This window comes from Triticum aestivum, chromosome 4B (assembly GCF_018294505.1).
Source record: "Triticum aestivum cultivar Chinese Spring chromosome 4B, IWGSC CS RefSeq v2.1, whole genome shotgun sequence".
NCBI classification, from domain to species: domain Eukaryota; kingdom Viridiplantae; phylum Streptophyta; class Magnoliopsida; order Poales; family Poaceae; genus Triticum; species Triticum aestivum.
In genome coordinates, this window is record NC_057804.1 from 659,889,749 (window position 1) to 660,033,927 (window position 144,179).

Sequence of the window (144,179 nt, forward strand, 5' to 3'; positions counted from 1 at the left end):
GGACCCTGATCATACCGGAAGAGATCAGAGTTTTTGAACTCCTTCATAATGAAACAATCCTTCCAAAGATGTGTTGCTGGAACCTCCTTCGTCCCGTGCTTTGGGCAGGGCTGGTTTAAAGGATGCTCTAGATTCATACCTCCACCGCTCTCGGGCGGTTTACCTTTACGACGCTGCATATTGGTGTTCGCCACAAAATCAGAATTATATGCTTTGTGCTTACCGTTATTCCCATGGCTCCCTTGGTTGTGATGTTTTCCCTTTGCACCGCCGTTGTTCTTTCCCTTCTCCGGTTTCTCCTCATCAGAATCGGGATCCTTGTTATTGTCAGAATTGACATATTTAACCAAGGCTGCCATAAGTGTTCCCATGTCATTGCAGTGGCGCTTGAGCCGTCCCAACTTCATCTTCAGTGACTTAAACCGGCAATCACGCTCCAATGTTATGATTGCTTGGCCAGCATTAATACGGTCCGATGAATGCAAGACTTCTGAAACAAGGCACACCCAATGAGTTGTTGACTTGTTCTCTCCTTGAACACAGGCATCCAGATCCACAATGGACATAGGTTGTTTGCATGTATCTTTGAAGTTTGCTATAAACCGGGCCTTCAATTGGTCCCATGACTCGATGGAGTTGGCGGGTAAGTTTTTCAACCAAGTGCGGGTTGTCCCTTCCAACATCATGGTAAACTATTTCGCACACGCCGCTTCATCTACATCTAGCATCTCCATCACCATCTCATAACTTTCCACCCACGCCTCGGGAGGTTGATCGGCGGTGTAATTAGGCACCTTACGTGGACCCTTGAAATTCTTGGGCAGTCGCACATTACGGAGAGCCGGAATGAGACACGGTACTCCCAAGGAGCTGAAGGCCAGCCCGGTGCCTCAGTCTACCGATACCGCTGGTTGAACCGGGGCGGGTTGATGATGACTCGCGTATTGTGCTGCTAAAGCGACATCCCTTCTCGCTCTACCATTATCCACCACGTCCTGAGCATTTGCCTCACCACGCACCGGATTGGGCCCTTGAGGGGCATTACGGCGCCGCGCACTGCTGGACACCTCCGATTCATCTATGTGCCTGCTATAACTTTTGCTTGGACGGGGGGTCGAGTGAATCCTGTCTCGGCTGTATGAATAAGCCTGCTGCTACACCATAGCAGTCTGAAGAAGATCCCTGGCCCGCACGTTTCAACTGCTGCTAGCGTCTCACCCTCCATCGGAATTGCTGCCAGCCGGGATGCCGCAGTTATCATGTTGTCCAAAGGTGTGGACAAGTGACCCGGCGGGGGTGTTGTGTATTGCGGAGGGTTGTCTGTTCGTCGAGGTGCACCCATCACCTGATGTTGATCCGGTGCTCCGGTCCTTGGCACGGTAATCCGGTTTACTGCCGCCAGGTCACTGGTTCCCGCTCCTGGCGTACTGAAGAGATTCATTGCATTATAATCCACCGGTAAGCGAGACTGATGTCTCCTCCTCAATACGTCATTTGAGGTGTTCTGATCCAGCAAAAGTCGATAATTTTTGGCCTGAATCCTCTGTGACTGAGCATCTAAAGCGGCCCGTTCCTTAGCCATCCTAATTTCCTCAGCCACCAAGTCCTCCTTGGCCTGCGTTATCTGATCCCGTAGTTTAGTGACCTCCATGTTATGCCGATCTTGAGTCTCCGCGGTAACTGTTGTGGCCAATAACGTCGTCCAGGCGTCCAACAAACCGGACAGAACTTGAGCAGGCCGGCGCGCGGGGCCTCATGCCCCGGCTGCTGATCCAGAACCCAATGCCGCCGCAGTAGAGTTTTGCAAGGCTAGCTCTGTACCGGCCATGAAGATTGTGACTCGGTTTGGCGGTTTAAGAAATTCCGGAATACTACTGCCATCCGAATACCCTTCGAACAAACCGCCCTGAACATGGTATAGGGACTCGGTTTCACCGGTGGATGAATCGCCATCGGAATAAACGGCCGTCTCACCTTCGGACACCGGTTCAGATCCGATCCCATGGACACATCCTACGAACGCATGCTTCATGGTGGGCTAAATCCGGGCAGGACTCGCACGCTGAGCCGTCTCGACGAGGTCGGTGCAGATGTCCGACTCAGGTCCTAGTTCGCTGATCTTGCCGATGAAGACGTGAATTCCTACGAAGGGGACCCGGTACCTGTACTCGATTGAGTCGGCATCGGGCCCCCAGCCTGCATCGTCGATGTAGAACTTGCCGCGACGAGTCTTGGTCATCCGGCCAACAGCGTACCCTTTGAGTCCTTCAAAGCTTCCCTTCAAGAACTCGAAACCATCGTGCGATAGCCCCACGGTGGGCGCCAACTGTCGTGGAATTAACACGTCAGATGTCCTCGTGAAAGGACTTAGTCATGGAGCCATAGCGACGGGTTAGCTTAAAGGGGTTAAATCGGACAAAGGATACAAGAGTTTTATACTAGTTCGGCCCCTTACGATGAAGGTAAAAGCCTACGTCTAGTTGTGATGGAATTATCGGGGTTTCGATTGCCAGGGAGCAAACACGTTATGCCTGGCTTTCGAGTTGTTGTTTCTTGTCCCTGAATCGCCCCAGGGTCGTCCCTATATATACATAGGTTGATGCCCGGTCGGTTTACCACTACTAGGGAAAAGCTTATACACAGACGCTTACTAGTAGCGAGGGTTAAAAACCCTCGCTACTGCTACTTACTAGTAGTGCAGGTTTTTAAACCTCGCTACTACTAAGTTGATAGCAGTAGCGCGGGTTTTTAACCCTCGCTACTACTAAGCGGTCTCTGTCGTGCCCCCCGGGACATGCCATAGTAGTAGCGCGGGTTTTTAACACTCGCTACTACTAAGTTGATAGCAGTAGCATTGGTTATTAACCCTCGCTACTATTAAGTGGTCTCTACCGTGCCCCTGGACCATGCCATAGTAGTAGCGATGGTTATAAACCTGCGCTACTACTAAGTTTTTACCCCTCGCTACTACTAACCGGTCTCAACCGTGCCCCTCGGGGACATGCCATAGTAGTAGCGAGGGATAAAAACCCGTGCTACTACTATATACTGGGTTTCAAACTCTACCCCCCCCCCCCCCCCCGTGGATCGTCTTTTCAGTTTAAAAAAATAAAAGAAAATGATGAAAATGTCAAAAAAAAAAGAAAATAAGTTTCCCATGTGATATGTGGTCTAGTTGTTGGGAAAATTTGCAAATATGAATTTCGACTTTATTTGCAAAATCTCTCGAGAATTTGTAAAAATGGGCATAACTTTTGCATACTAACTCGGATGAAAAAGTTTTTTATATGAAAAATCATCTACTCGAAAAGTTACGGGGGAAACCCCGTTAAACATTTTCAAAATCCTCAAAAACCTAACAGAAAAAAAGTTACAGGGCTTTTAAGATCTGGAGGCAAAAAAATTCATCAAATTACAGTTTTTTTTAATTTTTGTTAAATGTGGTCAAACTATGGTCAAACTAATTATTCAAGAATATTAGTGTTACTAAATAATTATTTCAGTTTTTTTGAATTTTGGTCAAATCTGGTCAAACTATGGTCAAACTGTGGTCAAACAATGGTCAAACCAATTATTCAAGAAATATTAGTGTTACTAAATATTAGTGTTATTTTTTAGAACAATAGTTTCAAACTCAAACAGTGAAATGTGTGACTTCCTCAAGCTAAATTCCTGAGGTTAATAGGATTGACATCTTACTATTGTCAGGAAAACAACAAGTGCAGACTTGGAAACGAGGGAGAATAGAACCCGGAAGTTAAGCGTGCTCAGGCTGGAGTAGTGAGAGGATGGGTGACCGTCCGGGAAGTTAGATGATTTGGAATGATGAGGGGTGATTAGAGATTAGAGATTAAATTGAGTAGCGATGAGGGGTGATTAGAGATTGGAGGTTAAAATAATTCAGAAATTTCATAATTAGGGGAAAAAATAGAATTTTTTTTCGAAAAAAATCAAAAAAAAAATTAGAGATTAGATATTAGTAGTAGCACGGATTTTTACCCACGCTACTACTAACGGACGTAGTAGTAGCATGGGTGGCACCTGCGCTACTGCTATACGTTAGGTGTAGCGCCTTATTAGTAGCGCCGGCCCCCGCGCTACTAATAGGCCCAAAACCCGCGCTGCTGCTAGGCTTTTCCCTAGTAGTGTACAGAGTCCCGAGGCCGGCTCATACAAGTGTCCGGCTCGGTCTCTGCCTCCCTAACTTACAATACAAGTTATACAACTATGGCGGTTTTTACCACTATGGGCCCTAATCCTCCCTTGGGCTCTGGGCCTCTAAGATTTATCAGTAAAGCGCCAGCTTCTTTGTCTTCATGGCCTTCAGTATAGTTGAGCCTGAACCGGCCCCTCCTGGGCGGTTTACACTCAGTAGTTATGTCCCCAACAGAAGAAATTAAGGAGGCAGCAAAACCAAACAAAATAGCTTTGGTCTATATAGAGAACTTTTTCTGGTGAACCCATGTAAAATATTAGTTGTATTTTATTGCAAAGTACATAATAAACAAGGTTCCAAACATATGACCATGTACCATCGCCAATGTATTGTCTATTTCTTCACATTGTATATTGAGGGCTAAGGATAAGGAGACAAAGCATAGTATGACATCATTCATATCACAAAACAACTGAGAACAGACAAACAAGCAATTGTAACATTGTGTGGGAAAGTCCATCACGGAACTATATTACAGGTCAAGATCGAAGGAACATCACTCGTCTCTTTTAAACTTTGTAAGGTGCAATGATACGCTAAGACAATTGTGTATAAAATTGAAAAGAGTAATAGACATTGGCTGCAAACCATGCAGTTCAAGGCACAAGTCAGAGTAAGTAGTAGTTAAAAGGCATGAGGATTAAGGACTTACAACAACGGCTTTGACTGGTGTAGTCATGCCCTTCTTCTTGCTGGTGTGACAGTCTTTGAAGATTTCCACATCATTTGGTTCAGGTACTTTTTGGTCCTTGCGGGCTTTCCTATGCATTCGGAACAAGTCAATATAGATCTGATAATATGGTATAGCAAAAAGAGTGAAACAACAGCTAATTACAAGAGCCTCGTAGTGTGCAATATAGCTACGAGATCTTGTCGTCTGTTGGAATTTCACTTCCGTACGGTTGGCCTTGTTCTTCGAACAGTTCACCTATAAGAAGATAGATTTGTGTGGCACATGCGTAAATAGGACTTCATAATGTGATCTGATCACATATATATAATGTACATGATACTTCGGATCAGACAAGTGTTTAACGAGGCCTCTCCAGTCTTCATCCGATATATTTTCCGCTGAAGATATTTGGGCAAGTTCACTGTTAGCATTGCCTTCAAAGTGAGCTTTCCTCAAGTTATACCAATACTGTGGCAGAGAAGACTTGAAAACATGGGTGCAAGCTTGTCTGGTTGCATCATCTTGGCTATCCAACTTGAACCTCATCTGTTGAAAATTATGGGAGTCTCATTATCAGCAACGTAGAAAGTATGGGACAGAGCAAGACGATATTACTAGTTTCCATACATAACCATACTTACAGATAAATGGTCGAGGAAGGTGTTGAGCTGGGTTTCGTCTTTGTCATTCCTGTACTGAATCCATGTTGGGAGGATACGTATATGACACCTAACGACAACCGTTGCCTCTGATACTAACTTGGCTGACTCTGTAGCATCACGTGGCCATTTAAAACCTGCCTCAAAATGGATCTCCATTCTTCCTCCTCTAGATTTAGTTAACCTATCGAGCATTATCACTGATGTTTGTTTCCTCTTGCTCCTAGGTGCTAGTCCACCAATGAACATAGGAAGTGTTAGTGTACATCAAATTGTGAGCCTACATATAAAGAAGCATGCAACTGTAACCTGACTCCAGCAACTACCTTCTTGTTGTTGAAGCTCACAAGGTTCATCTGATCTTGCCAACTCGTCTTCTGTCAAGAGTGTTTGGAAAGTAGTATTAGGTGGCAAGGGAGCTTGGGAACGTGCTGCTAGCTCAGTTGACGCACGAGTAACTCGTGCAGCTCGTAGTACTGTGGAAGGTGTTGCAACAACTAGGGCTATCTCTGCTTTCTTGGTGGCAACTATTTGTTTTTTTAGGCTTGTTCTGCAGCTCGTGTAGCACGGGATACCCTATTTGTAGAATTTTCCGCTGGACTTTGACCTTCTATTGCACCATCAGTACCAGCAGAATCTACAGGATTCTTCCACTTCCCATTCCCTGTCATTTTGAGTTTCTTCCTCTTTCTCTGTGCCATGTTAAGTCAAACCGACAAGAAAAATGAATAACATTTTAGTTCTTCATAACGAATTGATGTGTGATAAAGATGAACTGAACTTTGATGTTAGACAACCACATGATAGGAGGATGTAATATGTACAAAAAACAGGACGGAAGAGATAACCAGAACTATGATGTGTAAATTAAGCAGAATACATTTCACTAAATTAGAAGCAATGCAATGGAAGGTAGACACCATATGAAAGATGCTACAAATATCGCTCTGCCAAGTTAACAGTGTCTCATCATAAATGGCGTTTAAACAAATGTGAAGCAGTAAAAGAAATAAATCATATGCAAGATGCAAACAAGATCACACTACCAAGTTAGAGGTCTCTCGTCATTAGTGCCATTTCATATTCACATCATTGCATATTCAAAGCTTACGATGTGTAAACTAAGGAGAAGGCATTTCAACAAATTAGAAGCAATGAAAGATAGACACCATATGAAAGATGCAACGAATATCACTCTACCAACTTAAGACTATCTCGTCATAAGTGCCATTTTAACAAATTAGTAGTACAAGCTAGAAATGAATGAGAGATGTAACATATATCACACTCCCAAGTCAAACGTGTCTTATGATAAGTGATTGTTGTGTTGGAAATATGCCCCAGAGGCGATAATAAAATGGTTATTATTATATTTCCTTGTTCATGATAATTGTCTATTGTTCATGCTATAATTGTATTAACCGGGAACCGTAATACATGTGTGAATACATAGACCACAACATGTCCCTAGTGAGCCTCTAGTTGACTAGCTCGTTGATCAATAGATGGTTATGGTTTCCTGACCATGGACAATAGATGTCATTGATAACGCGATCACATCATTAGGAGAATGATGTGATGGATGAGACCCAATCCTAAGCGTAGCACAAGACCGTGTAGTTCATTTGCTAAAGCTTTTCTAATGTCAAGTATCATTTCCTTAGACCATGAGATTGTGTAACTCCCAGATACCGTAGGAATGCTTTGGGTGTACCAAACGTCACAATGTAACTGGGTGACTATAAAGGTGCACTACAGGTATCTCCAAAATTGTCTGTTGGGTTGACACGAATCGAGACTGGGATTTGTCACTCCGTATGACGGAGAGGTATCTCTGGGCTCACTCGGTAATGCATCATCATAATGAGATCAATGTGACTAAGCAGTTAGTCATGGGATCATGCATTATGGAACGAGTAAAGTGACTTGCCGGTAACGAGATTGAATGAGGTATTGGGATACCGACGATCGAATCTCAGGCAAGTAACATACCGATTGACAAAGGGAATTGTATACAGGATTGATTGAATCCCCGACATCGTGGTTCATCCGATGAGATCATCGTGGAACATGTGGGAGCCAACATGGGTATCCAGATCTCGCTGTTGGTTATTGGCCGGAGAGCTGTCTCGGTCATGTCTGCATGATTCCCGAACCCGTAGGGTCTACACACTTAAGGTTCGATGATGCTAGGGTTATAGGGAAAGTTTATATGTGGTTACCGAATGTTGTTCGAATTCCTGGATGAGATCCCGGACGTCACGAGGAGTTCCAGAATGGTTCGGAGATAAAGATTTATATATAGGAAGTGAGGTTTTGGCCACCGGAAGTGTTTCCGGCATCACTAGTAATGTACCGGGACCACCGAAGGGTTCCGGGTGTCCACTAGACCCAGAGGCTTGCATGGTCCAAGATTGGGAAGGGACTAGCCCCATAGTGGGCTGTTACGCCTCCCACCAAGGCCCAAGGCATAGCTAGGAGGAGAGAGGGGAAACCCTAGGCTCAGATGGGCCTAAAGGCCCACCCTAGCGCATGCCCCCTTCTCTCCCCCTCCTGGCCGCCCCTCCAGTCCCATCTAGGGCTGCCACACCCCCTAGGTTGGGAACCCTAGATGGGGCGCAGCCACCTCCCGTACTCCTATATATAGTGGGGGTTTTGGGGCTGCCAAAGACACGAGTCTCTCTCTCTCTCTCTTGGCGCAGCCCTACCTCTCCACGTCCTCGTCCTTCGTAGTGCTTGGTGAAGCCCTCCTGGAAACCATGTAGCTCCATCACCACCATGCCGTCATGCTACTGTTGGAGTTATCTTCCCCAACCTCTCCCTCCTCCTTGCTGGATCAAGGCATGGGAGATGTCACTGTGCTGCACGTGTGTTGTACGTGGAGGCGTCGTTGTTTGGTGCTTAGACCAGAATCAGCCGTGATCTGAATCGCTGCATGTACGACTCCTCCAATCGCGTTCTTGTAACGCTTCCGCATCGCGATCTTCAAGGGTATGAAGATACAGTCCCCTCTCTCTAGTTGCTAGAATATCCATAGATTGATCTTGGTGTTGCATAGAAAATTTTGAATTTCTGCTACGTTCCCCAATAGTGGCATCATGAGCTAGGTCTATTGCGTAGATTATATGCATGAGTAGAACACAAGTTTTTGTGGGCATTGGTTTGTTCAATATGCTTACTGTTACTAGTCCTATCTTGTTTTAGCGATATTGTGGGATGAAGCGGCCCGGACCGACCTTAAACGTACGCTTACGTGAGATAGGTTCCACTTACTAACATGCACTTGTTGCATAAGGTGGCTAGCGGGTGCCAGTCTCTCCCACTTTAGTCGGATCGGATTCAATGAAAAGGGTCCTTATGAAGGGTAAATAGCAATAGGCATATCACCGTTGTGGCTTTGCGTAGGTAAGAAACATTCTTGCTAGAAACATGTAGCAGCCACGTAAAACACGCAACAACAATTAGAGGACGTCTAACTTGTTTTTGTAGGGTATGCTATGTGATTTGATATGGCCAAAAGAATGTGATGAATGATATGTGATGTATGAGATTAATCATGTTCTTGTAATAGGAATCACGACTTCCATGTCGATGAGCATGACAACCGGCAGGAGCCATAGGAGTTGTCTTAATTTATTGTATGACCTGCGTGTCATTGAAAAATGCCATGTAATTACTTTACTTTATTGCTAACTGTTAGCCATAGTAGTAGAAGTAATAGTTGGCGAGACAACTTCATGGAGACACGATGATGGAGATCATGATGATGGAGATCATGGTGTCATGCCAGTGACGAAGGTGATCATGTCGCGCCTCGAAGATGATGGTCAAAGGCACAAAATGATATTGGCCATATCATGTCACTTTATGATTTGCATGTGATGTTTGTCATGTTTACATCTTATTTGCTTAGAACGACGGTAGCATAAATAAGATTATCCCTCTTAAAGTTTCAAGAAAGTGTTCCCCCTAACTGTGCACCATTGCGAAAGTTCGTTGCTTCAAAGCACCACATGTTGATCTGGTGTGATAGATTCTAACGTTCGCATACAACGGTTGTAAGCCAGATTTATACATGCAAAACACTTAGGTTGACTTGACGAGCCTAGCATGTACAGACATGGCCTCAGAACACAAGAGACCGAAAGGTCGAACATGAGTCGTATAGTAGATACGATCGGCATGAAGATGTTCAAAGATGATGACTAGTCCGTATCACGTGATGATCGGACATGGCCTAGTTGACTCGGATCATGTATCACTTAGATGACTAGAGGGATGTCTATCTGAGTGCGAGTTCATTAAAATTTGATTAGATGAACTTAATTATCATGAACATAGTCTAAAACCTCTTTGCAATATGTCTTGTAGATCAAACGACCCATGCTAATGTTGCCCTCAACTTCAACGCGTTCCTAGAGAAAACCAACCTGAAAGACGATGGTAGCAACTATACGGACTGGGTCCGGAACTTGAGGATCATCCTCATAGCTGCCAAGAAAGCATATGTTTTAGAAGCACCGCTAGGTGAAGCACCCATTTTCCCAGCAACTCAAGACGTTATGAACGCCTGGCAGTCACATAGTGATGATTACTCCCCGGTTCAGTGCGGCATGCTTTATAGCTTAGAATCAGGGCTCCAAAAGCGTTTTGAGCAGCACAGAGCATATGGGAGGTTCCAAGAGCTGAAAATGGTTTTCCAAGCTCATGCCCGAGTTGAGAGATATGAAGTCTCCGACAACTTCTACAGTTGTAAGACGGAGGAAAACAGTTCTGTCAGTGAGCACATACTCACTATGTCCGGGTTGCACAACCGTTTGTCTCAGTTCGGAGTTAATCTCCCAGATGACTCGGTCATTGATAGAATCCTCCAGTCGCTCCCACCTAGCTACAAGAGCTTTGTGATGAACTACAATATGTAGGGGATGGAGAAGTCCATTCCCACTACAAGAAATATGTCAACTTATGACCACCACTATTGGTCACTGAAAGGTCACAAATTTCCATTTATGACCTTTTTGTGACCAAAAACAGAAGGTCAAAAGCTGGCCGTCGTAAACTGACTATAGCGACCTTTCTTCTGGAATGGTCAAAGACGTTTACGACCAAAATATTCCTACTGTGGCGTTTTGGTCACTAGCAACCTCCCCAGGCCACGTAGGCATCCAGCATGGCAATCTGACGTGGCACAAGATTCAGCCCGGTCCGATTCGGTGTTTTACATGGGCCGAGCCCATTAATTCAGCCTATTTGTGTTTTTTTCATCGATTTTTTGTTGGTTTCATGGGCCTGGCCCATTTTATTTTTTAGGACGTAGCCTTCTTTAATTCATTTCTTTTTTGGGCCTCGGCCCTTTTACAATCCAGTCTATTTTGGGCCTCCACAACATGCATTTATAAGCTTGACATCACAAGGGCATATGGCTATTCCAGCTTACATCTCAGCATGTACGTATGTATCCAAACCATTTCATTTCTTTCAACACAAAGGATTCTTTCAACAGCCACAACAGTAGACAGTAGATACATTCAACAGAGACTGAATTAACATAGAAATGAAGCAACAAAGGGCAGACGGAGTACAGGAACTACAGCTACATGGGACTACAGCTACCATTTATATTTCATGGGACTACAGCTACCATTTATATTTCTACACGCTTGCAAGAGAGGGAGGGACTACCAAGGAGCTAAACTAACAGCGGCCAAGCTAAACTAACACCCTCCCCCTGCTGCTGCTTGGTGTGCCTACTACTGCTTGGTTTGTTGCATCACTAGCCGCCCTGCACACAACAAGAATTTTAGCTTTACATAAGGTTTACAAGAACAGGACCCTGATACATGATCACAATGCATCACAGCTTTGCAATTGGCTTCATGGATTTTCACTTCAAATTTGTCCTGGCTCTCCTGTAAAAGAGTGAACACAAAGGCTACTAGCATTAGTGTATTGCTGCTAAGGCCAGAACCAAACAATTGCAATGGCAACACTAATGTAAACAACAAAGTAGATCTACGAACTCGTACGTTCCAGCCTCACCTTTCCCTTCCTGGATTTGGACACTATCATGCAATACTATAAAGGGCAAATAAAATAATAGACTTGCATAGTGAAATGTTTGCTTTTACTGATCTTATAGAATAATTTGTTTATGCCAGAAATGCATCAGTTTGTACAATACTAGAAAGGGCAAATAAAACAACAGTCTTGCATACGGCAAATAACACACATTAACCTGCTGTTGTTCTACACTTCAACTACCACATTCAAGCTCATGTTAGGCACCACCAACACTAACCTACAGGTACCAGCATGGTATATTGGTACAAGTGCAGGTCATGCAATGAACATCACTGTAATACATACACCGATCTGAATTGTGATGAAATGCATAGGTCCAACCGATGACTACACAGTAACAACTACTTCGGACATTTGCCAGAGAAATGTTCATCTTTTTTATTCTTAAAAGACGTAAAAATAAATAACTACACAGCACCAACAACAATAGACTCTCACCCACCTAGAACTAGATCAACCAAGCATCAGTTTTTAAAAGCTCATTTTAAGATACTTCAACGACGAAAAAGCTTAGTAGCATCTCCTTGTAACACCATATGCTCAGTTGAAAAACGATTCACATGCAACTCCTCTACATTATATCACACCAACATAGAGAGATGCATCTTTAGATGAGGAGAAAAAACACGTTGATGGCATGCTAGGCATCAGTTTTAAAAAAGCTCGATTTTAGATCATCAGAGACCGGAAAGGCCGCAGCAGTTTAAATGTTTAACATCCTCTGCCCAACACGACATCATCATCGTCACAGAAATTCCCTAAACAGTCAGCTATCCATGCAGGAACATTAATTATCCTTAGAGCTAGAGGTGCATCTTGAAGGATGCATGTCAACAGCTAGCAAAGTGTAGCATATTGAAGCATGCTTGTCGTGTACCTTCCATTAGAGCAGCAGCCCGTAAGAAGCCCTTCATCGTCTGTCAACAATAGTGGATTCCCTGTAGTAGGCAACAACAAAGACAATGAGAGATTCAGGGCCTGCAGAGAAACAGAGTTCAGACCGTAGCAAATAAGCATACAACTACAACAAAGCAGGGCATAATTCATTTATAATCTGCATGACAATAACAGTAATACCAATTGTAGTGGTAAGTATACAGTTCTCTAAAATGAGTAGGTAACAAAGCCTCAAAGTATGCAGTGGACAAACTGGCAACCTATTAGTCCAGTATTTGATATACATGTCGCAGCAAATACATTATCCAAACAATAAAGACAAATTTGCAAGTGGGTTTTAGTAGCTGAAGCTTAGAAGTCAACCACTTAGTCCACTAACTAAACTAAGGACCAATTCAATTAGCAGCAGATATATAGCTACCAGACCATATTTTGCAAAGATGTCTCTCCCAGAAAACCATATCCCCTACTCTCGAGCATCCAACAAACAAAGAATAATTCTACAGAGGTAGTCATGCAGATAGATATTCCTTCACCTAAGGTTCAGGTAAGTGCAAGAAGCATGAAAGAAACATTTTCAGAGCATCATTACCCAGTCATACTCTCCGTGGACCCTTTCCACTCCATACTCCATGCCTCATACACTCCACACTCCAGCAACAGCACCTGCAGATTAACAAAAGAAGCATCCGAATGTGTCAGCAACAGCACCTGCACATTACTAGATGTCTAAATCGGGAAGAACATGCTTGAATGGAGAAGACGGAAACAGGACTCAAGCGAACAAGAGGAAAGGAGAGGACCTTCCATGGCCCTCCTCTTGAATCGGCATCGGCATCGGCATCCCCAGCAGCTTCTCTCTCCATGGCCTCCTTCCTTCACCGTGCAAGGAGGGAGATGAGATGGGAGGGCAGCAGCTTCCGTCTCCATGGACTCCTTCCTTCACCACAAAGGGAGATGAGATGGGAGGACAGTGCCTGCACACGACTGAACGCACACACGCCTACATCAGATGAGATGCAGAGAGGAAAAAAACCAGAGATAGAAGAAGAAGAAGAGAATGAGAGGAGGGGTCTGACCTCCTACAGTCTCACCCTGGCCATCTAGGGTTCCTGGATCCGTCGAGGAGGGAGGGAGGGAGCGAGGCCTGCAGCTTGTCGAGCGACTCCTGTGCCTGGTCAGAGCAGCGGACGCCGACGAGCCACTGGTCTAGCTGGTGGTGGTGCTGCATCATGGCGGCGCCCTGGATCGGATTAGATCTGCCCCGTGAGGACAGATTTGAATCGGAATGCAAGGGCGGAGGGAGTCGGCGCAGGGGAGGAGGCCGTCCGCCATAGCGAGCCCGCGAGCCCCGCGAGCAGCGCCTCCAGCGCGATGACCAGCCGCTCCAGGAACCGCTCGCAGTCGATGGTGGCGGCCCGGTGGCTCAGCCAGATGCCGCTGCCGAGGACGACAAGGGAGAGGACGGTGGTGGCGACCATGTCCACGACGCCCTCCGTCTCGGGAAGTTGGATCTGAGAGTGGGGAGGGGAGGGATCTGGATTGGGAGCGCGATGGGGAGGGCCGAGCGGCGACCGTATGGGAGGAACGCCGGAGGAGTGGGGTGGGGGCGGCGGCGCGTCGAGATCCAGAGGGAGGGAGTGAGGTTGGGGGCGGCGGCGGGGGATCCAGAGTGGTGTGCGGCGGCGGTGGATCCAGAAGGGAGAGAGGGAGAGAAGGTGGAGAAGGTTGCGGTGGGGAAGTGGGGGCGTGGGGGTTTGTGTTAGGGCTAGGTGGGTGAGAGGGTTGGGGGCGAGGGCTACCGTTGGATCCACGAGCATCCAACGGTGCTTGACGCATGATCCGCGTGAGATGGCTATGGCCCAATCAGAATGCAGCATGCGTGTATAACGTTATGACCATTTAGTATTGGACGTTATGACCATTCAAAATTGGTCGTGGTCAAAAAAAATAAAGTGTAAAATCCTGTCAGCATTTTAATTTTTATGTTTTGAGTGTCCAAAATGAATTTTTTTGTGTGAAGAAGCTATCAAATATTTGCACGAGGTGCATCTTGGAACTCTAAACAATGTTGAGTTGGGGAGTTTTCACTTTCATTGCACCAAAGAGCCATTTTTCATTTTTCGAGTGCCCGAAATGAGTTTTTTTTGTGAAGAACCTACCAAATAATTATTGCAAAATTGGACCAAATTATTTTTCTAAAATACTAGGCCATATTTAATGCACAATTGACCAAATGGTTGGGTGTAAAAAGTTTTGATCCACCTCTGGTGAAAAAGACAAATTTCTGCGATTCAGCTGGAAGCGGGTCAAATTTGAACTGCAGCTACCTCATAGTTTGCTCTTTATTTTTTCAAAAAATCATTTCTAGGTACATAAGTATCTATTTAATCAGAGAAACACCAAAAATATATAAGCTTCAACCACTAGCTAGGAACGGTCATTCCCGCCGTTTTGACCGCATTTTGAAACGGGCATAAAAAATTCAAAACAAAATCAAAAAATTGGAAAACCTTCGCATTGTGTCACTATATGTGACCAAGTTTCCAGGAAAAATAATAAACTTGTAATACGGTAATAATTTTTAAAAAGTGTTCTCAGAAATGAGCTATCATGTGTGAAGATTCATGTACTTCAACCCAAACGATCAATCCTATGGCCACATTCATGGCATAGTTTGTTCAAATGATCTCATATTGTGCACAAGAGTGCATCTTGGAATTCCAAACAATGTTGCCAAAGGGAGTTTTCATTTTCTTTGCACGGAAAATTCTTTTTCCATTTTTCGAGTGCCCGAAATGAGGTTTTTTGTGAAGGACCTACCATATATTTGTTGCAAAATTGTACCAAATCATTTTTATAAAATACTAGGACATATTTAATGCACAATTGACAAAATGGTTGGGTGTCAAAAGTTTTGATCCACCTCTGGTGAAAAAGACAAATTCCCGTCGATTCAGTTGGAAGCGGGTCAAATTTGAACTACAACTACCTCATAGTTTGCTATTTATTTTTTCCAAAAATCATTTCTAGGTACATAAGTATCTATTTAAGCAGAGAAACATCAAAAGTTTTCCAAGATTCAACCACTAGCTAGGAACGGTCAAGCCCGCCGTTTTGACCGCATTTTGGAACGGGCATAAAAAATTCAAAAAAAAATCAAAAAATTGGAAAACCTTCGCATTGTGTCATTATATGTGACCAAGTTTCCAGGAAAAATAATAAACTTGTAATACGGTAATTATTTTAAAAAAGTGTTTTTATAAATGAGCTACCAAGTGTGAAGATTCATGGCTTTCAAGCCACATGATCAATCTCATGGCCACATTCATGGCATAGTTTGTTCAAATGATCTCATATTGTGCACAAGGGTGCATCTTGGAATTCCAAACAATGTTGCCAAAGGGAGTTTTCATTTTCTTTGCACGGAAAAGTCATTTTCCATTTTTCGAGTGCCTGAAATCAGGTTTTTTTGTGAAGGACCTACCATATATTTGTTGCAAAATTGTACCAAATCATTTTTATAAAATACTAGACCATATTTAATGCACAATTGACAAAATGGTTGGGTGCCAAAAGTTTTGATCCACCTCTGGTGAAAAAGACAAATTCCCGCCGATTCAGTTGGAAGCGGGTCAAATTTGAACTGCAGCTGCCTCATAGTTTGCTATTTATTTTTTCCAAAAATCATTTCTAGGTACATAAGTATCTATTAAATCAGAGAAACATCAAAAATTTTCCAAGATTCAACGACTAGCTAGGAACGGTCAAGCCCGCCGTTTTGACCGCATTTTGAAACGGGCATAAAAAATTCAAAAAAATCAAAAAATTGGAAAACCTTCGCATTGTGTCATTATATGTGACCAAGTTTCCAGGAAAAATAATAAACTTGTAATACGGTAATTATTTTAAAAAAGTGTTCTCAGAAATGAGCTATCAAGTGTGAAGATTCATGGCTTTCAAGCCATAACAATCTCATGGCCACATTCATGGCATAGTTTGTTCAAATGATCTCATATTGTGCACAAGGGTGCATCTTGGAATTCCAAACAATGTTGCCAAAGGGAGTTTTCATTTTCTTTGCACGGAAAATTCATTTTCTATTTTTCGAGTGCCCGAAATGAGGTTTCTTTGTGAAGGACCTACCATATATTTGTTGCAAAATTGTACCAAATCATTTTTATAAAATACTAGACCATATTTAATGCACAATTGACAAAATGGTTGGGTCCCAAAAGTTTTGATCCACCTTTGGTGAAAAGACAAATTCCCGCCGATTCAGCTAGAAGCGGGTCAAATTTGAACTGCAGCTGCCTCATAGATTGCTATTTATTTTTTCCAAAAATCATTTCTAGGTAAATAAGTATCTATTTAATCAGAAATACATGCCTCGATGGCGAGACATCGAGGTTTGGACGGTGGCCGAGGGCCCCAACTCTAGAGCGCATAAGCTCGCATGCCCGCCGCGTGGTCACCGCGTAACCGTGGCGTTGCCATGTGTTCTGGGCGGCCTAGGCATGTCTAGTGGGTTGGACACTCCCCAGGTAGGTGCTAGGAAGAAAATCACAACATAAGATTCTCACGAGGAGACCGATCGATGCTCAAACATGAATAAGCAGCCAAGTGTTTGATTTGCGGTACGGGAAATGCACATGGCTAATGGGCGTGAGTTTTGGCTGAGGATGATCAGTTACTAAGAATATTGTCTTCACAAATTTTCACCTCAAAAGGAGGAGCCTAGGTGGTACTTGCTTTACAAAGTACCACACTGGACATACATACGAATGTTGAAGCTGGGCTCAAAATAATGAATGGATTGAGTTGGCATTTGGTGGAGGATGGTTATTTGGGCATAGGAAAGCACTGTAGAAAATGGATACCATTTGGACATGCCAAAGTGGTACTTCCTTCACAAACTATTGTTCTGAACAAAATAGGAAAATGAATATTTTTGAATTATTTTTGAACTAGGAAAGGAAGGTTTTTACATATTTGATGAAGATATGACCCAAAGAGTTTGTGAGATTTTTTGGGGAATTTTGGGAATGACAGAAATATAGGTTGCTTCACAACCTAGGGCAAAAACTGCCACATGGACATGACACATAGGCAAAACTGATGAGATGGCGCCTAGTCATCGCAACCCACCACAATATACAAGGCTATGACCATCTATATTGGTCGTTAACAACTAGAAATAAGGCAGCGGACTAGCGCTGTTAGCTTTATGACCATTTCATGTAAGGAAATTATGACCTTTCTGACCAAAATGGTCGCAATGGTTTAGGGTTTGGAGCCCCTCGAACAGCTTTTGACCAATTGGTCTCAAATGGTCATAAATCTATGACCAATTCTTCCAGGGTCACTGACAGAAGGTCATAAGTTGACATATTTCTTGTAGTGTCCTAAGTTATATTCAATGCTGAAATCAGCGGAGGTGGAAATCAAAAAGGAACATCGAGTGTTGATGGTGAATAAGACCACTAGTTTCAAGAAAGGCAAGGGTAAAAAGAACTTCAAGAAGGACGGCAAGGGAGTTGCCGCGCCCGGTAAATCAGTTGTCGGGAAGAAGCCAAACAATGGACCCAAGCCTGAGACAAAGTGCTTTTATTGCAAGGGAAATGGTCACTGGAAGCGAAACTGCCCCAAGTACTTAGCGGACAAGATGGCTGGCAACACCAAAGGTATATGTGATATACATGTTATTGATGTGTACCTTACCAGTACTTGGAGTAGCTCCTAGATATTTGATATCGGTGCGGTTGCTCATATTTGTAACTCAAAACAGGAGTTGCGGAATAAGCGGAGACTGGCGAAGGACGAGGTGATGATGTGCGTCGGGAATGGTTCCAAGGTCAATGTGATCGCCGTCGGCACGCTGCCTCTATATTTACCTATGGGATTAGTTTTAAACCTCAATAATTGTTATTTAGTGCCAGCTTTGAGCATGAACATTGTATCTGGATCTCGTTTAATGTGAGATGGCTACTCATTTAAATCCGAGAATAATGGTTGTTCTATTTATATGAGAGATATGTTTTATGGGCATGCCCCGCTGGTCAACGGTTTATTCATATTGAATCTCGAACGTGATGTTACACATATTCATAGTGTGAATACCAAAAGATGTAAGGTTAATAATGATAGTCCCACATACTTGTGGCACTACTGCCTTGGTCACATTGGCGTCAAACGCATGAAGAAACTCCATGCAGATGGACTTCTAGAGTCTCTTGATTATGAATCATTTGACATATGCGAACCATGCCTTTGGGGCAAGATGACCAAGACTCTGTTCTCCGAAACAATGGAGCGAGCAACCAACTTGTTGGAAATAATACATACTGATGTGTGCAGTCCAATGAGCGTTGAGGCTCGCGGTGGCTATCATTATGTTCTCACCCTCACTGATGACTTAAGTAGATATGGGTATGTCTACTTGATGAAGCACAACCCTGAGACCTTTGAAAAGTTCAAGGAGTTTCAGAGTGAGGTGGAGAATCAACATGACAGGAAAATAAAGTTCCTATGATTAGATCGTGGAGGAGAATATTTGAGTCACGAGTTTGGTACACACTTAAGGAAATGTGGAATTGTTTCACAACTCACGCCGCCTGGAACACCTCAGCGTAATGGTGTGTCCGAACATCGTAATCGCACTCTATTGGATATGGTGCAATCTATGATGTCTCTTACCAATTTACCGCTATCATTTTGGGTTTATGCTTTAGAGACAGCCACATTCACTTTAAATAGGGCACCGTCTAAATCCATTGAGAGGACACCGTATGAATTATGGTTTGGTAAGAAACCTAAGTTGTTGTTTCTAAGAGTTTGGGGATGCGATGCTTATGTCAAAAAACTTCAACCTGAAAAGCTCGAACCCAAGTCGGAAAAATGCGTCTTCATAGGATACCCTAGGAAACCATTGGGTATACCTTCTACCTCAGATCCGAAGGCAATATCTTTGTTGCCAAGAATGGATCATTTCTGGAGAAAGAGTTTCTCTCGAAAAAAGTAAGTGGGAGGAAAGTAGAACTTGATGAAGCACTGCCTCTTGAACCGGAAAGTAGCGCGGCTCAGGAAGATGTTTTTGTGGTGCCTGCACTCACTAGAGAGGAAGTTAATGATGATGATCAAGGTACTTCGGATCAAGTTGCTACTGAACTTCGTAGGTCCACAAGGACACGTTCCACACCAGATTGGTATGGCAACCCTGTCCTGGAAATCATGTTGTTAGACAACGGTGAACCTTCGAACTATGAAGAAGTGAGGGCGGGCCCAAATTCCAACAAATGGCTTGAAGCCATGAAATTCAAGATAGGATCCATGGATGAAAACAAAGTATGGACTTTGATAGACTTTCCCGATGATTGGCGGGCCATAGAAAATAAATGGATCTTTAAGAAGAAGACTGACACGGATGGTAATGTGACCATCTATAAAGCTCGGCTTGTCACGAGGGGTTATCGACAAATTCAAGGAGTTGACTATGATGAGACCTTCTCACCCGTAGCGAAGCTAAAGTCCGTCTGAATCTTGTTGCAATTGGCGCATTCTATGACTATGAGATATGGCAAATGGATGTCAAAATGACATTCCTTAATGGTTTCCTCAAGGAAGAATTGTATATGATGCAACCGAAAGGTTTTGTCGATCCTAAGAATGCTAACAAGGTGTGCAAGCTCCAGCGCTCCATCTATGGGCTGGTGCAAGCATCTCGGAGTTGGAACATTCGCTTTGATAAAATGATCAAAGTGTTTGGGTTTATGCAGACTTATGGAGAAGCCTGCATTTACAAGAAAGTGAGTGGGAGCACTATAGCATTTCTCATATTATATGTGGATGACATACTATTGATGGGAAATGATATAGAAATTTTGGATAGCATAAAGGCCTACTTGAAGAAGTGTTTTTCAATAAATGACCTTGGAGAAGCTGCTTACATATTAGACATCAAGATCTATAGAGATATATTGAGACACCTCATAGGTCTTTCACAAAGCACATACCTTGATAAGATATTGAAGAAGTTCAATATGGATCAGTACAAGAAGGGGTTCTTGCATGTTTTGCAAGGTGTGAAATTGAGCACGGCTCAGTGCCTGACCTCGCCAGAAGATAGAGAAATGATGAGTTTCATCCCCTATGCCTCAGCCATAGGGTCTATTATGTATTCCATGTTGTGTACCAGACCTGATGTAAACCTTGCCGTAAGTTTGGTAGGAAGGTACCAAAGTAATCCCGGCATGGAACACTGGACAATGGTCAAGAATATCCTGAAGTACCTAAAAAGGACTAAGGATATGTTTCTCATTTATGGAGGTGACGAAGAGCTCATCGTAAAGGGTTACGTCGATGCTAGCTTCAACACAGATCTGGATGACTCCAAGTCACAAACCGGATACATGTACATTTTGAATGGTGGGGCAGTAAGCTGGTGCAGTTGCAAGCAAAGCATCCTGGCGAGATCTACATGTGAAGAGGAGTACATGGCAACCTCGGAGGCAGCACATGAAGCAATCTAGATGAAGGAGTTCATTATGACCTAGGAGTTATTCCCAATGCATCGGGCCCGATGACTCTCTTCTGTGACAACAATGGAGCTATTACCCTTGCCTAGGAGCCCAGGTTTCACAAGAAGACCAGGCATATCAAACGTCGCTTCAACTCCATTCGTGAAAATGTTCAAGATGGAGACATAGATATTTGTAAATTGCACATGGATCTGAATGTCGCAGATTTGCTGACTAAACCTCTTCCAAAAGCAAAACATGATCAACACCAGAACTCTATGGGTGTTCAATTCATCACAATGTAACTAGATTATTGACTCTAGTGCAAGTGGGAGACTGTTGGAAATATGCCCTAGAGGCAATAACAACATGGTTATTATTACGTTTCCTTGTTCATGATAATTGTCTATTGTTCATGGTATAATTGTATTAACCGGGAACCATAATACATGTGTGAATATGTAGACCACAACATGTCCCTAGTGAGCCTATAGTTGACTAGCTCGTTGATCAATAGATGGTTATGGTTTCCTGACCATGGACAGTATATGTCATTGATAACGGGATCACATCATTAGGAGAATGATGTGATGGACGAGACCCAATCCTAAGCATAGCACAAGATCTTGTAGTTCGTTTGCCAAAGCTTTTCTAATGTCAAGTATCATTTCCTTAGACAATGAGATTGTGTAACTCCTGGATACCATAGGAATGCTTTGGGTGTACCAAACGTGACAACGCAACCGGGTGGCTATAAAGGTGCACTACTGGTATCTCCGAAAGTGTCTGTTGGGTTGGCACGAATCGAGATTGGGATTTGTCACTCCGTATGACGGAGAGGTATCTCTTGGCCCACTTGGTAATGCATCATCATAATGAGGTCAAAGTGACTAAGCAGTTAGTCACGGGATCATGCATTACGGAACGAGTAAAGTGACTTGCCGGTAACGATATTGAACGAGGTATTGGGATACTGACGATTGAATCTCAGGCAAGTAACATACTGATTGACAAAGGGAATTGTATACGGGATTGATTGAATCCCCGACATCGTGGTTCATCCGATTAGATCAACATGGGACATGTGGGAGCCAACATGGGTATCCAGATCCCGCTGTTGGTTATTGGCCGGAGAGCTGTCTCGGTCATGTCTGCATGATTCCCGAACCCGTAGGGTCTACACACTTAAGGTTCGATGACGCTAGGGTAATAGGGAAAGTTTGTATGTGGTTAACGAATGTAGTTTGGAGTCCTGGATGAGATCCCGGACGTCACGAGGAGTTCCGGAATGGTCCAGAGGTAATGATTTATATATAGGAAGTGAGGTTTTGGCCATCGGAAGTATTTCGGGCGTCACCGGTAATGTACTGGGACCACCGGACGGGTTCTGAGGGTCCACCAGGAGGGGCCACCAGCCCCGGAGGCTTGCATGGGCCAAGAGTGGGAAGGGACCAGCCCCGTAGTGGGCTGTGTGCCTCCCACCAAGGCCCAAGGCGCAGCTAGGAGGAGAGAGGGGAAACCCTAGGCACAGATGGGCCTAAAGGCCCACCCTAGGGCGCACCCCCCTCTCTCCCCCTCTTGGTCGCCCCCTCAAGTCCCATCTAGGGCTGCCGCACCCCCTAGGGTGGGAACCCTAGAGGGGGGCGCCGCCGCCTCCCCTCCTCCTATATATAGTGGGGGTTTTGGGGCTGCCAAAGACACGAGCCTCTCTCTCTCCCCCCCCCCTCTCTCTCTCTCTCTCTCTCTCTCTCTCTCTCTCTCTCTCTCTCTCGGCGCGGCCCTACCTCTCCACATCCTCGTCCTTCGTAGTGCTTGGCAAAGCCCTGCTGGAAACCACGCAGCTCCACCACCACCACACCGTCGTGCTGCTGTTGGAGTTGTCTTCCCCAACCTCTCCCTCATCCTTGCTGGATCAAGGCACGGGAGACGTAACCGGGCTGCACGTGTGTTGAACGCGGAAGCGCCGTTGTTCGGTGCTTAGATCAGAATCGACCGTGATCTAAATCACTGTGTGTATGACTCCTCCATCCGTATTCTTTTAATGCTTTCGCATCGCGATCTTCAAGGGTATGAAGATACACTCCCCTCTCTCTAGTTGCTAGAATCTCCATAGATTGATCTTGGTGTTGCATAGAAAATTTTGAATTTCTGCTACGTTCCCCAACATGTTGCAGGATACACAATAGTATTAATTTGATGTAAGAACATGGTGTGATAGACAAATATTGTATGTTCTAGAAACAGGAACACGTGTCTTATTCACAAGCATAATGTGTAAAGTAAGTAGACGGAATTCAACAAAATTAGAAGCAATACAAGCTAGACATCACACATAACATGCAAGCAAATATAACAGTGCCAAGTTAGAGGGAGCACCTGTGATGGTGCACTAGGGGAGACGTGCTCATCATCAGCATAGCTACGTTGAGTGTCTATGCATGTGTTGTCTTGCAAATCATCTTGGGGGGTGGAGTAGAATCTGTAGAGGCCCTCCATTTGGAAGGAGCACCTTTATCCGTTGCCTTGCTAACTTCCTTCCGCTTTATTGATTTTGAATTGTAAAGTAAAACCGACATAAAAAAGGAATAAAATTCTCTCTTCAGAACTCATTCATGCATGATACTGACAATCACTACTTTGATGTAAGGCAAACACATGATACCAGGATGGAATATGTACGAAAAATAGGACGACATGGCATGTTCACAACTGTTTGTGTAAACTAAGCAGAAACCATTCCAACAAATAAGAAGCAATGCAAGCTAGACACCACATGAAAGATGCAACCAATATGACTCTGCCAAGTTAAAAGCATCCCATCATAAATGGCATTTCAACAAATTAGAAGCAGCGCATGCTATAAATCAAATGAAAGATGCAACTAATATCGCACTGCATATACTAAAGGTGTCTCGTCATATTGATTGATGCGGGATACAAAAAAACAATAGTTTTATGTAAGGACATGCTTAATAGACATATGTACTATGTACTAAATACAGGAAGGCATGTCACATTAACATGCATAATGTATAAGCTAAGAAGAATAGCACATGCAGTTTAACCAAATTGGAAGAATTGCAATCTAGACACTATATGCATCATGCAACCACATATCACGCAGCCAAGTTAGAGCAAGCACCCGTGATGCTAGTGTAGGGGAAATGTGGTAATCAACTACAGAGCTACGTTCACTATCTTCATCTAGCCTTGTTGTTTCTTGAGAATCTTGTCGGGAGGCTGACGTTGCATTCTTTAAATGAGGATCTTTACTCACAGTAGTCCACTTGACTGACTGCCTCATCACAAGTGATTGATGAGGGATACACAAGAACATTAGTTTGATGTAAGAACATGGTTAATAGATAGATGTACTAGTATGTACCAAAAACAGAAAGGCATGTAGTATTTAAAGGTATAATGTGTAAGCTAAGCAGATGCAATTTAACCAACTTGGAAGCAATACAATCTAGACATCCGGCTGGAGTGGTGAGCATGCTCATCTAGGACCTGAGAGCCTGGTGGGAGGCGGCCTGCTTTGCCACCATCCTGGCTTTTTACTTGGCTTCCAGGTGATGCTTGTCTATGTTGGGCTTGTCACTGGCTCGGCCAGTACCCTGACTAGCTATTTGTCTTCTGGTGCTCACGGGATGGTGGTTCATGTACACAATATCTTTCCTTATCTTAATAAAGACCAACTTCGGCCTTTTGAATAAAAGTTAGACACCATATGGAACATGCAACCACATATGACACCGCGAAGTTAAAGCAAGCACCTGGGATGGTGGTTCATTGCAAGCGAGGTCATCAACTACAGAGCTACGTTTACCATCTCCATCTACTAACACTGCACCCTTTATAGCGCTGTAACATGTCTTGCCTACCCGCATACGAAGCTGGAGTGACTTCTCTCTTTTCTTTTCTACTTCTCTCAAGGGAGAGTCTGAAATACCCTTGCATAAAAACAAAATAGTGAGAGCATGGGTGAAGTGTGTGCAGAACTAGTGCACTGTAAAAGGAGCAGATAGCAGGTGGCTAAAAAATAAATGATAGGAGACATATGATATCTCTACAACATTGCATGGCAAACAAAATTAGATTCTACTATGTATGATTTTGTAATATATGAGCACAGGAAATGTAGGTACTCCTCTAGCAAACCACCACATGTGGTCATATCAAGATAACAGCAGAGTGACATTAAATAGGTCAGTCAATTTTTTATGAATCGTCCAATCTGTAAGGAAGGGGCAGATGGCCTTTGTCTACCTCCCGTCATTCACTATTGACGATCTTTCTCAAACCGCCAGCGACCACCGTGCATCCGCCGCCCCGCCCTCCCCTTGACCTCACACCACCGCCGTCCTAGGAAGCGCCCCCAGGCCATCCCTTTAATCGCGGCCGACCTCCAGATCGGGCACCAACAGCTCTAGGCCCCACACGCCCCTAAGATAAACACTGAGGTGCTGCTTCCCCGGCGTAATAGGTGGACTAGCTCCTGTTACGCCGGGGAATGCTTCCGTTAATTGGGAATCAACTGACCACAAATTGAAATCCAGGGGGTGACGGGCCCCTAGCTAAGGTGAAATAGTATAAAAGGAGAAACCTTGTGCATCGCGAGTTACTAGCAACATCTAGTATCAAGAAGAAGCGGTCAACTAGTGTCTTTTGTGGGGTGAATACCATGCAAGCAGACACGTAAGATTTGCATGAATAAGGAAATAGGAGTACCATTATTGGTTGCCAGTTTGGTCTCCTCCATATGTCGCGGCGATCTTATTTTTTCTCCCAGGGGAACCGATGTTTTGGAGGACGGTGGATTCTTGGACAAACCCATGGACAAATTGTTGACTATGTTGCCGTGGCCGTATATCGGTGGAGGGGAAGCAGATCCGAGGCGGCGAAGGACAGCGTAGCAGGAACAACTCCGGTGTGGTGGACTGTGGCAAAGTTGGAGCGGCAGTAGTGAGGCACAGGACAGCGTGGTTGAAGTGCCTCGGGTACGGACGGATCGGCCTGGGCTTCAACTACTAGTCGTGGAGGGCGTTGCGGTTGAGGTTGCGGTGGACAATGACGTCGGGGTATCGGCTCTGGCATGATGGAGGAGGGCGGTGGTTGATGGGTGGGATGGGGTGGCAGAGGGAGGACGTCGGGGTTTTGCGGCTGGTGGAGAGGTAGTTTTTGCACCCATGGAGTATGAATGGGGAATCAGACAGGTGGGCGGTGGGAGGGGGGAGCTAAGGGGGAACCACGTTTCGGTCTGGGACACGCTTGTTTTTGGCTTATTTGTACAGAAGATGGGACACACTTGTTTGAAATTTGGGGAAACTACAAATTTCCCCCCCTCTTAAATTTCGGACCTACTACGGGTCGGGGGTAGGATGGTAATCCCAGGTGTCCCAAATAGTGGGCGGGAGCGATTTCGGCCGCGCGCATGTGTGCTTAGGCGGCCATTGTGTATGAATGTTTTTCGGAGGTGGTTGCGTGGCGTCTAGATGAAGCTACAAACCTACCCCGGTTTAGACCTTTGGACGCCGGGCCGGTAGGTTTCATGGGTCGGAGTTATTAGAAAAGTAATTTCCTTGTACTACCAAACATTGGTCTCACGCGGTTTCAGGCGAGTAGAGGCTCTTTTGGCGCTTCGTTCGAAATTTTGAAACACAAGCATTCACGTTTAGAGTACTCTTGAACTTTGAGGATTGACCTAAATAGACAACGTTAAATTTGACCTTGTATGTTTGAAAACCTCAAATTATCCGCTTCTTTTTGAAATTTTGACACTTGAAAATCCTATAACTACGATTATTTTAGAATGGAGGAGCTAAATTTGAATCTATTTTGTACACGACTACATATGCTATTACGTACAAAATCAGAGCAAAGATTGGTGCCCCCATAATTTAGGTATGATTTACAAATCCCATGATATCAAATTCAAATAATTGAATGGACTTCATGTTGAATTCGATTTTTTAAACCACCTTAAGTTGAATTCAAATGTATGCTAGTTTATAGGTAGCTATTTATAATGTTCATTGTGTAACTTCCGTATGTATAATGTGCTTTACACACACAACATGAACTATACTCACGTTTATATTTGATTGCTAAAGCGATGCATTATCTGGAGTTCAAACTACTAACTATGTGGATCAATTATGTCGAATAATAGCATAGACATGCTCAAATTCGATAGAATCTAGATGTCTGATGGATCAATGACTGTTCCTTACACAAATTGCAAATATCATGATCCCATCCTAATATTTGGATACAATTTATATCTTTAATCGATGTGTACATCAGTCCTTTACGTGTAGTTTCACTCTCCATCAGTGGTCTCTCACACATGCTCACACACTCTCTCCCGAGGTGTCTTTCTCGCAGACATGCTCTCAATATAACCCTCCTCCCTCTCGTAACCATTTACGACTGTTTTCACTAACCTTTATCACAAGCACTCTTCCTCTCAGAAGCATACACACGCACAATCCCCATTGACCCTTGCTATATACATAGACATGCCTACGTGTCTCCTGTACGCACATTATCGTTAGGCCTGTCTATCACGCATTGTCTCACACCTCTCTTCCTACTCGACGAGTGTGATTTCTAGCAGAGCATTCTATAGGATGCCCCTTAAAGTTAGGTTGGATGAATAGTAATATCAGAGATAAGGGGTTACATTAGTCCGAGAACCTAGGGTTACAAATCCTGGTCGGCTTTGTCAGTGGACACAGAGTCCTTCACAATTACGCTATCTTTGTCTTGTACGACTAGTCATCCATGGGTCTCCCTAAATGCGTCACGGGCCGACCAATGTGGTGCAGGACGGAACTGACCGAAGGGCCTCACCTCAACCCACCGGACCTCACGCGGTCACCCACCCTCTGCCCCCACGTCTCTTTATCTTCTCACACCCACACATACCAACACATACACCACACAAAAAAATTCTCCTGGTGCCTCTATCCCCTCCCCCCTTGCATATAAACACTCAAGGGAATCTCTTGCCGTGACGTCATATTCGTCTCTCTCTCTCACTAGACCACTCTCATTTCTCGTGCTATCTCTCCCATGCCCCCCCCCACCGGCCCCTCTATCCATGCCTCTCTCGAATACGTAATACACACACATACCTCTCCAGGCCCTGCCAAATGCACCAACTACACATTCACACATGTTACATCATGTACCCCATTGATCTAAAAAGACCTCTCTTAATGTTTATTTTGCATACAACATTCCTTTTGAATAAAGTGTGGCCAAAAACTTATTTTAGAATTTCTACATATATACAACATTACAAAGTTATATGGAGTACGAACGTTAATTTGCATCGCATGGTGCCCACAATGATATTTATTCCGCACTGTGAATTTGTATATTTTTATACTATATATAAAGTTAGTCATAATAAAGAGAAACGAAGATCATCTCTCTCTCCATTGTATACCCCCCTCTACGCCCCTTTCACGTACGCACACAAACTATCTCCATGTCCTCTAAAAGTAAGCCCCCAACACATTCACGCATGTTTCATCTTTCTCTCGCGATATATACAGTGATGATCGTTGTATTTGAAGCGAAAGCACGATACATACATTGGACTTCAGAATCCACTCATCACGGTCACCATTTATGTTTTGTGGTTATTATACAGTCATGGGCTCACCGTACAACTTTGTATTTGCTCAAGACATGACTAGTTGACGAGTTAAACGCTCCACGTGGCACCTCTAGTGTTGCATCACATTATCTCACTACCATTGGGCCCACCTGTCGGCTTGTATCTACTCTACATCTACACTGTTATAAAATACACTCTTATAAAAAACAGAGTTGGTTATGATGGTGTGCCTGCCATCCTCCAATATAGGCCATCCGATTTATATCTGATGGATAGGAAGGAAACTATTGCAATTTTGCAAAAAGGTACCCACGCACCTCTCCACATTTGCAAATAAGGCCTTCCCTCGTTCATACATTTCTCTCACAAAATAAACTAGTCATACAAATGCATCTTGATGTTACGTGCAACACATGGGCATCTTGCTAGTAAGGATGAAAACAAACAACAAAAAAATATTAGATGGTGGTTCGAAGTCATGACCGCGGGCACAGCGGACAAGGTGGCCTTGTATTGGTATGCTGAGCCGTCTATTTTAACACACAGGAGCTGCTATGGCGATTATACACACACGCGCCCATGCACACAAACTGTATGCACGCAACACTTACACGAACACATGCAGCCACGCACGCACGCAACACTCACACGGACACACGCACGCATGCATGCACACACCAGTACACCACACGACCAACACACACTCTCACACTCAAGTGCTCAACCTACACGTGCATGCGCACACATCAGGCCCTGACAGACACATACACAACCAGGTGATTCCTGCGCACGGGTTAGAGTCTTGTCGCGACTGCGTAAACTTGTGATTATCTGACCTTTTCCCTATGCGAACTGACAAGTGGGACCCACAAGGAATATGGTCAATTTAACTAGTCAACATGGTGCCGTGCGGACTATTTGGCCGATCAACGGAGTGCAATACGATGTTGAACCGTGAAGAATGACCATACAATCACCGCAAAATATATATAGTGACCGTAATCAACTAATTCTGAAGTTCGGTGACTGTATTACACTTTTCTCTCTGTAGGCCCTCCAAAACTACATCTCTGCATGTTCTCGCATGTTACATCTAACAACTATGCAATACAGCACTACTACTACACTCTAACACAATAAATCATATGTGTTTTTAGTTTTACTAGATATCATATTGTTACTTAATTATTCAGTTTGCACACATTAAAATTGCCTTTGAAATGTATGGCCAATATCATCTACCGCGTGGGAAAAATCCCTCCCTTCGCTTGCTTAGGGGTCAAGTAAGCCTTGCTTGGAAGTCAAGTAAATCTCTCTATATAAAGAGATGAGATGTATCAATCTAATCAAGCAAGAATTAAGAAGGAAATCCCTTCCCTCTTGCCTGGCCGTGGCCAAAAAGGCCCCCGGCCGACCTTCTCGCGCCCTCCTTCTAGCAGCGCCATAACAATTTGGTATCAGGTAGCTCAGTTCCGATCATGTCTTCGTTGCCGCGCACCAGGTCGCTTCCGCTCCCAACCGTCAGCACCACGCCGCCGGCCATCTACACCGCGCCGCTGCCCTCCCCGTCCGCGCCGCTGGTCGCATCCACCGGCGCCACGACCGCCCAGATGCCGGCGCTCTCCACCGCACCACCGGCCGCCGCCTAAACCCCGGAGGAGATCACCGGGGTCGTCAACGACCTCGTCACAGCCGTCCAGGGGATCTGGCTGTACCTGGCCAACCCCTACGGGCCGCTGCCGCCCCTGCCGCCGACCGCCGCCACCGGGCCGCCGGCCCTGCCGTGGTACTCACTGCATCCAGGGGCCTCCGCGGCGTTCTCTGGAATGTTGCAGCCCCAACCAAAGTTGTCGCTTCCGCCCGCTGCTGCCCCGCGGTGGCCGGTGCTGGCTCCCGCTGCGCCTCCAGCGCCCATTGCCGCCACCGCGCCGTCGTGGCTGCCATGGCAGCCGCCGCACCAGGCGTCCTTCGCTGCGCTCGCCGGGCCACTGCAGCAGCCGCTGCAGCTGCCATCCATCGCCACTACTGCCCTGCCCTGGCTGCGGTGGCAGCCGCCGCTCTTGTCAACCTCTGTCGCGCCCGGCGCTCCGCCGCAGCAGCCGTTGCCGCTGCCCGGTGCGCCACCGCAGCAGCCGCTGCAGCTGCAGCAGCCACCGCTGGTCAGCTCCGGCCCCGCATCAGCCGCACCGGCGGGAGTCCCGCTTCACCAAGTCCAGTCCCCGCCGTCACCATCACCGCTTCCGACTTAGATCGCTACCCGCCACGTGTCGACAATGGTGAGGCTGCAGGCTGCTGCGCGCGGCCTCCTAGCGCGTCGGCGTGTGCGGTAGATGCATGGTCTGCAGCTGCCGCTCCTCCAAGTTGCTCTTCGCTGCGCAAAGGACCTCGATCTCATCCGCTGCTTCGGGGACCTTGGGCATGCGGTTTCCCCCACAGGCGGCGGGCATGCTATTTTCCCCACAGGCAGCGACCTCAAAGTCTGCAACATCGGCGGTTGGGGGAGGGGGGGGGGGCGCACCCCTCCTTGCCATTCTCCATCGCAAGCCCTCCACTCTTCCCTGTGCGGTGCAAACCAACATCCATCCGGCAGGGAGAAGTCATGGTGTCACCGGCAGCAACGCAGCGCGTAGCACCACTACATTCCACCACCGGCCGCCGTGAGGGTGCCTCTACTGGTCACTCTTGCGACCACTTCTAGGTGGTCATACTCATGCACTCCTTTTGTCCATGTGGTGTCCATGGGAGCCATGTGGCTGTACACGTGCACGTCTGACGTGCGGATGGTGTCCACTTTTTGTTAAGGGTCCAAAATAGAGCGGCCCAGTCCATTTCAGGTTGAGAATAATAAAACAAGCTGAGATGTAAAAGGCTTGTTTTTAGGTGTTAGGTTTGTGTTGCGTCGAGTCATGGTTATAAGTTGGTTAGGCTGTAGCTCGAGGACAAGCTGGATGTCCAGGTGGGGTGTAGTGTTAGAGTACATAATGGGCCTAATGGGTAGTATTAGGGTTAATTAGAGATAAGGGTCGCTTGCATAGGGGTCAAGTAAGCCTTGTTTGGGAGTCATGTAAACCTCTCTATATAAATAGAGGAGATGTATCAATCTAATCAAGCAAGAATTAAGAAGGAAATCCCTTCCCTCTTGCCCGACCGTGGGCAAAAAGGCCCCCGGGCGGTCCTCTCGCGCCCTCCTTCTAGCAGCACCATAACAGTACAAGTGACAGTTCACTGGGCCGCCGTGTCGTGTACTCCTCCGCTTAAGTGGATCACTCACTTTCATAAATCTTCTAGCCCCTTTCGCCGACATGTGGGACATCAAGCTACTGGGTCCACGTGCCATACCGAAATACAGTGCAGAGCAGCCGGGGCGAAGCACCCCAGTCATGGCGCCAGCGTAGTGATGAGCAATGAGGCGTCAAATCACAAAGCCGCACCTTTCGCACAGTTAAGTTGGAGGGAGGAAGTAATAATGCTAAAAAAGAAGTAGGAGGGATGAAGCAACATGTGTTCACTCATTGCTGAATCCGCTTCTCCCTCATCTTCTTCAAGTTAACCACGTGTTGCTTCTGCCGTTGTTCTGCCTCATGTGGGACGCGGATCAGCTTGGTCAAGCACTCACACGTGGGATCGCATGTTAGCAAACCGCCAGGACAACATCCTCTAAAAATAAGAAACCTACCCTACCATCTACGCGGCAAAATCACCTCCTTTTTACTAATCTTGATTCTATAATTTTTCGATCAATATAATTGAGATTTGTATAGATAGCACACAGGAGCAAAACCAAGTGCTACGGTTAAGGGCATCCACAATGTGTAGCCAAATGTGAAAATAGCTTTTGGCATCATGGGAACCATTGTGGACGGTGCTGCCAAAGCCAAAAAGATGGAACCGAAGCTCCCTGATTGATTGATTGAAGGAATAGAAAAAACGTCTCTCCTCTTTCTCCCGTGCTTGGACGCATGTACAATATAGATCATAGAGTCTACTCCCCTGTCCCTTCTATCACAAGTCACAAAGTAGTGAGGCGTCAAATCACATAGCACGGACGAAGCAACCATCAATTCACTCTTCGCTGACTCCACTTCTCCAGCGTCTTCTTCGAGAAACCACCTCACCACACTAAGCTAGACAGACAACGCTATTGTACTAGTAGTACTAGTACATTTACGCGTCCTTTGGTTCAACGGACTTCCTGGATGCAAATAAGGTGGTTGTCTCGGCTTGCATTCGGCACTTGCAAACGACTTACCGTGGTCTCCCTCAATGGTGTTCTCCATCGAATGCACTTCGCTAAACCACAATGTTCGAGATATCGTCGACGTCACCCCAATGGGGAAGGAAGTCAAATATAGTTACTACCTCCATTTTTTTGTACACAAGGCCAGTGTATCAAAATTACAATTTGCAAAAGGCCACTAACATTAATCGAGACAAAATTGATGGGGTTTGCCTCGTACTAGCAACCAAGGACATTAGTATACCCTGCATGCATGTAGAAGTGAGAAGGTTGGTTTGCATGGCATTGCATTAATCAAGCGATGAGGAATGAGATGGTTAGCTCTTTGGGCTTTGGAGAAAAAATATGCATTAATTGACACGTCAAACAAGGATTTGTATTGATTAATCTCGCGAAGGAAAACCCTGCCTTTCTTTTTTAACACTAGTATTCCTAGTACGTGCGTACTTATCCTGTTTGGGTCTAGGCCTTGCATCGCCATATTTCGCCACACATTTTTGCCAAGCTTGCCTAAAGTTTTCAAAATGAAAAGGAGGTACACTTGCGCACGGCTGTCGTGGTCGCACCGCACCCTCACACGGTCGCTCCTGCACGCTGCGGTCGCACCGTACCCTCACACAATCGCTCCTGCATGCCGCAAACCCAACCAAGGGAACGCACCCTCATTGACACGTGTTGTCGCATGTGAACAAACCAAACTCAGCCATCCTACCACTGACACATAATTTTCATTCATAGCTTATGTTTTTCCAACCGCATGTTGGGGAGGATTCATACGGCCCGTGAAGTGGTCTGTTTGGGAAGAAGAAGAGGTGAGGAAGAAGGGTTAGGAGACGTAGGATATTCTCTGGATATTCATCCAACTGCCTGAAATGGTAAACTCCCCCAAATGATGAAAGTCAGGCGATTTGCATAACAGTATGTGTTTTTACATAGCAAAAGATCCATAAAAACAACATAAGTAAAAACTATTACTGCTCGCGAAACAAGACGGCCTCGTCGTCTTTGGTTGCCGGCGCGAACCAGCCGTAGCTGCCGATGTGTATCTCCTCACCGTGGTTGTCCTCGGCCTCCAGCTACTTGTTCACGTGGAGTGTGCGGGTGCTCTGCATGGATGAGAGCACCGCCCGATTCAAGTCGAGGACGTCCGATTCCGCCTGCAGGAGGACCTCGATGACAGCGGCATCGGCGCGCTCCGCCTCGAGTTGAGCCTCTACCGCCCATTTCAAGTCCAGGACGTCCAGTTCCACGTGTAGGAGAGCCTTGATGAAAGTGGCATCCGCACGCTCTGCGTCGAGTTGAGCCACTGTCGCCCGGTTCAAGTCCAGGACGTCCGGTTCCGCCTACAGGAGGGCCTTGATGGTATCGGCATCCGCGCGCTCCGCCTCAAGTTGGGCCTCCGCCGCCCGATTCACATCCACGACATCCGGTTACGCCTGCTGGAGAGCCTCGATGGCAGCGGCATGCGCGTGCTCCGCGTCGAGTTGAGCCTCTGCCTCCCGGTCCTCCTTTAGTATCGCCAGGTTGAACCGCTGGTCCGCCTGCACCATGGGGGACTCGGACGCCGGCACAAAGTCGACGTCCATGGTCTCATACCCATCGGGGGCCTTCTGCGCCACGACCTCCGCCATGAACATTGGATCGGCTTACTCCTCCTTGTATCTTGGCTCCAGAGAACTCGGGGATTGACCCGCCGCAAAGCGAGCCTGGGAAATGAGGTCTGTGGCACCGACCGCCGCCGCGGTTTCTGCGCGGCGCTCCGGCATTAGTAACTTGTAGTACGTGATCTTGCAGCGCACTATGGCTCTCCGGCGAACTAGGGGATGCTTGATGTGGGCTAGGGGATCGAAATGTGGGGGAATTGGATGGAGATTAGGTGTGGTTTTGGGGCAGTGGCTGGCGTAGGCCGAGCAGCGAAGCTTCTGGTGTGAATAATGGTTCCGATGACGACCGGTCAATCAGTTTTGACTGTACATCGTTCTTGTCGCATTCGCGTTGCACCCCGGCACGCTGGACCCTCCACGTCGCTTACCGAATGGAACACGCTTCGTCTTGCGTTATCGCTCGCTTGTGGGACCAAAGTTGAGAGCAAACCGACGTCCCTCCCCCTCCCCCGCCCGCATCATTTATACTACCACTCCATCTGTTTTATGCGAAGTAAATAAAAACAGAGGGAGTATACTACGGATGAGGATCCCCTGACATGGCCGAACCCATTGAGTAACTGACATGCGGGGCCTAGCAAGCATGGGGTCCGCCAGTAAGTGACCGAAAGGGAGGCTAAGGCATGGATACCTACGTCACAGGCTTCACTTCCACTACTACTCCCTCCTTCCATTTACTATACAGGGCCTAATGCGTTTTTCAAGGCTAAGTTTGACCAAATGTTAGAGTAATAATATATGACATGCAACTTACACAAAGCATACAGTCAAATTCGTATGTGAAAGGAGCTTCCAATGATATAATTTTCACATTATATATCTCATGTACTATTAATCTTGTCAATAGTCAAATGCGGTTTTGAAAAACGCATTAGAGCATGGTTAATAATATAGCCAGCTGATGGCTATAAGGAACTGCCATGTCATCTATAGCCATCATATTTATGCACTCATACAGTCGTGTGGGCTATAAGGTTGGCTATTTCCTGCAAAAAAATATAAGGTTGGCTATTGTATTAGTACTTTTTTCCATCTCCTCTCTATCTCTTTCTTCATATTTATTCTATTTAACTAGGAATGCGTACATAGCTAGGCTTTTGCATGAGAGCTCACTCCCCTTACTTTTTCACATCTCTCTCCCCCACATAGGCCCTATATAAATGGTAGGAGGAAGTACTACTATGAGCATTGCATACTCTATTACAGATGTTGTCAGTACTCCACTAGTACTATTGGACAGGGAGCTTAAAAAAGTTACTATTGGACTGGCTATACATGGCGAAATCCTAGTAGGAAGAGCATGCGCGAGAACAAGCACATTCACGTGGTTGAAAACAAATTGGAAACCATCTCAAATTCAAATCTAGGAGTATGTATGAATCTAACAATATTGATTGGGCTTTGTTGAATGTTGATACTTTTTTCTATAAGTTTGATCAAAGTAGAGATACTTTGACTACACATAAAACTTATATGTAAACTAGAAAGGATCGGAGGGAGTATATTGTATGTTCAAAAATAAAACTAACATTGAATACCCTTTATATATGATTTGCGGATGTTATGATCACTAGTTCAAAATTTTAAATCCGCCTTAGGTATCACACATGCCCCCACTCATTCTCTCTCGATTTCATCTCGAGGTCCGGAGATTGATTGAAAGAGGACTAGGGTGGGTACAATACGTTCGTTTCGCTTATGAACGTATAATATATTCCCTTTGATCCCCACAGACCCCCCTCCCCCCCCCGACGTGGGTAATTTCTATCATAGAAAGAGACCAAGCCTTTATCTCCTTGCACGACACGCAATTGATCTCTCAACATCAATCGATCTCGTCAACATGTGTCGGGGCATGAACCGAATGGGATGTCAAAACTAAGACACGGAGCAACATGTAGTGGAGGAAAAGTGAAACTTTAAATGAACTGTTTGTTTGTATGCATTACAACATTGGAAATACAAGCATGGTCTAGGCTCACATGCGAATGATACTCGGCGGAATGTTCAAATGAGGCATTCTGGATGATGGACTCGACCGGAGGGCGGCATGAACGATGGAGAAGAGGGTTGGAGAGGAATGAGAAATAAGCAAACACCACATGATTATACTTCAACGGCTCAAATAAACAATAAGTTGTCTCGCTTGGCCTACATAGTGAAAGGCCTAATGCGCAACGCGGAGCACTGATGCTCGAATATGGTCGGGAAAATAGGGAAACCAACATGTGGGTCACACCTGTTGGCATGACATAGCTCACACTAGTCCAATGGAGGAGCTGGCCCACGACCTCCTCACCACCGGCAACCATTCATGTGGGTCGTGGGGGCCAGCAATGTGGCGCAGCTCCAGCACTGCATCTAAACACGGCAACCGCGGTGAGCGACACACTCATTGTCGCTGGACACGGTCGGTTTCAATGTGCCGAGGGTAGTGTTAGTGCTGTGGCATGACCAGAAGATCAAGGGTATGTATGGTTTGTGCCCAAGGTTGCCCCATCAAAGCATTGGCTAGCTAGAATTTTGGTTGAGGTTTTGGTTGCCCATGATTTGGCCGACATTGGCAAGAAAAATGAACTAGAGTTGGCTAGAGTTCATTTGCATGCCAAAAAATGGCAACCATCCAAACAAAGACCAATCTTTGGGTCTTGACCAAAATTTTGGTAAGGTGCACTTTGGCCACAATCCAAACACACCTGAAAGTGCAACTATCCCTGGGTGGTTTTGGTTATTCCTAACAACATATAGCTCATTGAGCTAATGCTATTTTAAGATAAATATTTCAGGAGATCTCAATGTTTGGCATGGCATGGATGAGAAACGTGAACCCCTTAAAATGCTAAGGACAAAAGGATTGGCTCAAGCTCAAAGCACAAGACTCTACATTTTACTTTTAGTGATCCAAGATCACATTGAGTCCATAGGAAAGCCAATACTGTTAAGAGGGGGTGAGGTGTTGCTTAATGGCTTGCTTGCTCAAAGTGCTTAGTGATATGATCCAAAGCCCTCAACCACTTTCTCACATCCACATATATCCCAAACCAAAAGTGAAACTCGGCCCCACCGAAACTTTCTATCTGGCACCACCGATTCAGTTAACATAGCCACTGCGAGAAACCCTAGTCTTTTCGGTCTCACCGATAGGGATCTCGATCTCACCGAGATGGGATTGTAATCTCTTTGTTTCCCTTCGTAACATTTTGTTCAAACCGAGATGAGCGATCGGTCCCACCGAGATCGCAATGCAAACTCTCTGTTTCCCTTTCCTAATGTTTTGATCCAACCGAGATGAGCGAATTGGTCCCACCGAGTTTGCCTGACCAACTCCCTGTTTGTCTATTACCAAAATTGGTCTCACCGAGTTTGTGTAATCGGTCTCACCAAGATTATGTTATGCCCTAACCCTAACGATATCGGTCCCACCTAGTTGACATGTCGGTCCCACCGAATTGCCTAACGGTCACATTCTAAACTAAATCGGTCTGACCGAGTTTAATGATTCGACCCACCGAGTTTGGTAAGTTGTGTGTAACGGATAGATTTTGTGTGGAGGCTATATATACCCCTCCACCCACTCTTCATTCGTGGAGAGAGCCATCAAAACATGCCTACACTTCCAACATACATTTTCTAAGAGAGAACCACCTACACTTGTGTTGAGATCAAGATATTCCATTCCTACCACATAAATCTTGATCACTAGCCTTCCCCAAGTTTCTTTCCACTCAAATATTCTTTCCACCAAATCCAAATCATGTGAGAGAGAGTTGAGTGTTGGGGAGACTATCATTTGAAGCACAAGAGCAAGGGGTTCATCATCAACACACCATCTATTACCTTTTGGAGAGTGGTGTCTCCTAGATTGGTTAGGTGTCACTTGGGAGCCTCCGTCAAGATTGTGGAGTTGAACCAAGGAGTTTGTAAGGGCAAGGAAATCCCCTACTTCATGAAGATCTACACGAGTGAGGCAAGTTCTTCATGGGCGACGACCTTGGTGGGATAGACAAGGTTGCTTCTTCGTGGACCCTCCGTGGGTGGAGCCCTCCATGGACTCGCGCAACCGTTACCCTTCGTGGGTTGAAGTCTCCATCAACGTGGATGTACGATAGCACCACCTATCGGAACCACAACAAAAACATTTGTGTCTCCTATTGCGTTTGCACTCTCCAAACTCCTCCCTTTACCTTCATATGCAATTGTTTTACATTCCGCTGCTATACTCTTAGAATTGCATCTGTAGGTTGATTGCTTGACTTGTGCTAAGTTGCTAAAATCTGCCAAGAACTAAAATTGGGAAAAGGCTAGATTTTTATTTGGTCAAGTAGTCTAATCACTCCCCCTCTAGACATATTTTTGATCCTACAAGTGGTATCAGAGCTTTGGTCTCCATTTGCTTTGATTTCCATAGCTTTTGGTGGTCATAGCCTTGGTTTCACAACCTAGGAGAGTATGGCGTCTAGCGAGGGAAATTACCACCATAGAGGTCCTTACTTTGATGGTACAAATTTTGCTAGTTGGAAGCATAAGATGAAAATGCATATTCTTGGACATAACCCCGTCGTGTGGTCTATTGTGTGTATTGGCTTGCTAGGTTAATTCTTTGATAGGAGAGAACCGAACCGTGAAGCTACCGTGGAGGAGTTGAAGATGCTGCAATACAATGCTCAAGCTTGTGATATTCTCTTCAATGGATTGTGCCCCAAAGAATTCAACAAAATCAGTCATCTTGAGAATGCAAAGGAAATTTGGGATACTTTGATTGACATGCACAAAGGTACCGACTCCGTCAAGGAATCCAAATTGGATGTGCTTCAAAGTCAACTTGACAAGTTCAAAATGAAGGATCGTGAAGGCATCGCTGAAATGTACTCTAGTCTTGCTCTCATCACAAATGAGATTGCCGGCTCAGGAAGTGAAGAGATGACCGATAAATTCATCATCAAGAAGATCCTAAGAGCCTTGGATGGAAAATATGATACCGTGTGCACATTGATCCAGATGATGCCCAATTACAAAGATCTCAAGCCAACCGAAGTCATTGGGAGAATTGTTGCTCATGAGATGTTACTCAAAGATAAGGAAGAGCTCCACAACAAGTCAAGTGGTGCTTACAAAGCCTCATGTGAAGCTCCCACATCATCAAGTGAGAAACAAACCTTCAATGAAGAATTGAGCCTAATGGTGAAGAACTTCAACAAGTTCTACCAGAGTAGAAGCAAGGAAAGAAGTTCCAAGTCAAGGTCCTACAATGATAAAAGATCTTCTAGTCGTGAGCATAATTTCTACAATTGTGGAAGACCTGAACACTATTCCAATGAGTGTATGGCTCCCTACAAAAGAAGAGAAGATTCTCCGAAAAGAAGAAGTAGAAGAGAAGAATCACCACCAAGAGAGAGGAAGAGTAGAGATGATCGTTATGAACAAAGAACATCCCAGAGAAGCAGGGATTCAGAAAGGAAGGACAAATCATCAAAGAGCTACACAAAACAAAGACATCAAGCTCATGTTGGTGAATGGGTATCCGGCTCCGACTCCGACAATCACTCCGAGAGAAGCTATCACTCTCAATCCGAATATACTCAAGATGAAGGTGTTGCTGGTCTAGCACTTGTGTCAACCAACTCCTACGACATATTTGACTCACCAAATGAAGGAATTGGAAGATGCTTCATGGCTAAAGGCCCAAAGGTATCACACCCTGAGTTGTTGATTTCAATAGTGATGAAGATGAATTGTTAGGTGATGATTTACTTGTTGACAACTCTAGTGATGAATACTATGATGGAACATCAATTAATCATGCTAATCAAGATAAAATGAATGACAATGATAAGGAGAAGATTGAGTGCCTAACTAAAGAACTAAACACTCTTAAGTTACTCAAGCATCTATCTTGGAAGATCATCGAGAACTTTTAAAGACTCATGAGAAGTTATGCTTTGAGAAGCTCAACCTTGAGCAAGAGCATGAGTTTTTAAAGGCAATCGATGATGATCTTCGCAAGAAAAGTTCTTCTTACATTGCCAAGCATTTACTATTATCTACTTACATGCCACAAGTCAAGTCTAGTATCAAGATCAATAAAGATTCTTATTCTAGTAGTAACAATAATCATGCTAAATCCAATGTTGTTGCTTCTAGTAGTTCTCTTGATTCCACTAATGATTCTCTTAGCCAAGTTACACTTGAGCAAGAAAATAGCTTATTTAAGGGAATTATAGAGAAAGGTGTTTACAAGAGCCTTGCCGGAAGTAAGCAATTCGAGGAGATTGTACGCAAGCAAGGAAGGCACCGCAAGAATCAAGGTGTTGGTTTTGAACGAAAGTTCAATGCCAATGGAGTTGAGTGGAAAGAAGATCAATACCCCAAGACGAAGTTCGTTCCTCAACAAGAGAATTATGATCCTACTTCTTTCAAAGGAACACAAGATCAAGATAATCTTCCAACACAAGACCACAAGCAAAAAGGCAAGGACAAGCTTCCAGAGGAGATTGATGCATTTGAAGAAGCTCCTAAGGCCTTGGTCAAGTGGGTTCCCAAGACTACATCAAATTCTACTTCATCAAGTACGACTACAACTCCAAGGGTTCCCATCAAGATGATGTGGATCCCAAAGAAGAAGAACTAGAGAGTTCTTGAGGGTGACTCGGCCAATATTCTTCACTCATATCATTTCGGCAAGGACAAGTGCAAACAACTTCCATATATTGCACTAGTCCAAGGAGTCATAAACCCTTTTGTTGGTAAGACGAGGAACAAGGTAACCTAATGCTTTCATGGACATCATCTTGTGTGTGCATCACTCTATGTCTATGGATATCCTTGTTTGTTCCTTGTGGGACTAACCCGTGTAGGTATTGAAAGTGCAACTCACTCCAATGGATTGCTCCGAATGATCTACGTCAACATTGAGCATCGACATCTTCAACACCTACATGAAGTCATCATCGACAAAACCCAAGGTTAGTTCATCCCTCTTAGGGGGGATATCACATCTAGGGGGAGCTTTACTCTAAAGAATTGAGCTAAAGCAACTCTAATGGTGTGAACACAACAATGCTTTACGTAAAAGTGCTAACCCCACTTGTGCTTAAACGATGAGTATGACCTATGGTCAAATGCTCTCATTTGACTCCTAAGTCAATATACTAACATATAGATCACCTAGTCATCTCCAATTGTTTGATATATGCTAGAATTGGCTGTGCATGCTTTACCACATATTTCATTTGCCATTTTATTGTGTGAGCATGTCGTTTGCATATTTTACTCATTCGAGGACATCCACTTGTTGTTTTGTATGATTGGCTTCTTTTCTCTTTTGCCAAATGGATGGACAAGAATGCCTAAGAACCTACTCTAGCTATCTATGCTTTACTCGTCTCAAACTCTATTCATGCTACATCACAAAGTTTGATGAAGTCAGATTCGAACTACTTTGTGTGAGGAGCACTCGGAGTCTCCGATTCATCATAGACTTAAACTTCCAAAACCTCTTTATGCATTTTGGTTTGACTGATTCATCCTTTTCGGTCACACCGAGTTCACTAAGTTGATCTAGGTTCTCAATCTCGGTGCAACCGATTAGAACTTTTCGGTCACACCGAGTTGCAATAACTGCTCGTAGTTTTGCATCTCGGTGCCACGAAGTAGTTCAACTCGGTCACACCGACACGGTCAGGTTATATATACTGACGGGTCAAATTTTGGAAAAATTTCCGAAACCCTTCACCCGCGCGTAACCTGCTCTGCCTCTTTGGGTCTCCGGAACGTCTTCTTGCCGCCAGCGACCTCTCGCCGCTGGTCTCTGCCGTCGTCAATGGCAATATGCCCCGCCGTTGCCACCGTAGCAAGTTCACCGCCGAGTTAGGGTATGAACTTGATACTTTGTGCTATTCATTAACTCCGATTCATAGCACATTGCTTTTCCATGATTCTTGCCACGTATGAAATCATCCTGTCTAACGAAAACATCCTATAATTAGATTTGATTTGAAAATTTAGGGTTAGGTTTCCGCCGAACTTATCTCGGACCGACCGAATTGTTGAAATATGTCTCACTGATTTGGCTTAGGCCATTGCACATGCGATTTTCGGTCTGACCAAGAAGTGCAAATCGATGTGACCGAGTTCGATTCTTTGTGAAACCCTAGCAGTCTCGGTGCCATCGAACTGTGACTCAGTCTAACCGAGTTCACTAGTTTAGGTTCCAAAAGCTGCTTCGGTATCACCTAGTTTACAAATCGGTAGCTCTGAAATGCTTTCTGTGGAGAACTAAAACTAAGTTTTGAGTCATTTGTTTTGCAAAACCTCTGTACCTTGTGATGATCATCTATTCTACCTCATCTACAACCTATTCACAGGGTCTGCTGACAGTTGATTGCAAGATGTCTGACCAGAGTGACAGCCAGAACAGGTCTGAACAGCCAGGACAGATGAGTGAGGGCACTAGTCCCTCCAGTAGCTATGATGAGGGTAGCAGGAGAACACCTAGTAACTTGCCAAAGGCAGCTACCAGGACAAGGAAGAACAAAACCTCAGATTCTAAAGATGAGGATTATGTGGCTGTAGAGGATGAGGACATTTCAAAGAAAAAGGTTCTAAAAAAGGAGTATGGCACAGCTGCTGCAACAAAGCCTGGAATGAAAACAAAGGCTCCAGCAAGAAGAGTTCCTATGTCTAAGGCCAGAGCCTCTACTCAAGAGACAATGGAATTCACTCTTGAACCCAAAGAAGGAGGTGAAGGCAAGAAGAGGAAGGAAAGGGTCAAGAAGACCAATGCCAGAGTAATTGGGAAGCCCTCCATGATGAGAGATGATGATGAAGAGGAAGAGGATGCTGCTCCAGCACCCAAACCTCATAAACTCATGGGAGATGCAACCAGATCAAGTACAACATTCTAAGGCACACCTAAGTTTGGATCTGTCCACTTCTTGTTGTCTGGTTTGCCTACCATCAACTGGATCCTAAAGCACACATTGCTACCCAAGTCAGGTGATCACAAGATGATCAGAGGACATGCTATCAGTTTGCTACATTTGTTTGACTTGCCTCAAAAGTTTAAAGTCATGAGTCTAATTGTGGAGACAATCAAAAGGACAACATTCTGTTCAGAAAAGATCATGTGGGTGTGCCCCACAAATTTAGGAGCTCATGAACTCCAAGATGGGCACAGGCAAATATCTATTGGATAAGGAGAACCTGCCCATCTACCCTAAATTTGAAGACAACACTGTTGTCATGAAAGAGAATGAACCATCATCAGCTCAAGCAGATGAGAAGAGAGAGAAGGCAAGGGCAAAGAAAGCTGCAAAGATGCCAACAGCTGAAGAAGCATCTCAGGTATTCTTGAAGAGCAAGCCAGAACAACTTGGATATCTGATTGCCTACACCTTGAGGATTGAGAATGGCTTGGCCACCCTGACTCAAAACTAGGAGAGCTTGGAGAGGATCGTTGAGTAGAAATTCTATGATCTTGATGTCAAGGTAACTGAGATCCAGTCAGTAGTTGAGCAACTTCAGGAGGAAGTGGATGAGAAGAAGGGCAAGTCTACTACAGATGCTTTCACTAGACTGCCCAGGAGTCAGAGATCTGCTGCAGCGCCTGTTCCACACACAAGTTGTAATGCCCCGAATCCGATGCGCCAGGTGTCTTCCAATTATTCACCGTCGTTGCCATGTCATTTTCTTGCATGTTGCATTCCACCATGTCATCATCTGCATTTCATCTACATGTTTTTCAAAACTTGCATCCATTCGGGTTCCGCCAGTTCTCTCCGTTGTCCGTTCTAAGCCCAACCACACTCGCACGCGCCCGTCGCCCCTCTCAGACCTTGTTTCGTGAGCGGGAGAAAAACGTTCTCGGAATGGGCCGAGATTTGTCGAGTGGCCTTGGTATATCACCGGTAGACCGCTCATAAAATTTTGTTCCATTTGGAGGTCGTTTGATGCCCCAATGGTTAACCGAGTTAACCGAAACCCCCCGTTTCTCTTGTAGCCCAGCACCCTTTCACACAGGCTACCTAGCCCATCTAACTCCCCTCCATGCTCTCCACCGTTTTATCACGATCGTGTGGGCGAAAACCGCAGCCCATTTGGACTCTCCTAGCTCCCCCTACCTATATAAACACCTCCCCCTCCTCAAATCCCGGATGAAACCCTAGCAATTTCCCTTCTTCGTCGCCGGATGAAATCCCCGCCATCAGACGTGTCCGCCGGACGCGTCGCTCCGACCAATCGGAGGCCACCATGTCATCGCACACGCCGCCCCCGACGAGTCAGCCGCCGCCACGTCGCCGTCTCCAGGCTCCCCGCCACCGCAGGCCCGCAAAAGCCCATCCGGGGCCCGCCCGGCCCAGATCGCCGCGCCGCCGCCCGCTCACCCTGCACCGCTCCTGCACAAGCTGCAGCGCCCTTCGCGCCTCCCCGCCACCGCACGTCGCAGCTCCGGCCACCGGAGGCTCGTTGGAGCCCGACCTTGCCGTGCCCCGCCGCCTCGGACCTCGCCGCCCTTCGCCGGCCCTGCGCCCGATCTCTGCGCCCGCGCCGGATCCGGGGTCCCCACGCCCGGATCCATTTGTCTCCGCTCGCCGCCGACCGTCCCGGTCGCCGGAGCCTCGCCGGAGGCCGCAGCCTTGCCGGATCCGGGGAAGGTGGATGAGATCCACCAACCCCGAGAACCAAACGAACGCCCGCGCCCTGGACCGCGCCATCCCGATCCCCCTTCATCCATCTTTTTTGAGGGTATTTTTCGCCAAAGTCCGGAAAAACTCATACTATGTGTGCTACTTTGCCATGCCATAACTTCATGCATATATCTCCGTTTTGCATGTATAATATATCCAAATGTTCAATGTGAGATGCTCTTCATTTCTTCACATTGTGCCATGCTTGTTTAAGTTCATCTTGATGCCCTAATCTTTGTTGCAAGACTTCTATATGATGTTAACCTCCAGAAACTATTATAACTTGTTGTTTTGTCATTTTGGTTGCATTTTGTGTGTGCATCCTATGAGAATGATGTCTACATGTTTTAGGAGCATTTTCATGCCATCTTACAGTGGTGCAATCCATGTATTTTTGTGAGTCTTGTAGTGAGTGCATCAAGCTCGTTAAGTAGGGAATTTGTTGTTATTGTTTTGCTAGGCTGAAACTGCTATATTATGTTGCTATGTTTGATCGAAGCTACCATCCATTATATGCATACTCTTGAGATGTTAACTAAGGATATTTTGTTATACCTGTTATGCTCTATCTATCCATGCCCTTGGTTGCAATTATGGCTTGATGTAGATTGTTGTTATCATGCTCCAAAGTTGCTAAATAATGTTGTTGTTAGCCTGTTAACATGAAGTTCAGTTTTTCCATGTGTTTTGCTAATTATCCATGCAACCCATGAAATTTCTCTTGCCATGCTTAGCTTCATAAACGTGTCTTCTTATTGTTGGTCACCTTGTCATGCCCTGTATTGCTCTGTGGTGAGTTGTACAAGCTCACCAACATGCCTACTTATCGTTGTTTCTGCCATGTACTGTTATTTTCATTAAGTCTGAATCTGTCATATTACTTGCTATGTTTGCATGAATGCTACCATGTTTTATGTTGATCTTTGGAATAAGTTCAGTAAGGAAGTGTTTTTAAGTTCTTTGAGTACTAGCATGACGTGCTTAAGTTTGCCATGATAGCTTACTGTAACTTGTATTTTGATAACTCTAAACATTGCAACCTGATGTTATTTCTGTCATGTCCAATGAATTTCTGTCAAGTCTGTGAATCTGTTATTATTTTCAATATTGCCATGTCCTTTTGAGCATGTCATATTGGTTTCTGGAGATAGCTCAGTTTCATGTTTTGTTAAGCTTCATTTGTACATCACGCCCATGCCTCTTGTTTTCATGTTGGTGTCCTGTAGCATATTTTCATGATGCTTGCAAGATGCCTAGTTGCTGTTTTGGACAGATTGTTGTTATATCTTGTTTGGAGTGTATGTGTTGCATCATTGCTCTGTTTTGAGCATGCTCTATATGAAACTTGCTTAGATTTGCATGTAGTTTCATCTTATCATGTTGCATCCATGTTTTGAGAGTGTTTGCTTGATGTTTGAATGCATTTTGCATCAATGCCATGTTTGACTTGTTTTGCTCATATCTTCTAGGCCGTAGCTCCAAATTAAATGAACTTTATATGTAACTTGACTAGAATTTTGTGTAGATCATCTTGGTGCATTTTAACTTGCTGTTTAACCACTTGAACATAAGGTTTATTCAGTTCTGGACCAATTTCGAAATTTGGATATGAGGACTTACCGGATTTGTTATATGTTGTTTCCGGCCTCATTTAAACTTGCTTTGATGTGTTGCTCTTGTATGCATCATCTCTTGCTATGAGTAACCTCATCTAGCCTTTGTCTTGCATCATACTTGGTTGAGCATCATGTCATGTTTATGTGTTTTTTTGAAAATATATACTGCAAGGCAACAGCCTCACAGTGCTTTATTGCATAGGACTATGGAGTTACAAATTACAATATACAAGAGGACAGAGAAGAAAATAAACTTACAAGGGGTCTATGAGAGAGAAGCTATCCAGGAGACTAAGCTATCCCTATATTTACATTTCATTCTATGAGTTAAAAGGGAAATATCATGTATGAAATTCCTCCTCCAAGAAATGAAGGAAGGTCTCTCATTTCTAAATATTTTCCCATTCCTTTGTGTCCAGATATTCCAGGTAGCAGTAAAAACCACCCCAGAGAAGAAAGGATTACCAAAATCCCTCCTAGCAGCAAGAGCCATCTCATATGTGCTCTGGTTAGGTTGGGCAATCGAAGAGATCCCAAGGTAATTCCAAACCCTTTGGATGAAGTTGAAAGCAAAGAAGAGATGAGTACGGTCTTCATGTGAAGCATATAGGCAAAGAACACACGTGTCATCTTGGATGATCTAGTGCCTGCGTTGCATCATATCCCTAGTATTCAAACGGTCCATCAAAAGAAGCCATCCAAACACTTTAAACTTGAGCGTACAAGCACACTTCCAAATCCATTTGAAAATGGGGTCAACCACCAAGTGGGAGAAGCAAGACTCATAGTATATCTTTGATTTAAACTCCCCAGATTTAGATGGCCACTTCCAAATATCCTTACTCTCCCCGTTGAAACTGACCGAAGACAACAATTCATGAAGCTGAATTAGTTCAGTATAAGCCTCCTGTGATAGTGGCAGATGGAATTTTTTCGAGATCTCCGGATGCTCCATAAACTCTGTGACTGTGACCGTGTCTTAAATGACAAAAGAATGCAGCCTAGGGAAATGCTCGCACAAATGTACCACATTATTATCCAGCTGCCAGCGATCAAGCCAAAAGACCATTGTGTTGCCAGCATGCACTTGTGGGACGGCTAACTTGCAGAATTTGTTGTACAAGCTCATGACATCCCGCCACCAAAATGAGCCACAACTCTGAGTGAGCTGCGGTGGCGAAGCAGCATAATAGGTATCCCAAATTAATGTGACCCAAGGTACGTCCAACCTGTTAAAAAAGATGCTTGAGCAACAAAGCTTCATTTTGAAGTCCCAAATTAAGCACACCCAAACCAGCACACTTCTTGGGTCGGCAGACCAGATCCCATGCAGTAAAGGATTGACGAGGATTGTCAGTGTTGCCTCTCCACAGGCATTGACGCATGATTCTCTCAATCTGCTGCAAAATGCCCTTGGGGAGAGATAGCGTACACAAGAAATAAATTGGCATGGAGCAAAGAACTGACTGGAGTAGTTGCAGACGACTTCCTTGATTCAGCAGATAAGAGGAAGCAGATAAGCAGCGTTCAATACGATCAACAAGAGGCAGTAGATCATAAATGGTGGGCCTCGAAGTACCCATGGGTAACCCTAGATATGTGAATGGCATAGAGCCCACATCACAACCTAGCAAATTGGCGACCAGAGCTCCCTCCTCATCAATCATATTGATTGGAATAAGAGATGATTTACTGAAGTTGACACGTAAACCAGTTGAAGCTGCAAAGGTGTTAAGCATGTCCTTGAAGGCAATCAGCTGATCATGAACCGCAGGAAAAACAATGAGGGTGTCATCCCCATATTGAACGATTGGGTAGTCATTGGAGTTTGTTTGTATTGGAAGAGATAGAATGTTTCTCGAGCACATCTCATTGACCACCGACTAAAGTAAATCCAAAACAATCACAAATAATAACGGAGAGAGAGGGTCACTGTTGGAGATATGCCCTAGAGGCAATCATGTATGATGATATTTCCTATGTGTTTAAGAATAAAGATAGTCCTTGGACATTGTCAATGATGTGTATCAGCAAGTACGTGACTTGTTTGTGGGACTATGCATTGTATGATGACTGTCCTAAAAGGTCCCTAGTCGAAAGGGTTGTGTGGACGCGCAGCCGACTAAACTAGCATATGACACGGTCGATGGCTTGGTCTCACTAGCCATGGAGCATTGGATGCTAACCGGATAATATGGACTTGGAAAGGTCTGGTCGGATTCGATGTAGTCGGATCCGATTCGAGATAAGGTCCGAGTCGGACAGACCCAACTATGAAACGCATCGATATGTCATCTATGAGTCTATAGTACAACATACGTTCTATGTCCTAAGACCTGAGCTGACGCATGTACTCAAGATACTGACAGACTTGCTTTGGGCCGACCAAATGCTACACCATGACTAGGTAGTTACAAAGGTAGGTTTCGGGTATATCCAGTCCCATGCTGCGAGACATGGTCGAGCAAGATGGGATTTGTTCCTCCGATCAGGAGAGATATACTTTGGGCCCCTCGTGTGATCTGGCCAGGATAAGCATGGCCATGCGACAAGGATTATGATATAATCCGGTTTGTGGTCGGTATCACTGGAACAAGAAAGAGGTGGGGCTAGCAGCAGGATGACAGTCTTGCCTTGAGCCCGACAACATATATCGTGCGACAAAGGGAACAGAAGTGTGACATGTTGTACAGGTTCGCCTAACCAGCTTCATAGTCTGCTTGGTGGTTGGCATGCCTTGCTAGAGGCCGCTACCAACTGTGCAGGTCGGAGGTGATCCGACCCGTGACCAAGCTGACTTGAACCTAAGGGGTCGCACGCTTAAGGGAAGGAACCTACGAGGTTGGTTTGTACGACACTAGTCGGATGTGATCCAAACTGGACTAGGAACGTGACCAAGTAGACTTTGGGCTTTAGGGTCCGTGCGAGGCCCAAGTGTTGAGCCTGCGACGGGCGCCTATATAAAGTGGAGGTGTGGCACACTCATGTGGTTGATCGCTTCGGTGTTGCGACTAGGGTTCGCATGTGTTGCGAATAGCCACCTCCACTCATTGCCGACTGTGTGATCGGACCTAGCAGTCCCCCGCACGGTGTTCCTCCTGCACGGGCGGATACTGTTAGAGGCAGTGCACTTGCACCGCTCCGGCGAACTTGTACGTGGGATCGGACAACCGGCTGTTCAAGGCAGATCGGACGAGGAGGAGATGATCCACATGAACGCGCTGCCCCGACACTTCTTCCGCTGCACGGCACTGCGCATCTAGTGGTAACAACCTGTGATCCATCTCCCGTAGCATGTTCTTGGTTGTTCTGCGTGTAGGAAATTTTAATTTGCAGTCGACACACCCTATTGTAGATCCCAACAGTCTCCTTGGTGCACTCCAGATCTGCAGACAAAATGATTACATGGCACTCCGTTTAAGAGGACAGAAGAAGAACTTGTGGACAAAATGCTATCAATCCAGCCAGTCCAACGAGCATCAAAACCCTTGCATTGTAAGATTCTGATGATGGCTTCATGCTCAATTGTATCGAATGCCTTCGTGAAATCAAGCTTAAGGAGGATGATGGGACGTTTAGAAGCTTTACATTGGTGGATAGTCATGTTTATGTGTTGTGTGTTTACCGTGGGGTTTGTTTCTTTTCGGTTGTGCTTCTTCTCGATAGTTCCTGTTTCCTTGCGATCGTGAGGATTCGTTTAACTACGCTTGGTTCGGCTTCATCCGTTCGTCTTCTTCATGGACTCGTTCTTCTTCCTAGCAGGATTTCAGGCAAGATGACCATCACCCTGTATCTCACTACTATCATTGCTATGCTAGTTGCTTCGTTCTATCGCTATGCTGCGCTACCTGTCACTTGTTTATCAAGCCTCCCAGATTGCCATGTCAGCCTCTAACCTTTTCACCCTTCCTAGCAAATCGTTGCTTGGCTATGTTACCGCTTTGCTCAGCCCCTCTTATAGCATCGTTAGTTGCAGGTGAAGGTGAAGATTGCTCCACAATGGACAGGATTATGTTGGGATATCACAATATCTCTTATTTAATTAATGCATCTATATACTTGGTAAAGGGTGGAAGGCTCGGCCTTATGCCTAGTCTTTTGTTCCAATCTTGCCACCTTAGTTTCTTTCATACCGGTGTTATGTTCCTTGATTTCCTGTTCATTACGCGGTCGGGTGTATGGGACCCCCTTGACAGTTCGCTTTGAATAAAACTCCTCCAGCAAGGCCCAACCTTGGTTTTAACATTTGCCTCCTAAGCCTCTTAGTGTTGGTCCAAACAAGAGCACCGTGCGGGACCGTCCCTTGGAAACTTGGGTTATATTGGTACTTGTATACTTAGCTTATCCGGTGTGCCCTGAGAACGAGATATGTGCAGCTCCTATCGAGATTTATCGGCATAGTCGGGTGGTCTTGCTGGTCCTGTTTTACCATTGTCGAAATGTCTTGTAACCGAGATTCCGAGACTGATCGGGTCTTCCTGGGAGAAGGAATATCCTTCGTTGGTCGTGAGAGCTTATAATGAGCTAAGCTGGGACACCCCTTGAGGGTTTAAACTTTCGAAAGCCATGCCCGCGGCTATGTGGCAGATGGCAATTTGTTAACATCCGGTTGTAGAGAACTTGACACCAGATTCGAATTAAAACGCATCAACCGCGTGTGTAGCCGTGATGGTCTCTTTTCTGCGGAGTCCGGGAAGTGAACACGGTTTTTTGTTATGTATGAACGTAAGTAGGTTCAGGATCACTTCTTGATCACTTCTAGCTTCTCGACCGTTGCGTTGCTTCTCTCCTCGATCTTATTTGCGTATGTTAGCCACCATATATGCTTAGTCGCTGCTGCAACCTCACCACTTATCCTTTCCATACCCTTTAAGCTTTGCTAGTCTTGATACCCATGGTAATGGGATTACTGAGTCCTCGTGGCTCACAGTTTACTACAACAACAGTTGCAGGTACAGGTTATGCGATGATCATGACGCGAGAGCGATGTTTGCTTGTTTTGGAGTTCTTCTTCTACTTCTCCTTCGATCAGGGGATAGGTTCCAGGTCGGCATCCTGGGCTAGCAGGGTGGATGTCGTTTGAGTTTCTGTTTGTGTTTCATCTGTAGTCGGATGATGCTCTTATGTATAATGGTATTGTATTTGTGTGTCATTGTATGCCTCTTGTATGTATCCCCAACTATTATGTAACGGTACGATGTAATGATATCCACCTTGCAAAAGCGTCTGCAATATGCGCTTCTATCCTTGGTGGGACCTTCGAGTTCCTTTAGGATAGGGTCGCATATTGGGCGTGACAAGTTGGTATCAGAGCCTCGATCGACCATAGGAGCACCCTTGATTGTTCGTAGTTAGCCGTTGTCGAGTCTACAAGAAAACTGTTTTCGTAGTCTAGTTATATCGAAGAGTAGGACTTCTTTTTACTCCTCAGCCCCTTCGTCGCTCTGGTGAGGAATCTTCACGTAGGTGTTTTGAGTTACTCCTCTTCCGCTTCAAATTTTTCTTTAGGATCACACAGTTGGTATTCCGATTGTTGGTTCTCAGCTCTTTTCATCCGGTGCATTTTCTCGTCAAGACGATTCGACCCTCTTTGTTTTTGCAAGTTCAATCCTCAGTTCGCTCTCAACGAAGTTGTTTCTCTACCCTCAGTTGCTTTATTTTCCCACCCACCCACCCATTTTTCTTCTCGGAGCCGGAGTCCGTAATCGAGTATCCATCCTATTCGTGCGAAGCCTTTGCTTTCTTTCAACCGGTGTTTTCTCTTCAAGATATTCGTCGGTTCTCCTTTCTAGGTGCCTTTGTTTTTTCCGACCTCCCACCCTTTTTCTTCCCAGAGTCTGAGTCTCTCTAGACCATCAATTTCATTCGTGCGGAGCCTCTTCAGTCTTCCATCAATTATTTCAAACGGTGAATTCTCGTTTTGTTTGACATTCTTCATCTCTTTTTCTTCTCCGGTGGACTCAATTCAAGTTTTTCGGGTTGATCATATTCTTTCCCTTGGTTAAAGTGTTTTCCCTGCTCATTCACCTCTCGCTAGTTTATCCTTTCAGAGTGCTCAAGACATCTCAGGAGATTCGTTTGTGTTCGAATTAGTTCGAGGTTGTCACCTCATTCAAATATTTCAATCGTTCCGGTGCATCATCTATCTCAACAATCCTTTTCAACGGTGTTTTCTTTTAGTGGGCCCTAACCCATAGGTCTTTTCCCAGGATCTTACCTGACTCTTTTAATTCTCTCGGAGTTATTCTCAAATTCTTTGTAAGTGTGACATAAGAATGGATCACATGGGTCACCGACACACAAGGAAGGACGCCATGGGAAGAAAGCTCCCCTAGCCTCTGTCCGGTCGATCATTCCACTGGCATCTTGCATTCACGCCTCCGTTTGACTGCCGCTCGGGAATGTAGTTGTAGATATGTGAGTCTTAGTGGGCCGTTGGCAAGCGTAGTTAGAAAAGTTGTTGTAGCGCGCCCTACGGAGTTGTACAAAGTCAGCAACCATTTTGGGGCGCAAGCATAGGCAACACAGGACTCATGACGGGGTGGGGCTCGCAGTGAACTAGTTTTCTAAAAAGACTGGAAGATCCGGCCAAAGAATGTGATATCCCTGTTCATTCGTTCCCATGGTTCGATCCTTCCCAGTAAAATGCGGCATGTTTGAATGATGATTGCTTTTACGCGAGAAAGGGGGCCACTCTCTAAGCCTAAGTATTCCTCAATGACTGATAGAGTACAAGTATCATGAGGGAAAGGTGAAAAGAACCCTAATCGGGGAGTGCAATAGAGAACCTGAGATCTGATGTGAACAATCAGTCGAAGGAGCGGAGCATGGGCGCACTCACTCTAACGGCATACCTTTCGCATGATGGGTCAGCGAGGAAATGGGAACAGTGCCTTCTCCAAGATCTCTTTCAAATTCTTTTCATTGTTGGCTCAACCTTTTCGGTTTTCATTCTTCCGAAGTGTCTCAACAACTTTTGGTGGTGTTTCTCGTCGTCATTTGAAGACCGAAGAAGAGTTCCTTCTAAATCTTGCCCGTTCTCTCAAAGACTCGCGGTTCTAGTTTCATGCTACCGTCTTGAATTATTCCATTTGTTAGATATTATTTTCTTACCCATTCGGAGTATGTCAGAAGTTGTTTTCCCGTTTCTTTTCACCGAAGGCCATCGTTCCAGAAGAATTCTTCATCCTCACATTTCAGCTACCATTATCCAATTATCCAAGTGCATCTATCAAATATACCTTAATCATCTTGTTATCTCTTCATTCTTTTGCATCTAAATCCCCTTAAGCATATTTGTTATCTCTTCATTCAGCTGATTCATTCTCTTTCATCAGTCATTTTCGAATTCTTACGGTGGTTCCTTCAGATACTTTTTCCTTTATTATCATATTAATTCATTCGTTCTTTTCAATCCTACCGGTGGTTCATGAAGACCTTCTCAAGTTTGCGATATGTCACATCACAATCCTTTTCAAGAAGAATAAGTACTATGCAAAATCCATTGCCTGTCATCAATCTAATTTGATGAAGGATAAGCATACAATAAATCTTATTCTTATTTCCTCAAAGTGATTAATCCCTTTCTTCGGAGTTTTTTCTTGATGAATAAATTCTAGTTCCAAGTGTTTTCATCTTTTTTTTCGAAGTTCAAATTTCCTCGGCCATTTCGTCGGAACCTCCATCTAAATCATCGCAAGGCTCATCTTATTCTTTCATCCTTCATTCTATCTCATCATGCTTTCGTCACCGATGTTCTTCAGGGTGGTTCTTCAATATTCAATTCATTCTTCAAGAGTTTTCATCAAGAATTTTGTTGGTGAAGTTCAACTATCTTTTCTTCTCATGTCTCGAAGTGCAATTAATTATTTGTATTCTTCTGAAGTGGAGTTTTGCATTTTCTTCGTTCTTCTCAGCTTTTCAGACATTTGGTTGTGGTATAATTTCACCTCAAGTTTTGAGATGTTTTTGATAAGTCCACAACAAGCTTATTCTTTCGTTGTTGATTTTCACAACAACTCCGTTCAATCCTTCCTTCTAAGTTCTTTTCATTCCACTATTTCAATTCTTTCGGAGGCATTGTGTTGTTCATCTCGTCAAGTGTCATCCCATTGGGTGAAGTTCAGGTCTCCATTCCTTCCATTTTCAGTCAGAATGCTGCCAAAATTCTATCATGCTTATTTCTTTTCTATCTTGTTCTAACCAGAGTGGTTTCAGAGTCTGCCTTATTCCAGGAGCTTTTGATTCTCATCATATTCGCCGTTTATCTTTCTACCTGAGTGCTCTTGACTTTGTTAAACTTCTCTCTTGCGTTCTTATTTCACATCTTCCTCTTTCCCTTCCATCTCGTTCCTAAGGCCTCGAGACGAGATCTCTTGTTAGTGGAGGAGAGTTCTAATGCCTCGAATCCGATGCGCCAGGTGTCTTCCAGTTATTCACCGTCATTGCCATGTCATTTGCTTGCATGTTGCATTTTTCCATGTCATCATCTGCATTTTTTCAAAACTTGCATCCGTTCGGGTTCCGCCGGTTCTCTCTGTTGTCCGTTCTGAGCCCAACCACACTCGCACGCGCTTGTCGCCCCTCTCACACCTTGTTTCTTGAGTAGGAGAAAAACGTTCTCGGAATGGGCCGAGATTTGCCGAGTGGCCTGGGTATATCACCGATAGACTGCCCGTCAAATTTCGTTCCATTTGGAGGTCGTTTGATGCCCCAACGGTTAACCGAGTTAACCAAAAAAACCTTTTATCTTGCAGGCTAGCACCCTTTCACACAGCTACCTAGCCCATCTAACTCCCCTCCATGCTCTCCATCATTCAATCACGATCGTGTGGGTGAAAACCGCACCCCATTCGGACTCTCCTAGCTCCCTCTACCTATATAAACACCCCCCCCTCCTGAAATCCTGGATGAAACCCTAGCAATTTCCCCTCTCCGCCGCCGGATGAAATCCCCGCCGCCGGACGTGTCCGCGGGACGCGTCGCTCTGACCAATCGGAGGCCGCCACATCATCATGCACGCCGCCCCCGATGAGTCAGCCGCCACCACCTCGCCGTTTCTAGCCTCCCCACAACCGCAGGCCCACGGAGCCCATCCGAGGCCTGCCCGGCCCAGATCGCCGCGCCGCCGCCCGCTCGCCCTGTGCCGCTCCTGCCCGACCTCCAGTGCCCTTCGCGCCTCCCCGCCACCGCACGTCGCAGCTCCGGCCACCGGAGGCTCGCCGGAGCCCGACCTCGCCGCCCTTCGCCAGCCCCGCGCCCGATCTCCGCCGCCCGCGCCGGATCCGGGGTCCCCACGCCTGGATCCATCTGTCCCCGCTTGCCGCCGACCATCCCGGTCGCCGGAGCCTCGCCGGAGGCCGCAGCCTTGCCGGATCCGGGGAAGGTGGATGAGATCCACCAACCCCGGGAACCAAAGGGACGCCCGCGCCCTGGACCGCGCCATCCCGATCCCCCTTCATCCAACTTTTCAGGGTATTTTTCGCCTAAGTCTTGAAAAAACTCATACTATGTGTTCTACTTTGCCATGCCATAACTTCATGCATATATCTCCGTTTTGCATGTATGATATATCAGAATGTTCATTGTGAGATGCTCTTCATTTCTTTACACTGTGCCATGCTTGTTTGAGATCATCTTGATGACCTAATCATCATTGCAAGAGTGTTATATGATGTTAACCTGCTGACACTGTTATAACTTGTTGTTTTGCCATTTTCGTTGCATTTTGTCTGTCCATCCTATGAGAATGATGTCTACATGTTTTAGGAGCATTTTCATGCCATATTTACAGTGGTGCAATCCATGTATTTTTGTGAGTCTTTTAGTAAGTGCATCAAGCTCATGAACTAGGGTATTTGTTGTTATTGTTTTGCTAGGCTGAAACTGCTATATTATGTTGCTATGTTTGATTGAAGTTACCATCCATTATATGCATACTGTGGAGATGTTCACTAAGGATGATTTGTTATACCTGTTATGCTCTATCCATCCTTGCCCTTGGTTGCAATTATGGCTTGATGTAGATTGTTGTTATCATGCTCCAAAGTTGGTAAATAATGTTGTTGTCAGCCTGTTAACATGAAGTTCAGTTTTGCCATGTGTTTTGCTAGTGATCCATGCACCCCATGAAATTTCTCTTGCCATGCTTAGCTTCATAAACGTGTCTTCTTACTGTTGGTCCCCTTGTCATGCCATGTATTGCTCTGTGGTGAGTTGTACATGCTCACCAACATGCCTACTTATTGTTGTTTCTGCATGTACTGTTATTTTCATTAAGTCTGAATCTGTCATATTACTTGCTATGTTTGCATGAATGCTACCATGTTTTATGTTGATCTTTGGAATAAGTTCAGTAAGGAAGTGTTGTTAAGTTCTTTTAGTACTAGCATGTCGTGCTTAAGTTTGCCATGATAGCTTACTGTAACTTGTATTTTGATAACTCTAAACATTGCAACCTGATGTTATTTCTGTCATGTCCAATGAATTTCTGTCAAGTCTGTGAATTTGTTATTATTTTCAATATTGCCATGTCCTTTTGAGCATGTCGTATTGGTTTCTGGAGATAGCTCAGTTTCATGTTTTGTTAAGCTTCATTTGTACATCATGCCCATGCCTCTTGTTTTCATGTAGGTGTCATGTAGCATATTTTCATGATGCTTGCAAGATGCCTAGTTGTTGTTTTGTACAGATTGTTGTTATATCTTGTTTGGAGTGTATGTGTTGCATCGTTGCTCCGTTTTGAGCATGCTCTATATGAAAATTACTTAGATTTGCATGTAGTTTCATCTTATCATGTTGCATCCATGTTTTGAGAGTGTTTGCTTTATGTTTGAATGCATTTTGCATCAATGTCATGTTTGACTTGTTTTGCTCATATCTTCTAGGCCGTAGCTCCGAATTAAATGAACTTTATATGTAACTTGACTAGAATTTCATGTAGGTCATCTTGGTGCATATTAACTTGCTATTTAACAACTTGAACATAAGGTTTATTCAGTTCTGGACCAATTTCTAAATTTGCATATGAGGACTTACCGGATTTGTTATATGTTGTTTCCGGCCTCATTTAAACTTGCTTTGATGTGTTGCTCTTGTATGCATCATCTCTTGCCATGAGTAGTGTCATCTAGCCTTTGTCTTGCATCGTACTTGGTTGAGCATCATGTCATGTTTATGTGTTGTGTGTTTACCGTGGTGTTTGTTTCTTTCCGGTTGTGCTTATTCTCGATAGTTCCTGTTTCGTTGCGATCGTGAGGATTCATTCAACTACGCTTGGTTCGGCTTCATCAATTTGTCTTCTTCATGGACTCGTTCTTCTTCCTAGCGGGATTTCAGGCAAGATGACCGTCACCCTGGATCTCACTACTATCATTGTGATGCTAGTTGCTTCGTTCTATCACTATGCTGCGCTACCTATCACTTGTTTATCAAGCCTCCCAGATTGCCATGTCAGCCTCTAACCTTTTCACCCTTCCTAGTGAACCGTTGCTTGGCTATGTTACCGCTTTGCTCAGCCCATCTTATAGCATCGTTAGTTGCAGGTGAAGGGGAAGATTGCTCCATGATGGAAAGGATTATGTTGAGATATCACAATATCTCTTATTTAATTAATGCATCTATATACTTGGTAAAGGGTGGAAGGCTCGGCCTTATGCCTGGTGTTTTGTTCCACTCTTGCTGCCTTAGTTTCCATCATACTGGTGTTATGTTCCTTGATTTTGCGTTCCTTACGCGGCCGGGTGGATGGGACCCCCTTGACAGTTCGCTTTGAATAAAACTTCTCCAGCAAGGCCCAACCTTGGTTTTAACATTTGCCTCGTAAGCATTTTTCCCTTGGGTTTCCGGAGCCCGAGGGTCATATTATTTTACCCCCCCCCCCCCCGGGGGGCCAGTGCTCCACTGAGTGTTGGTCCAAACTAGAGCAACCTGTGGGACCGTCCCTTGGCAACTTGGGTTATGTTGGTACTTGTACGCTTAGCTTATCCGGTGTGCCCTGAGAATGAGATATGTGCAGCTCCTATCGGGATTTGTCGGCACAGTCGGGTGGTCTTGCTGGTCTTGTCTTACCATTGTCAAAATGTCTTGTAACCGGGATTCCGAGACTGATCGGGTCTTCCCGGGAGAAGGAATATCCTTCGTTGGTCGTGAGAGCTTATAATGGGCTAAGTTGGGCACCCCTGCAGGGTTTAAACTTTCGAAAGACGTGCCCTCGGTTATGTGGCAGATGGTAATTTGTTAACGTCCGGTTGTAGAGAAATTGACACCAGATTCGAATTAAAACGCATCAACCACGTGTGTAGCCGTGATGGACTCTTTTCGGCGGAGTCCGGAAAGTGAAAACGGTTTTTGGGTTATGTATGAACGTAAGTAGGTTCAGGATCACTTCTTGATCACTTCTAGCTTCTCGAACGTTGTGTTGCTTCTCTTCTCGCTCTTATTTGCGTATGTTAGCCACCATATATGCTTAGTCGCTGCTGCAACCTCACCACTTATCCTTTCCATACCCTTTAAGCTTTGCTAGTCTTTATACCCATGGTAATGGGACTGCTGAGTCCTCATGGCTCATAGTTTACTACAACAACATTTGCAGGTATAGGTTATGCGATGATAGTGACGCAAGAGCGATGCTTGCTTGTTTTGGAGTTCTTCTTCTACCTCTCCTTCGATCAGGGGATAGGTTCCAGGTCGGCATCCTGGGCTAGCAGGGTGGATGTCGTTTGAGTTTATGTTTGTGTTTCATCTGTAGTTGGATGATGCTCTTATGTATGATGTTATTGTATTCTTGTGTCATCATATGCCTCTTGTATGTATCCCCAACTATTATGTAATGGTACGATGTAATGATATCCACCTTGCAAAAGCGTCTCCAATACGCACTTCTATCCTTGGTGGGACCTTCGAGTTCCTTTAGGATAGGGTTGCATATTGGGCGTGACAAGTTGGTATCAGAGCCTCGACCGACCATAGGAGCCCCCTTGATTGTTCCTAGTTGGTCGTTGTCGAGTCTAGAAGAAAATTGTTTCCGGAGTCTAGTTATATCGGAGAGTAGGACTTCTTTTTACTCCCCAGCCCCTTCGTCGCTCTGGTGAGGAATCTTCACATAGGTGTTTTGAGTTACTCTTCTTCCCCTTCAAATTTTTCTTTAGGATCACGCAGTTGGTTTGCCGATCATTGGTTCTCAGCTCTTTTCATCCGGTGCATTTTCTCGTTAAGACAATTCGACCCTCTTTGTTTTTGCAAGTTCAATCCTCAGTTCGCTCTCAACGAAGTTGTTTCTCTACCCTCAGTTGCTTTATTTTCCCCCCACCCACCCCTTTTTCTTCTCGGAGCCGGAGTCTGTAATCGAGTATCCATCCTATTCGTGTGAAGCCTTTGCTTTCTTTCAACCGGTGTTTTCTCTTCAAGATATTCGTCGGTTCTCCCTTCCAGGTGCCTTTATTTTTTCTGCCTTCCCACCCTTTTTCTTCCCAGAGTCTGAGTCTCTCTCGACCATCAATTTCATTCATGCGGAGCCTCTTCAGTCTTCCATCAATTGTTTCAATCGGTGAATTCTCATTTTGTTTGACATTCTTCATCTATTTTTCTTCTCCGGTGGACTCAATTCAAGTTTTTCGGGTTGATCATATTCTTTCCCTTGGTTAAAGTGTTTTCCCTGCTCATTCGCCTCTCGCCAGTTTATCCTTTCAGAGTGCTCAAGACATCTCAGGAGATTCGTTTATGTTCGAATTAATTCAAGGTTGTATCCTCATTCAAATATTTCAATGGTTCTGGTGCATCATCTATCTCAACAATCCTTTTCAACGGTGTTTTCTTTTAGTGGGCCCTAACCCACAAGTCTTTTCCTAGGATCTTACCTGACTCTTTTAATCTCCCGGAGTTATTCTCAAATTCTTTGCAAGTGTGACAAAGATAATAGATGGTGTATAGATCATAGGCTTCGAGAGAGTGTTGCTTTTTATCTCTCTGGTTTTTAGTTGAACTTCTTGATTGTGTGCTTGTGAGCTACTTGTTTACTTGTTCGATCATATGTTTTGATCATAAGCTACCCTTAATGCTTGTTGGATGATATTATCTCTTATATCCTTATATGATCATTCACTTGCTTGGTGATGAGTGCATGCTTTTAACTTCTATCAGTTTGAGCGCTCTACCAAGATGTATGTGACATGAAAGAGTAACCCATGATCCTAACACATTGTGCATTTGCAGTCCAAAGCAAATTTTAAATAATGCACAAATTTAGGGGGAGCTCTTGCTTATCACATACTTCTCAAAGCGATGATGTTTTCGAATCTTATTATCATTTGTCGAAGCTTTGATCTATATGTTGTCATCAATTACCAAAAAGGAGGAGATTGAAAGTGCAACTATCCCTGGGTGGTTTTGGTAATTCCTAGCAACATATAGATCATTGAGCTAATGCTATTTCAAGATAAATATTTCAGGAAAGCTCAATGTTTGGCATGGCATGGATGAGAAACGTGGACCCCTCAAAATGCTAAGGAAAAAATGATTGGCTCAAGCTCAAAGCACAATACTCTACATTTTACTTTTAGTGATCCAAGATCACATTGAGTCCATAGGAAAGCCAATACTATTAAGAGGGGGTGAGGTGTTTCTTAATGGATTGCTTGCTCAAAGTGCTTAGTGATATGATCCAAAGCCCTCAACCACTTTCTCACATCCACATATGTCCCAAACCAAAAGTCAAACTCGGCCCCACCGAAACTTTCTATCCGGCGCCACCGAGTTCAGTTGGCATAGCCACTGCCAGAAACCCTAGTCTTTTCGGTCTCACCGATAGGGATCTCGGTCTCACCGAGATGGTATTGTAATCTCTCTGTTTCCCTTCGTAACATTTCGGTCAAATCGAGATGAGCGATCGGTCCCACCGAGATTGCAATGCAAACTCTTTGTTTCCCTTTCGTAATATTTCGGTCCAATCGAGATGAGCGAATCGGTCCCACCGAGTTTTCCTGACCAACTCCCTGTTTGTCTTTTACCAAAATTGGTCTCACCGAGTTTGTGTAATCGGTCTCACCAAGATTACGTTATGCCCTAACCATAACGATATCGGTCCCACCGAGTTGACATGTCGGTCCCACCAAAATGCCTAACGGTCACATTATGAACTAAATTGGTCTGACCGAGTTTAACGATTCGGTCCCACCGAATTTGGTAAGTTGTGTGTAACGGTTAGATTTTGTGTGGAGGCTATGTATACCCCTCCACCCACTCTTCGTTCATGGAGAGAGCCATCAGAACATGCCTACACTTCCAACATACATTTTCTAAGAGAGAACCACCTACACTTGTGTTGAGATCAAGATATTCCATTCCTACCACATAAATCTTGATCTCTAGCCTTCCCCAAGTTGCTTTCCACTCAAATCTTCTTTCCACCAAATCCAAATCCTGTGAGAGAGAGTTGAGTGTTGGGGAGACTATCATTTGAAGCACAAGCGCAAGGACTTCATCATCAACACACCATCTATTACCTTTTAGAGAGTGGAGTATCCTAGATTGGTTAGGTGTCACTTGGGAGCCTCCGTCAAGATTGTGGAGTTGAACCAAGGAGTTTGTAAGGGCAAGGAGATCGCCTACTTCGTGAAGATCTACCCGAGTGAGGCAAGTCATTCGTGGGCGACGTCCATGGTGGGATAGACAAGGTTGCTTCTTCGTGGACCCTTCGTGGGTGGAGCCCTTCATGGACTCGCGCAACCATTACCCTTCGTGGGTTGAAGTCTCCATCAACATGGATGTACGATAGCACCACCTATCGGAACCACGACAAAAACATCCGTGTCAACTATTGCGTTTGCACTCTCCAAATTCCTCCCTTTACCTTCATATGCAATTGTTTTACATTCCGCTGATATACTCTTAGAATTGCATGTGTAGGTTGATTGCTTGACTTGTGCTAAATTGCTAAAATCTGCCAAGAACTAAAATTGGGAAAAGGCTAGATTTTTATTTGGTCAAGTAGTCTAATCACCCCCCCCCCTCTGGACATACTTTCGAACCTACAACACCCCAACACCCGGCTCATCAAGGATGCGCGGGGCGCTGTGACGCGTCCGCAGAGTGGTGTAGCGCGGCCAACTGCATCCCCGGGACCTGATGCTGGGTCGTCTTGCTTTTTCAATGACATGCGGGGATCGCATGTTAGCAAAGGGCATCTGCAACATTGCCACGACCGCAACTGACTACCCTGGCACACCAAAAACCCTCGCCCCTCGTGCCGTCGCATGGTGTGTTCCGTGCCGGCGCCAACTGCCCGCATTCATGTCGTCTGTCCGTATGCCGTCATTAAGAGGCTCGGTGCCCGAGGAACCAACTCCGATGACTAAATGACGCACCCGGACGCTTGGCCTCACCAGAATGCGCTACTTAAAGCGGAAACGCACAGCTAACCTCCACACCATAGTGCATCGTCCTCCTACCTGGCACCACATCTGCCATGACCGCAAGCGCGAACGCTCTGCGGGAGAGCTTGTCTTCGGGGATGAAGCTCGAGGTCGCCGCCCTCGGTTAAGTCACCTCTCGCGATGCAATAGCAGCGTAGCCGAACGCGGACGCGACCGCGCAAGCGGTGGCCACGCTGGCAGCCGACAACGGGAGCATCGTCAGCCAAGCGTCCTACTTGCCGCCGTCCAACGTCCGGCACCGCCGAGGTCGGGGACTCCTCCGAGGATGAGTATGGCATGGGAGGGAGTAGGGCATGGTGTGCCAACTAGCCGTCTGTATCCTGTGTTCTACTCTTCCTCGCCGGAGACCGCGCCTTCACTTCACGGGTCTTGAACCCCGCCCCCGTACATAGAGATCACAGATGGAGGACGTCGATCGCCGCCGTAGAATAGGTTTAGGGTCGGGTTTCTTTTATTTTTCTGTCCTATAAAAGTTCGAAATATAATGAAAATCTGCCGTGTTTGCATTAATCTCGGCTGGTGTATATGAACATTCACAATAATATAGTATATTGTAGGAGTACTAGCAAGATGCCCATGTGTTGCACGGAACATCAAGATCTTGTGGGATAAAAAGGATGAATGAAGGAAGGCCTTATCTGCAAATGTGGAGAGGAGTGCGGGTTAATTGTCATAGTTTCCTTCCTATCCGTTAGATATAGATCGGACGGCCTATATTGCAGGATGACAGGCACACCATCATCACCAACTCTGCTTTTTATTGAACCGAGACAAAGCTGACATGTGCAGTAAATAAACACATAGGGTCTATACATACACAATTTATCTTAGGCACCCCAATAGTACATCCACTACACATTCACGCATCTCACATCTTTCTACATCTACGGGAACCTATGAAAGGGTTAACGTAAATTGCATATCTCTCTCTCTCTCTTTCCCTGATTTTCATGGTGGTGGGCCCCTCCCTCCCCCCAATCTACAATCAACAGCTCACATGTGTCACATTATGTTAATTACGTAACTGGGATTACGTAGGTGTAGCATTACTCATCCTAAAAAACCCAACTAAGCCAACCTCCCAGCATATCGCGTGGGGAAAGACCCGGCCATGCCGTTTTAGTCGGTATTACCTGATTATTAGTAGTAGTATCGATGGATCGAGCGAAGCACCAAGTTTGTTTTGTGGGGGTGAAGCACCTAGTTTAAAAGGAAAAAAGGCGGTACACTCACAGCACCCCTGTCGCGGTCGCATTGAACCCCACACATGTTTGGTCCTGCACACGGCTCATGCAAACGGAACACGCTTCGGCTTGCCTCTTCACTGACACGTGGGACTGCACTTGGAGAAACCGATCATGCGCCAAACTCCCCCACCCACCGTGCAACCCCCCCCCAAAAAAAATTCCCCCCAAATCCTAAATTCAACCGCCCTTCGCCAACTAGCCAATAATATTCCCCAAACCCCCCTCCCCCCGCCCCCCTCCACTCCATTCGCTCCGCCAAAGCCGCCCTCCCTGTTGCGCTGATACGTCAGTGCCACAGTTCATCAAAGGGACGCACGGCAATCCTCTCGCTCTCATAGTACGCTTTCGTAGACTGTCGTCCTCTAGCTGCACCGCCACCGCTGGCGACGCTCTTGTGGAGGCGCACGGCGGTCAGCACCACCACCGCTGGTGACATTCGTGTGGAGACGCACGGCGGTCAGCTTCTCCCACGGTACGCGCATTCTAGACTAAGGCCCCGTGCATGTCGGTGTAGCGATGAATGTTAGCTGATAGACATTGTTAATCTCACTATTTGCCAAAGTAGTTTACAGTCAATATGCTCTATTTAAGAAGCTTCCTTGCCCTGTTCTGCATTCAATCTGCTTAGCTGAGATAGCATGCCAAGGACGATTAGTTGCTAAAATATCTTGCCATATATTTATTGTGACGTAGATTGCCATGGTCTAGTAGCCAATCTGTTAGGTGAAATAGCTCTACAACGTTTTATACTCGATCTTTGTTGCTGTGATGGCCTTCAATAGTTTGATGGCTATGTGCTCGGCCTCATTGACTGCTGAAATAGCCTGCCATAATTTAGCACTCAAATATGTTTGCTGAATTAGCTTTACATACATTTTGTTACTTAGATTTGCTCGTCCACATATCTTGCCATAGATTTAGACATCGACCTAGATATTTTTTCTGGACTTCATAAAAAAGAATATATGTTTTTCCTGTAATATCTAGTGGAAGAACTAATTTGTATGTCTAACAGATGGACAGGACTAGGATAACTTCTGCTCGAAGATTCTCCGCTGCATATGTCGAGAGGATTGAAAACTTCATGATCTTTATCAGAGCTGAGTATGGTGGGCCGAAATCAGATGTGCTCTGCCAGTGTAGCAGTTGTATGAATTCAATTACAGGACCCCAATCAACTATGCAAAATCATCTACACTTGTATGGGATGTCGGTCATATATACTAGGTGGGTTCATCATGGTGAAGCTGTGAACGTCAATGTTATTGACTACGTGGAAGCAGCAGATAACCATCTTGATCTGTCTGATGCTCAGGTGGAAGAGGAGGAGGAGGAGGTGGTGGTGGCGGAGCCAGTGAGTTTGACCAACATTGAAACAATGCTATGAAATGCTCGTGCATTTCGTGAACTTTCACCTGCAGAAGAAAAATGGTGGGCCCGCATGTTGTAACAATGCAACGTGGCTGTCACCCCAGGAAATAAGCTGTCAGTATTCTCAGCTATGGTCACCTTTCTTCAGGTGAAGACATCTGAGTGGATGACCATCATTCGATGCGATGTTGGCTACTTTCCGCAAATCTTTCCCAGATGCGTCTGAGCTGCCACACACCTACAGTAAAATCAAGAATTTCCTTCGTGCAGTTGGAATTGGATATGATATGATCCATGTTTGTAAGAATAATTGTGTTCTGTTCCGGAAGGATTATGCCAACTTAAGTGAATGCCCGAAATGCAAATCATCAAGATGGAAAGATGGTGATGTTGTGAAGAGGATTCCTCATAATGTTCTAAGACATTACCAATTTATACCAAGATTGCAGAGGTTGTTTCGTGATGCTGAAACAAGAGAGGATGTATTGTGGCATTCTAGGAACTAGGAATTTAGAGATCAGGATGTAATGAGCCATCCATCTCATGGTAGTGAGTGGAAAAGCTTCAATCATAAACACAAAAAGTTTGTTGCTGACCCGAGAAACATTAGACTTGGCTTAGCTTCAGATGGATTTAACCCATTTGGCCACCAGAGTGCCACATATAGCAAGTGGCTATCCCTTACAACATGCCTCCAGATGTCTGCACCAAAGAATCAAACTACATGATGGCCTTGCTCATCCCTGGTCCAAAATGTCCTAGAAATGATTTTGATTTATTCATGAGCCACCTGTGGAGGAACTTCAACAGCTATGGAGGGGTGTTCTCACTCGAGACCTATATAGCATCCCACCAGCTGATTTCTTTCTGTGTGCTATTATAATTTGGTGCATCCATGATTATCCTGCTTTGGGCACTATGTTAGGGCGAATGACACATGGTTACAATGCATGTGTTCGTTGTGATAGGAATCCACTATCATACGCAATACTTAGCAAGATCTGTTACATTGGACACCGCCATTTCCTTGCGAAGGACAAGCCACATCCTAGAAATTACCGAAGACACGTGTTCAATGCAAAGCATGAAAACTGTGATGCGCCAAGGAGGCTCACCGCTGATGAGTTGCAAGTGGAATTAGAGAAGGTCAGGCATATTACACCAGGAAACCATCCTGGTAATGGTAGCGGGAAAAGGAAGCATGGTAGGGCAGAAGAGAGATTATTGTTTACCCGCAGGTCCACTTTGTGGGACTTGGAGTATTGGAAAGATTTGGGTCTACGGCATAATCTTGATGTGATGCACATCGAGAAAAATATATGTGATAGCATTATTGGCACACTTCTTTATATTGAAGGCAAGACGAAAGATACCTTAAAATCTAGGACTGATTTGACACACCTGGGTATCAGACAAGATTTGCAGGTGCATGATGAAGGTAAACCACGGGATATGGCACCAGCTGTGTACGTCTTGGACAAGGTAAAAAGAAAAGAATTTTGCGAGGTCCTGTCATGTGTTAGATTCCCACATGGATTTGCTTCCAACCCTGAAAGGAGAGTCAGTGCAGATGGAAACAAGGTACAAGGGTTGAAAACTCATGACTCCCATGTCCTACTTCAAAGGGTTTTACCTGTTATCCTTAGAGGATTGGGCCGCCCTGACTTATACAGAGCAGTTGTAGAGTTGGGACAGTTTTTCAGGTAACTCTGCAGTAGAAATATTAGGATAGATGCTTTGGAGCATCTTAGAGACAAGATACCAACTATCCTATGCGAACTTGAGAAGATATATCCTCCAGCCTTCTTTGACGTGATGGTGCATTTGGCTGTTCATCTACCTGATGAGGCACTACTTAGAGGTCCAGTACAATATGGCTGGATGTACCCTATTGAAAGGCGGCTAGGCACTTTCAAGAGCAATGTTAGGAAAAGAGCTAGACCCGAGGGTTCCATTGCAGAGTCCTACATTGCTACAGAAGCATTGACATCCTGCTCAAAAAACATTGAAATAGCTGATCAGCTTAGCAAAGAGGTGGGTGAAGACAATCCCGGGCTCAATGTCTTCGATTATTCTGTTCGAGTTATAGGGAAGAGTCGACAAGAGGACAAACCTAAAGATTTGGAGTTGATCACAGTGTCAGATTAGTCCCGTAAGCCTGCATTGGAGAGGAGCTCGAGAGGGTAGTGATACGTCTCTGTCGTATCTATAATTTTTGATTGTTCCACGCCAATATTCTTCAACTTTCATATACTTTGGCAACTTTTTATACTATTTTTGGGACTAACATATTGATCCAGTGCCCAGTGCTAGTTCCTGTTTGTTGCATGTTTTATGTTTCGCAGAAAACCAATATCAAACGGAGTCCAAACGGGATAAAACGGACGGAGAATTATTTTGGAATATTTGGGATTTTCTGGAGGAAGAATCAATGCGAAACGGTGTCCGAGGTGGCCACGAGACAGGGGGCGTGCCCTCCCCCCTGGGCGCGCCCTGGACTCTCGTGGGCCACCTGTAAGGCGTTTGACACTCTTCTTTTGTCGCAAGAAAGCTAATTTTATGAGAAAAATATGGGCGAAAGATTCACCCCAATCGGAGTTACGGATATCCAGATATAAAGGAAACGGTGAAGGGGCAGAAACAGAGAACACAGAAATAGAGAGATAGATCCAATATCGGAGGGGCTCTCGCCCCTCCCAAGCCATGGGAGCCAAGGACCAGAAGGGAAACCCTTCTCCCATCTAGGGAGGAGGTCAAGGAAGAAGAATAAGAAGGGGGCCTCTCTCCCCCTTGCTTCCGGTGGCGCCGGGGCGCTGCCGGGGGCCATCATCATCACCGCGATCTTCACCAATAGCTCCGCCATCTTCACCAACATCTCCATCACCTTCCCCCATCTATATACAGCGGTCCAATCTCCCGCAACCCGCTTTACCCTCTACTTGAACATGGTGCTTTATGTTTCATATTATTATCCAATGATGTGTTGCCATCCTATGATGTCTGAGTAGATTTTCGTTGTCCTATCGGTGATTGATGAATTGCTATGATTGGTTTAATTTGCTTGTGGTTATGTTGCTGTCCTATTGTGCCCTCCGTGTCGTGCAAGCGTGAGGGAGTACCGCTGTAGGGTGTTGCAATATGTTCATGATTCGCTTATAGTGGGTTGCTTGAGTGACAGAAGCATAAACCCGAGTAAGGGGATTGTTGCGTATGGGATAAAAGTGGACTTGATGCTTGAATGCTATGGTTGGGTTTTACCTTAATGAATCTTTAGTAGTTGTGGACGCTTGCTAGAGTTCCAATCATAAGTGCATATGATCCAAGTAGAGAAAGTATGTTAGCTTATGCCTCTCCCAGATAAAACTTGCTATCGGTCTAGTAACGTAGTTAATTGCTTAGGGACACTTTCATAACTCCTACCACCACTTTTCCACACTCGCTTTATTTACTTTTTTGCATCTTTATCTAAACAACCCCTAGCTTTTATTTACGTGCTCTTTATTATCTTGCAAACCTATCCTTTCACACCTACAAAGTACTTCTAGTTTCATACTAGTTATAGGTAAAGCGAATGTCAAGCATGCGTAGAGTTGTATCGCTGGTCGATAGAACTTGAGGGAATATTTATCGAAAACTGTTGTGATCCCCTACACTTGTGGGTTATGAAGACCTTTTTCTGGTGCCGTTGCCGAGGAGTCATAGCGTGGGGTGAATATTCTTGTGTGTGCTTGTTTGCTTTATCACTAAGTAATTTTTATTTGCTGTTCTAAGTTGTTTTCTATCTTTAGTTATGGGTAGGAAACGCAAAATACCAAAAAAAATAGTTGTACCTACTGAACCAATGGTTGAAGAACCACTCAAAATCTATCGCACTCCTGAAGCTTTTTACTTGGATCATCTTCGATCCCTTTGTGCTCGTGATGAAACTCCAACTAGCTTAGTTGAGGGAAAATCTTTAGATGAGCATGCTTGTTATGTGCGACACCGTATATCTGAAAAAGGGAAACTATTATGGGATCAAATTCAACGTTTGCAATGCTATGCTTGGAATTTATGTGAAATATATGATATTACTTGTTTTGAAAACCCTAAGAAACACCTTCCCTACCAATGTGAGTTTGATAATGCGATCGTATCTTCGTATGCTAAGGGTGTTTATAATTACTATGATGTTCAACAAATTGAAGAATTTGTTGCTTTTAAGTGTGCCCATGAAATTGCTTCTTTGATTGAAAAGTATGATGCCATTCTCTACAAATCTAAATTTTTTGCCATACTTGAATACTGTTATGATAATTATGCTTATAATGCCTATGTTAAACCATATATTGAGGTCTTCTCCGCTATCCAAGAAGAGACTAATATTTTGCAGGAAGCTATGGAAGAAGAAATTGATGAAACTGTGAGCTCATTGGATGAAAAAGATGATGAGGAGAGCGAAGAACAAAAAGAGGAAGAGCGGATTGATCACCCGTGCCCACCTTCTAATGAGAGTAACTCTTCAACTCATACATTATTTAATTCCCCTTCGTGCTTACCGAAGGATGATTGCTATGATGATTGCTATGATCCCATTGATTCTCTTGAAATATCCCTTTTTGATGATGCTTGCTATGCTCGTGGCCAAGATGCCAATATGAATTATGCTTATGGAGATGAACTTTCTATAGTTCCTTATGTTAAACATGAAATTGTTGCTATTGCACCCACGCATGATAGTCCTATTATCTTTTTGAATTCTCCCGACTACACTATATCGGAGAAGTTTGTGCTTACTAAGGATTATATTGATGGGTTGCCTTTTACCATTGCACATGATGATTTTGATAGATATAATATGCATGTGCTAGCTGCTCCTACTTGCAATTATTATGAGAGAGGAACTACATCTCCGCCTCTTTATGTTTCCAACATGATAGAATTGCAAGAAACTGCTTATACTGTGCATTGGCCTTTACTTGGTGTGCATGAATTGTTCTTTTATGACATGCCGATGCATAGGAAGAGAGTTAGACTTCGTTGTTGCATGTTATATGTTACTTTGTTCTCACTACTAAATCACAAATCATTGTTAAATAAAATTGGCTTTGATATACCTTGGGATCCGGGTGGATCCATTACTTGAGCACTATATGCCTAGCTTAATGGCTTTAAAGAAAGCGCTGCCAGGGAGATAACCCGGAAGTTTTAGAGAGTCATTTATTTCTGTTGAGTGCTTTTATATAGTTTAAAAAACAAAAAAATAAAGAGGGGAACCTAAAAACTTTTCAAAAAGGAAAGTGAAAGTGAGAGAGACAAGCATTGTTGAAGTGGGAGCTAGCCTTGAACTTTGTTCATGCTCACGGAAACTTTGTGAATCTTGATTACAGAAACTTTTCATCAAAAATAATTATCCCCTTGAACAATTCCATTGTATTATAAAAATAGTGTGCCAAGGTTTGCCTTTAGGATGTTTACAATGCTTGTTGGTTTGTACGGTGCAGGACAGAAACTTTGGTTGTAGTGCGGGATTTTACATTTTTAACTGGAACGTCAAGTAGGTCTGATTCCTTTTGCACTGTCTTGTTGTACAACTATTTTTCCTAATTTTGGTAGAATTTTTGGGGTGCCATAAGTATGGTGAATGTTCAAATTGCTACAAATTGTTCTGTTTTTGACAGATTCTGTTTTTGATGCATAGTTTGCTTGTTTTAATCAATCTATAAATTTATATTAGTGGATTAAGCCATGGAAAAACTTATACTACATTAGACACGATGCAAAAACAAAATATGAATTGGTTTGCTACAGTACTTAGAGTGGTGATTTGCTTTATTATACTAACGGATCTTACCGAGTTTTCTGTTGAAGTTTTTTGTGGATGAAGTGTTTAATCGAGGATGTCTCGATATGAGGAAAAGGAAGAGAGGCAAGATCTCAAGCTTGGGGATGCCCGAGGCACCCCAAGTAAATATTCAAGGATACTCAAGCGTCTAAGCTTGGGGATGCCCCGGGAGGCATCGCCTCTTTCTTCAACAAGTATCGGTATATTTTCGGATTCGTTTCGTTCATGCATTATGTGCAAGTCTCGGAGCGTCTTTTGCATTTACTTTTCACTTTTCTTTTATGCACCATGCTGGTATGAGATAGTCCTTGGTTGATTTACAGAATGCTCATTGCACTTCACTTAAATCTTTTGAGTATGGCTTTATAGAATGCTTCATGTGCTTTGCTTATGTCATTTGAAGTTTGGATTGCCTGTTCTCTTCACATAGGAAACCGCCATTTGTAGAATGCTCTTTTGCTTAGAGCGTGGGCATATCTTTTGTAGAAAGAGTTAAACTCTCTTGGTTCACTTATATCTATTTAGAGAGATGACAGGAATTGGTCATTCACATGGTTAGTCATAAAATCCTACATAAACTTGTAGATCACTGAATATGATATGTTTGATTCCTTGCAATAGTTTTGCGATATAAAGGTGGTGATATTAGAGTCGTGCTAGTTGAGTAATTGTGAAATTGAGAAATACTTGTGTTGAGGTTTGCAAGTCCCGTAGCATGCACGTATGGTGAACCGTTATGTAACGAAGTTGGAGCATGAGGTGTTTTTTTATTGTCTTCCTTATGAGTGGCAGTCGGGGACGAGCGATGGTCTTCTCCTACCAATATATCCCTCTTGGGGCATGCGTAGTACTACTTTGCTTCGAGGGCTAAGTAGACTTTTGCAATAAGTATATGAGTTCTTTATGACTAATGTGAGTCCATGGATATACGCACACTCATCCTTCCACTTTGCTAGTTTCTATTTGACCGCGCAACTTTCGCCAGTAGCACAAACCCATTATTTACCCTCCTCAAAACAGCCACCATACCTACCTATATGGCATTTCCATAGCCATTCCGAGATATATTGCCATGCAACTTTCCACCGTTTCATTTATTATGACATGTTTCATCATCGTCATATTGCTCTTTGCATGATCATGTAGTTGACATCATATTTGTGGCAAGGCCACCATCATAATTTTCATACATGTCACTCTTGATTCATTGCATATCCCGGTACACCACCAGAGGCATTTGTATAGAGTCATATTTTGTTCTAGCTTTGAGTTGTAATTCTTGAGATGTAAATCCATAAAAGTGTGATGATCTTCATTATTAGAGCATTGTCCCAATAAGGAAAGGATGATGAAGACTATCCCCCACAAGTCGGGATGGGACTTCGGACTTTATAAAAATAAAAGAGGCCAAAGAAGCCCACAAAAAAAGAAGAAAAAGAAAAAGAAAAAAAGAAAAAAAAGAGAAAAAAACAAAATGAGAGAAAAAGAGAGAAGGGACAATTGCTACTATCTCTTTTTCCACACTTGTGCTTCAAAGTAGCACCATGATCTTCATGATAGAGAGTCTCCTATGTTGTCACTTTCATATACTAGTGGGATTTTTTCATTATAGAACTTGGCTTGTATATTCCAATGATGGGCTTCCTCAAAATGCCCTAGGTCTTTGTGAGCAAGCAAGTTGGATGCACACCCACTTAGTTTCTTTTGTTGAGCTTTCATATATTTATAGCTCTAGTGCATCCGTTGCATGGCAATCCCTACTCACTCACATTGATATCTATTGATGGGCATCTCCATAGCCCGTTGATACGCCTAGTTGATGTGAGACTATCTTCTCCCACTTTGTGTCCTCACAACCACCACAATAGACCACCATAGTGCTATGTCCATGGCTTGCGCTCATGTATTGCGTAAGAGTTGAAAAAGCTGAAGCGCGTTAAAAAGTATGAACCAATTGCCCGGCTCGTCATCGGGGTTGTGCATGATGGGAGCATTTTGTGTGACGAAGATGGAGCATAGCCAGACTATATGATTTTGTAGGGATGAGTTTTCTTTGGCTATGTTATTTCGATAAGACATAATTGCTTGGTTGGTATGCTTGAAGTATTAATGTTTTATGTCAAATGATAGACTATTGCCTTGAATCACTCGTGTCTTAATATTCATGCCATTATTAGACTTATGATCAAGATTATGCTAGGTAGCATTCCACATCAAAAATTAACTTTTTATCATTTACCTACTCGAGGACGAGTAGGAATTAAGCTTGGGGATGCTGATACGTCTCCATCGTATCTATAATTTTTGATTGTTCCATGCCAATATTCTTCAACTTTCATATACTTTTGGCAACTTTTTATACTATTTTTGGGACTAACATATTGATCCAGTGCCCAGTGCCAGTTCCTATTTGTTGCATGTTTTATGTTTCGCAGAAAACCAATATCAAACGGAGTCCAAACGGGATAAAAACGGAAGGAGAATTATTTTGGAATATTTGGGATTTTCCGGAGGAAGAATCAACGCGAAACGGTGTCCGAGGTGGCCACGAGATAGGGGGGCGCGCCCTCCCCCCTGGGCGCGCCCTGGACTCTCGTGGGCCACCTGTAAGGCGGTTGAATCTCATCTTTTGCCGCAAGAAAGCTAATTTTATGAGAAAAATCTGGGCGAAAGATTCACCCCAATCGGAGTTACGGATCTCCAGATATAAAGGAAACGGTGAAGGGGCAGAAACAGAGAACGCAGAAACAGAGAGATAGATCCAATCTCGAAGGGGCTATCGCCCCTCCCAATCCATGGGAGCCAAGGACCAGAGGGGAAACCCTTCTCCCATCTTGGGAGGAGGTCAAGGAAGAAGAAGAAGAAGGGGCTGAGGGAGTCCTGGATTAGGGGGTGGCCGGATGACCGGACTATGACCTTTGGCCGGACTCCTAGACTATGAAGATACAAGATTGAAGACTTCGTCCCGTGTCCGGATGGGACTTTCCTTGGCGTGGAAGGCAAGCTTGGTGATATGGATATGTAGATCTCCTCCCATTGTAACCGACTCTATGTAACCCTAGCCCTCTCCGGTGTCTATATAAACCGAAGGGTTTTAGTCCGTAGGACGAACAACAACCATACCATAGGCTAGCTTCTAGGGTTTAGCCTCTCTGATCTCGTGGTAGATCTACTCTTGTACTACCCATATCATCAATATTAATCAAGCAGGAGTAGGGTTTTACCTCCATCGAGAGGGCCCGAACCTGGGTAAAAGCATCGTGTCCCTTGTCTCCTGTTACCATCCGCCTAGACGCACAGTTCGGGACCCCCTACCCGAGATCCGCCGGTTTTGACACCGACATTGGTGCTTTCATTGAGAGTTCCTCTATGTCGTCATCTTTAGGCCCGATGGCTCCTCCGATCATCAAAAACGACGCGGTCCAGGGTGAGACTTTTCTCCCCAGACAGATCTTCGTATTCGGCGGCTTTGCACTACGGGCCAATTTCGCTTGGCCATCTAGGGCAGATCGAAAGCTACGCCCCTGGCCTTCAGGTTAGGTTTGGAAGTTTGAACTACACGGCTGACATCCGCAGAGACTTGATCTTCGACGGATTCGAGCCACGGCCGGGCGCGCGGCACTGTCGCGATGGGCATGATCTAGCTCTGTCCCTGAACAGTGCCCAGGAGGCCACCCCGGTGTCCGCTCCGACCCTTATTTCGGAGCCGACCGCGCCAATTGAGAACGGATGGCTAGACACCACCTCGGGGGATACAACCTCTATGGCGATCGAGCCGAACACCAGTCTTGTCCTTTGCGAAGCTCGCGACTCCAAGGTGTCGGACTCCTCTCCGGACTCCGAACCTTCCGCGCCCCTGTCGATCGAATCCGATTGGGTGTCGATCATGGAGTTCGCCGCCGCGGACATCTTTCAGCATTCGCCCTTCGGCGACATTCTGAATTCACTAAAGTCTCTCTCCTTATCAAGAGAGCCCTGGCCGGACTATGGTCAGCAAGGATAGGATGCATACGATGAAGAAATTCAAAGCCCACCCACCGCCCACTTAATAGCCACTATCGATGATTTAACCGACATGCTCGATTTCGACTCCGAAGACATCAACGGTATGGACGACGATGCAGGCGACGAACATGACTCAGCGCCTATAGGGCACTGGACAACCACCTCCTCTCACGATGTATACATGGTGGACACACCTAAAAGAAATGACGACGAGGAACAGAGGGACGCAACGAGGGATCGTTCCCTAGAAAAGCGATCAAAGCGGCAACGTAAGCGACGCGCCAAACCCCACCTTGACAGAGACCCAGCCGTAGAGCAGGGAGAACCGACAGACGACGAACAAGCCATCAGGCAACTGTCCGAAGAGGGAAATATGAGTAAACAAACCGAACAACCCGTCCCCGGTGAAGATAATAGTTCGGACGATCTCATGCTGGACAAGTTGCTGGAGTAGAAGAACCTCAACAAAAGGCTCGTCGCCACGACACGTAGCCTGAAAAAGCAGAAGCGGAAGCTCAAAACAGCGGAAGATGCACTCAGAATTAGATGGGGCAAAGTACTCAACACCGCAGACAAGTACGGTGACAGTCGTCACAGAAAGAGCTAACCGAAGTGCAAACTGCTACCGGAATTTGATGAGGAGGCCTTAGAGCCCCCGCAATCAAAAAATAAGAAAGACACCCGGTCGGATAAACAACTCCATGGCCAGCATAGAGCGGCAAGGGGCATCGCACCCAAGTCGGCACGCGATCCGCACGAGGATTCACATCAAAAAGACGACCCAACCAGATATATCTACGGGCGAAGAAAGCAAGCTCTAGTAAGCAATACAACGCAACAAGTATCCGAGCATCACGGCACACCCAAATATAGGGGTGCCGCACACCCCCTATGTTTCACCGATGAGGTGCTGGACCATGAATTTCCAGCAGGATTCAAGCCCGTAAACATAGAGGCATACGACAGAACAACAGACCCTGGAGTCTGGATTGAGGATTATATCCTCCACATACACATGGCTAGAGGAGATGACCTCCACGCCATAAAATATTTACCCCTCAAGCTCAAAGGGCCAGCCCGGCATTGGCTTAAAAGCCTTCCCGAAAACACCATAGGAAGTTGGGAAGAGCTCGAGGATGCTTTTCGGGCAAATTTTCAAGGGACTTATGTCCGACCTCCGGATGCAGATGATCTAAGTCATATAACTCAACAACCCGGAGAGTCAGCCCGGAAACTCTGGAACAGATTTCTTACTAAAAAGAACCAGATAGTCGACTGTCCGGACGCTGAAGCCTTAGCAGCTTTTAAGCACAGCGTTCGAGACGAATGGCTCGCCAGACACCTCGGCCAAGAAAAGCCAAGAACAATGGCCGCATTAACAAGCCTCATGACCCGCTTTTGCGCAGGAGAAGATAGCTGGCTGGCAAGAAGCAGCACCAGCGACCCAAGTACATCCGAATCTAGGGATGGAAACGGAAAACCGCGACGTAGCAAGGACCAGCGCCGGACCAAGGGAAGCAGCCCGAAGAGCACGGCAGTCAACGCCGGATTCAAAAGCTCTCGGCAGAATCAGAAAAAGCCGCCCCTCAAGGATGACAGGGACGAGCTCTCTAACCTCAACAAAATTTTGGACAAAATATGCCAGATCCACAGTACTCCCGGGAAGCCTGCAAACCATACCCACAGAGATTGTTGGGTCTTCAAGCAATCCGGCAAACTTAACGCCGAACACAAGGGGCTTGACATACCAAGCGAGGACGATGACGAACCCCACAAGCAGAGCACCGGAGAACAAAAGAAGTTCCCACAAGAAGTCAAAACAGTAAACTCACTTCATGTGACAAAAGGGAAATACAGAGTGGCGCCTATGGAGATACGCGCCATACGGCCTGTCCCAGAGGAGTCCCGCCACTGGTTGTTACAACCAATCACCTTCGACCATCAGGATTACTCTAGAAGTATCCGGAACGCAGGCTGGACTGCCTTGGTCTTAGACCCGATAATTGACGGACTCCACTTCACACAAGTCCTAATGGACGGCGGCAGTGATCTAAACCTGCTATACCAGGACACAGTCCGCAAAATGGGGATAAACCCAACAAAAATTCGCCATGGCAACACTTCCTTTCAAGGGGCAACGCCAGGCCCAGATACCCATTGTACGGGTTCTCTCCTGCTAGAAGTTATGTTCGGCTTCCCCGACAACCTCCGCCGCGAAAAGCTAACCTTTCACATCGCCCCATATACAAATAGCTATCAAGCACTACTGGGACGCGAAGCTTCCTCCCGCTTTAACGCAATACCGCATTATGCATCCCTTACACTTAAAATGCCCGGTCCACGAGGCATCATTTCATTAAAGGGAAATACCGAGTGCTCCTCGAACGCGGAAGACTGTGCGGCGGCCTTAACAACCACACACTAAACCAGCTTTACTAGTCAAAGCACCCGAACAGGTCTTTCAGACCCCGGACATGGCTAGACGAGTCCGGCGTAAACATACAAAGGCTTACTAGCCGCACACCCCGGTACAAGGGGCTCCACGCGTATACAACAAGAGACAATAAAGCTCAATTCTATCCATTTTACAAATTATACTTTGTTTATTTCGTATAACATAGCTTTTCGCACGATTGTTTTCAACTAAGTTCATCTCTTTTACAGACGATCACCATGCTACACCCGTCCAGGATACGGCACAACGGAGACACAGGCGCGGACGTGCAGTAGGGACCTGTTCCAAGGATTCTTTTTCAGATTAAGACCCTGCGTAAACCTTTTTTACTATCTCTTGTTGATAACATCCCCCGACTTCTTTTTATAACCGAGGAGGAGGCTGGCGTCTTGGCATTTGGCCACATCAGAATTTTGCGCGTACCTGGACACCAGGGGCTTCTTACCAAGGGCGTTGTTCCTCCCGTTTTCATAAAGACCGAACACCTTAGGGAGTGTTCGGCATCGCGAGTTTGGCCTTATATGCATCAGCTCTGAATCATGTCTTTGGTCAAATGTTGGGTTTGCCCGACTCCTGTGTTTTGCTACCTTATGTTCTGCTCTATCGGCTAAGGCGGCACCAGGAGAACTACTGCGATTGTGCCCCGGTTCGGCCAGGTGAGCACCTAAGTAGAGAAAGCCAAAAACTGACTGTCATGATACAGCGCGAGACTCGTCAACCACTCGATGACCTGCCGGAATCTTTAGAATTCCTCCGCATTAACGAAGGGCCGTTGCCCGGTCAGGCACATACGCGCCCGGAATTCGGGTGAGCGCGGTGCCCCTAGGGGCTATATAGTAGCCCCACTGTCAAACTCCTATGGCTAAGTGAAAGTGATAAAGCATTATAGTCCGGTTGCCTAGTTCGCTGGGCTATCACCTCCTTTATAGGAACAAGACATTGGATCAAGTGTGAAAATGCGCCTTCTGCGAACACCCCCGCATTATATGCGTGGGGGCTGAAGCCGAAGACTGCCATCTTTCAGGATATATATACATATACATCAACGGCCGCACAGGAGGTATTTTAATTCTTGAAAGCACAAGTATAAAAAGCTTTTTCCATCGAAACATTGTTTTACAATGATACATGTTATTCGAACATAACATTCTTTGAGCACTGCGTCTCTATTAAACAAGCGCCCTGCAGAACTTCCTGAAAATAGTGCTCGGCAGGTACTCGGCTTTCGTCCGAATCTTGGGACGCAACAGCACTGGCCTTCATATCCGCCCAATATGTCTTGACACGGGCAAGAGCCATCTGTGCACCCTCTATGCACGCCGACCTCTTCATTGCATCAATATGTGGCACCGCACCGAGGAACTGCTGCACCAAGCTAAAATAACTCTTCGGCTCGGGCCTCTTCGGCCATAGATGACTCACCACATGATTCATGGCGAGTCCGGATAACCTATTCAGCTCCGCCCATGCGGCCAAACGATCGGATACTGAAAGTGGGCGCTCTGGATTGTGGAACTGCGACCAAAAACGCTTCTCCACTTCATGGTCATTTTGATCGCGGAAGTGTTCGGCCGCGTCCGCGGCACTCGCCGCCAAGTCCAGGTAAGTGTTCGCTGCACTCCACTTCCGGTCCAATGGAGCATATGTAGGATCCCCGAACTTCATTCGCAGCATATACGGCTTTCCAGCCGTGATATCTCCGGCCTGACATAGCTCCTCCTTCATAGCTCTCATCGCAGAGCGAGTATCCTTGGCCTCAGCAATGACCTTCTCTAGGTCCTTCGGTGCCACCAAATCTTCTTCTTCAAGAAGCTTGCAGCGGTCGGCAGCATTCTTCAACTTTTCAGCCATCTCGGTCATTTCCTTCTTGCTTGGGCAGTGAGCAGGTTGTTCGGCTTTCAGCTCTTCAGCCACCTTTAAGGCAGCCGCATCGCTTTTTCTGGCCTTCTCCTTGGCTCGGGCAAGTTTCGCCTGAAGGTTCTCCATGGCAGCGACACCATCTGCATCAGGCACATATGTTGTAAGGTACGGGCATCAAGCTCCTCTTACCAAGTGTCCTCGGAGAAATTATATACCTTGTGCCTCGTCAAGCCGCTTGTTGACAAGCGCGATGTCAGCATCTGCCACGTCAAGTTGCCGCTTTAGTTCGGCAAATTCATCAGTCCGGCCAGCCACCGGACACTTCGCCACCTACATAGGAAAGGCGCAATATTATACCTAGGATTATGATCCTCGGCGCGCCGTCCTTTTTGACAACACACCGAGTCTCAGGGGCTACTATCTATGCAGGGCGCATCTTATATATGCGGATCTGTCAAAAGGTACATAGTTTCACGTACCTCAAAACCTGTCAGTAAACTCCTGACAGCCTCATACAACCCGCTCTCCGCGGATGAAATCCTTCTAATCACCGTATCCAGCAACGCACGGTGTTCTTCTAAGATAGACGCTCGCCCGAGCAGATCCTTCAGCTCCTCCGACCATGCACCGGATGGTGTCGGACTCGTCTGATGGCCTTCTTCGAAGGCCGGACACGGAGGGCCTTGGGGGGCTATATGAGTACCTTCCGGCCCTGCCGGATTCGGAGAAACCCTCCGTCACAACACCTCAGGGCCGCCCGCCTCGCAAGGCGGTACGACAGCAGGAGGCGTTCCGCTCTCCATCATCTCCGGACGAAGATCCCCTGAAGATGAGCTCTGCTGAGAAGGGCGGAGATCCGAACTACAAAGCAAAATTTCGGTTATCTTCCTCAGAAATAGAACGGGGATGTCTCTTATTTTTAAACCCCCCTTTTCTAATTACGGCTCGGTAGAGAGCTGATCCCCTTGGGGATGCAATGTGGCCGAGGCACCTCCCGGCGCCGGACCCTCTGACGAAGATTTCTTCCCCCGCTTTGAGGCCATAGCCTCCGGGTCTTCAGAGGCGGTCCTCTTTTTCCTCTGGATGGAGGAATTCTCGATTCCTCCTTCCCTGACAGCCTCCTTCGGAGAGGCGGTAGCTTCCTTGTTCCCCTCTTTGCCTTCTTCCAAAGGCGCAACCTCCAGTATCCTGGTTAACACGGGATCCGGCGTAGTCTCAGGGAGGGGAGCCGGTCACCTGGTTAATTTTGCTTTCGCTATCCACTCATGTTTAAAGGACATCTCTTTTAAGGGCAATTTTATGATAAATATATGGATAGCGTGTCCGGGTACAGGGCTATTTACTTGAGTATCCGGGCGATTGCAGCTCAGACCTACATCCTCGGACGAGTCCGGACACATTTCTTGTGATCCGAAGAACAATTTGTACATCTCCACGGGCGTTGTGCCCATAAAATGTTGGAGAGCTCGTGGTCCTTCCGGATTAAACTCCCAAGGTGGAGGGGACGGCGTTTGTAGGGCAGGATGCGACGAATCAGCATAACCTGCGTCACTACGGCCAGGTTGATATCTCTTTCCAGGAGATCTTGAACGCGGCCCTGCAACAAGGGCACGTCTTTGGACAGCCCGCAGTTGAGCCCTTCATTGACCCATGACGCCAGAAGTGGTGGGGGACCTGAGCGAAAGGCAGGAGGCGCCACCCATTTGGTGCCCCTGGGAGCTGTGATGTAAAACCACTCTCGTTGCCATGAGCCGAACTCCTCTTGAAAAGAGCCCTCGGGCCATGGAGCGTCGGCAATCTTGCTTATAACAGCACCTCCGCGCTCTGCATTCTGCCCCTCGATCATCTTCGGCTCTACCTTCAAGGTCTTAAGCCACAATCCCAAGTGAGGAGTAATATGAAGGAAGGCCTCGCACACGACAATGAATGATGAGATATGGAGGATGGACTCCGGAGCTAAGTCGTGAAATTCCAGCCTGTAGTAAAACATGAGCCCCCTCATGAAGGGGTCAATCGGGAAGCCTAGCCCTCGAAGGAAGTGAGACGCGAACACCACGCTCTCACCAGGCTTGGGAGTGGGAATGACCTGCCCTTGAGCAGGCAGCCTATGCAAGATTTCGCCGGTTAGATACCTCGCGTCTATTAACTTTAACACGTCTTCTTCCGTAACGAAGGAAGGCATCCACCGGCCTTGAAGGTCGCGGGCAGCACAAGGCCTTTGGTCCTGCAGCAACCGGGACAAAAGGTGTGCATTGGTACCGGATCGTGGCACCAACTTGGACCAATGCCACCTTTAGTCCCGGTTGGTGCCACCATCCAGGACCAAAGGTCCCTGTTTCCCGCCCTTTAGGCTGCTGAAAACAGACCTTTGGTCACGGTTGGTGGCACCAACCGGGACTAAAGGGGGGCATTGGTCCCAGTTGGTGCCACGAACCGGGACCAAAGCTTCGCCTATATAAGCAACACTTGTCAAAATTTTCAAACCGTTTTTTTGATCTCCTCCGACGATGCTGCCAAGCTGCCCATCTGCCCCGATGTCGCTGTCGTCGCCCCTACCTCCGATGTTGTCGCTGCGCCGCCCCTACCATCGCTTGTGCCTCACCGTCGCCGTCGCTGCCGCCGACGTCGTCCCCGAGCCCACGCGCCCCTGCCCCTGCCCCTGCCCCGCCCCCGAGCGTGTCGGCCGGCCGCACCGCTACCGTCACCCGTGCCTTGTTGTCGCCGCCGCCGATGTCGTCGCTAAGCCCACGCGCCCCTACCCCTGCCCTTGCCCCGCCCCCGAGCGCGTCGTCCGGCTACGGCCTTGTGCCTCGTCGTCATCGTTGCCACCCCCACCGACGTTGTCATCGTCGTGGCCTTGCCGCCCCCGCCGTCGCCCTCGCCGGCCATCCCCGTTGTGAGCCACCGCCGTATGCGATTTTTTATGTCATGATTTTTGGTGTTCATATTTATAATGTATATATGTATGTGTCTGCGTTCTGGATATGGGGGTATGCAGACTTGCCTGCGTGCGGCCCACCACGTGGCTCCATCAACGGCCTGGTATGGCCTAGCTTTAGACTCAACGACTCAAGACCCTCGTGAAGGGCCAAGCCTCGCGAGGCGGACAACACCAAGACCCCCAAGGGAATCGGCCTCCTCAGGCTGGCTCCCGAGGGGCGGAGAGTTCTATGCATGGTGCACCTCATGAGGCTCAACTGACGTGAGCCATGACGACCAAGGCTCGGCGGGCGCCAGCGGGCGCAGAGCGCCAGTTTCCTCTTCGGTGCAAGGGAGGCAAGCCACAGGCGCGGAGTCCCGAGGAATCAGCCAAAGGTTTCCATTCTGGTGCAACAAGACCAAGACCGCCAGGACGACAGGACGGAGGTCATCACCGAGCCCACTGCAGTAGACGAAGACCACTTTAGTCAGGATAAGCTGTACTACTTGTCCCCTTTCAAATCCGACCGTTGTGGTATCCCTTCCATCTAACATTTGGGAAGAGAACCAAGGCTGCTATAAATAGGACCTAGCCACCACCATAGAGGAGGATCTGATTCTGGGGGGGATCCATTCTCACCTAACCACCTCACCAGCTCTCTTGAGCTCAAGAACACCTCACCTCCTAAGGCCAGTTCATCCACTATATTAGTTCATCCTCAGCCCTTCGAGGCAATCCACCAAAACGCTGGAGTAGGGTAATACACCGCAAGGTGGCCCGAACCAGGATAAACTGATGTGTCCCTTTGTCTCTTCGAGCTCGACGCGCTAGGCTTAGGAGGACCTCGAGTAGGCAGTCTGGGTAGGTTGAGATCTCTGCACGCACTCCAGAGTTTGAACCTATCAAGGGTTTGCGGAACCCGTAATCCGACATTTGGCGTGCTAGGTAGGGGTGCGTCGAATCTTCTCTCCCGTCGATCGATCAACCGTCACTCCGACACCTCCATGGCTGACGCACGCCAGGCTCGCGCCAAGCGTCGGGCCGCAGTCGCCACTTGTGTTGCTCAGACGGCTCCGGCGGGCGATGGTCGTGTTCATTGTGCTCCGTCTCCGGTGGCCAACGCTGCCACGGGCCCTGCAGGCCACTAGCAGGAAGCTTCTTCGCTGCACCCTTTGGTGCGCCACGACGGGCATATAGCCACTCCATCATTAACCCCGACGGCTTCATCCTCCCACGCGCGTCATGGCCTGGCGAATGCGTAGGCTACTCTGCTCATGGCGCGGTAGCTCCTTCTGTACTGCCCGGTTGACGACTTCTACGAGTAGTGGCTCGAGCGGATCGCTAAGCTCTTCAGCACGGATGGGGCCTCCGCTGCACCAGCCCGCTCACTCCCTCAGCAGCCGCCTGCCGCGGTCGACGTGGCTCACGGGGCTCCTCCACCACCTCCGGCCCAAGGCGTCATCAACGAGACAAGGCGTGTGGTACCACGACGCGACCCGCCACGCCAGGCACCTGCACGGGAAGAGGTGAGCTCCCAGGTGGTGCAGCGGCCTCCACAAGAAGCATGCGTGCTTCCTAAACCCCCACATCAAGCCCGCGTGCCGCCACATGAGGTGGTGGCGCGCATGCACCAAGACCAAGTTCCACCTTCTCAACGGACCCCCGTGGCCACAACAGGGTGTCGCGCGTTCACCTCGGAGCTTCGCAACGTCATCTAGCCGAGCAAGTTCAAGCCTGACCTGCCACCATGCTACGATGGCAACGGCGACCCCGCCGATTGCCTGCAGCTCTACAAGCTGAGCATCAAGGCGGCCAGTGGAGACGAGAAGATCATGGCAAACTGGTTGCCGATGGCCTCAAGGATGGTGCACGTTCTTGGCTCCTAAACCTCCCCGTGGGGTCGATATCTTCCTGGGAAGAGATGTGCGCCGCTTCATTGCCAACTTCCAGGTCAGTGGCAACCGCCCGCCTGTCGCGGGTGACCTGCGACGCATCAAGCAGCAGCCAGGACAGACCCTGCAGAAGTATATCCAGCGCTTCGACAATGTTCGCCTCAAGATCCCCAAGGTGTCGGATGAGGCCATCATTTCAGCATTCACTTATGACGTCTGCGACGTCAAGATGAAGGAGGAGCTCGCCATCCACGAGGACCTCTGCACAGCCTTGGAGATGTTCAATATGGCGAAAAAGTGTGCAAGGGCTGAGGAGGGGCGCTTCTCCCTCCTCAAGCTCCCCGATGCTGACACCAAAGACAAGAAGGCCAAGACCAAGGTCATAGAGTGCAAAGGGCCGGCCGAACTCGCGGCCGAGCAAAAGATGAAGCCCGGCTACGACCACCCCGAGTCATCCAAGAGCAAATGACCGTTCTGTGTCTTCCACTACATCCACAACCACAACACCAATGACTGCCAGGAGTTCAGGGCCCTCCATGACGGGCGCCTCAGCCGACGCCCCGAATGCAAGGATCGAGGCTACGGCCGCGGAGGTGGCCAAGGTGGAGGATGCTGGGACGGGCGCGACCATTGTTAGGAAAGGCGTGACCACCCTCGGGAGGACCGTTGGCAGGGTTAGTCTCGTGAGGGCGCCTGGAGGGAGCAACCTCGTGAGGATCGCCCTCAGGGCAACGCCGGTCTTCCTCCACTACCTCCACTACCAAGAAGGAGCGAAGATCATCACCAGGACAAGGGAGCTGGAGGCTTCTGGGGCCCTCGAGCCATTGCCTGCAACCTGGGCGGCTCACAGGCGTCGGCTTCTCACCGCATCTTCAAGCAGTTCGCGCGCGAGGTAAACGCGGCGCTCCCCAAGCCCGAAGCAACTCGCCCGCTTAGGTGGTCCAAGTGCTCCATCACCTTCAGCTCTTCAGACCAGCTCAAGTGTGCGGCCACTGCCGACGCGCTCCCCATACTCTACTCACCCGTCATCAGCAACGTGGTCGTCACCAAGACTCTCATCGATGGAGGAGTGGGAATCAACGTCAAATCTGTTCAAACATTCAACAGGCTCCAAGTGTCGTACTATGAGCTCCAGCCAACCAAGCCCTTCTCAGGAGTGACAGACGGCTCCACCCACCCGATAGGGCAAGTCCGCCTCCCTTTCACCTTTGACGAACACAACAACTACTGCACCGAGCTCATCAACTTCGACGTCACCGAAATTCGTCTGCCGTACAATGCCATCCTAGGGTACCCAGCACTGGCCAAGTTCATGGTAGTGACGCACCATGGCTACAAACATCCTCAAGATGCCAGGAAGCGGCGACATCATCACGGTCGCCTGCCAGGAAAAGGACGCGGTTTGCTACCTCGAGCGCGCCTACCAGGCTGCAGCAGTCGAGAACCCAGAAGATGAGGGTGGCACCCTCCCTCCTGAGGTCACCCCCAAGACAAAGGAGCTGCAGCTGGGTCAGGGATCTCGTGAGGAAGCATCGCCCGAGGACGCCGCGCTAGGCCTTGTGTCCCCGGACGTGGCGCCTTCACCTATCGCATAGGAAGGCGTGCCTGGCGCCCCTCTCAGGCTGGGCTCGGGGGCTCTCCTCGGGGAGGGCCTCAGACCTAGCCAGGGTCACGAGGGAGGCGCTCGGGCACCATGTGGAGGCGCGCTTCAGTGCATGCTTCCCAGGAGAAGGCGCCAGGCGGAAGGTGCCAGGTGTATAGGAGTCCATCAGCAAGGCAATCGAGGAGATTCAAGAGGCAAGGGTTCTGCAAGGCGATCGCTGCCTACCACGAGGCGCGGCTCATTGCCCTGGGGAGGGCAAGGAGTTCGACGTCTACATCGACATTCCAGGGCTCAGCAGTGCCGCATCTCGGCAGCTCTTCTAGTCGTCTCGTATCGGCCGATGCGAGGGACCAATCCACAGCTACGTCTGCATGCGTTTCGGCCTGCCAGGCGTAGTTGTGCCGTTCCAGCGTTGTGCTAGAGACGCACGGGCGGCTCGCGAGGCCAGGCACCAGGCGACCCTGGCGGAGATGGAGGTGCATCTTCGGGAGCCTACCGGGCCCCCGGGGCCTCTCGAGGCTCGGAGCCAAGGCGGCTCGTGAGGAACGACTCTAGCAGCGCGCATCTTCTGCTACCCCGACATCTCTCCAGTTCATTCAGTTTGGGGGCGCCCCACGGGTTGCATAATCCCCAAGCCGTATGGGTCCATCCCTGCGGCATGTATCTTTTTTGCATCTGTCAGAACTAGTTTGCCTTCCTTTACAAGCTACCTTGAGATTATCAACTGCATGACCGGCGCTTCGTCGCCAAGAATGTCTCGCGCCCTTGCGAACCCTCCCGCGACCTCCTCATGATTAAGGACTGGCACGGCGTCTGTGCTCGGGTCCGTCCCTGCAGGATCGCTAAACCCAAGAGGCTGAGCTCTGCCTCACGGGCCAGTCCCCGTGTACGTCACCTCCCATGGCCCTTGGCGCCTTGTTCTCGCATGAGCTAATCACGGGCGAATGAGTGAGGGTGCACGACTTGGTGCCCCCGTGGCCATGGGAACCACGCGCCGGTTGTTTTTCTTTAGGATCTTTGCATGAGAGGACTAGGCACGGCGTCTGTGCTCGGGTCCGTCCCTACAGCATCGATAAACCCAATGGCTGAGCTCTGTCTGGAGGGCCGGCCCCGCTCATGTCACCTCCTGAGGTCGTTGGTGTTTGGCCTTCTCATGCAATAACCCTAGGAGACTCATTCGGTGCAGGTTGCCTAACCATCTTGCAGTTCTAATACAAGTGTTCCAATCAAGCTCAGGTGCAACCCGCCTTGAGGTAGGCCTCGTGAGTCCCGCGGTACCTCACGGGTGCCCGTATACACGTCCTCCAGCCCTATCATGCAAGCCACATGTCAGGGCGGGGCTCTACACGCCCTGGGGCTCTCCTCAGAGGGAGCCCCCTCCCACGCGCCAGTGGAAGCACCATGCTCCGTGCTGGCCATCAACACTGTCGGGGAGCGGCTATGCACATGCAAGAGCGGAAGCGCTATGGTCCGTGCTGGTGATAAACAACTAGGGGTGGCCTCGCGGCTGCATTAACCTTAGGGAGCTTCCGGGCTTAGTGTCCAGCCTCACCGCGCCGCTCTCCCTCGGGAGGGTAGCACGAGGGGGCTGGGCACTGGGGCTACGCCCAGGTCATGCATGGCATACCCCACCTCGCCAGGTCCCATGGACCTGGTCTTCGCGCGCCCCTCCCGAGCGAGAGCCCAGTGAGGAAAGGTATGATGGTCAGTTCGTACGTCAAGGGGGACTCCTAAGCATCGCGTCTTAGGAGCCTAACTGGCCACATAGCCCCTCGCCCCTTGATCTCGTCCTGGTGATCCAGACGACCCAATGGCGGTTGAGGTATGCGCGTGGTCGAGCCCTGCCGACATAGAACGCCAAGGGCTGACTCTCGTCCCTTTCAAGCCATTCGTATGTCAAGGGGGACTCCTGAGCATCGCATCTCAGGAGCCAAACTGGTCACGTAGCCCCTCACCCCTTGGTCTTGTCCTGGTGATCCGAACGACCCAACGGCGGTTGAGGTATGCTCGGGGCCGGGCCCTGCCTACGTAGAACACCAGGGCTTACCTTTGCACTTTTTCCTAAGCTATTCACACGTCAAGGAGGACCCCTGAGCATCGCGTCTCAGGGGCCTAACTGGCCACGTAGCCCCTCACCCCTTGGGCTCGTCCTGGCGATCCGGACGACCCAACAGCGGCTGAGGTATGCACGGGGTCGGCCTCTGCCAATGAAAAACAACAAAGCAAACGGAAAAAGTCGGGGAACCACAATCTAATTATTACAAAACATATTGTTCCAAGCAATCAGTTTTAAATGCCTCCATGAGGCATGCTACATGATACAGGACAAACAGGAAGGACCAGCGCCACCAAGCCACCTCTTCAGCCTTGGGTACCGCCATCACCCGCCAGCAGAGCCTCGTCGCCAGCCGCATCGCCCATCCCCTCGGCCCCAGCCGCAGGACCGACGACAAGGAACTTGCTCAGCAGGGCATCAATGGAGCTCTTCACGGTGGTAGCAGCAGCACTGTGGGAGTTGGAGTCCACAGGCTCGAGGAAGGTGGAGAAGTCGAAGCTCGCTTCCCAGAGATAGAGATGGCTGAAGACGCACATAAGGGCCGAGGAAGAAAGCAAGCGAGCCTCACCTTCCACCAAAGAGCCAAACCCATCGCCGGCATCCTCGAGCACTGCCACGACCTCAGGGAGCTGGGCGGCAGGGCTCTCCCTTGGGGCCGCCGCCGCTTTCGTTAAGGGATCGTCCCTAAAGAGTGACCACTGAGCCTTGTGGAACCTCGCCTCGATGGAGGCGAGGGTGTTGCGATCCATGGTGGCCGCTTCTTTGGCCTCGGTAAGAGACGCTTGGGCTGCCTCCGACTCCTCCTTCAGCTTCGTCAGGCGGCCATGCTTCATAGCCTGTTCCAGGGCTGCCTTCTTCAGCTCAGCATCTCGATCGGCAATGGCAGCCTCCTGGGCCTTCAGCTTCTCCTTTCGCTCCTGGAGCCAGCTGGCCTGGGCGGCGTGTTGATCCTGAAGAGCCTTCAGCTCAGCCTCCACTGTGCGGCACCGATCCTCAACTTCCTTGGCCTCCTGTCGCGCCAGGTCACGCTCGGCAACAGCCATCCCAAACACCTTCTGGGCCTCCTCCATAGAACTCCAAGCCGCTCGGACAGACGTGTCTACCTAGAGCCATCCAGAGATTAGCCCCAGGCGCCCCAACGCTGTGCGCTGGTCTGGTCCCTGAAGTTCACCTTGGAGAAGGTTAAGCGCCGCTCGTGCCTTCTCCAGGGCTCCAGAGGTGGCAGGAGCTCCATGGCCCAGCTGCGCATCGAGCGGGGGAGGAGACGTCCTCGGCACCAAGGCAGAAGAAACCTCAGCAGCAGGAAGGAGTGAGGGCTCCGGAGGCCGGGCAACCTCAGCAGCCATAGCAAGGATGGGCGTCGATGGGGTCAGCCCCGTTGAAAATGCTGACACCTCTTGAGGACGGGCTTCCGCGCCCTGAGAAGACGACATCGCCACTGGAGCTGCAGGGGCAGCGGTGCTATCCTTCGCCAGGGTTGTGTCGGCCACCTCGACTCACCCGGCCACGGCAACCCCATTGCCCTCCTTCTTATTCTTCTTCGACTACTCTTGCCTAACGACGAACAGAGATGTTAGGCATCACATCAGGAATCAATGACAAGGTCAAGGGAAAACACTCACTGGTCAGAGAAGACGTAGTTCCTCTTCAGGCCCAACAACGGGGGCTTCACCGGGGCAGCCGAAGTTGCGCTCTTGGGAGCAGGAGAGCACGCGGTCGGCACCACTCGGGGCGCTGCTGACAAAGGCAGAGTGCTGCCCGGGGGGATCAGCGTAGTCCTGCCCTTCCTTACAGCCGATCGCTTGGGCTGCTTCGAGGAGACCGCCCCAGATCTCGTGGTGACCCCGGAGGGGCAATCCTGTTCCCCCATCGGAGGTGCGACATCATCATCATCATCATCAGGGAAGTTGCGGAGGAGCTCCCTCTGCATCGGGGAAGAAGATTCCCCCTCGCCCTCCTCCTAGGTGGCCTCGGAGGAACGGTCGCCGGAGAACAGGTTCACCAAGGAGGCGGGCGGCTGGGGTGGCCCCGTCAGCACGGGCCCGAACTCGTTGAAGACTGGCATGGCGGCGGCAATCTCCTCCCCGTTGACTCAGCGGTACAGCGGTAGCCATTCCTCTGGAGGACCGCTCGGATCCTTTCCAGTCAAGTAAAGCGACACCTTGCTCAGCTCTTCCTCGGGAAGGGCGTCCTGGCGCAGGCGGATCTTGGCGTCGGTACCCGCAAGTTTCCACAAGGGGCGGGAGTGATCCAGGAGCGGCGCTACGTGCTGCATCAGAAACTCCTTGACGATCATGGCCCCTGTCAGCTTCTCGTTCTTCAGGTCATCCTCCACCTTCTTCCCGGTGCGGGAGATCGCGTTGCCGCCCCAAGCCGCAACAAAGCCGACGCACCCTGTGGGTCGGTCGCCAGTCATGCGGAGGAAGAAGTGGTAGAGCATGGCGACGGAGGGCATCATCCCCACAAATGCCTCGCAGTAGAAGGCGAAAATGGACAGAAGGATGGAATTGGGATGGATGTGGAGCGCACGAAGTCCATAATGGTGGAGAACGGCGTAGAAGAAGTGGGAGAACGGGGGCACCAGCCCCGAACAGACGTTGTGCAGGAGAAGGGATAGAGGGTACTGTTCGTGGGTTCTAGCGTGGCGGTAGCAACCCGGAGCGCATTCTCCGTCCACTCATTGTCCTCGCTCACCGTTAGGAGAAGAGCGGTCTGGAGCTTCTCCTCGGTGACAGAGGGCGCAATTAGCACCGGCTCATACCAGGCGGGGCTGGCAGCCGGGGCTGGAGCCTTGGTCTTCTCAGCAGCCATTGGGCAGAAGGTTGGAGGAGAGGATCGGCAGATTTGGTGAGTTCTTTTGGTGTAGGGGGAAGGGGATCTGGAGCAAGACGAAGGGAAGGCAATGAAAGCACAGCGGCAGATGGCAATCCTTTTGTCAGATGAAAACAGTTGCCGAGGCAGCATGGGGAAGTGGAGACACCCACGTCCCATCAATGACCACGCGTCATCAAGGCAGCAGACGGTTAGGGCCTGCGGCACACCGCACTTGCCCTTTGGCTTCGCCTGGAAGCCAAGTCCAAGCGCGCCTTGGGCCCGGGGGCTACTGTCGGCGTTCTGGATATGGGGGTATCCAGACTTGCCTGCCTGCGGCCCACCACGTAGCTCCATCAACAGCCCGGTACGGCCCAGCTTCAACACCAATGACTCAAGACCCTCGCAAGGGGCCAAGCCTCGCGAGGCGGATGACACCAAGACCCCCGAGGGAATTTTCCTCCTCAGGCTGGCTTCCAAGGGGCGCAGAGTTCTATGCAGGGTGCACCTCACGAGGCTCAGCTGACATGAGGCATGACGACCAAGGCCAGGCGGGTGTCAGGCGGGCGCAGAGCGCCAGTTTCCTCTTTGGTGCAAGGGAGGCAAGCCACAGGCGCAGAGTCCGGAGGAATCAGCCAAAGGTTTCCATTCTGGTGCAACAAGACAAAGACCACCAGAACGGCAGGATGGAGTTCATCACCGAGCCCACCATAGCATCATGACCAGGGGCTTTTTGCAGGCAAAGACCACTTTAGTCAGGATAAGCTGTACTACTTTTCCCCTTTTAAATCCGGCCATTGTGGCATCCCTTCCAGCCAACATTTGGGAAGAGGACCAAGGCCACTATAAATAGGACCTAGCCACCACCAAAGAGGGGGGTCTGATTTCGGGTTGGATCCATTCTCACCTAAGCACCTCACCAGCTCTCTCGAGCTCAAGAACACCTCACCTCGTGAGGCCAGTTCATCCACTGTATTAGTTCATCGTCAGGCCTTCGAGGCAATCCACCAAAATGCTGGAGTAGGGTATTACACTGCAAGGTGGCCCAAAGTAGGATAAACTATTGTGTCCCTTTGTCTCTTCGAGCTCGAAGCGCTAGGCTTAGGAGGATCACGAGTAGGCAGGCTGGGTAGGTTGGGATCGCCGCACGCACCCCAGAGTTCGAACCTATCAAGGGTTTGCGGAACCCGTAATTCGTCAGTATGTGGATATAAGTATGTATGGATGTGGCTATGTATGTATGGATATAATGTTCATATCATTTTTTTGTTCATATTTTTTTTCATATATGTATTTTTTTATTTAGGTTGTTAGTAGATATCGATTTTAGGTTAGTGCATTTTAGGTTGTTAGTAGATATCGATTTAAGAATAAAAAGAAGGAGAGGAAAAAGGAAAATAAGAAGAGGAAGAAGGAGAAGGAGAAGGAGAAGAAGGAGAAGAAGAGGAGAAAAAAATAAGAACAGGAAGAAGAAGAAAAAAAGGAGAAGAAGAAAAAATAGAAAAAAAATCCTATTTTTTCTTCTTCTCCTCTTTTTTCTTCTATTTTTTCTTCTTCTTCTTCTCCTCTTTTTTTTCTTCTTCTCCTTCTCCTCTTTTTTTTCTTCTTCTTCATCTCTTATTTTTTATTGGGAACGAGGGTGTCGAGGATCGCCGAGCGGTCGAGCGCCGGGAACTAGGGTAGAGGGACGAGGGTCGCTGAGGAGTCGAGGTTCGAGGTTCGTCGAGGGGTCGAGGGTCGAGGGTCGAGGATCGCTGAGGGGTCAAGTGGGGGACGTCGATCAACCCCCTCTCGCTCGACCAACTCTCGAGGAGACCCAAACCCTAGAAAAAAACATTATCGATCTCCTACCCCCTACTACCCCTACCCGACAAACTCTCTTGAGATTTATAAGATATTTATCAAGAATGCCCCGATTATGGATGTGCATAATTAAGTTGATCCATATTTTTCCTGATCTCATCTACCATTCTATATGTGCACGTTCTCTTCTGACAAAGTATTGAAGAAATCCATGGTTTCATAATTAGCCGGAAGTAACAGACACATTGATGGTATGAAGCTCTCCAAAATTATTTTAGAACGGAGTCCTGATAGGATAATTCGCTTTTTGGTATGAAGTTCAGCAAAGGCCTTCCAAATAGCGATATTTGAAAGGCTCTTGCTGAACTTCGTACCAAAAAGTGAATTATCCTATCAGGACTCCGTTCCAAAATAACTTTGCGGAGCTTCATACCATCATGTGCCTGTTACTTCTGGCTAATGATGAAGCCATGGTTTTCTGGAATCCTTTGACACTAGACAACGTGACATATAGAAGGGTAGATGACATCAGGAAAAATAGGGACCATTTTCTGCACATCCAGAATTGCGACATCTTTTAAATCCCTTGTTTGACATTCACGAGAGAGGCGGTCCAGATGTCGCACATTCATGAGAGAGGCGATCCTGGCCAAACCCTAGAAGCATTGCCGAGGCCACCCAAAACCCTAGAAGTGTCGATGCCACCCAAATTTACCAAGTTAAAAGAGCGTTGCCGAGGCCACCCCAAACCCTAGAAGCGTTGTCGAGGCCACCCCAAACCCTAGAAGCATTGTCGAGGCCACCCCAAACCGTAGAAGCTCGAGACCACTAATTAATATTACTTGTTGTGATTAGCTAGCTAGGTCTATGTTTGCCACTATTAATATATCCATCTCTCATGTTTATATATTAATTGCCATGTTGTAATATTTGCAGAAACTATGGGTCAACATAGAGACTTCGAACAAGAGATATTGCGGGACATAGTCCGCGACGGATGTGATGTCTTGTCCTATCTCAACCACACCGATTGTCTGGAAGGAGAGGAAGCAGGCTATGGTGATCGAACAATGGAGGAGAAAAGTCATGATCATGATGGCTCCGACGACCGAATGCTAGTGGAAGAAGGAGACCGTGATGACTGCTCTGGTCAACGAACGGAGTCAGGATCAGCTATTGCAAAGTCCGGCGAATATATATATATATACATATATATACATATACATATATATATATATATATATATATTTGCTGACTAGCTAATTGACGCATTAATTGTTTTGGAATGTACATATATTAACTCTTCTTTCTTCTTTTATAGCCCTTCGGATCGAGCCAAACTTCGGTAATGAGACGAGGCCCGAAGAAAAGGTTGCGCATGGATGAAAGGTTCTCGATCACAGCAATCGTAGACGATGGCCAACCGATTGAACCCGAGCGGACCAAGGATGCATTTTCTGCTTAGTGCGGAGCTATTGTTAGGGACAGCATCCCGATCAGCCTCCAGCTATGGAATAAGCCTAAGGAAGAAGACCCTCAAGTTTTTTATGTCACCGATAGAGAGAAAGATGATCTTTGGACCTCGCTAAAGCCAAATTTCATCCTATCGCCAAAGGAGGATCAGAATAAGCTAGTTATAGAGCCACTGGTCAAGTCGTATGCTCTTAAGAAGATGGCAGAGCTATTCAGGAGGTGGAAGAATGAGTTGAAACCAAAGTTTGTCGACAAAAAGAAGACTCCAGAATTCTTCGACCGATTTGAGAAGATAAGATATCACTGGCCCGCATTTGTGGCCTATAAGACATCGGACAAGAGTAAGAAGATGTTAGAGATAAACAAGATAAATGATGCTAAGAAGAAGTGGCACCACCACACGGGGTCAGGCGGCTACCTCAAAGCCAGACCGTCGTGGGACAAAGCTGAGCAGGACCTTATTGATAAAGGGGTCAAACCAGAGACATTGAAGTGGCCTGATTGTTCGAGGACTTGGTTCTTCGGGGTTGGGGGAACTTTAGACCCTGAAATAGGGAAGTGTCATTGGACGGACGAGCAACTTGCAACACCCATCATGAAGCTTTAGGCAACAATCAAGGCAGCGTAGGAAGGGAGGTTCATTCTGTACAAACAGAATGACAAGCTGACTGAGGCCCTCGGAATCCTGAGCACCCTGCACGAACACGAGAAACGCCAGGCTCCATTTCATGGAATATTGGGTTTCCCGGCGCAGCCGATTACAAAACCCGGGAGAGGAAGAGGAAACAGGAGTTGAGCGATATACGAAAGCTCAAAGCAAGAGTACTGAAGCTAGAGGAGAGCCAGCGAACTGCCGACCAACCATCTCAGCGGCATGAAGCTACCCCAGAAGCTACCCCGCCATCTCAGCCGAGAAGCAACATGGCTTCCATGGAGCTCGTTCAACAGCCTGACTTCACGGCTCCTAGCTACCCCGTGGATGCTATCACGGATGCTCAACATTGCCAGGTTATGACAGAATGGCAAAACATCACCTTGAAGGCAGTTGTCGGCACAATTCCACCACCTCAACCCAACGGAACTTTTCACTGCCGTCCGATTCCAGAGAGCTATGCTGTTGTGATGGCGGATGAAGTAATGGAGGGATTTGAGAAGCTCGAGCTTGACTACCCTACAGGTGAAGGGGAGATTTAGCTAGGTCTTGCTCTGAAGCCTCCATGTCTATGGCGGAAGGAGTACATCAAGCTTCCAAACTGGACACCTCCGCCTCATCCTCCTCCTCCAGCGAGTCAGGGCACTCCGCCTCCTCCTCTGCCTCCTCCTCTGGCGAGTGAAGGCACTCCGGCTCCATCTACGCCTCCTCCGACAAGAAATCTGCCTCCTCCGGTGCGTGAGGGCACTACGGCTCCTCCTCCGCCTCCTCCGATGCGTCGGAGCACTCAACCTCCTCCGCCGCATCGGAGCACTCCGCCTCCTCCGGCGCATCAGCCGACTCCGCCACGTCAGCAATGGCCAAAGAGAGAGGCCACCGCTCCGGCGGCTAGCAGTAGTACAAGAAGAGGAGGGAAGCAGTTCAAATACGGTCCATCTCTCCAGGCTCCAGAAAAGTTACCTTATGAGAGGACCGACAAGCAAAACGAGGACATCAGTCGTGCCCAAGTGAGGGACTTTTTTGCACCAAAACCTCCACCTCCGAAGGAAACGATAGATACGGTGAAACTGAAGCGGATTATCGATGCCCTGAAGCGACCACCACCGCCTCCGCCAGATTCTAACTATGAGCGCACTATTAAAAAGACATTTAAGGAACCGGAGCGATCGGGAAGTTTGAGCGGTGATGCAAGGTTAGCAGCATGAAAAAGTGGGAAACATATTCCCCAACCTTGCGAACAGGCGAAGCAAACGTGCCCCCCGCTCATGGTGTCTAGCGATATCGTCGCTCCGCTTCCAAGGATGCTGCCTGGTACCAATCTTGGTGATTACCTGCCCAATGATGTACCCATTGAAATAATGGAGGTGGACGAATTTAAAAACGAGTAGGGGAGGCCTCTCGTCAAACCTGATCATCCTCATCTAACAAAGATAATGCAAAGACTCCATGACTGGAACATGGAAAGATGCAGGCAGTCTGGGAGGCATACTTTGATGATAAGAATTAAAGAGGAGCATGACCTCATTGGAATGGATATTTTGAATATTGAATTTGACGAGTTATTTCTGAAGGAAATATGCCCTAGAGGCAATAATAAAGTTATTATTTATTTCCTTATATCATGTTAAATGTTTATTATTCATGCTAGAACTGTATTAACCGGAAACATAATACATGTCTGAATACATAGACAAACACAGTGTCACTAGTATGCCTCTACTTGACTAGCTCATTTATCAAAGATGGTTATGTTTCCTAGCCATGGACAAAAGAGTTGTCATTTGATTAACGGGATCACATCATTAGGAGAATGATGTGATTGACTTGACCCATTCCGTTAGCCTTAGCACTTGATCGTTTAGTATGTTGTTATTGCTTTCTTCATGACTTATACATGTTCCTATGACTATGAGATTATGCAACTCCCGTTTACCGGATGAACACTTTGTGTGCTACCAAACGTCACAACGTAACTCGGTGATTATAAAGGAGCTCTACAGGTGTCTCCGAAGGTACTTGTTGAGTTGGCTTATTTTGAGATTAGGATTTGTCACTATGATTGTCGGAGAGGTATCTCTGGGCCCTCTTGGTAATGCACATCATTATAAGACTTGCAAGCAATGTAACTAACGAGTTAGTTACAAGATGATGCATTACATAACGAGTAAAGAGACTTGCCGGTAACGATATTGAACTAGGTATTGGATACCGACGATCAAATCTCGGGCAAGTAACATACCGATGACAAAGGGAACAATGTATGTTGTTATGCGCTTTGACCGATAAAGATCTTCGTAGAATATGTAGGAGCCAATATGAGCATCTAGGTTCCGCTATTGGTTATTGACCGGAAACGTGTCTCGGTCATGTCTACATAGTTCTCGAACTCGTAGGGTCTGCACGCTTAAGGTTTCGATGACAGTTATATTATGAGTTTATGAGTTTTGATGTACCGAAGGAGTTTGGAGTCCCGGATGAGATCGGGGACATGACGAGGTGTCTCGAAATGGTCGATACGTAAAGATCGATATATTGGACGACTGTATTCGGACTTCGGAAAGGTTCTGAGTGATTCGGGTATTTTTCGGAGTACCGGAGGGTTATGGGAATTCGTCGTGGAGTATATGGGCCTTATTGGGCCATACGGGAATAGAATAGAGAGGCCGAAAGGAAGGAGGTGTGCCAGCCCCCCTCTGGTCTGAATTGGACAAGGGGTGCAGCCCCCTTTTCCTTCCTCCTCTCCCCCTCTTTCCTTCTCTCCTACTCCAACGAGGAAGGGGAGGGTCCTACTCCCGGTGGGAGGAGGACTCCTCCTGGCGCGCCCCTCCTAGCCGGCCGACCCCCTCCCCTTTGCTCCTTTATATACGGGGGCAGGGGGGCACCTCTAGGCACAACAACAATTGATCTCTTGATCTGTTAGCCGTGTGCGGTGCCCCCCTCCACCATAGTCCTCCTCAATAATATTGTAGCGGTGCTTAGGCGAAGCCTTGCTACGGTAGAACATCAAGATCATCACCACGCCGTCGTGCTGACGAAACTCTTCCCCAACATTCTGCTGGATCGAAGTACGGGGATCGTCATCGAGCTGAACGTGTGCTAAAACTCGGAGGTGCCGTAGTTTCGGTACTTGATCGGTCGGGCCGTGAAGATGTACGACTACATCAACCGCGTTGTTCTAATGCTTCCGCTTTCGGTCTACGAGGGTACGTGGACAACACTCTTCCCTCTTGTTGCTATGCATCACCATGATCTTGCGTGTGCGTAGGAAATTTTTTGAAATTACTATGTTCCCCAACAGTGGTATCAGAGCCTAGGTTTTATGCGTTGATGTTATATGCACGAGTAGAACACAACTAAGTTGTGGGCGATACAAGTCATACTGTTTACTAGCATGTCATACTTTTGTTCGGCGGTATTGTTGGATGAAGCGGCCTGGACCGACATTACGCATACGCTTACGCGAGACTGGTTCTACCAACATGCTTTGCACACATGTGGCTGGCGGGTGTCAGTTTCTCCAACTTTAGTTGAATCGAGTGTGGCTACGCCTGGTCCTTTCGAAGGTTAAAACAACACTAACTTGACGAACTATCGTTGTGGTTTTGATGCGTAGGTAAGAATGGTTCTTGCTCAGCCCGTAGCAGCCACGTAAAACTTGCAACAACAAAGTAGAGGACGTCTAACTTGTTTTTGCAGGTCATGTTGTGATGTGATATGGTCAAGACGTGATGCTATATTTTATTGTATGAGATGATCATGTTATGTTGAAATTATCGGCAACGGGCAGAAGCCCTATGGTTGTCTCTTGGTTGCATAAGATGCAAACGCCAAATAATTGCTTTACTTTATCGCTATGCAATAGCAATAGTTGCAAGAGCAATAGTTGGCGAGACGACCATGTGACGACACATTGATATAGATCAAGATGGTAAAGATCATGGTGTCATGCCGGTGACAATGGAGATCATGACGATGCTTTGGAGATGGAGATCAAAGGCACAAGATGATGATGGCCATATCATGTCACATATTTTGATTGCATGTGATGTTTATCTTTTATACATCTTATTCTGTTTTGATTGACGGTAGCATTTTAAGATGATCTCTCACTAATTATCACAAAGTGTTCTCCCTGAGTATGCACCGTTGGAAAAGTTCTTCGTGCTGAGACATCACGTGATGATCGGGTGTGATAGGCTCTATGTTCAAATACAATGGGTGCAAAACAGTTGCACACGCGAAATACTCAGGTTAAACTTGACGAGCCTAGAATATACATATATGGCCTCGGAACACGGAGACCGAAAGGTCGAACGTGAATCATATAGTAGATATGATCAACATAGTGATGTTCACCATTGAAAACTACTCCACCTCACGTGATGATCGGACATGGTTTAGTTGATTTGGATCACGTGATCACTTAGATGACTAGAGAGATGTCTGTCTAAGTGGGAGTTCTTATGTAATATGATTAATTGAACTTTAATTTATCATGAACATATTCTTGGTAGTATTTTGCAAATTATGTTGTAGATCAATAGCTCATGTTGTTGCCTCCCTATGTTTTTGCTTCCCTATGTTTTTATATGTGTTCCTAGAGAAAACTAAGTTGAAAGATGTTAGTAGCAATGATGTGGACTTGGTCCGTGATCTGAGGTTTATCCTCATTGCTGCACAGAAGAATTATGTTCTTTATGCACCGCTAGGTGACAGACCTATTGCAGGAGCAGATGCAGATGTTATGAATGTTTGGCTAGCTCAATATGATGACTACTTGATAGTTTTGTGCACCATGCTTTATGGCTTAGAACCGGGACTACAAAAACTTTTTTGAAACGTCATGGAACATATAAGATGTTTCAAGAGATGAAATTGGTATTTCAGACTCATGGCCGTGTCAAGAGGTATGAGACCTCTGACAAATACTTTGCCTAAAAGATGGAGGAGAATTGCTCAACTAGTGAGCAAGTACTTAGATTGTCTGAGTACTACAATCGCTTGAATCAAGTGGGAGTTAATCTTCCAGATAATATAGTGATTTGCAGAGTTCTCTAGTCACCATCACCAAGTTACTGGAACTTCGTGATGAACTATAACGCAAGGGATGACGAAAACGATTCCCGAGCTCTTCGTGATGCTGAAATCGACGAAGGTAGAAATCAAGAAAAGAGCATCAAGTGTTGATGATTGACAAGACCACTAGTTTCAAAAAAAAGGCAAATGGAAAGAAAGGGAACTTCAAGCAGAATGGCAAGCAAGTTGTCACTCCCGCGAAGAAGCCCAAAGCTGGACCAAAGCCTGAAACTGAGTGATTATACTGCAAAGGAAATGGTCACTAGAAGCGGAAATGCCCTGAATATTTGGTGGACAAGAAGGATGGCAAAGTGAACAAGGGTATATTCGATATATAGGTTATTGATGTGTACCTTACTAGTGTTTATAGTAGCCCCTGAGTATTTGATACTTGTTTGGTTGCTAAGATTAATAACTCGAAAAGGGGGTTATAGAATAAACAGAAACTAGTTGAGGGTGAAGTGACGATGTGTGTTGGAAGTGGTTCCAAAATTGATATGATCATCATCGCACACTCCCTATACTTTCGAGATTAGTGTTAAACCTAAATAAATGTTATTTGGCGTTTGCATTGAGCATGAATATGATTTGATCATGTTTATTGCAATACGGTTATTCATTTAAAGTCAGAGAATAATTGTTATTCTGTTTACATGAATAAAGCCTTCGATGGTCATACACCCAATGAAAATAGTTTGTTGGATCTCGATCGTAGTGATACACATAATCATAATATTGATGCCAAAAGATGCAAAGTTGATAATGATAGTGCAACTTATTTGTGGCACGCCATTTGGGTCATATCGGTGTAAAGTGCGAGAAGAAACTCCATGCTGATGGGTTTTTGGAATCACTAGATTATGAATCATTTGATGCTTGCGAACCGTGCCTTTTGGGCAAGATGACTAAAACTCTGTTCTTCGGAACAATGGAACGAGCTATTGATTTATTGGAAATAATACATATCGATGTATGCGATCCAATGTGTGTTGATGCTCGTGGCGAGTATCATTATTTTCTGACCTTCATAGATGATTTGAGCAGATATGGGTATATCTACTTAATGAAACACAAGTCTGAAACATTTGAAATGTTCAAAGAAATTCAGAGTGAAGTGAAGAATCATCATAACAAGAAAATAAAGTTTTTACGATCTGATCGTGGAGAAGAATATTTGAGTTAGAAGTTTGGCCTTCATATAAAACAATGTGGAATAGTTTCACAGCTCACGCCACATGGAACACCACAGCGTTATGGTGTGTCCGAACGTCATAATCGCACTTTATTGGATATGGTGCAATCTATGATGTCTCTTATTGATTTACCACTATCATTATGGGGTTATGCATTAGAGACAGTTGCATTCACTTTAAATAGGGCACCATCAAAAATCCGATGAGACGACGCCTTATTAACTGTGGTTTGGCAAGAAACCAAAGTTGTCATTTCTTAAAGTTTGGGGTTGCGATGCTTATGTGAAAAAGTTTCAACCTAATAAGCTCGAACCCAAATCAGAGAAGTGCGTCTTCATAGAATACCAAAGGTAACTATTGGGTACACCTTCTATCAAAGATCCGAAGGCAAGTTATTCGTTGCTAAGATGGATCCTTTCTAGAGAAGAAGTTTTCTCTCGAAAGAAGTGAGTGGGAGGAAAGTAGAACTTGATGAGGTAATTGTACCTTCTCCCTAATTAGAAAGTAGTTCATCACAGAAATCAGTTCCAGTGATTCCTACACCAATTAGTGAGGAAGTTAATGATGATGATCATGAAACTTCGAATCAAGTAGCTACCAAACCTCGTAGGTCTTCTAGAGTAAGATCCGCACCAGAGTGGTACGGTAATTATGTTCTGGAAGTCATGTTACTAGACCATGATGAACCTACGAACTATGAGGAAGCGATGATGAGCCCAGATTCCGCGAAATGGCTTGAGGCCATAAAATCTGAGATATGATCCATGTATGAGAACAAAGTATGGACTTTGATTGACTTGCTCGATGATCAGCAAGCCATGTTAAATAAATGGATCTTCAAGAGGAAGACAGACACTGATAGTAGTGTTACTATCTACTAAGCTCGACTTGTTGCGAAAGGTTTTCGACAAGTTCAAGGTGTTGAATACGATGAGATTTTCTCACTCGTATCGATGCTTAAGTCTGTCCGAATCATGTTAGCAATTGCCACATTTTATGAAATCTGGCAAATGGATGTCAAAACTGCATTCCTTAATGGATTTTTTAAAGAAGAGTTGTATATGATACAACCAGAAGGTTTTGTTAATCCTAAAGGTGCTAACAAAATGTGCAAGCTCCAGCAATCCATCAATGGACTGGTGCAAGCATCTCGGAGTTGGAATATACGCTTTGATGAGTTGATCAAAGCATATGGTTTTATACAGACTTTTGGAAAGGCCTGTATTTACAAGAAAGTGAGTGGGAGCACTACAACCTTTCTGATAAGTATATGTGAATGACATATTATTAATTGGAAATGATGTAGAATTTTCTGGAAAGCATAAAGGAGTGTTTGAAAGGAGTTTTTCAAATAAAGACCTTGGTGAAGTTGCTTACACATTGAGCATCAAGATCTATATAGATAGATCAAGACGCTTGATAAGTTTATTTTTCAATGAGTACATACCTTGATAAGATTTTCAAGTAGTTCAAAATGCAACAGTCAAAGAAGGAGTTCTTGCCTGTGTTGCAAGGTGTGAAATTGAGAAAGACTCAAATCCCGACCATGGCAGAAAATAGAAAGAGAATGAAAAGTCATTCCCTATGCCTAAGTCATAGGTTCTATAAAGTATGATATGCTGTGTACCAGACCTATTGTATACCTTGCTATGAGTTTGTCAAAGGAATACAATTTTCATCTAATAGTAGATCATTGGACAGCGGTCAAGAATATCCTTAGTGAGGACTAAGGAGATGTTTCTCGGTCATGGAGGTGATAAAAGAGTTCGTCGTAAAAGTTACATCGGTGCAAACTTTTACACTGATCCAGATGACTCTAAGTCTCAATCTGGATACATATTGAAAGTGGGAGCAATGAGCTAGAGTAGCTCCGTGCAGAGCATTGTAGACATAGAACATTTGCAAAATACATACGGCTCTGAATGTGACAGACCCGTTGACTAAACTTCTCTCACAAGCAAAACATGATCATACCTTAGTACTCTTTTGGGTGTTAATCACATAGCAATGTGAACTAGATTATTGACTCTAGTAAACCATTTGGGTGTTGATCACATGACGATGTGAACTATGGGTATTAATCACATACAGATGTGAATATTGGTGTTGAATCACATGCTGATGCGAACTAGATTATTGACTCTAGTGCAAGTGGGAGACTGAAGGAAATATGCCCTAGAGGCAATAATAAAGTTATTATTTATTTCCTTATATCATGATAAATGTTTATTATTCATGCTAGAATTGTATTAACCGGAAACATAATACATGTGTGAATACATAGACAAACATAGTGTCACTAGTATGCCTATACTTGATTAGCTCGTTTATCAAAGATGGTTATGTTTCCTAGCCATGGACAAAAGAGTTGTCATTTGATTAACGGGATCACATCATTAGGAGAATAATGTGATTGACTTGACCCATTCAGTTAGCCTTAGCACTTGATCGTTTAGTATGTTGCTATTGCTTTCTTCATGACTTATACATGTTCCTATGACTATGAGATTATGCAACTCCTGTTTACCGGAGGAACACTTTGTGTGCTACCAGATGTCACAACGTAACTGGGTGATTATAAAGGAGCTCTAAAGGTGTCTCCGAAGGTACTTGTTGAGTTGGCGTATTTTGAGATTAGGATTTGTCACTCCGATTATCGGAGAGGTATCTCTGGGCCCTCTCGGTAATGCACATCACTATAAGCCTTGCAAGCAATGTGACTAATGAGTTAGTTACGAGATGCTGCATTACATAATGAGTAAAGAGACTTGCCGGTAACGAGATTGAACTAGGTATTGGATACCGACGATCAAATCTCGGGCAAGTAACATACCGATGACAAAGGGAACAACGTATGTTGTTATGCGGTTTGACCGATAAAGATCTTCGTAGAATATGTAGGAGCCAATATGAGAATCCAGGTTCCGCTATTGGTTATTGACCGGAAACGTGTCTCGGTCATGTCTACATAGTTCTCAAACCCGTAGGGTCCACACGCTTAAGGTTTCGATGACACTTATATTATGAGTTTATGAGTTTTGATGTACCGAAGGAGTTCGCATTCCCGGATGAGATCGGGGACATGACGAGGAGTCTCGAAATGGTCGAGATGTAAAGATCGATATATTGGACGACTATATTCGGACTTCAGAAAGGTTCCGAGTGATTCGGGTATTTTTCGGAGTACCGGAGAGTTACGGTAATTCGCCGGGGAGTATATGGCCCTTATTGGGCTATACGGGAATGGAGGAGAGAGGTCGAAAGGAAGGAGGTACGCAGCCCCCCTCTGGTCCGAATTGGACAAGGGATACAGCCCCCTTTTCCTTCCTCCTCTCCCCCTCTTTCCTTCTGTCCTACTCCAACAAGGAAGGGGAGCAGTCCTACTCCCGGTGGGAGGAGGACTCCTCCTGGCGCGCCCCTCCTGGCCGGCCGACCCGCTCCCCCTTGTTCCTTTATATACGGGGGCAGGGGGGCAACTCTAGGCACAACAACAATTGATCTCTTGATCTCTTGGCCGTGTGCGGTGCCCCCCTTGCTACATCTTGAACTAGCATTGATTTTCCCCGAAGAGGAGAGGGTGATGCAGCAAGTGTAGCGTAAGTATTTTTCTCAGTTTTGAGAACCAAGGTATCAATCTAGTAGGAGGCTCCTCAAAAGTCCCACGCACCTACACAAACAAACTGAGAACTCGCAACCAATGCAATAAAGGGGTTGTGAATCCCTTCACGACCACTTGCGAAAGTGAGATCTGATAGAGATAGTATGATAACATAAATATATTTTTGGTATTTTATAATATAGATGCAAAAAGTAAAGATGCAAATAAAGTAGATTGAAAGCAAATATGATAAGAGATAGACCCGGGGGGCATAGGTTTCACTAGAGGCTTCTCTCGAGATAGCATAAGTATTACGGTGGGTGAATAAATTACTGTCGAGCAATTGATAGAAAAGCACATAGTTATGAGATTATCGAGGCATGATCATGTATATAGGCATCACGTCCATAACAAGTCGAACGACTCCTGCCTGCATCTACTACTATTACTCCACACATCGACCGACTCCTGCCTGCATCTAGAGTATTAAGTTCATAAGAACAGAGCAACGCATTAAGCAAGATGACATGATGTAGAGGGATAAACTCATGCAATATGATATAAACCCCATCTTGTTATCCTCGATGGCAACAATACAATACGTTTCTTGCAACCCTTTCTGTCACTGGGTAAGAACACCGCAAGATTGAACCCAAAGCTAAGCACTTCTCCCATGGCAAGAAAGATCAATCAAGTAGGCCAAACCAAACTGATAATTCGAAGAGACTTGCAAAGATAAGTCAATCATACATAAAAGAATTCAGAGAAGATTCAATTATTATCCATAGATAAATCTGATCATAAACCCACAATTCATCGGATCTCGACAAACATACCGCAAAAAGAGATTACATCGAATAGATCTCCACAAGAGAGGGGGAGAACATTGTATTGAGATCCAAAAAGAGAGAAGAAGCCATCTAGGTAATAACTATGGACCCGTAGGTCTGTGGTAAACTACTCACAACTCATCAAAGAGGCAAGGATGTTGATGTAGAAACCCTCCGTGGTCGATTCCCCCTCCGGCAGAGTGCCGACGAAGGCTCCAAGATGAGATCTCGCGGATACAGAAGGTTATGACGGTGGAAATTGTGTTTCGTGGTGCTCCTGGATGTTTTCGGGGTACATAGGTATATATAGGAGGAAGAACTACGTCGGTGGCCGCCCGAGGGGCCCACGAGATAGGGGGCGCGCCCTACGGGGGGGCCCTATTTCGTGGGGTCCTCGGCAGCTTCTTGGCTTGCACTCCAAGCTCTCTAGATCACGTTCGTTCCAAAAATCACGCTCCCGATGGTTTCATTCCGTTTGGACTCCGTTTGATATTCCTTTTCTTCGAAATACTGAAATAGGCAAAAAAACAGCAATATGGGTTGGGCCTCCGGTTAGTAGGTTAGTCCCAAAAATGATATATATGTGTAAAATAAAGCCCATAAACATCCAAAAGGGGTAATATAATAGTATGGAACAATCAAAAATTATATATACGTTGGAGACGTATCAAGCATCCCCAAGCTTAATTCCTGCTTGTCCTCGAGTAGGTAAATGATAAAAAGAGAACTTTTGATGTGGAATGCTACCTAGCATAATTCATAATGTAATTTTCTTTAATGTGGCATGAATGTTCAGATCCAAATGAATACAAAATAAAAGTTCATATTGATAAAAGAAATAGTAACACTTCAAGCATACTAATCGAAGTAATCATGTCTTCTCAAAATAACATGGCAAAAGAAAGTTCATCCCTACAAAGTCATATAGTTCGGCTATGCTTCATTTTCGTCACACAAAGATGTTCCCAACTTCTATACCCCCGATGATAATCCAAGCAATTGTTTCATACTTAAATAATCTCAAACTTTTTCAACCTTCACGCAATACATGAGCGTGAGCCATGGATATAGCACTATGGGTGGAATAGAATATGATGATGGGGATTGTGTGGAGAAGACAAAAAAGATAAAGTCTCACATTGACGAGGATAATCAACGGGCTATGGAGATGCCCATCAATTGATGTCAACATGAGGAGTAGGGATTGCCATGCAACGGATGCACTAGAGCTATAAATAAATGCTCAACAAAAGAAAACTAGTGGGTGTGCATCCAACTTGCTTGCTCACGAAGACCTAGGGCATTTGAGGAAGCCCATCGTAGGAATATACAAGCCAAGTTCTATAATGAAAAATTCCCACTAGTATGAAAAAGACAACTTATGAGACTCACTATATGAAAAACAAGGTGCTACTTTGAAGCACAAGTGTGGAAAAATAGATAGTAGCATTGCCCTTTTTATTTATTTCTTTAATTTTTTTCTTTTTCTTTTTTTTTCTTTTTCTTTCTCCCTTTTTTTGGGCCTTTTTTTTGGCCTTTCTTCTTTTTTTTGGGCAATGCTCTAAAAATGATGATCATCACACTTCTATTGCTTACAACATATGAATTACAACTCGAAACTAGAACAAGATATGACTCTATATGAATGCCTCTGGCGGTGTATCGGGATGGTGCAATGAATCAAGAGTGACATGTATGAAAAATAATGCATGGTGGCTTTCCCACAAATATGATGTCAACTACATGATCATGCAATGGCAATATGACAAAAGTAGTGTATGTCATGATGATGATAAAAGGAACGGTGGAAAGTTGCATGGCAATATATCTCGGAATGGCTATGGAAATGCCATAATAGGTAGGTATGGTGGCTGTTTTGAGGAAGATATAGGGAGGTTTATGTGTGATAGAGTGTATCGTATCACGGGGTTTGGATGCACCGACGAAGTTTGCGCCAACTCTCAAGGTGAGAAAGGGCAATGCACGGTACCGAAGAGGCTAGCAATGGTGGAAAGGTAAAAGTGCGTATAATCCATGGACTCAACATTAGTCAAACGAACGCATATACTTATTGCAAAAATTTAGAAGTCATCAAAAATCAAGTACTACGTGCATGCTCCTAGGGGGATAGATTGGTACTAAAAGACCATCGCTTGTCCCCAACCGCCACTCATAAGGATGCACAAGCCAGGTACACTTCATGTTTCAAATTTGTTACACAACTTTAACCATACGTGCATGCTACGGGACTTACTAACTTCAACACAAGCATTCTTTAAATTCATAATCACCCAACTAGCATGACTTTAATTTCACTACCTCCATATCTCAAAACAATTATCAAGTATCAAGTTGATCATAGCATCCAATTCACTTCCTATGATAGTTTTTATTATACCCAACTTGGATGCTCATCTTCTAGGACCAAATTTATGATCATAGCAAATACCATGTTTATCTAAAAGACTCTCAAAATAATATAAGTGAATCATGAGAGGCTAGCAATTTCTTCAAAATTAAGACACCACCGTGCTCTAAAAGATATAAGTGAAGCACTAGAGCAAAAACTATCAAGCTCAAAAAATATAAGTGAAGCACATAGAGTATTCTAGCAAAATCTAATCAAATAGGCTTCTCCCAAAAGGTGTGTACATCAAGGATGATTGTGGAAAACTAAAAGGCAAATACTAATATAATACACGATGCTCCAAGAAAAACACATATCATGTAGCGAATAAAAATATAGCTCCAAGTAAAGTTACCAATTAACGAAGACGAAAGAGGGGATGCCTTCCCGGGGCATCCCCAAGCTTATGCTTTTGGCTATTCTTCAATATCTTGGGGTGCCATGGGCATCCCCAAGCTTAGTCTCTTTCCACCCTTTATTCCATAGTCCATAAAAGCTTTACCCAAAACTTGAAAACTTCACAACACAAAACTCAATAGGAAATCTTATAAGCTCCGTTAGTGAAAGAAAACAAAACCACCACATAAGGTACTGCCATGAACTCATTCTTTATTTATTTTGGTGTTAAACCTACTGTATTCCAACTTCCTTATGGTTTATAAACTAATTTACTAGCCATAGATGCATTGAAATAAGCAAACAACAGACGAAAAACAGAATCTGTCAAAAACAGAACAGTCTGTAAAAATCTGTAACTAATGCAAACTTCTGAAACTCTAAAAATCCTACCAAAATAGAAAGTACTGGAAATTTTGTTTGTTGATCATCATCAAAAAGAATCAATGCAAAATCACGTTTCTGTGATTTATTGATTTTTTTCTCGTGAGTGCAAAGTTTCTGTTTTTCAGCAGAATCAAATCAACTATCATCGTAGGTTATCCTATAGGTTCTACTTGGCACAAACACTAAATAAAACATGAAAACACATATAAAAAGAAATTAGAAACAAAATTTAACACTAAACAGGAACAAAAACAAAAAAACATAAAGAAAATTGGGTTTCCTCCCAACTAGCGCTATCGTTTAACGCCCCTAGCTAGGCATAAAAGCGAAGATAGATCTAACGAGTGCCATCTTGGGCACTTGATTCATAAGTAGCACACATGATAGATTCATAAGGTAATGTGACTTTCTTTCTTGGAAAGTCCTCCATGCCTTTCTTTAAGGGAAATTGGAATCTAATGTTCCCTTCCTTCATATCAATAATCGCACCAATTGTTCTAAGGAAAGGTCTACCTAGAATAATAGGGCAAGAAAGATTGCAATCTATATCAAGAACGATAAAATCTACGGGTACCAAATTTCTATTTGCAACAATTAGGACATCATTATCCTTCCCATAGGATTTTTAATGGTGGAATCCGCAAGGTGCAAATTTAAAGAGCAATCTTCAAGATCATGGAAACCTAGAATATCACATAAAGTTTTCGGAATCGTGGAAACACTAGCACCCAAAGCACACAAAGCAAAACACTCATAATCTTTAATTCTAATCTTTATAGTAGGTTCCCACTCATCATTATGTTTTGTAGGTATAGAGACTTCCAAATTAAGTTTTTCATCATAAGATTGCAGCAAGGCATCAACAATGTGTTTTGTAAAAGCTTTGTTTTGACTATAAGCATGAGGAGAATTAACAAGAGATTGCAACAAGGAAATACAACCTTTTAAAGAGCAATTATCATAATCAAATTCCTTGAAATCCAAGATAGTAGGTTCAATATTATTAGAAGTTGAGGACTCTCCAATCTCACTGAGGGAGTCCTGGATTAGGGGGTGTCCGGATGGCCGGACTATGACCTTTGGCCGGACTCCCAGACTATGAAGATACAAGATTGAAGACTCTGTCCCGTGTTCGGATGGGACTTTCCTTGGCGTGGAAGGCAAGCTTGGCGATACGATATGAAGATCTCCTCCCATTGTAACCGACTCTGTGTAACCCTAGCCCTCTCCGGTGTCTATATAAACCGGAGAGTTTTAGTCCGTAGGACGAACAACAATCATACCATAGGCTAGATTCTAGGGTTTAGCCACTCTGATCTCGTGGTAGATCTACTCTTGTACTACCCATATCATCAATATTAATCAAGCAGGAGTAGGGTTTTACCTCCATCGAGAGGGCCCGAACCTGGGTAAAAACATCGTGTCCCTTGTCTCCTGTTACCATCCGCCTAGACGCACAGTTCGGGACCCCCTACCCGAGATCCGCCGGTTTTGACACCGACATTGGTGCTTTCATTGAGAGTTCCTCTGTGTCGTCGCCTTTTAGGCCCGATGGCTTCTTCGCTCGTCAACCGTGACGCGGTCCGGGATGAGACTTTTCTCCCCGGACAGATCTTCGTATTCGGCGGCTTCGCACTGCGGGCTGACTCGTTCGGCCATCTGGAGCAGATCGAGAGCTACGCCCCTGGCCATCAGGTCAGGTTTGGAAGCTTGAACTACACGGCCGACATCCGCGGGGACTTGATCTTCGACGGATTTGAGCCACAACCGGGCGCGCCGCACTGTCATGATGGGCACGATTTAGCTCTGTCATCGGACAACGCCCAGAGCGTCGCTCAGGTGTCCGCTCCGACCATTAGCTCGGAGCCCACTACGCCAGTCGGGGACGGACGGTTAGACGCCACCCCGGAAACTGCAATCTCTACGGCGATAGAGCCGGATACCAGCCTAGTCCCTCGCAAGGCCCGTGACTCCGAGGTGCCGGACTCCGATCCGGACTCCGTAAATCCCGCACCTCTCCCGGTTAAGCCCGATTGGGCTCCGGTCATGGAGTTCACCGCCGCGGATGTCTTTCAGCACTCACCTTTCGGCAACATCCTGAATTCGTTAAAGTCTCTCTCTTTGTCAGGAGAGCCCTGGCCGGACTACGGCCAACACGGTTGGGACGCGGACGACGAAGAAATTTGTAGCCCACCCACCACCCACTTTGTAGCCACTGTCGACGATTTAACCGACATGCTCGACTTCGACTCCGAAGACATCGACGGCATGGACGCCGATGAAGGAGACGAACAAGAACCAGTGCCTATAGGGAACTGGAAAGCCACCTCGTCATATGACATATACATGGTGGACACCCCTAAAGCGGGGGATGGCGAGGAGAAAACGGAGGATGACCCCTCCAAGAAGCAACCCAAGCGCCGACGTCAGCGGCGCCGCTCTAAGTCCCGCCAAAGCAAAAACGGCGATTCCGGCACCGGAGATAACAATACGCCGGACAGTGCCGAAGACAACCCCCTCCAGCAGGATTCAGTGCAGGAGAACGAAGGAGCCAGCCCTCGTGAGAGAGCGGCCGACAAAGAGGATGAGGACGACAATTACATGCCTCCCTCCGAAGACGAGGCAAGCCTCGACGACGATGAATTCGTCGTGCCAGAGGATCCCGTCGAGCAAGAGCGTTTCAAACGCAGACTCGTAGCCACGGCAAGCAGCCTCAAGAAGAAACAGCAGCAGCTTAGAGCTGACCAAGACTTGCTAGCCGACAGATGGACCGAAGTCCTGGCGGCCGAAGAGTATAAACTAGAACGCCCATCCAAGAGCTACCCGAAGCGCAGGCTGCTTCCCCAACTTGAGGAGGAAGCAACTAAACCTACATCACCAGCGTACGATGCGCCCGATCGGCCACCCCGTGGCCGCGATAGAGAGGCCTTCAGGCCCTCGACCCAAGCCGCACCCCGACACCGCTCAAAACATACCAGAGTACGGGGAGACGCAACAGACCTGCGAGACATCTTGGAGAATAAGGCAAGGCAAACAAGATCGATCTACGGATCGCATGGGCGCCCCGCTTCACGTGACGCTAGCCGTCACGCCGGACATAATAAGTATGGCCCGGCCGAATACAACAGACCAAGCTCGTCCGAGCTGCGTCGCGATATAGCTCAGTACAGGGGCGCCGCACACCCACTATGCTTCACAGACGAAGTAATGGATCATCAAATCCCCGAGGGCTTCAAACCCGTAAACATCGAATCATACGATGGCACAACAGATCCTGCGGTATGGATCGAGGATTATCTCCTTCACATCCACATGGCCCGTGGCGATGATCTACACGCCATCAAATACCTCCCGCTCAAGCTTAAAGGACCAGCTCGACATTGGCTTAATAGCCTGCCAGCAGAGTCAATCAGTTGTTGGGAGGACCTGGAATCCGCATTCCTTGACAACTTCCAGGGCACGTATGTGCGACCACCAGACGCCGATGACCTAAGCCACATAATCCAGCAACCAGAGGAATCGGCCAGACAATTCTGGACACGGTTCCTGACAAAGAAAAACCAAATAGTCGATTGTCCGGACGCCGAGGCCCTCGCAGCCTTCAGGCACAACATCCGAGACGAATGGCTTGCCCGGCACCTAGGACAGGAAAAGCCGAAGTCTATGGCAGCCCTCACGACACTCATGACCCGCTTCTGCGCGGGAGAAGACAGCTGGCTGGCTCGTAGCAATAACATAAGCAAGAGCCCCGGCAATTCGGATAACAAGGATAACAACGGCAGGTCACGCCGCAACAAGCATAAGCGCCGCATTAACGGTGACAATACTGAAGATACGGCAGTCAATGCCGGATTCAGAGGCTCTAAACCGGGTCAGCGGAAGAAGCCATTCAAACGAAACCCTCAGGGCCCATCCAGCTTAGACCGGATACTTGATCGCTCGTGCCAGATACACGGCACCCCCGAACAGCCAGCCAATCACACCAACAGGGATTGTTGGGTGTTCAAGCAGGCAGGCAAGATAAGTGCCGAGACCAGAGACAAGGGGCTACATAGCGATGACGAGGAGGGGCCCCGGCCGCCGAACAACAAAGGACAGAAGGGATTTCCCCCGCAAGTTCGGACGGTGAATATGATATACGCAACCCACATCCCCAAAAGGGAGCGGAAGCGTGCTCTCAAGGACGTCTATGCGCTGGAGCCAGTCGCCCCAAAGTTCAACCCATGGTCCTCCTGCCCGATCACTTTCGATCGACGGGACCATCCCACCAGCATCCGTCACGGCGGATTCGCCGCACTGGTCCTAGACCCAATTATCGACGGATTTCACCTTACCAGAGTCCTAATGGACGGCGGCAGTAGCCTGAACCTGCTTTACCAGGACACAGTGCGAAAAATGGGCATCGATCCTTCAAGGATTAAACCCACAAAGACAACCTTCAAAGGTGTCATACCAGGGGTCGAAGCCAGCTGTACAGGCTCGGTCACACTCGAGGTGGTCTTCGGATCACCGGATAACTTCCGGAGCGAGGACTTAATCTTCGACATAGTCCCATTCCGCAGCGGCTATCACGCCCTGCTCGGACGAACCGCATTTGCAAAATTCAATGCGGTGCCGCACTACGCATATCTCAAGCTCAAGATGCCAGGACCTCGCGGAGTCATCACGGTAAATGGAAACACAGAACGCTCTCTCCGAACGGAGGAGCACACGGCGGCCCTGGCGGCGGAAGTACAGAGTAGCCTCTCAAGGCAGTTCTCCAATCCAGGCGCCAAACGTCCGGACAACGTCAAGCGAGCCCGAAGTAACCTACAACAAATCCGGCTGGCACGTTCCGAGCAAGCATAGCAGTGCGGCCCCGACCCCAGCCCCCGCCAAACGGCAATGCTGGTACCACGCGTACATAATTACGCCTTAGAGATACCATGGGCATAAGGGGAGGGGCACAACAACGGCACGCCCAGAATGCGGCTTAACCGCACTAGGGGGCTCCCTATTTCGCCGTTTTCCTTTTTTACACACTTTCAGGACCCAACTATTCGGAAGGCCTGTCCGGCAATACTATCGCCGAACAAACGATGCAATAGCCAGGGAGGAAGCAAGCTACGTCAAAAGTCAAGGTGGTCTCTATAACGAGTTTAATACCTGTTTCTCTTACAATCCTGCAGCTTGCCCCTGAAGGGGAATATGTCAAATACTCCCATCTCTTGCTTACCGCACTTTTTGTATCGTTCTGCTCTCGCAGCAGCCCTTTTTTAATAAACAATACATAGCTCTTACCTATTATTGTACTTATCTATTTTTATATGCAAACATGTTCAGTCATGACACTATGCAACCGTACACTTTGGCACGGATAATACACCAGGGGCTTACAACACCCCATAACGTGGTGTGAGAAGACCGAACACTCTAACAAGTGCGGCACCCCGAACTTATAGCACTATATGCATCGGCTCCGAATCATGTCTTTGGTCAATAGTTGGGTTTGCCCGGCTCCCATGTTTTGGTACCTTACGTTCCGCATTGTTGGCTAAGGTAGCGCTGGGAGAACTACTGCGATTGTGCCCCAGTTGAGCTGGGTTAACACCTCAGTAGAGAAAGCTAAAACTGACTGTCATGATAGTGCGAGAGACCGGTCGCTGTTCGCGAGGTTTTTTCGAGTCCTTAAAGACTTATGCCGCTTCAAGCGAGGAACCGGACTTATCCGGCCTAGGCGTGGATAGCGCCCCGAACTCGGTCTTCCGAATACTAGGGGCTTCGCCGAAATTTAAAATTATAGAATTCTATGGCTAAGTGAGAGTGATAAAGCATTATAAGTCCGACGGCCTGGTTCGCTGTGCTGAACGCCTCCCTAGATGGACCCAAGAATGGGAACAAGAGCGCTCAGGTTTATCCCGAACACCCCAGCACTCGTGGCATGGGGGTCGAAGCCGACGACTTGCATCTCTCAGATTTGATAAACGGCCGCACAGAAGGTAATATTTTAAATTAACAAGCGTTGCTTAACGCATATGAACAAAGCTTCAGCGTACAGGATAACAAATGCGAGTTTACTCAAAAATTACATCTTTGGAGCACTCATCCGCTATGCGGCGGGCACCCTTCAGAACGCCATTGTAATACATCTCGGGCGTACGATACTCCTTGCCCGGCGGTGGCGCGTCCGTCAACAGCTTCTCCGCGTCTAGCTTGCCCCAGTGCACCTTAGCACGGGCAAGGGCCCGACGGGCACCTTCAATACAACGGAGCGCTTGACGACCTCAATCCACGGACACGCGTCCACCAGCCGCCGCACCAGACCGAAGTAGCTCCCAGGCATGGCTTCTCCAGGCCACAGCCGAGCTATGAGGCCCTTCATGGCCTGTTCGGCCACCTTGTGGAGCTCAACCAGCTGCTTCAGCTGGTCGCTCAGGGGCACCGGATGTTCGGCCTCAGCATACTGAGACCAGAACACTTTTTCTGTCGAGCTCCCCTCTTCGGCTCGGTAGTATGCGGCGGCATCAGACACACTACGGGGCAGATCGGCGAACGCTCCTGGAGAGCTCCGGATTCGGGTAAGTAGCAGATAATTAACTTTTATATTTTTGCTTTGCATAAAGAATGCCTTACCCGCCGCTATCTTCTTCATCGCCTCGATCTCCTGAAGGGCCTTCTGGGCTTCGGCCTTAGCGGTCTTGGCACTCTCAAGAGCCAAGGCAAGCTCGGACTCTCGAGTCTTCGAGTCACGCTCCAAACTCTCGTGTTTTTCCACGAGAGCCTGGAGCTCTTGCCGCACCTCCGCCACCCGCGCCTCCTGCTTCTCTCGCTCGGTGCGCTCCAAGGCCGCACTCTTTTCGGCCTTGGAGACCGCCTCTTTCAGGGTCGCCACCTCGGTCGTGGCTCCTGCAACATTAACGTTGGTCCTGTTATTATTTTGCAACCAAGTATTTCTATATACATTTACAGGAGGTACTACGTACCCTCTTTATCCTCGAGCTGCTTCTTGGCACGGCCGAGCTCGCTCTCGGACCGCTCGAGGCTTTCCTTCAAGGCATTGACCTCCGCAGTCAGTGCGGCAGAGGTCAGCAGCGCAGCCTGCATTCCCATATTGACATATTTCTATTAGACTCCTGCGTATATCTTTTAGATCCTCAGTTCGGCTTTTTCTTTCCGAACACCGAACTAAGCATCAGGGGCTACTGTCTATGCGGTAACATTTTTTATATATGTTTTTGAACACATACCTCAAAGCCCGTTAACAGGCTTGTGCAGGCTTCCGTCAGCCCGCCCTTGGCGGACTGAACCTTCTGAATCACCGCCCTCATAACAGTGCGGTGTTCTTCATCGATAGAGGCGCCGTTGAGCGCCTCCAGCAAATTGTCCGGCGCCTCCGGGTGGACGGAAGTCGCCGGCGTCGCAGGCTTGCCCTTCTTATGAAGGCGCCGCCTGTCGGACTCCGGAACCGCTGATGGTTCCGGAGCAGTGTCCGGCCCGGGCCGGACTTAGATCCCTTCGGAGCTTTACCCCCTTTGGGCATGGAGTCCGGGAGGTCGCCTTGTGGCGCCTCCAGGACTACCTCCTCCTGGTTTAGTCCCTTTTGGGACTCCACCTCGGCGTCGTTCGTAGGGAGAGGGGAGGAGGCCGTCGAAAGTGAAGCGCTATTCACATCCAACGAATCTAAGGAGCCGCTCGTCGAATCGTCGAGCTGGGCCTTGGGCGGACTACGTGATCAAATTCGGTGTCAGAAAATGCCAAATAATGGAGGGGCGTCATAAGTTATTCGGATGACCGGATACTTACGATTTTGCCAAGGGCTTGACCCTGGATGGCCATTCCTCCCCGCCGTCTTCGGCTCGGAGGTGTAGTCCGGAAGAAGGGTTCTCCCTTTCTTGGACCCTCCGGCCTCCCCAGTCGGGGGGCTTTCCTTTTCTTTCCTTCCCCCGTTGGAGGGGGAGAGGCTTCTTCTTCTTCTTCTTCTTCTTCTTCTTCTTCCTCCTCCTCGTCCTTAGATGCGGAGGGTGCTTCGGGGCTGTCGGGCGATGAATCCAACACCACCAGACGCCGGGAACTCTTTCGAGTCCCCGTGGCCTTCTTCTTGGCCTTCTTCTCCGGCACCACGTGAGGTGCCGGGACCAGCAGCTTCGTCAAGTGGGCATCCGCTGGGTCTTCGGGCATGGGAGCCGGATAGTTGATCTGTCTGGCCTTTTTCTGCCAGTCCTGTTAAGGAGGTGGGAGTTTAGATCCCGCATAGAATCAAATCTGTGAAAAATAAATACCCTGTAAAGGGAAAATTAAGCTCACCGCGCTGGCTTGGCGCTCGGCGCATAATCCGCGATCCTCGGTGACGGGAGGGGAGACCTCGGAGCTCTTGAATAGCACCTTCCAGGCGTCCCCATGCTTAGTGTCGAAGAGCCGGGACAGAGTATGGTGCTGGGCCGGGTCGAACTCCCACAAGCTAAAAGCCCGTCGTTGACACGAGAGAATCCGGCGGAAGAGCATGACTTGGACAACGTTGATGAGTTTAACCTTCCTGCCGATCAGGTCTTTGATGCAGGTTTGAAGTCCGGTCAATTCCGCCGAACTACCCCACGACAGGCCCGTCTCCTTCCAAGATGTGAGCCGTGTGGGGATACCAGATCGGAACTCGGGGGCCGCTGCCCATTTAGGGTCGCGCGGCTCGGTGATATAGAACCACCCCGATTACCACCCTTTGATGGTCTCTACGAAGGCGCCCTCGAGCCATGTGACATTGGCTATTTTGCCCACCATGGCACCCCCGCACTCCGCTTGGCGCCCGCCCACTACCTTCGGCTTGACACTAAAAATTTTCAGCCATAGGCCAAAGTGAGGCTGGATGCGGAGGAAGGCCTCGCACACGACGATAAACGCCGAGATGTTGAGGATGAAGTTCGGGGCCAGATCGTGGAAGTCCAGGCCGTAGTAGAACATGAGCCCCCGAACGAATGGGTGAAGAGGAAAACCTAGTCCGCGGAGGAAATGGGGAAGAAAAACAACCCTCTCATGGGGCCCAGGGGTGGGGATGAGTTGCCCCTCATCTGGAAGTCGGTGCGCAATGTCGTTAGACAAGTATCCGGCCTTCCTCAGTTTCTTGATTTGCCCCTCCATGATGGAGGAGGCCATCCATCTACCTCCCTCTCCGGACATGGTTGGAGAAGGTTGAGGTGGGAAGTGCGGGCTTGGGCGCTGGAGCTCGAGCGCGCAGGGACGGATAAGCAGAGGAAGAAGAGGGCGTGAATGGAAAGGGCGGATTCTTATCCCCTTATATGGGCGGCCAAAACTACAAGCCCCCCACCGGCCTAATAAAACTTGCTTATCTCCCAAGCGCCGCGGTTAATGGCGCGGTTGGGTTACCCACGCCCATATTGATGAGAATCCCGGAATAAGGGGACATGATCTCTGCTTTCACAAGACGTTCCAGGGAAACCGCCTCGCTAAACGCGTTGAGGTGGAACAATAAAATAAATAAAGAGCCTGGCTGTGGCATGATGTCACGCCACGGAATGCATCAGCAGATCCGATTGATACAAATATTATTCTCTCTACGAAGGAATGTGGAACTTATTTTGCAGAGCCGGACACTACCCTGGTGTTCAACATCTTCTATGAAATATTCGGAGGAGGAACCCGCCTTGCAATGCCGAAGACAACTTGCGCGCCGGACTCGTCGTCATTGAAGCCTGGTTCAGGGGTTACTGAGGGAGTCCTGGATTAGGGGGTGTCCAGATGGCCGGACTATGACCTTTGGCCGGACTCCCAAACTATGAAGATACAAGATTGAAGACTCTGTCCCGTGTCCGGATGGGACTTTCCTTGGCGTGGAAGGCAAGCTTGGCGATACGATATGAAGATCTCCTCCCATTGTAACCGACTCTGTGTAACCCTAGCCCTCTCCGGTGTCTATATAAACCGGAGAGTTTTAGTCCGTAGGACGAACAACAATCATACCATAGGCTAGATTCTAGGGTTTAGCCACTCCGATCTCGTGGTAGATCTACTCTTGTACTACCCATATCATCAATATTAATCAAGCAGGAGTAGGGTTTTACCTCCATTGAGAGGGCCCGAACCTGGGTAAAAACATCATGTCCCTTGTCTCCTGTTACCATCCGCCTAGACAAATAGTTCGGGACCCCCTACCCGAGATCCGCCGGTTTTGACACCGACACTCACTTCTACCAAATTTAGCATTAAGATCTAAAGACTCCGAATTATTGGGAGGCCTTCTAGGAAAAGTTGATTCATCATCAGTCCCATAATCATCAAAATTCATATTGCAAAACATAGATACAATCGGAGACGCATTATTAACTTTAAGATCCTCATAATTATTTTCACGGAAACTAGAAGAATACGCTTTTATAAAGCTTTCTTTTTTAGCACGCAATCTAGCGGTTCTTTCCTTGCACTCGTCAACGGAAATTCTTATTACTTTGAGAGACTCATTGATATAATTCTTAGGAGGAGAGGGTCTAAGTTTGAGAGAATCAACATCAAGCAAAAGTCTATCAATGTTTCTAGCCAAATCATCAACTTTGAGCAATTTTTCTTCAAGCAAAGCATTAAAATTCTTTTGAGAAATCATAAATTCTTTCACACTATTCTCAAAATCAGAGGGCATCTTATTAAAATTACCATAAGAATTATTGTAGAAATTTCCATAATTATTAGAGGAATTAGTAGGGAACGGTCTAGCATTGAAATTTCCTCTATAAGCGTTGTTTCCGAAACTATTCCTACCAACAAAATTCACATCCATAGATTCATTGTTATTCTCAATCAAGGAAGACAAAGGCATATCACTAGGGTCAAGAGAAGTATTTTTAATAGCAAACATCTTCATAAGTTCATCCATCTTTCCACTCAAAACATGGATTTCTTCTATAGCATGCACTTTTTTACTAGAAGATCTTTCGGTGTGCCATTGAGAATAATTTGCCATAATATTATCAAGAAGTTTTGTAGCATCTCCTAACGTGATTTCCATAAACGTGACTCCCGCGGCCGAATCTAAGAGATTTCTAGAAGCAAAGTTCAAACCGGCATAAAAATTTTGTATGATCATCCATAAATTCAAACCATGAGTAGGGCAATTGCGAAGCATCAATTTCATTCTTTCCCAAGATTGGGCAACATGCTCATGATCAAGTTGTTTAAAATCCATGATATCACTCCTAAGAGTGATAATCTTAGCGGGAGGGAAATACTTAGAGATAAAAGCATCTTTGCACTTGTTCCAAGAATCAATACTATTTTTAGGGAAGGACGAAAACCAAATTTTAGCACGATCTCTAATTGAAAACGGAAATAACTTCAATTTGACAATATTGTTATCCGTATCTTTCTTCTTTTGCATATCACACAAGCCAACAAAATTGTTTAGATGAGTAGCGGCATCTTCACTAGGAAGGCCGGCGAATTGATCTTTCATAACGAGATTCAACAAAGCAACATTGATTTCACAAGACTCAACATCATTAAGAGGAGCAATAGGATTACTAAGGAAATCATTATTATTGGTATTCAAGAAATCACACAATTTGGTATTATCTTGCGCCATGGCAACAAGTAATCCAACACACAAGCAAGCAGAAAAACCTCAAGCGAAAAGAGAGGAGGAGATTGGGAAAGAGAGGGTGAATAAAACGGCAAGGGTGAAGTGCGGGAGAGGAAAACAAGAGGAAAATGGCCCATAATGTAAATGCGAGGGAGATGAGTTTGTGATGGGTACTTGGTATGTCTTGACTTGAGCGAAGACCTCCGCAGCAACGGCGCAACAAATCCTTCTTGCTACGTCTTGAGTTAGCGTTGGTTTTCCCCAAAGAGGAGAGGGTGATGCAGCAAGTGTAGCATAAGTATTTCCCTCAGTTTTGAGAACCAAGGTATCGATCCAGTAGGAGGCTCCTCAAAAGTCCCATGCAGCTACACAAACAAACTGAGAACTCGCAACCAATGCAATAAAGGGGTTGTCAATCCCTTCACGGCCACTTGCGAAAGTGAGATCTGATAGAGATAGTATGATAAGATAAATATATTTTTGGTATTTTATAATATAGATGCAAAAATTAAAGATGCAAATAAAGTAGATTGAAAGCAAATATGATAAGAGATAGACCTGGGGGGCATAGGTTTCACTAGAGGCTTTTCTCGTGATAGCATAAGTATTACGGTGGGTGAATAAATTACTGTCGAGCAATTGATAGAAAAGCGCATAGTTATGAGATTATCTAGGCATGATCATGTATACAGGCATCACGTCCATAACAAGTAGACCGACTCCTGCCTGCATCTACTACTATTACTCCACACATCGACCGACTCCTGCCTGCATCTAGAGTATTAAGTTCATAAGAACAGAGCAACGCATTAAGCAAGATGACATGATGTAGAGGGATAAACTCATGCAATATGATATAAACCCCATCTTGTTATCCTCGATGACAACAATACAATACGTTTCTTGCAACCCTTTCTGTCACTGGGTAAGAACACCGCAAGATTGAACCCAAAGCTAAGCACTTCTCCCATGGCAAGAAAGATCAATCTAGTAGGCCAAACCAAACTGATAATTCGAAGAGACTTGCAAAGATAACTCAATCATACATAAAAGAATTCAGAGAAGATTCAATTATTATCGATAGATAAATCTGATCATAAACCCACAATTCATCGGATCTCGACAAACACACCACAAAAAGAGATTACATCGAATAGATCTCCACAAGAGAGGGGGAGAACATTGTATTGAGATCCAAAAAGAGAGAAGAAGCCATCTAGCTAATAACTATGGACCCGTAGGTCTGTGGTAAACTACTCACAACTCATCAGAGAGGCAAGGATGTTGATGTAGAAGCCCTCCATGGTCGATTCCCCCTCCGGCAGAGTGCCGGCGAAGGCTCCAAGATGAGATCTCACAGATACAGAAGGCTACGACGGTGGAAATTGTGTTTCGTGGTGCTCCTGGATGTTTTCAGGGTACGTAGGTATATATAGGAGGAAGAAGTACGTCGGTGGCCGCCCGAGGGGCCCACAAGACAGGGGGCGCGCCCTACAGGGGGGGGGGCCTATCTCGTGGGGTCCTCGGCAGCTTCTAGGCTTGCACTCCAAGCTCTCCGAATCACGTTCGTTCCAAAAATCACGCTCCTGAAGGTTTCATTCCGTTTGGACTCCATTTGATATTCCTTTTCTTTGAATACTGAAATAGGCAAAAAAACGACAATATGGGCTGGGCCTTCGGTTAGTAGGTTAGTCCCAAAAATGATATAAATGTGTAAAATAAAGCCCATAAACATCCAAAGGGGGTAATATAATAGAATGGAACAATCAAAAATTATAGATACGTTGGAGACGTATCACCCCTCCATCATAGTCCTCCTCGATAATATTGTAGCGGTGCTTAGGCGAAGCCCTGCGACGGCAGAACATCAAGATCGTCACCACGCCGTCGTGCTGACGGAACTCTTCCCCGACATTCTACTGGATCGGAGTATGGGGATCGTCATCGAGCTGAACGTGTGCTAAAACTCGGAGGTGTCGTAGTTTTGGTACTTGATCGGTCAGGCTGTGAAGACGTACGACTACATCAACCGCGTTGTTCTAACGCTTTCGCTTTCAGTCTACGAGGGTATGTGGACAACAGTCTCCCCTCTCGTTGCTATGCATCACCTTGATCTTGCGTGTGCGTAGGAATTCTTTTTGAAATTGATACGTTCCCCAACAAGTCCAGTTATACAATCAGAAGTCCCTCGAATAAACACTCATGACTTGCTACTGTTTGTAAGTACTACTTTTGTAATTAAGTCTCTATATATAGCTCAGCTCTTTCATTGCATGTATATACAATTATCCTCACTATATTATGCAGGTTGAAGATCGCCGAATGCAGGAAAGAAGATATCTATGACATTGGGTTCATTAACCCAAATATCATACATGAATGGACGGTTAAACACAAAGTCACAGATACCGAGGACAACTTGCTACAATCGTTGATTAAAAATCAAAACAAAGATAAAATACTCTTTCCTTACAACTTCCAGTGAGTGTTACTATCTTGTGCATATTCGGTTTTCCTTACTCGAGGTTAATTATAGTAATGTAATTGATGAGTTATGCATGCGTGCGCAGCTTTCACTTTATTTTGCTAGAGATTAAGCTTGAAACTGGAATAGTAACTGTCTTGGACTCTACAAGAAGAAGTCCCGAGGAGTATGCTAACATGACTGATATGCTCCAGAGGTAAGTTCAATCGATCATTACCGCACCATATCGGCAACTTTGTTCATTTCCTGATATCAAGCAATTATTCTCTTTGTCTGGTAGGGTCTGGAAACAGTTCACCGCCATTGCTCTGGGACTGCCAAAGGAGCTTCGATTTACACACCCGAAAGTAAGTACTAGTAGCTAGTTCCGCACATCTCCCATTGATACTAGCTAGTTTCATCAAAACCATCGATTATCAGTTTGATTGAACTCTATTTCTCGTAAAGGTCTTGTGGCACGAATCCGGCAATGATTTTTTGGATACTACGTTTGCGAGTTCATCTACAACTCGACGAAATCTAAGCGGGGGGGGGGGGGGGGGGGGGGGGGGGCTACTCCAAAAAAGATTTTGATGTACGTAAACAATAATACTCACAAATTTATCTTATTACCATCATTTATGTTGAGTTTCATTACATGTATTGACCCACTTCTTTAAATTAAATGTGGGAGATGCGGGATGAACTCCTACCACATGATCGCATACGAGCAATTCAAGAGGAATTGTCGGGATTCTTTCTTGACCACGTCATAAATAAAGACGGAGAATACCAGTGGAAGTTCAAATAGACCTTAGATGTTAGGGTCGCGGTTTGTAAGAGATCTTATATTGTATATATGTAGCTAGTAGCATCAGATAGATATACAAAAACTTGTTGTTCGACCAATCTCGCGGAGAAAGAGAGCTCGATCACTTCTCTCTGTATACGTTCATCATGACGATCTTGTGTACTTAATGTTTTCTTCATTTGCTTACAAGCTAGCGTGTCGAGTTCTCTCTATACGTGTAGTAGCTAGCATCGACCAAGCACGGAGATAAGAGAGGTCACTTTTCTCTAGATATTAGCTAGCTAACACAATATATGAAACCCCTAAATAATAAACCCTCCAAAACCCACTAAACCCCCCACCCTTTCAAAAAAACAAAAATCCCAGCTCCTGGACTGCTGACGCATGGATGCCATTGGTCCCGGTTGGTGTTCCCAACCGGGACTAAAGGTCCTCTTGCTTGGGCTCGCCGCAGCGGCCACGTGGAGCACCATCTATCCCGTATCGTAAGCGAATCGGGACTAAAGGTGTTGGGCTTTAGTATCGACCCATTAGTCCCGGTTCCAGAACTGGGACAAATGACCCATTTTCTACTAGTGTCCCCTGCTAGTTTTCTTCTTTAGATCCCTTCCGGAGACTAGGGTTCTTGGGTCTGGCGAAGTTTCTATTTTCTCTATGCATCGCCTATCCTATCCGGAGGCGCATGGTTAAAGTAGTTGACTACATAGTGGCGGCCGTGGCTGTTATGAGTGCTGGTACGAGTGTGTGTGCTCGCTTCTCCTCCAAACGCCCTGTGTTGGATGGTTGTCGCCCCTCTTGCCTTACACTTTTTATGTTATGTTTTTATCAATAACCAACATGATTGTTAAATCATGTTCTCGGGATTTATTTCCTTTGCCTCAAAGACTCCTCCGTGCTATAAGGATCCTGGTACAATCAATTAATAGGTGCTCGAAGCGTTAAAATTCTGATAAATCCTACAGCTATGGCACAAAACTAGAAGTGAAATAAGGTGCATTGTTGGAATCATGGGCAAGCATATACTAATACGAGTGTTAGAGTTTACAAGTTGAGTAGTATTTTTACTTAGCATAGAATTGGTACATGAACAAATCCCTATTCCATGGCAATGAAGGAAATGTGTTGCTATGCTTTCTTGTAGTTTGGAGAAGTGACTCAAGTAAAGGTTTGATATAGCTACCTGGGAGGTACTGTAGAATCTAGCTAGAGGCCGGCACTTTTATGATGAGTGGAGGCGAACATAGTTACGTAGTAGTATCATGTATCTGAAACATGTTAAATGTGCATAAACAAATGAGCCCAATATATACAAAAAATGTACAAAGCATATGAAAATAAGTTTAAAACAAAACTTATACAATTAAAAGGTATAAATCATGTATTTGAATAAATTTAAACGTGTATATAATATATTTTTCTTGCTGTATACAAAAAAATGTACAACGTGTATGGAAAAAATGTAGATATGAAAATAAAAGTTTTCAAAAATGTTAATCATTTATTATATATATATATATATATTTGAATAAATATATATATATATATATATATTTGAATAAATATATATATAGTTAAGTAGTAGTATCATGTATCTGAAACATGTTAAATGTGCATAAACAAATGAGCCCAATATATACAAAAAATGTACAAAGCGTATGAAAATAAGTTTAAAACAAAACTTATACAATTAAAAGGTATAAATCATGTATTTGAATAAATTTAAATGTGTATATAATATTTTTTTCTTGCTGTATACAAAAAAATGTACAACGTGTATGGAAGAACTGTAGATATGAAAATAAAAGTTTTCAAAACTGTTAATCATTTATTATATATATATATATTTATATATATATATATGAATAATGCTCCTGTCGTATACAAAAAATGTACAACATGTATGGAAAAGAGTAGACATAAATAAATGTTTAAAAATGTCAATTATGTATTCGAAATTATTTAGTATGTACATTAAAATGTTCCTAATTTATAGACAAAAATGTATAATGATTGTGGAAATGGTACAAACAAAAACATCTATTTTGGGAAAATTGTTTATGATCTATATAAAAATTGTTCATATAGTTTGATAAATCATTTTTTATCATAAAAAATTATTCACCGTGTATTTAAAAAATGTTGACCATTTATTGAAAGAAGTCTTCAAAACATGTATTAAAGTACATCATGTATTTGGCAAATGTTCAGCCTGAATTAATTTTTTTTCAATTGCACACTAAAAGTATATTATGTACTGGAAAGAAAAAGTGAACATGCGTTGAACAAAAAGTAAACTGATGAAAATCAACAAAGAAGAAACACATAACCCTAATAGAAACCAAAAAATTAAAATGAAAACTGAGGAAAACGAATGAATGGAGGGTGGAAACAATGAAACCAAGAAGGAAACAAGGAAAACAAATAAAATAGAGAAAATATATAAAGAAAAATGAAGATAGAAAGAAAGAAAAGAAAAAGAGACATGAAAACCAAGAAAGAAACAAGAAAATAAACAAATATAATAGGACCAATAAGGCCAATGAAGAAACGAAGAAAAGCTGACAAGAAAACAAAGAAAAAGGAAAGCCAAAGAAAACCATGAAGAAATTGAGAAAACGAAAAAAAAAACTAGACAAAACTAACATACGGTAGCGATTGAGGAAACGAGAAAGCCAATGAATGAGACAGTTTTGGAGATAGAGTTTTTTAATAGAAGCAATGGCGATATAGTATGGGATGGATGAAGTACCAATTTACATACATGATGCGTTAATTTCTGTGAAGTAGCAATCACATTATAGTATGGGATGGACGAAGATACATGTTTGGGCTTTTCTTTCTTTTTTTGTTTTCTTTAGTTTTATTTGTTTCTTTCTCGGGTTTTCCTATTTGCATTATTTTTTAACTGGTTTTCTTTTTCTCTTTATCGGTTTCACTTATTTTCTTCGTTTTCTTTCCTTTCTCCTTTATTTTTTTGTTTCTTTCGTTGTTTTTAATATTTTATTCTTTTTTTCATACTTTCTCCCTTTCTTGATTTCACTGTTTTGGTTCCTTTCTTCCTTTCTTGATTTCACTGTTTTCATACTTTTGCACTGGTTTTCTTTTGTTTTATTTTCTTATTCCGTTTTCTTTCTCAGTTTTCTTTGCTTTCTCTTGTTTCTTGTTTTCTTATTCTAGGTTCTCAATTCTCTATGTACACGTCTAAATACATTATTAACATTTTTCATATCTTATTTTTATGTCTACCTTTTTATACACATTGTACATTTTTTTATATATCAAATACGTTCTTAATAGAGGTTTAACCTTTTTAAATACAAGTTTAGTATTTTTTAATACATGGTCAGCATTTTTTCTATGCACACTTTATATTTTTTCCAAATTCTTGATTAATATTTGCAAATCAAAGATTAATGTTTTTCTGAATACATTGTCAAGACTTTTTCTATACATTTTAACATTTTTTAAATCCTAGATTAGCATATTTCACATACATGATTAACTTTGTTTTGAAAATGCTTTATTAACATTTGAAAAAATACATTTTCGACATTATTTCAAATGCTTGATTAATATTATTTTTAACACATAATAAATCTTCCAAACACATTGTATTTTTTGTATGCATTTTTTCATATAAATCTTTTTTCAAATATTTTCTTGATACACATTCAATATTTTTCAAATGCTTGGTCATCATTTTTCAAATGTTTTATGTAGATTGTTTTTTGTAATATATATATAGGACACCCATATGGGACACCTAGGTGCCTGGGCACCTTGCCTAGAAACCGTTGGATTACATTGAGATGTGTGCATGTGTGAATAGTATTAACAATAATTGAAAATTGTTAACTCTTTTATTAGTAAAGAATTATTGCTAATTATTGCTTTATATGGACACTTAATGCCCAGACTAGGAAAGAGAGAGAAATAACTAATTAATGGTCCATTAAGGCCATGCATTCTCCATGACATGTGCCCTTCTTTCTCTCTTATTCATGCATTACTTTCTTTTTTACATAATAAAATACGAAGTCATATATACAGTTATATACTTAGGTATATCATCGTCTTGGGTATATAAGGTATGGTTATCTTTTGTCTCCATGGAAAAATACCCATGTACGTATGGGTATTAAACATACGTGTCCTTGAGCACGTCTCCTTTCAAAGTATATCATTTTGGGGTATGTGTCCAATACCATTAACGGGTATGTCTTCAAGCATATACTTTATATTCAAAAAAGAGTATATTATTATTTTTGGGTATGTTACCACTAAAACTACAAAACTTTCGCGGTATGTCTTGAAGGCAATACGTGTATTAAAAACTGAGATGTTGGTACATTATATTAGGTTTATGTACGTAAACATATCGGGTCTGGATGTCTACATGGTATGTATATGTCCAAAAAAGTAAAAAATAATTAGGATGTTGTTTTAGATTATCATGTCACCTTATATAGAATAGGAAAACTAGTCTTCAAAAAGTGTGTCCCATCAATAAAATAAATATGTGATGAATAACTTGAAAGTACATCATTAGAAAATACAAGTATTAATTCAAAAAAATGAGTGTTGGACACATGAATTACGTTAGTATGTATATACATCAGTAGGTATATATCAGCAGGTATATACATAACCCAAAATATCTTAGGTATATACATCAGTAGGTATATACATAACCCAAAATATTTGAGGTATATACATCAGTAGGTCTATATCACTAGGTATATACACAACCGAAAATAAATGTCTAATACCTTGAATAAATCAATAGGTATATACATGCATAACCTAAAATATCTTAGGTGTGTATACATACTCGAGATACTTTGGAACAGGATGTTGCTTAGGAAAAAATATAATATTACTTTTTTGGAAACCAATCAGAGTGCATGCAAACAAAAATTAGAAACATCTATTTCAAGGAAGGAACATCATGCACGGATAGGTAAGTCATGCACCATGGGCCTAGGTGCCCAGGCACCTAGGTGGCCCAAACATTTTACCGGCCTAGTAGCAAAACGGTTGTTTGTTTTAATTTCCATTGGTTTGTTCTTACTTTTTTTCATTTCTTTTTAAATTTGTTTATATTTTCGGAAACTATTATAAATATAGATATTCCAAAACTTGAAGTTACTGATTTTTTTCTAAGAATTCATGAATTTTAAAAAAGGTTAACACATTGTAAAAGAATTGTTAGAGTATTTTTTTTAAATATTTGTAGCATTCTTCATTTGAAATCTTTGACACATATTAAAAATATAATTGATAGATATTCAAAAAAAATTCAAACACATATATGTTTCACAATTTATATCATGTATATGAAAAAGGATATAAATGTACAATGTGTATGAAAATAAGTTGACAAAAAATATATTTAACAAGTATTAATCATGTATTTTTATTTTTTTAATGTCTATATAATGAATTGTCTTGATATCTACAAAAAATGTAGAACGTATAAGGAAAAATCTAGATATGAAAATATTTTTTATCAAAAAAAGTAATCATGTATTTGCGATGTTAAACGCATATATAAAGAATGTTCCTGTTGTATACAAAATATGTGCAGTTTGTAGGGAAAGTGTCGAACAAAAACAATTATGTTTAAAGAAATGTTAATTATGTATTTGAAAATGTTAAATGCATATATAAAAAGTGTTTCTGATTTATACAAAAATGTACAATGGTTATGGAAAAAGTACAAAACATATATTTGAGAAAATGTTAATCATGTATTTAAAGAAATGTTTTGCGTAGTTTTAGAAAGTGTTTATTACCATAAAATAATATTTAACGTGTATTTGAAAAATGTCAACCATTATTGAATGAAGTGTTGAAAACATGTATTAAGAAGAAAATGTACATCATGTATTTGGCATATTGTTCAACGTGTATCAAACAAATGTTTCACATGCACACTAAAAATATATTGCGAACTGGAAAGAAAAAGTGAACATGTGTTGAACAAAAAGAAAATAGATGAAAATAAAAAAGAAACAAAGAAAAAACACAGAATCCTAATAGAAACCAAAAAACAAAAAAAATGAAAATGAAAACTGACAATGGAGGGTGTATGGTACCGGCAAAAGTTGTGCGATACTAGAGAGGCTAGCAATTGTGGAATAGTGAGAGTGCGTATAACCCGTGAACTCAACATTAGTCATGAAAAACTCACATACTTATTGCAAAAATCTATTAGCTATCTAAACAATGTACTACACATGCTCTTAGGGGGATAGATAGGTAGGAAAATACCATCGCTCGTCCCCGATCTCCACGCATAAGAAAGACAATCAATAAATAAATCATGCTCCAACTTCATTACATAACGGTTCACCATACGAGCATACTACGGGAATTACAAACCTCAACACAAGTATTTCTACAAGACACAATTACTCACTAGCATGACTCTAATATCACTATCCTCATATCTCAAAACAATCATAAGGAATCAAAATTCTCACAACATTGAATGCACTTTATATGGAAGTTTTTATTATATCCCTCTTGGATGCATATCATATTAGGACTAAATTTATAACCAAAGCAAATTACCACACTGTTTAGAGAAACTCTCAAAATAATATAGGTGAAGCATGAGAGTTCAAAAATTTCTATAAAATAAGGCCAATGCCGTGCTCTAAAAAGATATAAGTGAAGCACAGGAGCAAAATTGCCTAGCTCAAATAATACAAGTGAAGCACATAGAGTATTCTAATAAATCACGATTCATGTGTGTCCCTCTCAAAAGGTGTGTACAGCAAGGATGATTGTGGAAAACTAAAAAGTAAAGACTCATATCAAACAAGACGCTCCAAGCAAGACACATATCATGTGGTGAATAAAAATATAGCCTCAAGTAAAGTTACCGACGGACGAAGACGAAAGAGGGGGTGCCTTCCGAGGCATTCCCAATCTTAGGCTCTTGGTTATCCTTAAATATTACCTTGGGTGCCTTGGGCATCCCCAAGCTTAGGCTCTTGCCACTCCTTATTCCATAGTCCATCAAATCCTTACCCAAAACTTGAAAACTTCAGAACACAAAACTCAACAGAAAATCTTATGAGATCCGTTAGTATAAGAAAATAAATCACCATTTTTGGCACTGTTGTGAACTCATTCTTTATTTATCTTGGTGTAATATCTATTGTATTCCAACTTTTCCATGGTTCATACCCCCGACACTACCCATAGATTCATCAAAATAAGCAAACAACACATAGAAAACAAAATCTGTCAAAAACATAACAGTGTGTAGCAATCAGATCAAAATCACGAATACTTCTGTAAATCCAAAAATTGTGAAAAATTAGGACAACCTGGGAAATTTGTGTACCAATATTGTGCAAAACAAATCAGATCAAAATCACGCTTCTGTAAAAGATGAAAAATATTTTCCTGGGCGCAAAAGTTTCTATTTTTCAGCAAGATCAAAACAACTATCACCATAAGCCATCCCAAAGGTCTTACTTGGCACAAACACTAACTAAAAGACAAAAACACATCTAACCAGAGGCTAGATGATTTATTTATTGCAAAACAGAACCAAAAAGCAAAGAACAAAAATAGAATTGGGTTGCCTTCCAACAAGCGCTATTGTTTATGCCCTTAGCTCGGCATAAAAACACAAATAGATCTAGGTATTGTCATCTTTGGTTTTTATCTTTTTAGTGGAGTTATCCAAACCAGGAGGTTCTTTGCGTTTCTCCTCAAATTCAGAAATCTTTATAGCTAGAGCATCCAACCGTTTATTTGAAAGAGTGATCAACATATTCATGCGGTGGAGATTTCCACTAACATTCTTGAGAGGTTCAAGAGATTTTTCCAAGATTTTCAATACTTCACACAATTTCTCAAAAACTTGAGTTCCCTCTTTGGTAGGGTGTAATCCCCTTTGTGGGGGTGATATTCCTACCACTCCTTCTATTATCTCATAAGCAATGTTCGCATCAATCTCAATGAAATTTTCTTTAGCAGTGAAATCCAAAAGTTGCCTACCGGACATGGTTAGTCCAACATAAAAATTACGAAGAAGAATCTTAATATCCCCATCTTTAGTACAGTTGCGATAAGACTCTAACATCCTATACGAAGCATCTTCTAAATTTTCTCCTTGTCTCCGTTTGAAGTAAAGAACTTCAAAGTCAGGAGACAAAGGAGGGGTCAAAGCACTAGCATAGTGAGACAGGCAATTTAACACATGAGCAAACAAAAAGCAAAGAAAAGACGAATGGAAAGATGGAAAAGAAAAGGGCGAATCTTTTTGAAAATTCTTTTAGAAGTGGGGGAGAGGAAAATGAGAGGCAAATGGCAAATAATGTAATGCAAGAGATGAGAGTTTTATGATGGGTACTTGGTATGTCTTGACTTGGCGTAGATCTCCCTGGCAATGCTTCCTACTACTTCTTGAGGTTACGTTGGTTTTTCCCTTGAAGAAGAAAGGGTGATGCAGCAAAGTAGAGATACGTATTTCCCACAGTTAGAGAACCACGATATCAATCCAGTAGGAGACAACGCACAAGCCACCAATACCTGCACAAACAATCAAACAACTTGCACCCAATGCAATAAAGGGGTTATCAATCCCTTCAACATCACTTGCAAAAGTGACGTCTCATAGAGATAGATAAACAAAAGATAAAATATTTTTCGGTTTTTTGATTTATAGATCTGAAAGTAAAAGATTGCAAAATAGTAGATCGGAAACTAATATGATGGAAAATAGTAGATCAGAAACTAATATGATGGAAAATAGACCCGGGGGCCATAGGTTTCACTAGAGGCTTCTCTCATGAAGGAAAATAATGCGGTGGGTGAACAAATTACTGTCGAGCAATTGATAGAAAAGCGCAAAGTTATGATAATATCCAAGGCAATGATTATGAAATATAGGCATCACGTATGTGTCAAGTATACTGGCTCATGCCTGCATCTACTACTATTACTCCACACATCGACGGACTCCTGCCTGCATCTAGAGTATTAAGTTCATGAAGAACAGAGTAACACTTTAAATAAGATGACATGATGTAGAGAAATAAACTCAAGTAATATGATGTAAACCCCATGTTTTTATCCTCGGTGGCAACAATACAATACGTGCCTTGTTGCCCCTACTGTCACCGGGAAAGGACACCGCAAGATTGAACCCAAAGATAAGCACTTCTTCCATTGAAAGAAAAACCAATCTAGTTTGCCAAACTAAACCAATACTTCGAAGAGAATTACAAAGATATCAAATCATGCATATAAGAATTCAGAGAAGATTCAAATAATATTCATAGATAAACAGATCATAAATCCACAATTCATCGGATCTCGACAAACACACCACAAAAGAAGATTACATCCGATAAATCTCCAAGAACATCAAGGAGAACATGGTATTGAGAATCAAAGAGAGAGAAGAAGCCATCTACACTACAAAAAAAGACACATCCGTGACATTTTGAGCCGAACAAATTTTTTTTTCTGTCATACATATGACACTTCTATGACGATAATTATGACAAAACCCGGTATCATCATAGATGTTGTGGGCTCCTACTTCTATGACAAAAAATCATGACAGAAAATGGGCTTTTCATCCTGGGCGGGCCGGAGACGCAGGTGCATGACATTCTTTGGGCCGTCCATGACGGAAAAAACCATTGTAGAAGCGAGGGAGAGGAAAATTTTGGGGAGTTTCTGGTTACGGTGGGAGGTCGAGGGCCGAGCGATGCGCGTTTCTCTCGTGCATGTATGCGCGTGTGTGCGAGGCGTTGACTCTAACTGAACTCGAGCGAGGCGTTGGGCTCTAACTAAATCCGAGCGATTGCACTGCAGGCTACGCGTTACTGAACCCGAGCGATCGATCGATGGCTGTTAACTAAACCCGATCGAGCGATTCCTTCGCTAATGCTGCTAACTGAAGCCGATCGATTGGATGAACAGTGAGCGTTGCGGGGGGTTTGGATGAACAATGAGCGGTGGCGTTGCCTCTGGATGAACAGGACCCCGTGGTGTGGAGGGCTGGATGAACAGTAGATGGTGGAGGGGTGCCCGTGGAGGGGTGGATGAACAGGACCCCGTGGTGTAGAGGGTTGGATGAACAGTAGACGGTGGAGTGTGCCTGTGGAGGGGTGGTTGAACAGTAGCCGGTGGAGTAGCGCGCGGTGGAGGCTGGATGAACAGGAGCCCGTGGAGGCTCGAGGAGGTCGACAGTAGCCCGTGGAGGCTGGAGGAGGTCGACGTGGAGATGAACAGTATCCCGTGGAGTCTCGTTTTGCGATACGCCACACCCCTCCTGATGAACAGGACCCCCGTTTCGACCGTAGCGCACCAACACAAGTCCGTTTCGTCCGTTTTGCGGTACGTCACACCCCTGCCGATCAACAGGACCCTCGTTTCGACCGTAGGAGGTCCGTTTCGTCCGTTTTGCGGTACGCCACACCCCTCCCGATCAACATGACCCCCGTTTCGACCGTAGGAGGTCCGTTTCCTCCGTTTTGCGGTACGCCAGACCCCTCCTGATGAACAGGATCCCGTTTCGAACGTGACCGGACGAACACAAGGCCGTTTCCTCCGTTCTGCGGTACTCCAGGCCTCGTTTCCATCGCCTGTTCCGTCCAAGCCCTCCCAATGAACATGACCACGCATTCCATTCCGACCAAGCCGGTTGGCTCCCCATGAACACAACGACGACGATGTTTCTCCGTTCCGATCCAGCCAATGTACACGAGCCCTGGTCGTACGTATATATGCGCGAGTAGGCGTTCGAGACCCCGCCCGTATGTACACATACGTGGCCATATTTTCTTTCTTGCACCCTGGCCGCTGTACGTACGTGTATATGCTACATGCGCGCCTCTACTACGACACATGCGCGCCTCTACTACGACACGTGCGCGCCTCTACATCCACCAGTATATATGTACGTACACGTTCACGACCAGAATGACAACGCTACGTACGCTTCGACCATGTGAGTCCCGACTGTCAGGCACTTCCTTGCCTGCGAAGATGTAGCTGGTGGGTCCCAGCAGTCAGGGGGCGATTTTTTTTTGCCTGGACGCACTTCCTTGCGTGCGAAGATGTAGCTGGTGGGTCCTAGCAGTCAGGGGGGCGAATCGTTTTTTTTTTGCCTGGACGCACTTCCTTGCATGCGAAGGTGTAACTGGTGGGTCCCAGCAGATGGGGGGGGGGGACATTGTTTTCGCGAAATACGGTGGCCCGTACGGTGGTTCCCTGCTGTCAGGTGGAGGAATAATTATTTTCCGCGTAATAAGGAGGCACTTCCTTGCTGCGGTCGTGGACCCAGCTGTCAGCCTCTCCACGTACAGTCCACGTCCGATGGAAGTCATTCCTTGACCACGTTGACCACGCCGCACCGAGAGCATCAGGGCGGTGGACGACGGCGAGGCCTAGGAAGGGGACGACGCGGAGCCGGTGAAGACACGGCAGTGGATGCCCACGCGGAGAGGAGTATGAGGGTTCACCCGTTCAGCTGCGGTGTGAGGCTGCCGTCGCCGCATGGCCTGGCCAGCGATGGGAATAGTAGGGGGCGGTGAGGCCTCCGCGGCAGCAGAGCCGGCCACGGGAGGCCGGAGTACGCGGCGCGACCGGCGTTGCTTTGGGTGGCTGGAGCAAGAAGACCAGAGGTTGAAGAAGCACTACGACCGTTGGATGGACATCGTACGGTCACTGGAGCTAGAATCGTTCATATTGACTAAGTTGACAAAGCCCTCCGCCCTGTCAACTTAGTAGGCCCACAAGTCAGCCTCCCACCAAGGGGGTCCCAGCTAGCAGGGGGAGTATTCATTTTTTGTGTGTAATAAGGAGGCACTTCCGGTGGGTCCGAACTGACAGCGTGGGGGATGTTTTTTTCGCGAAATACGGTGGCCCGTCCGGTGGGTCCCAGCAGTCAGGGGGAAACATTTTTTTCACGAAATAAGGTGGCCCGTCCTGCCTGCTGTCAAGTGGAGGAATAATTATTTTGCACGTAATAAGGAGGCACTTCCTTGCGGCCGCCGTGGACCCACATGTCAACCTCTCCACGTACAGTACTCTTCTGATGGAAGTCGGTCGTTGACCATGTTGACCATGCCGCGTCGAGAGCACCAGGGCGGTGGACGATGGCGAGGCCTAGGAAGGGGACGACGTAGAGCCGGGGAAGACGCAGCAGTGGAAGCCCGCGCGGAGAGGAGTAAGAGGGTTCACTAGTTCGGCTGCGGTGGTAGGCTGCCATCGCCGCAGAATAACAGGGGGTGTGGGTGAGTGGAGGGATGGCCTAGCCAGCGGTGGGAGTAGTATGGGGGCGGTGAGGCCTCCGCGGCAGCACAGCCGGCCACGGGAGGCAGGAGCAGGCGGCACGACCGGCGCTGCTTTTGGCGGCTGGACCAAGAAGACCAGAGGTTGAAGAAGCACTACGGTCGTTGGATGGACATCGTACGGTAACTGAAGCTAGAATCGTTTATTATTGAATAAGTTGACAAAGCCCTTTGTACGCTCCAACTTAGTAGGCCCACAGGTCAGCCTCTGAAATGGTGCGCCCTAGATGTTAGGGGGAGGAATCATTTTTTGGGCGGCCGAAGCTAAGAATATCCGAGATTGAAGAAGAAGCACGACATCCGTTGGATAGACATCCAACGGCCACTGCTACTAGAACCGTGTGTTGACTATAATAAGTTGACAAAGCCTTGCATACGCGTCAACTTATTTTTTTAGGGGATGCGTCACTTAGTAGGCCCACAAGTGTGTGGCAGAAAACTTATAACCCATTTGCGTTTTGTAAGAATGTACAGCCCATTCTTGAATTCTAATGGAATTTACAACAGCCCATTTACAGTTTGTTAAAAGTACAACCCATTTTCTAGCTAGGACAACGATTAATAATTTCAACCAACCGTTGAAGACAGAATTCAATTAAATTTCCTACATTTTGATGGGATCCGAAATATTTTTATCCCGAAATTTCTAGTCAGATTAAATATAAATTTGTATTACTTAAAAATCCAACGAAACATTGCGCGTGCAACAATGAAAATTTAAGATTTTCAAAATCCATAAATAATATTTTATAAACTAATTTCGTGTTTGGTGCATTTTTTTATAGTTACTGCCCAGTTTTTATAATTACATCCCATTTATTATTATTTAAAGCACATTTTCCTATTAAGACTAATGCATCCCTCTTAGGAAAGATTTGCAACCCAGCGGGGCGGAGAATAACAAGTTGACCTTGCATGGGTATTCCTCAAAAAGACGTATAGTTGGGCTAGCCATTTTCATCTGGAAAAAATTAGTATCTGGGCTGGATATCTGGCCTGGGCTAGATGGGCCACAGCCCGCCCAGTTAATACCCTGCTCTCCTCTGAACAACAACGAAATCATCGCCAAGAAAAACTCTGCAGTGCTCACGCCTCAAAAACACAAATACTGCTCAAGCTGCATGGTCCCAGCTGTCGGCCGCACCTTGTGCAATTCTCTCGTTTATATTGACTACATATGTTGACATTGCTGTGGGACCGTTATGTCAGGAAACCAGGAGAAAGCAAAAAATATATAGTTGTACATAATAAGGAGTCACTTGCGTATGTACGGCTATGGCCCTAGTGGGTCCCTAGTGTCATCCAGTCAAAATAAAGTCATCTCCTGAATCCTCATGTTCATTGACGATGTTAACAATGCTCGGCGCCACGGCGAGCGCAACAACTGGAAGGACAACGGAGAGGGCCTCGCGGGCCCTACGGATAGTCCTATACAGCGCCCGCTGCTCATTCAGGAAGCTAGGATCATCGGACACCTATGAGCACCTTCGAGAAACTGAGACGACATAAAACGGTATGGCCGCGCTTGGGAGCTCTGGTTTATTTCAAACCTGTATTAACATACACAAGTGTAATTTACTCGTCATCGGAAACAACGCGTAAAATACAGGCGTAATGAAACCGAGGGCCCGAGGTCTGTAAGTAAAACCGGCGGGTTACCCGTGTAATTTGAGAGACCAGTCTATATTTTACGAGCACTGCTATATGGACGACATTACCAGACGATACATGCACGACGTGCGTATCATGCCATCCATAGGCAAGGCTGAAACAGCAGCTAACAGCTGGATTAGCAATCGTCCGAGTGCCGTTCAGCATTTTTATCGTGTGTGAAGTACTTCCGATATTTTACTAGTCGAAATCGACCAACCAAGCGCCTTCGCCCGACACCATCTGCTTTAATTTACAAGCGTCAGTTTTACAAGCGGTTTTGGCTGGAAAACGACGACCAATCACGGCCTAATATCATGAGTTGGTCGAAAGATCATATGGTTTCACGTCTAACCTACACGACTTGTCGTATAGGCTATGAATGAAACATCAGACGATGAACTTCTTAAGCACGGAAACAACAGAAGAGGATGATCTTCTTAACAAGCAAATCACTGGCATTAGATCGACATGCAAAACAATACGGAGCATTATTCTCAGGAGGCACGGTGAACAGCTCGCAATGCCGCATGCCACAACATTCCAAGCTCAACTTTGTAATCAAACACAAGGCCTGGCATTACATAGACAATATTCAGAACAAACTCTTAACACAGGAATATCTCAGCAGAGTAACAATTTACTTCTAAACTGAACATAGGAATAGAAAAAACACTCGACGCTGCTCCCAGCAAGGGCGTCCCACTCAAAAATATCAAATGCATGTCTTCTGGCTAACATCAATGAGCAAATTTTGACAAGGTTTTCCAATCCCAATATATTAAACAAACTTCTTCTTGCTAACATCAATGATTAAACTTTGACAAGCTTTTCCCGTTCAAAATATGTAATGCCTATGATCGTGAGTCATGTCGTAGCTTCTTAAATTGCCAATGGTCTCTGCAGACTAGTCATGTCACCGGTGTCTAATAATACTCTGTAAAGCTTATGGGTCATTCCTTCTGTAATGTAGCGCAAACAATGACTGCTTCTTTCTGCAAAGTAGAACGACCAACTGGACCCAGTAATGCAGCAGTTTGCCTTGGACACATTGGCTCCTTTTGTGCAGTTCAACTAAAATCAAAGTCGGAATAAAACCAAGCTTTAATTTTGATATCCCTGTAAGCAACAATAGGTATAAGCGAAACAATTACTGAGAAATAACGGTTGATGACTTGTACTCCCAGAAGAAAAACATATATTGATCTACTTTATCTTAATGGGAAACAAAGCAGGTGAGTAGCAATTCTCCATCAGTGTGATTCATTCATATTGACAGAGACATTATCTTAACAATGCCTTGTTTCAACATGTATAAAGAACGACAAAGCAGAAAAGTACCATTCCTAAAACAATGCAACTGATTCATTTTAACAGAGACATTATCTTAACAATACCTTGGTTAAACATGTAGAAAGAACTACAAAGCAGGATAGTACCATTCCTAACAAGTGTTGTAGTTTTGAACTAAGATTCAGTAGTTAATTAATTTTGAGAGTGGCATTGCTTAATTTTACCAACGGCATTAGATTAACGAAAAGCATAATCAGTTCCAGGGGAGAGTGGGCGCAACAACAATATGTGCTTCCATCTACTTATAAAGGGGGTGATGCAGAGTTTGTTGTAACAAAGCAACAAGCATCATGTCTGGGTTGGTCCCATTTTTGTTCACTACCTAATGGGAAAAGACAGCAATACAATAACTTCAAATCAACATTTATTTAAAACAGCACCAATACAAGTAGCACAACATCTCAAAGCACACTGCACAATCATGTGGATGAAGGCATGTACTGACCTTTCATGAGAAGACCAGGATAAAATATGAATCTGCCAACACGAATAGGAAATCCAATCTCGTTTTGTGCAGTTGCACTGAAATCAAGCAAAGTGTTTCGCGTAGGGAAGCAAAATGTCGCAATAGCAACAAGTTGAATAGATATCCCTATTTAAACAGAGGCAAAAAAAGAATCAATTACTGGCTCATAAAGGAGGATGAAACATGCGGCCACAAAAATGGTAATCCCGCCAATCCCTAACAAGTGTTGTAGTTTTGAAATAAGATTCAGTAGTTAATTCTGAGAGTGGCATCAATTACTAGCTTATAAAGGGGGTGGTCCCATTTTTGTTCCATTTTTGTTCACTACTTAATGGGAAAAGACAGCAATACAATAGCTTCAATCCAACATTTATTTAAAACAGTACCAATACAAGTAGCACAACATCTCCAAGCACACTGCACAATCATGTGGATGAAGGCCTGTACTAACCTTTCATGAGACGACCATTATAAAATACGAATCTACCAAAGCGAATAGGAAATCCAATCTCGTTTTTTGCAGTTGCACTGAAATCAAGCAAAGTGTTTCGTGTAGCGAAGCAAAATGTCTCAATAGCAACAAGTTGAATAGATACCCATGTTTTAACAGAGGCAAAAAAAGGAAACAATTACTTGCCGATAAAGGACTATGAAACAAACGGTGACAGAAAGAAGCATCTAACTTATCTTGGATGGAAAACAAAGTAGGATAGTAGCATTTCTAAAACGGTCGCATTGATTCATATTAACAGAGACATTCTCTTGAAACAACATTCGTTAAAAAATGTAATTTACTTTTAACAGTGGCATTGCTTCAATTTTCCGGCGGCATCCTTAGATTAACAACAGCAAAATAGTTGTATGGGACATGCCAGCACCATGTGCGTCCACACGTACAAATGGGTGATGCAGAGTATGTACCCAAGCAGCATATATGCGTTGGTCCCATATTTATTCTCTTTGAACCTTTTTCCTCTGTGAGGGCAGCAAATGTAGTCCTGCACAAACTACCCGACCCCCCAACACTAGTAGAAAAAGGGTCAAACGTGAAGCACATTAGTGCCGGTTTGTATTTGAGCCGGCACAAATGTATACATTAGTGCCGGTTCCAACGGCTAGCCGGGCCGCTCTCATTAGTACCGGTTCGTGGCTAACCTTTAGCACCGGTTCGTGCCACGAACCGGTACTAATGAGAGTGGTGGCAGGATGTTGTCAGTCTGGGCCCCCTGCAGCACCTTTAGTACCGGTTCTTGGCACGAACCGGTACTAAAGGTCATCCTACATAAACCCTTCGTCCACCCGAGCTCGCTCTGTTTTCCCCTTTCCCCTCTCCTCTCTATTCTTCCCCTCTTCCTCTCGAGCTCATCACACATTTTGCCCAAAATTTGTCAAGATTTGAAGGCCCCCATCCATTCAAATGATCACACAGGTTAGCAACTTTGTCCTTTCATCTCTCATTGCTAGATTAGCTCTTGCAATGCTTTATATAGTTATTAATTTGTGAGTTTAGTAATTTGGGAGGAAATATATATATGTGCTAGTATTTGATTTATAAGCAATTTGAGTTTAAAATAACACTTAGTTTGCATATCTAGGTGTGGTTTACTTAGTGCCTTCTAAATCTCTGCCGTAACCACCGTCGATCGCCCGCACCGTCCCGTCGCCGGCACCACCTTGTGGTGAGCCTCTTGTTCATGAAATTTTATATAAAAAATTGATGTTTGTGTGATTTGGATATATAGTTACTCGTATAATAATTACCTTACCCGTACGTTGTTTGTTATACATAGTGCCATGGTTTTGATATCCGTCCCCGTCGGCCCTCGTCCTTGTTATGATTCGGATGTGGTATATTCTCTTTTAAAACTATTTGTTGCATTTCGTGTTTATGACAAATTATGCCCATCAAGTTGACATAGATATTATTATCTAGGAGGTATGTGAACCGGAAATTCCAGCCGACCCTATTGTCGAGAGGTTAAATTCAGTTGAAAGATAAAACGAGTACTTGAAAGAAAAATTGAAAAGAATTGAGGGCGAGAAGATGGAATTGGAGTTGCATGTTGCCGATGTCGTCGATGATCACAAGATCAAGATGGAGAAAATGCGCTTGAAGATTAGAAAGATTAGAAAATATGCCATCGATAGTGAGGCTTGGTATCATTATGCTGTTGGATCAATTGTTACCTTAGTTGCGATCTTGATCGCATTTGTTGTTGCATTTAAATGCTTTAGCTAGAGAGTTATTTGTTTGTTGCATTTAAGTGTTGTATGAACTTGTATTAATTTGGTCTATTCGGTGTTGTGTAATGAAGATGAGCCGACAATGGATGTACGATGACCGATGCTCTCCCTAGTTCGTTGAGGGCATGCATACTTTTCTGCTTGCGGCTGAGGCAAACAAGTGGGCGGATGGTTTTATGCCTTGTCCATGTGCTGGCTGTAAGAATGGTCGCAATTACTCTACGTCAAGAACCATTCACGTCCACCTGTTTGAGTCCGATTTCATGCCCCACTATAATGTTTGGACCAAGCACGGAGAAAGAGGGGTTATGATGGAAGACAATGAAGAAGAAGAGGACGACGACAGCTATCCTGGCCATGGGTTCCCTTAATACGATGATACAACAATGGGGGAAGAAGCTGAGCCGGTAATGCGGGAAGAAGCTGAAGAAGAGGCATCAGATGAGCCCGTTGATGATCTAGGTCGGGCCATTGCCGATGCAAAGAGAAACTGCGCAAGTGATTTGGAGAAGAAGAAGTTGCAGCGCATGTTAGAGGATCACAAAAAATTGTTGTGCCCGAATTGCGTAGGTGACAAGAAAAAGCTGGGCACCACACTGGAATTGCTGCAATGGAAGGCAGAGAATGGTGTATCTGACAAGGGATTTGGAAAGTTGCTGGTAATGATAAAGGATATGCTTCCAAAGGACAACGAATTGCCCGAGAGTACGTACGAAGCAAAGAAGGCTGTCTGCCCTCTAGGGTTACAGGTGCAGAAGATACATGCATGCCCTAATGATTGCATCCTCTACCGCGGTGAGTACGAGGATTTGAACGCTTGCCCGGTATGTGGTGCATTGTGCTATAAGATCAGCCGCGATGAGCATGGTGATGTCGAGGGCGAGCGCCCCAGGAAGAAGATTCCTGCCAAGGTGATGTGGTATTCTCCTATAATACCACGGTTGAAACGTTTGTTCCAAAACAAAGAGCATGCCAAGGCGATGCGATGGCACAGAGAAGACCGTAAGAAAGACGAAAAGTTGAGAGTACCAGCTGACGGGTCGCAGTGGAGAAAAATCAAAAGAAAGTACGGGAAGGAGTTTGCAGATGACGCAAGGAGCGTATGGTTTGGTCTAAGTGCAGATGGCATTAATCCTTTTGGGGAGCAGAGCAGCAACCATAGCACCTGGCCTGTGACTCTATGTTTGTATAACCTTCCTCCTTGGTTGTGCATGAAGCGGAAGTTCATTATGATGACAGTGCTCATCCAAGGCCCTAAGAAACCCGGCAACGACATTGATGTGTACCTAAGGCTGTTAGTTGAAGAACTCTTACAACTGTGGAATGGAACAAGTGTACGTGCGTGGGATGAGCACATGGGGGAAGAATTTGACCTAAAGGCGTTGCTGTTCGTGACCATCAATGATTGGCCTGCTCTCAGTAACCTTTCAGGACAGACAAACAAGGGATACCGCGGATGCACGCACTGTTTGGATGATACCGACAGTATATATTTGAATAGTTGTAAGAAGAATGTGTACCTGGGACATCGTCGATTTCTTCCGAGCAGGCATCCCGTAAGAAAGAAAGGAAAGCATTTCAAAGGTGAGGCGGATCACCGGACGAAGCCTCGCCACCGTAGTGGTGCTGATGTACATGATATGGTCAAGGATTTGAAGGTGATATTTGGAAAGGATCCTGGCGGACAACCTGTTCCAAAGGATGCTGACGGACGCGCACCCATGTGGAAGAAGAAATCTATATTTTGGGACCTGCCATATTGGAAAGACCTAGAGGTCCGCTCCGCAATCGACGTGATGCACGTGACGAAGAATCTTTGCGTGACCCTGCTTGGCTTCTTGGGCGTGTATGGGAAGACAAAATATACACCTGAGGCACGGGAGGACCAGCAACGTATGCATGGAGAAGATGGCATACATCAGGGTCATGCAAGCTACGCTCTTACCAAAGAAGAGAAGGAAATCTTCTTTGAATGCCTGCTCAGTATTAAGGTACTGTCTGGCTTCTCGTCAAATATAAAGGGAATAATAAACATGGCAGAGAAAAAGTTCCAGAACCTAAAGTCTCATGACTGCCACGTGATTATGACGCAACTGCTTTCGGTTGCATTGAGGGGGCTTCTACCGGAAAACGTTCGATTAG